The 140943-nt window shown below is 35.1% G+C and overlaps 16 protein-coding genes, 1 non-coding gene and 1 pseudogene across 28 annotated transcripts in view; 7 read left to right on the top strand and 11 right to left on the bottom strand.

Moving 5' to 3' along the window:
* Window positions 1–4001, bottom strand: part of LOC125213270 (polyubiquitin) — a 4149-nt gene extending 148 nt beyond the window's left edge. Inside the window, exons 1-3 of one of the 2 annotated variants that reach the window (XM_048113720.1) lie at window positions 3779–4001; window positions 2423–2433; window positions 1–524 (exon numbers count right to left, since the gene is read on the bottom strand). The exon at window positions 1–524 is cut by the window's left edge and continues 148 nt beyond it. In XM_048113720.1, coding sequence (XP_047969677.1) covers window positions 48–524; window positions 2423–2433; window positions 3779–4001 — 711 coding nt within the window. In that variant the 3' untranslated portion in view covers window positions 1–47. The remainder of the gene's footprint in view (window positions 525–2422; window positions 2434–3778) is intronic. The other variant, XM_048113721.1, reaches the window with a different exon arrangement.
* Window positions 4002–4581: 580 nt separating this feature from the next.
* Window positions 4582–10768, bottom strand: LOC125213268 (probable E3 ubiquitin-protein ligase RHG1A). Of its 5 annotated transcripts, XM_048113714.1 has the most exons (10): window positions 8989–9182; window positions 8829–8888; window positions 8488–8664; window positions 7928–8363; window positions 7089–7229; window positions 5873–6631; window positions 5395–5789; window positions 5155–5253; window positions 4937–5074; window positions 4582–4864 (listed from the first exon to the last, which is right to left on the bottom strand). In XM_048113714.1, the coding sequence occupies exons 5-10, from the start codon at window positions 7180–7182 to the stop codon at window positions 4718–4720; spliced, it is 1632 nt and encodes a 543-aa protein (XP_047969671.1). In that variant the 5' UTR covers window positions 7183–7229; window positions 7928–8363; window positions 8488–8664; window positions 8829–8888; window positions 8989–9182; the 3' UTR covers window positions 4582–4717. The 5 variants fall into 5 exon arrangements, with proteins under 5 accessions (XP_047969671.1, XP_047969673.1, XP_047969675.1 ...); XM_048113716.1 differs by lacking the exons at window positions 8829–8888; window positions 8989–9182 and adding an exon at window positions 10606–10768; XM_048113718.1 differs by lacking the exon at window positions 7928–8363 and having other exon boundaries at window positions 8483–8664.
* A 5460-nt stretch (window positions 10769–16228) lies between these two features.
* Window positions 16229–22752, top strand: LOC125213400 (valine--tRNA ligase, mitochondrial 1-like). Its single transcript, XM_048113917.1, has 20 exons — window positions 16229–16384; window positions 16982–17044; window positions 17154–17320; window positions 17402–17474; window positions 17609–17674; window positions 17762–17845; window positions 17942–18019; window positions 18124–18207; window positions 18293–18372; window positions 18732–18789; window positions 18876–19178; window positions 19268–19438; window positions 19682–19881; window positions 20033–20435; window positions 20692–20943; window positions 21021–21521; window positions 21638–21744; window positions 21986–22085; window positions 22167–22309; window positions 22393–22752. The coding sequence occupies exons 1-20, from the start codon at window positions 16325–16327 to the stop codon at window positions 22547–22549; spliced, it is 3150 nt and encodes a 1049-aa protein (XP_047969874.1). The 5' UTR covers window positions 16229–16324; the 3' UTR covers window positions 22550–22752.
* A 2261-nt stretch (window positions 22753–25013) lies between these two features.
* Window positions 25014–30343, top strand: LOC125216360 (annotated as a pseudogene).
* Window positions 30344–30489: 146 nt separating this feature from the next.
* On the bottom strand, window positions 30490–31294 carry LOC125216438 (fasciclin-like arabinogalactan protein 12). The gene has a single exon (XM_048118147.1). The coding sequence runs from the start codon at window positions 31243–31245 to the stop codon at window positions 30538–30540; it is 708 nt and encodes a 235-aa protein (XP_047974104.1). The 5' UTR covers window positions 31246–31294; the 3' UTR covers window positions 30490–30537.
* A 2071-nt stretch (window positions 31295–33365) lies between these two features.
* On the bottom strand, window positions 33366–34695 carry LOC125209762 (fasciclin-like arabinogalactan protein 12). The gene is made up of 2 exons (XM_048109346.1): window positions 34120–34695; window positions 33366–33527 (listed from the first exon to the last, which is right to left on the bottom strand). Exons 1-2 carry the CDS (start codon window positions 34669–34671, stop codon window positions 33366–33368), a joined length of 714 nt encoding a protein of 237 aa, XP_047965303.1. The 5' UTR covers window positions 34672–34695.
* A 2966-nt stretch (window positions 34696–37661) lies between these two features.
* On the bottom strand, window positions 37662–40266 carry LOC125214327 (probable E3 ubiquitin-protein ligase LOG2). 3 transcript variants are annotated; one of them, XM_048115311.1, is made up of 4 exons: window positions 39674–40266; window positions 38442–38928; window positions 38197–38336; window positions 37662–37793 (listed from the first exon to the last, which is right to left on the bottom strand). In XM_048115311.1, exons 1-3 carry the CDS (start codon window positions 40147–40149, stop codon window positions 38220–38222), a joined length of 1080 nt encoding a protein of 359 aa, XP_047971268.1. In that variant the 5' UTR covers window positions 40150–40266; the 3' UTR covers window positions 37662–37793; window positions 38197–38219. The 3 variants fall into 3 exon arrangements, with proteins under 3 accessions (XP_047971268.1, XP_047971267.1, XP_047971266.1); XM_048115310.1 differs by having other exon boundaries at window positions 37662–38055; window positions 39674–40265; XM_048115309.1 differs by having other exon boundaries at window positions 37662–38336; window positions 39674–40265.
* An 8921-nt stretch (window positions 40267–49187) lies between these two features.
* LOC125214840 (aquaporin PIP2-2-like) lies at window positions 49188–51171 on the bottom strand. The gene is made up of 4 exons (XM_048116019.1): window positions 50820–51171; window positions 50046–50341; window positions 49642–49782; window positions 49188–49549 (listed from the first exon to the last, which is right to left on the bottom strand). Exons 1-4 carry the CDS (start codon window positions 51109–51111, stop codon window positions 49439–49441), a joined length of 840 nt encoding a protein of 279 aa, XP_047971976.1. The 5' UTR covers window positions 51112–51171; the 3' UTR covers window positions 49188–49438.
* Window positions 51172–56139: 4968 nt separating this feature from the next.
* On the bottom strand, window positions 56140–59299 carry LOC125215411 (cytokinin riboside 5'-monophosphate phosphoribohydrolase LOG1-like). The gene is made up of 7 exons (XM_048116817.1): window positions 59076–59299; window positions 58139–58236; window positions 58018–58048; window positions 57557–57656; window positions 56772–56842; window positions 56543–56686; window positions 56140–56473 (listed from the first exon to the last, which is right to left on the bottom strand). Exons 1-7 carry the CDS (start codon window positions 59196–59198, stop codon window positions 56378–56380), a joined length of 663 nt encoding a protein of 220 aa, XP_047972774.1. The 5' UTR covers window positions 59199–59299; the 3' UTR covers window positions 56140–56377.
* An 11294-nt stretch (window positions 59300–70593) lies between these two features.
* Window positions 70594–73391, top strand: LOC125213447 (phenylalanine ammonia-lyase-like). The gene is made up of 2 exons (XM_048114004.1): window positions 70594–71057; window positions 71436–73391. Exons 1-2 carry the CDS (start codon window positions 70687–70689, stop codon window positions 73183–73185), a joined length of 2121 nt encoding a protein of 706 aa, XP_047969961.1. The 5' UTR covers window positions 70594–70686; the 3' UTR covers window positions 73186–73391.
* An 875-nt stretch (window positions 73392–74266) lies between these two features.
* Window positions 74267–78093, top strand: LOC125212667 (3-isopropylmalate dehydrogenase, chloroplastic). Its single transcript, XM_048112896.1, has 7 exons — window positions 74267–74583; window positions 75631–75951; window positions 76036–76197; window positions 76278–76352; window positions 77066–77175; window positions 77251–77323; window positions 77618–78093. Exons 1-7 carry the CDS (start codon window positions 74401–74403, stop codon window positions 77807–77809), a joined length of 1116 nt encoding a protein of 371 aa, XP_047968853.1. The 5' UTR covers window positions 74267–74400; the 3' UTR covers window positions 77810–78093.
* Window positions 78094–78996: 903 nt separating this feature from the next.
* Window positions 78997–82181, top strand: LOC125212668 (adenosine kinase 2). The gene is made up of 12 exons (XM_048112897.1): window positions 78997–79167; window positions 79455–79508; window positions 80103–80149; window positions 80244–80275; window positions 80362–80463; window positions 80786–80850; window positions 80932–81008; window positions 81087–81184; window positions 81258–81328; window positions 81416–81482; window positions 81562–81745; window positions 81843–82181. The coding sequence occupies exons 1-12, from the start codon at window positions 79085–79087 to the stop codon at window positions 81983–81985; spliced, it is 1023 nt and encodes a 340-aa protein (XP_047968854.1). The 5' UTR covers window positions 78997–79084; the 3' UTR covers window positions 81986–82181.
* Window positions 82182–84264: 2083 nt separating this feature from the next.
* LOC125216534 lies at window positions 84265–86049 on the top strand. Its single transcript, XM_048118272.1, has one exon. It carries the CDS (start codon window positions 84359–84361, stop codon window positions 85739–85741), a length of 1383 nt encoding a protein of 460 aa, XP_047974229.1. The 5' UTR covers window positions 84265–84358; the 3' UTR covers window positions 85742–86049.
* Window positions 86050–87143: 1094 nt separating this feature from the next.
* Window positions 87144–87215, bottom strand: TRNAH-GUG. Its single transcript has one exon. It is a non-coding gene; the product is annotated as a tRNA-His (tRNA).
* Window positions 87216–87474: 259 nt separating this feature from the next.
* LOC125214670 lies at window positions 87475–92616 on the bottom strand. Of its 3 annotated transcripts, none has more exons than XM_048115787.1 (8): window positions 92479–92616; window positions 91812–91983; window positions 91120–91172; window positions 89995–90082; window positions 89098–89858; window positions 88027–88566; window positions 87901–87957; window positions 87475–87820 (listed from the first exon to the last, which is right to left on the bottom strand). In XM_048115787.1, exons 2-8 carry the CDS (start codon window positions 91978–91980, stop codon window positions 87629–87631), a joined length of 1860 nt encoding a protein of 619 aa, XP_047971744.1. In that variant the 5' UTR covers window positions 91981–91983; window positions 92479–92616; the 3' UTR covers window positions 87475–87628. The 3 variants fall into 3 exon arrangements, with proteins under 3 accessions (XP_047971744.1, XP_047971743.1, XP_047971745.1); XM_048115786.1 differs by having other exon boundaries at window positions 91812–91992; window positions 92479–92612; XM_048115788.1 differs by lacking the exons at window positions 91812–91983; window positions 92479–92616 and having other exon boundaries at window positions 91085–91165.
* An 8438-nt stretch (window positions 92617–101054) lies between these two features.
* LOC125211557 lies at window positions 101055–104590 on the top strand. Of its 2 annotated transcripts, XM_048111412.1 has the most exons (8): window positions 101055–101440; window positions 101572–101628; window positions 102278–102348; window positions 102623–102721; window positions 102823–102924; window positions 103603–103718; window positions 103797–103908; window positions 104024–104590. In XM_048111412.1, the coding sequence occupies exons 3-7, from the start codon at window positions 102283–102285 to the stop codon at window positions 103876–103878; spliced, it is 465 nt and encodes a 154-aa protein (XP_047967369.1). In that variant the 5' UTR covers window positions 101055–101440; window positions 101572–101628; window positions 102278–102282; the 3' UTR covers window positions 103879–103908; window positions 104024–104590. The 2 variants fall into 2 exon arrangements, with proteins under 2 accessions (XP_047967369.1, XP_047967370.1); XM_048111413.1 differs by lacking the exon at window positions 101572–101628.
* A 2279-nt stretch (window positions 104591–106869) lies between these two features.
* LOC125209658 (transcription factor PCF1-like) lies at window positions 106870–107600 on the bottom strand. The gene has a single exon (XM_048109246.1). The coding sequence runs from the start codon at window positions 107556–107558 to the stop codon at window positions 106992–106994; it is 567 nt and encodes a 188-aa protein (XP_047965203.1). The 5' UTR covers window positions 107559–107600; the 3' UTR covers window positions 106870–106991.
* A 3341-nt stretch (window positions 107601–110941) lies between these two features.
* On the bottom strand, window positions 110942–119731 carry LOC125215796 (actin-related protein 4). 2 transcript variants are annotated; one of them, XM_048117347.1, is made up of 21 exons: window positions 119607–119731; window positions 119463–119525; window positions 119253–119344; window positions 118241–118387; window positions 118090–118163; window positions 117817–117897; window positions 117334–117394; window positions 117171–117220; window positions 116448–116502; window positions 115560–115637; window positions 115396–115449; window positions 114871–114924; window positions 114739–114799; window positions 114003–114054; window positions 113692–113758; window positions 113338–113400; window positions 113201–113263; window positions 112531–112593; window positions 111943–112007; window positions 111357–111425; window positions 110942–111258 (listed from the first exon to the last, which is right to left on the bottom strand). In XM_048117347.1, exons 2-21 carry the CDS (start codon window positions 119473–119475, stop codon window positions 111213–111215), a joined length of 1308 nt encoding a protein of 435 aa, XP_047973304.1. In that variant the 5' UTR covers window positions 119476–119525; window positions 119607–119731; the 3' UTR covers window positions 110942–111212. The 2 variants fall into 2 exon arrangements, with proteins under 2 accessions (XP_047973304.1, XP_047973303.1); XM_048117346.1 differs by lacking the exons at window positions 119463–119525; window positions 119607–119731 and having other exon boundaries at window positions 119253–119360.
* Window positions 119732–140943: the final 21212 nt, after the last annotated feature.

The following is a 140943-nucleotide window of genomic DNA, read 5'->3' as shown; positions in this document are numbered from 1 at the left end:
TGATCAAAGTCATATATCTATACGCACACTCAAGTTTGAACCAATCATCAATCAATCCAAACACCATCACCACCACGGAGGCGAAGAACGAGGTGCAGAGTCGACTCCTTCTGTATATTGTAATCCGCCAGTGTCTTCCCGTCTTCAAGCTGCTTGCCGGCGAAGATCAGCCTCTGCTGATCCGGCGGAATCCCCTCCTTATCCTGAATTTTCTCCTTCACATTATCAATCGTATCATCGCTCTCCACCTCTAGAGTGATCGTCTTTCCCGTCAGTGTTTTGACGAAGATCTGCATACCTCCGCGAAGCCTCAGCACCAGGTGCAGAGTGGATTCCTTCTGAATGTTGTAATCAGCTAGGGTTTTGTCGTCCTCGAGCTGCTTCCCGGCGAAGATCAACCGCTGCTGATCCGGCGGAACTCCTTCCTTATCCTGAATTTTCTCCTTGACGCTGTCGATTGAATCGGAGCTCTCGACGTCGAGAGTGATCGTCTTCCCGGTTAGGGTTTTCACGAAGATCTGCATCTTCAATTTGGGGGAAATTGTGATTTGTGAGAGATTGCAGAATGCTGAGATGAATAGACTCTGCAAACGGAGGAGTCTATTTATATGCCGCGGGAGATTGGAGGTTGGCGCGTTTGGAAAGTTCGAATTTAATTATGCTTGTCACAAAATATTTCTCTGTTTCAAATATAATTTCCTTTTAAGCGTAATTTAACATTACTGCAAATCTACAACGTTTAATTCATTAAATTATAAATATACTCTCATTATTGCTGCTTCTGTTATAGTTAATCATAAATCATAATGACGATATATTTATAATTTAATGAATGTCTATTCTAACATAAATATTTGCATATAAATGACAAATTAAAAAGTTTATGGTCAAAATTGCTTAATTTCGACTTGCAATCTGTGTGGAAATATTTATTGCTGGATTTCAATATACTTATGACGCCACAAATGGACGAACAATTTGACTGTTTAATGTGTCGTAGACGATTGACACTACAATATACATTGATTTTAATTGGTTCTAATTTTTCGTCCAACATAAGTTGTTTATATTGGCAAAGAAAATCCTAAAACAACTCGTATCTTCTTTAAAATTTGGTCCATTAGAATACAATTAATTTGTTACAACTTTGGGCTAGCCAAACCATTATTTTCAATAATCCTTTTGAGTAATTCTTGAAGCCTACATCATGAATACATCGTGTTATGCATTTTTGAACTTTTTTTCTCCATCTCTTGTTAAGATAGGTCGTGATGTAATAAGCACTTCATTTGGTCTTGAAATGTTCACTTAATGTATATTTTGTAAGAAAAAACGTGAAGAAATTTGAAAAGCTTTAAGCTTTTAATTTTCCAAGTCTCTTGCCCGTTCATATGGTGTAACCTATATAGTCACTCTTATCCTATAAATAGATGTGGATTTGAGAGATGGAAAAACACACAAACATCATTCTCTCGTCTCTCTAAGCTCTCAAGCATTCTAGTTTGCATATAGGAGCATTGCATTGCTCGGTTCTCACCTCCAATTCAAGTTCGCCGGAGCCTACGAGTTTGAGGTGCTTCAACTCGGTAGGAGGAAAGTCGTTTCATCTTTGGGGACGTTGCGCCAATCCGCGAGCACTAGCCGGGACGTATCTCGTCTTGCAGAGAGAGGGATACCTCGACTCAACTTGAAGAAGACAATAGTTTGTATTCTTGTTACTTGCATTGTATTTCCTTTGATATATTTACCTTCTAGTTTTTTGTTCTTTTGTAATAGCAAAAGTTGCCCGTGTAAAGGCTATACTATTTATTTTGGACAAGAGATATCCATGGAAATTGCATGAATAGGGAATGCAAAGATCGATGATAGTAATTAAGAGTAAAGGCCAAAATTGGTCCTGAACATATGACCGTTTTACCTTTTTGATCATAAACTTTATCTTTTGAATTTTTTGGTCCTGCACATATGGAAATTTGATCATTTTGGTCCTCCGTCAATAATTTCGTTAAAAACTAACGGTCAATCCGATTTTGACCAAATTATACTCTTAATTCTGATTTTTAATTCACTAAGTAATCTCCTAATTATTTTAATAAATATCCATTTACAATCTCCATCAATAATTTACTAATTAATCTCCATCAATTAGAATTATTTTTAAATTCATTATCACTCCTGTTTAATTTGGGAGTTTCATATCTCAATTCACGTCGCACACATTGTGCAAATGCAATGTTGCCGGCGTAGGTTACTAACATGAGCAGGGTGTTAACCACTTCATATGAATACCACTTCTGCAGACCCAACTGCGCCTCCGCCTCCACCTCCGCCGCGGTCATCCTTCAGCTGCGATCGCCACCCCATCGAGCAATTCACCGGATTCTGCCCGTCCTGCCTCTGCGAGCGACTCACAACCCTCGACAGCTCCTCCTCCTCGCGCCGCCCCTCTTACGCCGCCGCCGCAATCAAATCCCTCTTCTCCTCCACTTCCAAGCCCAAGCCCTTGAAACCCACCACTACCTTCATCCCTGAACTCCGCCACTCCAAATCATTCTCCGCATCCAAAAATGAAGCTTTATTAGGGCAGCTATCCTTCAACCCCCAATCTCCGTCAATTAGTATTATTTTTACTTCTAATTTTATATGGATATTTGTTAAACTAATTAGGAGATTAATTAGTGAATTAAAAATTAGAATTAAGAGTTTAATTTGGTCAAAATCGGGTTGACTGTTAGTTTTTAACGGATCTATTGACGGAGGACTAAAATGACCAAATTTCCATATGTGCAGGACCAACAAATCCAAAAGATAAAGTTTAGGATCAAAAAGGTAAAATGGTCATATATTCAGGACTAATTTTAGCCTTTACTCAATAATTAATGACCAAAGTTTACTCAATAATTAATGGTACTTCTACAATTCTGTTGAACGTTGATTAATGATACTTTCTCGCTCAAAATTAACCGGTGTGTTTTTTATGATATTGTGAGAGAAAATAAAGTAAAATAAAAAGTGACAGAAAGAGTTAACTGATATATTCATCACAAAATTTAAGTAAATTAGATGAATGGATGCCAAATAAAATATGAGAAATTAAAAGGTTTGATATTTACTGAAAAAAGCAAATGACGTGCTTAAAAGACATTCCAAGATGAATATTACATGTCAATTAACTTGGAATATTGAAACTTGAGAGTACTATTTACTTTTATACTTCATTCGTCCCATTTTAATTAATTTGTATTCCAAGTTAATTTATTTATATTTTTTTTTCGGAAAGTATATGATACTTTTCGGAGTACAATAATTTTTCTCATACTTTACTCTATTTATTTTATCATATTTCATATTTTTTCCTTTTACGCTTCTTTCTAGTACTACTTATTTAACATACTAAATAGTTATAGTATTTTTAAAAATTCATATGCCCAACAAATTATTTTAAGATGAAGGCAGTATAAGAATTTAAGTTTAAAGTTATAAAAGAAGTAAAATACCAATTATGTCTTCCAAAAAGAAGCAATCTCACACGTAGTCGTATACTGATTATCTCAAGCAAATACCAATATAAAGAAATTAAGTCTTTGATTAATCTCAATGAATCAATCTCATATATTCATGCAACAATATACAGCATATTTCTATTAAGACTTGCAAAGTAAGAAACTAGTAGGAGTAGTAGATAGTAGAATGTATAGTAACACAATAATCAAAGTCATATGAACACTTTCAATTTTCAACCATCATCAATCAACACAAACATTGTCATGATCACCACCACGGAGGCGAAGGACGAGGTGCAGAGTCGACTCCTTTTGGATATTGTAATCCGCTAGTGTCTTCCCATCTTCGAGCTGCTTTCCTGCAAAGATGAGTCTTTGTTGATCCGGGGGAATCCTTTCCTTGTCTTGAATTTTCTCCCTGATGTTTTCGATTGAATCATCGCTCTCGACATCAAGAGTAATGGTCTTTCCGGTTAGCGTTTTCACGAATACCTGCATCTTCTTCAATTATGCGTTCATGAGATTAGGGGGAATCATGATTTGTGATATTATTGCAAAACGCTGAGATGAATAGATTTTGCAAACAGAGGAGTCTATTTATAGGCAGTCTGAGATTGGCGTGTTTACTTGTGATTAAATGTCATTTTTTAAATATTTTTAATTATGCTCGTCATAAAATACTTTTCTCTAACATTACTACATTGTTTTATGCATTGAATTATAAAAATATTCTCATTATTGTTGGTCTTCATTATGGTTAAAAATTAACGAGAAAATATTTGTAATTTAATGAACAGTCTATTCGATTAGAAGATAAATATTTGCAAATAAATGACAAGTTTAAAAAATCATGGTAAAAGTTCTTACATTCGCAATTTTCAAATGTCCCCTCTATTTTATATCCCCTCCATCCAAGTCACATGAGGTATTAATCGATTCATTTTCCAGTTTAATTAATTTTTATTCTTTTTGGGAAAACAATACTTTTTTCAATTTTCCTCTTATGAATCATAGTAGTTCTTTATTTAACATTTTAACATAATAAACGTACTTTTTCAAAATAAAATAAAGTAAGTTATACCGGGAGAGAAATGTTAGTTCAATAATTACATTAATCACATTGTAGTTTCAAAAGTAATCCATTTCCCTCATTGCGGGGAATAATTTGAACTGAGGAATAATTTCCAATTACATTTCCTGAAATAGTAACAAATTCAAGAAGATAGTTTGTTGTCATCAACTGCAGATTGCTTGCAGATTGGGCATAAGTTCTTCATTGACAGCCATTTCTTGATGCATCCCACATGAAAATCATGCCCACATTTTAAACTCCCAACTTCATCCATATCCATGTATTCCTCCTGCCACCACCACAGTTTTTTAATCACTCTTGCAACTTTTCAAAGATGAATGAATGAGAGAGAGAGACTCACCAGACAGATGACACACGTTGCGCCGTCTTGAGATTGGTTCGACGAGCGATAGATGGATTGAGTCAGACACTTTGACACCGAGCCGTCAGACAAACCTGTGCTGACACTTCCGATCCTCTCTCCCAGTGCAAGCAGCTCCTGATCATATACCGATATGCTCGTGTTTCAGTAATTGAGATTCAGAGTTACAAAAGTGTTAATTTAAACTTTTAAGTGACCTCATAGCTCATGTTGTCTGTGTCAAGCCTCATCTCCCTGTGCTGGTCGTAAGGAGCCCTCGAGCCATAATACGTAGAGTAGCTCGCTGCCATAATAGCCTGAAATTCATCCCCATGAGAGCATGGAACACATGGGTATACACATTTATGGATAGAGCAAGTTGCAGCAAAATGTAGGTTTGAAAAGGTGAAACGAGTCTCCGCATAATTTGGATGCGAAGCAGTGGCTTAGATCCATACCTCATGCTCATGTGCAGCTCGATTGGGTGCACTTGACTCCCCAGCAACGGGTCTATATGCGTCACTTGTTCTACCATTCCTTTCACTATAATGAAACCCTGGGGTAGAAAAGGCCTGCGAATGTCTAGGAGGGAAACTGTCTGCTGCCATTGCCGGCCCTTCGCCAGAAACAGCAACCTGCCTTTGGTAGAAGTTGCCTGATGAAGAAGCCCAATATGTGTGGGCAGAACTTTGGTCGTAACTGCTTTGGACCTCTACGCGAGGTTGATTCAAATAACCATAACTATTTTGAGGGATAGGAGCATTATTGTTGTAACCACCGCTGTCCACCGAGCCATTAGCATGACTGTTTAGTGCATTGAGGGTGTTCGGACCGCGACCAAAGGAACTTGAATCTGCAATATCAGCTCAAAGATTATCCTAGTACAATAATTTACATTTCTGAATATGATATTGTATAGATTCATGAAAAACTAACCTACACCACGTGGCCCCCCATGGCCAGAAGGCGATACGAGACAATGATTCCAATCCGTTATGGAGACGTTTGAACTCTGCCTCGAATAATCCAGTGTAGTAGATCGGTCAGCGGGTCGGTTAGAGAAGGAACGATGCATAGAATTGCTTGGCATATGTGTTCGGGCCAGTTCAGGTTCCTGGTCAACTACAGTTCTACTTCTCACATTCCGATGTGTACCTTCACCACCAATAGAGAGGCCGTTAACTCTGTAGCCCGGATGATACTCCCGAGGCATATGATACGGTCCTGTGTTCTGCTTTTCCTGCCATGGATCAGCAGGTAAGAGCAAATTTGATGAGCTTCCAGCATCGTAATATCTGCTAGTAGAACCCCTGTCATACAGCTGAGGGGTGCTTGGACTTTTCCGCTTGTGTGGTCCTCTACTGCTGCCCATTGTTGCTGGATTAACAAAACCACCATGTGCTCCAGGGACAGTCTGCCCACTGAGGTTCGAAGAAGGTGGAGGGCGAGAATAATTATTCGGCACCATGTGGAAATTTCCACCGGCAGGCTGGAGCAGAAAAGGATCGCGAGATGGACCAGGAGCCTGTTGTTGAAGGCCTGGAAATTCAGCAGGGGCAATCGATGATGAGTTTATTCGTGCCCTAGGAGCAGCAGGAGTCCACTGGGGAGGAAAGGTTCCGCCATTGATACTTAAGTTCTGCCCAGGATGAGTTGGATGAACAAGAGAATTGCTATCAGAAGCAACGGCCCTTCCTACAATCGTAACAAGAAGTGAGCATAAGGCGATATATGAAATTAAAAAAGCTGTTGGAAACTATTATGGGGTATCATCAGTTTATTCTTGCTTATACAGAGACCTAACATCTAGTCACTAATTTTATGAGTATTTTTCACCTATAAAATCCATCTTGCTTATATGGCTTGGAGTACTAGTATTTCATTGTAAAACAGAATGGGCTGCAATAATAAACAAAATCTCATCGATGCCTATGGACCTCTAGATATGCAATGATTTTATTTTGCATAACCCTGACTGTTGTAGTTATAAGCAAGGATCTTCTGCAGCCAAAAGGATATTATTTCAAGTGTGAAACAGTTCCTATTATGAGGAAAATCAGTCACCAAAAGAAATTACCGTAGCCATTTCCGTTACAAAGGAAGTAATGGAAACAAGAAAAGCCCATGCAAGTGAAATATTAGAATCTTTTACCCATAAGCAAGAAGGGTTGCTCAGTGTGATCCCGCCCCTGATGACCATCAGTATCGATAATTTGGGGTGCGTTGAACATGTTTCTGTGCCCCATAGCTTATGGACCTGTCGATAAATATACTTTTTTCAGCAGATGAAAACCTGCACAAGCACGCATTTTCATCATTAACAAGATCTTGTGCCACTGACCAAAAAAAGAGGTTAAGCAGAACAGAATAATGTTTTATATGGGCTAATAATTATACAGCAACAAGAAAGCTTTTGACAACTACTTAAAAGTGCTTGTATCTTAGGAAAAACTGGCATATATCAAACACATCACGTTGAGCACAGGAACTAAATAGGGTATAGAAAGGGAAGCATTTGAAAGTTATTAGCAAAGTACAATGAAAACATCCCAAACAGACCTCGGTAACAGTATCTGTTTCCATCCACTCAAAAGAAGGTAAATTATGGGCAAGTACATCCAAATTGTGTTTGAGAAAGCTTTACAAACAAAACAGTAGAAAGTAAAGAACGAAAATGTAATTTTTCAGTTCATGCATCCAAGATAGATTACATGAATGTCATCTAATCAAGGACCATGTGTAATAAGTTAATAAGAAACTAATTCCAAATTTTCAAAGAGAAACTAAGGATTTCTCGATACATGAGACTGCGAGATTTGTCTTTCACTATCAAGTCGTAGTGAGCTAAAGCAACACAAGGAATAATCAGCAGTTGTGCTACTGATGTATATGACCAGCTCTCTATCTAAGAACTAAAGCAGTGATACTAATGTGCTACAGGATAAATCCCACGAACTGAACATGGTTAATAGGCATAGTCCTCGAACTTACCCTTGTTCAACCCACCTTATCTAATTTTCAGCCACCACATGAGTAAGATGATAAGATCATAACCAATAACTTCCAAATTGGCTTAAGCATCAGTAGATCATACAGAAACATTACAAATATAATCGTCGGTAAGCATCTGAAATTCAAGGAAGTCATGCTGCTGTGAGACAAGCAGCGATATGGGGACGTCATTGAATAGCAAGTATTCAATCACTATAAGTCTTGACGTCGATGTAAGAGAAGATAACACTGATTCCTAACTCTTTCTCGACCAAGGATATGATCAGCACATCCAAAACTGCAACCCAACTTAGTATGTACGACAATTCCAGCTACTCCTCATCACTAAAGGTAGGAGATTGCTACACATTCTAAATGCCGTAAAAGAGCTTTAGAACATCTAGCATTCCAGTGGGACATTTATGATATTTTGTGCCTTCAAGAAATGAAAATAATACTGGTTGTCATAAAAAAATTTAGCACCCAAAACGCCAACTAGTAATATTCAAGATTATTGGAAGTATACAATATAACTCAGTGGGTGAGCAATGGAACCTCACTCTCAAAACCAGGTAATAATGTCCCTACATTCGACTTTCGAGTGTTTCTTTCCCAACTCATAGGCTGATGCATTAAATACTGCCACTGCAGCAGGTCAATCTAATAATCTTTGGAGGGAACACCATAAATCAAAATGACATCTGTTCATCAATGATCCAAATGGACCATAAAAGTGCCTGCAATAGCATTCATAATTCAGATTTCTATGTTAAAGAGGCTAAGCACTAAGCAGCTACCCACTAGTGTGTGATATATGCGCCTAGGAAATATGTGCTATTTCTGTTTTATCTCTTTTAACATGTTATGGATGATTTTGCTGCATAAGATGGAAAAAACTAACATCTAATTACATTGTCCACATATGGACAAAGCCTTGTCGCATAGCCAAGTGTAGAGCAAACTGATGCAAAATGAGAAAGTTAGTTATCAAAAAAATATGTGTGTGTGGGTGTATGACTCTGTACACTAGAGATATAGAAAGTGATGGAGAGTCATGTAACCTGTATATAGTTCTCTCTTCATAAGCCATGCCCATTCATGTTAATTTTTAGAAAAGAATATGAGCAAATTTAATATGGTGGGTCGTCGCCAGAAACAGGCAGAAGCAACAGGAGTGCCCTAAGTTTGAACTATTAGGCTTGATATACAGATTCTTACAAAGATCTTCGATTAACTTATGCAAACACCAACCGCCCTGCATTTTGAAAACATCTAAAACTATTTGCTATGGAGATTATCCAAAATAGAAGGAGAAATCATTTTGAAGTTTTAAACAAGTTAATCATCAAAAAAACATTTGCAAAATCACAATACCATCCCAGAAGAAGACATGAAATATCAATACGAATGACCCATACATTGAATTACTTATAATAATGTGATAACAAAAAACAAAAAAGTAATAGTATAATTTCTCATACACAGAAATATGATTCATATTAAACCATATAAACATCTTCAAATTACTGCAGTTAATCTGTGCCATTCAACAAGAAATTTAACAAACAATAGTGGTATTACTGACACGATAAATTTAAACCAACAACCTCTATGTACATTATACATTGGATGACATATGTTTGCTCGGCGTCAAGTGTGAGGTAACCACCTAACAGTCTGAAATATTTTGGTCATTATATAATTAAGTTTGCACAATAACCACTTTGATAACCCTTCTTATACCACTTTGATAGCCCTTCTTATACCTCTGTTACTATAACTTGTAAGAAATAACCATTTTCCTGATTTCCAGCATTATGTTATAGATAAGCTACTGGGAGAGATATTTTCATTCACGCATAAGTTGAGGAATTTTTTATTCACTTCCGGAGTAAACTAAAAGCAATTTCTCAATCAAGACTCAACGCGATTTGCGTAAAGATGAAACTATTTACTATGAGAAACCATATCAAAATGAAATGCCCTTTTAAGCCCAATTATCTGACTCGAAAAAATATACATTATGTAAGGATATAGATCACCAAACCTCGTTTCGAAAACATACTCTGCCTAGAAAGAACTGAACTTAGTCAGAAACTAAACAGAGAGCTGCAGAATGAAATACAGGCTATATTTTTTCTCCAAACAACTAGGATCCTTCCCTTTAAAATCAATCAAAATCCTCAAATATTTATAAACACAAAAAAAGTAAAACAACAACATCCTGATTCCAAATCACACAGAACAAAATCTAAAACCCAACTGTTCAAAAACTATACACAATCCAAATAATCCATACCTTAACCCGATCAAATTTAACGACAGAGTTACTGCAATTATTACTGGAAAATTAGTGATCAAATCACCACCACCACAACAAAATCAAAAGTATAAATGAACAAGTTGAGAAGCCAGAAAAATTAAAACAAAGCCAACTATGACTTAAAAAAGGACTTAAATGCTAACACGCAAAGAACAGAATCTTACCGAAATTAGACCGCGATCATCGAAACAACATCATGAATTAAAAAGGAAACGGAAAGTGAGAGAATTTTTTCAGTTAACGAATCATCAAGCAACAGTTATACATTAATACGAAGCAAAATAATCAGAAACGGGAAAAAAGTAAGGTGATGATTGAATTCGATTGGCGGAAAAGGGAAATAGAGAATACGAACCTGTGTTGTTCGGTGATCGGACGCTTCCGATGAATGATCGGCGGCGGATTGCGTGTATGGCAAAGGAGAGAGACGAATTGGAGAGAAACGGTGAAGAATTGTGTATAAAATATTCACGTTTCTCTGCGTTTACGCATTACCTGCAAAACTTGATATTGTAATTTTGTGGAAAGGATTTTGATTATATTTGCTGATTATCAAATTATAACCAATTCTATAATTATACCTTTTGCTAAAAGGGAAGATTTTGGCGATATTTATTCATGAGAATTGATAACCAATATAATTGTACCCTTGTGTAAAGGGTGATAACAAGTAGTATAGTACAAATTGAAATATATGGGTTGTTTTGGATTGGAAAATTGTATTTCGAAATTTTAAATATATAGCGTTTTTGGTTTATAATATTCAATCTTACAATCCAGTTATAGATGGATAATTATGAGATAATTAATTATAGCTAGTCTTGTTTAATTAAATTAATTTAATTATGAAATAATTAATTATAGTTAATCTTATTCAATTAAAATAATTTCACAACTCAATCCTAAATTATATTTTCGCAGTAGTTTTGCTTATACTGCTTCCATCCATTAATTATTTGAGTTGGTTTGCCTCGGCTCAGATTTTAGCATATAGTATAATGGATAGTTTGGTTGAAAAAATTAGTGATGTATTAGATCAATTACCAAATTAAATTTTTTTTAATAATATCAATTAATCGTTAATGAGCGAACAAAAAGAAAAGGTAGGATTATATATGATAGGCTAGTGTTATAGAGTTAATATCTTTGAGGGATAAATACAAATTATAATATACTATTTGACCATTTCATGAAAGGACGAGGCTGAATTTAAAAATTTACGATCCAGCATTAGAATTCCGTATTTTGAAAATACAGGGTTATTTTAAGAGTGTTTCAGACTTGGTACTCCCTTCGTCCAAGCTAAGATGATACATTTCTTAACCGACACGTGATTTTGGAAATAATTGGCTAAAATGTTTAATTAAAGAGAGAAAGGTGGATGTAAGTATTACTCACTCTGTTCGCGAATAGGAGTCTCGTTTTGCCGTTTTGGAGCATCCCCCATCGGTGCTCGCCCCGAAGAATGGCGTCCGTGCCGACGGCGTGGCACACCCCTATCCGCCCGCTGTGCTCTTGCCGATGGCACGGACGTGCTACGTGCTCGATATATCATTGGTATTTTTTTAAAATCGAAAATAATACTAAAAAAAATCAGATTCCCAAAAATATAGCCGTTTTATTACCGTTTTTTTAAAAAAAAATTGAATTTATTTTTTAAAAATTTAATCCCAAAATCATCTATAAATACACACATTCATCATCCATTTTTTCATACAACACATTGAGCTACAAGAAGACCTAATCAAATACATTTGGGCGAAATTGGCCACGAGTAGTGGGTTCTTTTAATTTTATGAATTTAATTATGTAATTTTTAATTTTTAGGATTTAAATTATGTAATTTTTATTTTTTTTAGTAATTGGTAATAGTATTTTAGGTATTTTTAATGCATTTTAATATTGTGGAAATGTTTTTATTTAAATAGAATAATAGAATGGTAGGACCCTTGAGCATGCTCTTGCGGAAGAGTATGGATGTGAGTAAAAAATGAATAAAAGTGGATCCGGGCCCACTTCCATGCTCTTGCCAAAGAACATGGATGGAATGCTCTTAGTCCGTCCGCGAATAAGAGTCCCGGTTCACTATCACCATAAATGGTAAAGAGGTCTCACATTCCAATAATCCATTCTACTCATATATCATTTAAAATTAATATATACAAGTGAGACCCCTATTTCACTAATTTTCTTTCACCCACTTTTCTTAACATTTGTTAAAACTCGTGTCGGAAACAAATGATACTCCTATTTACGAACGAAGGGAGTAAAATAGAGAGAGAAAAAATGATGAATATTTTATAGGAGTGGCAAAAGTAGTTAAGTGTATTAATTGGATAGTGAAAGTTTCAAAAGGGAAATATGTCATCTTAGTTGAGACAAACTAAAAAGGAAAACGTGTCATCTTAAGCGAGACAGAGAAAGTATATTTTAGAAAAAATAGAGATTTTTAAAACATAAAAGTCATTTTTAGTTCATTTAGTTTATATATAAAACTTGGATTTTAAAGACATAGATATCAATTTTCATGATCGTTTTAGTTCATACTCACTTATAATTTATTTGAAATGAACTAAAATATCTTAAAATAATCATTTTTTGGGTTGGACCAAAACGCCTGTAAAATAAGTTGTGCGTGCATCCATATATTCATGTATCCCAATATGTACACTCCCAGTAATATTGTCCCCTTGTTTCGTTAATACATAAATATTTCATTGTTCACATTTTGTTTTTTAAAAATATAAACTCTTTTTCTTTTTTTAGTCGTTTATTAAAAATACAAACACATTATTTTAGAAAAGTCATTCTCGTCTCAACTTCCACTTATCTTTTCTTTATCCACTTTCCTTCATAATTTTTTAAAAACCAATGTCAAACGTGACTGAGCTCCTAATGCCAAATGGAGGGAATATATATGATGTTAGAACGCAGATCACTAACTTAAACCCCTTCACTGTCTGTCAAATGAATCGAATATCTATTATTTTCGTCACTGAATTTATTTATTTATTTTGTTTTTAAAAGGCTCACAAACAGGAGCGGATCTATATTAAGCATAGATGGGGCATTTGCCCACCCCTCATCATATTATTTACCATATGTATACCTTTTCATTTTAGATTTTATTTTTTTAATCTCTCACTGTCGCTCCTCTCTTAAAATTCATTTGTATATAAATTTGCTCCACTCTCTATAAATTTATGATTTCGTCCCGGTTCACAAAAGTTTTATAACCCATTTTAGGCCATGAAAACATAGCCGAAATAAGGTTGAGGTGGACTCCAAACGAACTAATAATAAAAGTATACACGTAAAGCATAGCCAGACACCAAAACATGATCGCGCGACATTCAAGTCCATCTTCCATCATTCTCTTGTCAATCTAGCATGGGCTAGGCCAACTATATAGAAGACGCATACACAACTCATGCACATATTGAAAAAAAATATCAAAATTACAGTAGAGATTATTTATAAAAATTACAGAAATAACCAGAATTTTGACTAAACTTTATAATTTCTCCTCAACCTTGCCTAATAAAAATACTTCCAATAGACATGGAATGGGCCAAATTTATCCATTGCTTTTGGGCTTTATTGGCCCAACCTACAAACTTGGGGTAATAAATTTCTTTCCCGTGGTAAAAAAATGTAAGTACTTACTAAATAAAATAAATATTTTACGCTCATTGTATGTACAATATAATTAGTATTTGGAAAAATACGTAAAATATCATGACCGTTTAAGATATTGGGCACCTAAATATATACAAATTACCTATATTAAAGTATTATTTTACAATCAAAATTAAACTACAAAAATATTTGGTCATCCGAATTTAAAACATTTCAAAAGGAAATATTATTATATGAACACCTGACACCTCCATAATGAAAGAGTGCTAATTAACTTAGCTAGTCACTCCATAAAATCATAACATTCGAAAAGTCTTGTAAATTCTCAATTAGCATTTGACTATTTTATAGAGTATTTAATTTAAAAGAAAAGGCATTACGTTAAAATAGGGAACTATGCAAAATTTATTGGCCATTCCTATATGGCTATATTTATAACCTTCAAATATACATATGGAGTGACTTTTTTGTCATATCGTCACTCAAGAAATAATGGGATCGCTTTTGCTATTTCTTTTTCTTTATATCTATAATCTATCTATAAATATATAAAAGTGGATTTTGGTAAAAATAACAAAAATGCCATTATGAATAATGGCATTTTTAATTCATGTAATAATTGACGGAAGTGGATTATAGGAGTTTTATTTGGAGTAGTGGCTATTGATTACAATTGGAAGTGGACCTTTTATTTTAGTGGGAATAATGGCTCTTAATTAGTCATGGAATATGGTAGGACGGTTAAACACTTGTCCATAAAAGGGACTATAATTTGATTTAGTTTGTTTCAATTGATAACTTTGTCGAATTGTTCATTCTTCATTTTCCATGATAGGTAATCAAAATTACTGCGGTTGAATTTTGACAAAAACTTCAAAATGAATTAATTAGTGGTTGCATTGTTGGTTGCGTTAATTTTCATGCCTTTCAGTCACTAATTGTGTTTGGTCATTTTCTTTGTGTTTTGTCTTTTCTTCTCTTATATGTCTGTGTATGTGCTTTCTTTCAGGGATTCTACTTCCAGCACAATTGATATGACACCAGAAGAAAGAAAAGAGCAACAGAAAAGGGAGGAAGCTTTGCACGCCAGCAGTCTTCGTATTCCTCGAAGGTATGATTTGTTCTGTCATCTAAATTTGTTTTGTTGTCCTTTGATTGTGTCGGGTTTAATGCAAAAATGTCTTATCCAGGCCACCATTGAATGCTAAAATGTATGCAGACGAGGATGTCTCTTCCTTGAGAAGAATCACCTCAGACACGCAAAAAGGCAGATTAGATGAGGCAGCTAGAGAGGTTCAATGTTGCAGGTGGTGAGGTTGCGATCGATGACGGGCTCGACATTAGGGGTGGCCGAAGGTGACGACCTTCTCAGCAAGGGAGAAGATGATGACACCGATCTCCACTCCACAGAGGGTGCAGAGCTCGCTGGCCTGCTTGAAGAAGCTGACTTGGTGGTGGTTTTTGTTCCCCATGCTAGACTTCTTTGCCATGGTGTGTTGTTGGTTTTGTGATGGGAGATAGTGGGAGGTTTGTGTTGATTTTTTTAGAGAGAATGGAAGAATATATACAGGATTGTGGGATGGAGAGCTGGAAATTTGGATATAATGATTTTGATTATTGTGTGGATTTTGTTTTTCTGGTGAGTTTGTGTTTTAGTTTTCGTTATTGAATGTTGATTAATTGATCAATCGTTGTTTTAGAATTTGGAGCACAAATCAATCTCATATGTATGTTCAACCGTTAGTAATAATCTATCTATAAAGATTTAAAAAAATAGTATGTAAAATTATTAATATGCAAATCCAATATGCTAACAAATACGTGTATAATATTAGCGAAATAGTAATAAATTAAATATAAAATTTCATAAAAAATTTATCACTAACAGATTGGTGAAACATGTAATGGGATTGAGAAATGTATAAAAGTGGTGATTTAATTACCTACTTTTATAACTTATGAGATGAACCAAAAATCAATTAAGAAATTATGATTTAATTGACTAATCATAAAATAGATATAAATAATTTAATTAAACTTATCATAATGTTGATAATAATATGTATGTATATTTTTGCCAAAATCAAGAATCAATATATTTGAGTGTGTTTTTTTCTTTGTTTGATTTTATATAAATTTAATAATTGTTTTTTATTTTTATATTTATAATTTTAGATTTCATATAATAATACTTTTATGAATTTAAATATTATTTTACATTATAAAATAAGTTGAAATAAAAGAAAATGGGTACTCCACCTATGATCGTAATTTAAATATTGTTTTCACTCAACAGTAAAAGACCAATTTATAGAAGTAAAATTTGAAACCGTTGACATCATTTCCACACACTCAAAACCCTACGCTCACTGCACTCTTTCTGCCGCCTGCTGCATCACCTCACGCCGCCGCGAGCTTCAATCTTCTCTCTGGTCATGGAGTCGCGGGAGCTGACGCCGGAGGAACTGGAGAAAAAGATGAAGAAAGAGGAGAAGGTGAGAGCATCGCGTGTTTTCCGATTGATTGGGAAATTTAAGATGGAATTAGGAATGCTTGTATCTGCAATTGAATTGGTGGTTTTGATATGTCCATTTCTGAATTGCTGAAGTGCAGATGCTTTTGAAATATGAAACTACTTCTGCCTAATCTGATAATTTCAAATATAATTTGCGAGCTCTGACTAATCCGATTGATTACAAATTTGAGATGGAATTTGGAATGCTTGTATTTGCAATTGAATTGGTGATTCGTTATGTCGATTTTTTGAATTGCTGAAGTGCAGGCGCTCGCTGCTTTTGCGATTTGAAACTAGTTCAATTTTTTGCGAGCTCTGACCAATGTAGCTTCCTGGTTTTGTTTTGGTGCATGTTTTCTGATTGATTTCAAATTTGAGAGGGAAACAGGAATGCTTGTATTTGAATGTTTTGGCTGTACGAGTCTTATCGGGTTTTCGTTGTCTATTCTTTTCCTATACTCCATGACATCAGTTTAGAATCTAGGTGCTTCTGTTTGCCTATTGTTCTCAGACTACATGCTCCTTTTGTTTTTAGTTTAACTAATTGTTAATGGCAATTGATGTATTGTGAGTGTAGGCTAGAGAGAAGGAGTTGAAGAAACTTAAAGCTGCTCAAAAAGCAGCTGCGGCAAAGCTTCAGGTGCTAATTCACTTCATTCTGCCCCAAACCAGTATAATTATGTTACTTGATCAGATACGTTTGTTAGATATATTCATGATTTGAGTGTTTGGCTTCTGGGAAAATTTAGGCACAACAACCTGCTGCTGCTTCCAAGTCAGAGATAAAGAAAAATGCTAAAAAAGAAGCACAGAAGGTAAATCCCCTGGAAGTTGATCCAGAGACACCTCTTGGTGAAAAGAAGAAGCTCGCTACCGAAATGGCACAAAATTACAACCCCAACACTGTAGAAAAATCGTATGCTATTGAATTATTGATCTAGTGTTGTTACTAAATGTGAGAGTCTTCCTTCTCATCATTGCTAAAATTTCTTACTAGGTGGTATGAATGGTGGGAGAAGTCAAATTTCTTTCAGGCCGACCCCAAAAGCTCCAAACCACCTTTTGTCATCGTAAGTTTCTGCACATCCTTATATCACCGGGTTTTAGCATGTTGGGTGGTAACATATTTTCAAAATTCAAATAAACTGTTCATGGTGGACAGTACTTCAACTGTTCTATTAATACACATTTAATCCTAATGCAGGTGCTCCCACCTCCTAACGTTACTGGGGCCCTTCACATTGGCCACGCCCTTACTACTGCTATTGAGGTTTTCAAGTGGCAATTGATTAATTATCATTTTATTAATTTAATTGAAATGTTTGATTTCTATTTTCTAATCACATTTTTCCTCTAGGACACTATTATTCGCTGGAAGAGGATGTCTGGCTACAATACGTTGTGGGTGCCGGGTATGGATCATGCTGGAATAGCTACTCAGGTTGTTCATTTGGATATATTTCAACTTTTAATATGTCCGTGGCCTTCTTTGTCATAACTGTAAACTTGCTTAGCCAATCAACGATTTCTATGTCAGGTTGTTGTGGAAAAGAAAATTATGAGGGAACAGAAATTGACAAGGCATCAAGTTGGTCGTGAGAGATTTGTGGATGAAGTAAGCTCTTTAATATATTCTCATCTTATGCAGTTTTGGTAATTTGCAGCATCCTCTAACAAGTGCTATCTCATTTATGCTCTTTTACTTGTTAAATGTAATAGGTCTGGAAATGGAAGAATGAGTATGGAGGCACAATTTTAAAGCAACTCCGGCGCTTGGGTGCATCTCTTGATTGGTCACGTGAGGTGATAATTTGGATCATCATTGCATATTTGATTAGGCAGAGATTTAAAGTGGAACTAATATCAGTCTTGTGCTTGTTCTGGATAGTGCTTTACCATGGATGATAAGAGATCAAGGGCTGTGACTGAGGCTTTTGTAAGACTTCACAAGCAAGGTCTTATATATAGGTATACTTATGCTTAAAGGCACTGCTTCAATTTCTTGTGATATGAGCTAAGTACTTGGCCTTTGTTCTCAGGAAGCCTAATTTGAGGTGCTATGTAAGCATCTATATCCTCATTTTGAGGCTTCAGTATTATTGTTTATAACGGATGACTCATTCTCAATCTTTTAAATCATGTACTTGCATTTGATAACTCTGCAATCAGTAATTAGTCAAATTTACTGCATTTCATCCTTGAACTACTATATATTCATCAAGAGTTTTATATTGTTCTTTGGTGTTTATGTGCTGTTGCTCATTTGTCTGGTATATGGTGGTTTGTTGGTTCCTTTTTTAAGGTTTTACATCTATTTCTCTTTTTAGGGATATCCGTCTGGTGAATTGGGACTGCGTCTTGAGAACAGCAATATCCGATATTGAGGTCATACAGAGTTCCTACACTTCATCATTTGTTATGTACAGACAAAATTGTGTTGTAATTTTACACAAGTTCTTTGGTACTATTAGGTAGACTATATAGATATCAAAGAGAGAACACCATTGCGTGTTCCTGGGTATGAAACTCCTGTCGAGTTTGGGGTGCTGACATCATTTGCTTATCCTCTGGAAGGGGATTTGGGTGAGATCGTTGTTGCAACGACTCGAGTGGAAACAATGCTCGGTGATACTGCAATTGCTATACACCCAGATGATCCCAGATACAAGCATCTTCATGGGAAATTTGCTATTCATCCTTTCAATGGAAGGAAGCTAAAAATAGTTTGTGATAGTGTGTTAGTTGATATGAAATTTGGGACTGGTGCTGTTAAGGTAAGCGGAACATTTGCTGCTCATAATACTTTTTTTCTACTATTTTTCAGTTCATAATCAGAGAAGTACTTGGACATGATATTTTGCAGATAACTCCAGCCCATGATCCTAATGATTTTGACGTTGGCAAGCGACATGATCTCAATTTCATCAATATCTTCACAGATGATGGAAAAATAAATACCAACGGTGGCGAACAATTTGCAGGAATGCCACGTTTTAAGGCACGCGAGGCTGTGACCCAAGCTTTAAAAGAAAAGGTACTTCTACACTTTACTTTTATTAAGCATTACTTGATGTAGTTGCCCTTATTGAAGTGCAGTTACCTACAAATTGTGATTTGGGGGGAAGGTGTTCACCATATCCATAATAAGCCAGTTTTAGGACCATTTATGAACTCTGTTACTGGCAAAGTTCATGTAGTTGAGTTCTTCTTTTAGGCATGAATATATTGACATAGTATATTTCAAGTATGCTGATTGTTGGCTCTATTTGCAATTAAGGGACTTTATAGAGGTGATAAAAATAATGAGATGCGCCTTGGCATCTGTTCAAGAACCAATGATGTCGTGGAACCCCTCATAAAGCCCCAGTGGTATGTGAACTGCAAAGGCATGGCAGAAGATGGTCTGAATGCTGTCGTTGATGATAAAAATCCAAAGTTGGGAATTGTACCCAAACAATATGTTGCTGAATGGCAGAGGTATTTTTGAGAAATGATAATAGTCTTTGTAGCCTGAAGGTTTCTCATCTATCATTTACATTTGATATATTTCCTCCCTGCTTTGTGCTGCACTTTTGATTAACTAACATTTGTGCAAAATTAGGTTATAATGATATCCTGTATTCTACAGATGGCTTGGAAACATCCGTGATTGGTGTATTTCAAGGCAGCTTTGGTGGGGCCATCGTATCCCCGCCTGGTATGTCGTGTTGGAAGATGATCAGTTCAGGGAGCTTGGTGCATACGATAATCGGTGGGTTGTCGGCAGGACCGAGGAAGAAGCTCAGGCGGAGGCTAGCAGATTGTTTGCTGGGAAGAAGTTCCAGCTTCTCCAAGATCCAGACGTCTTGGATACCTGGTTTTCTTCTGGTTTATTTCCACTATCTGTATTTGGGTGGCCAGATGATACTGATGATCTCAAAGCTTTTTATCCAACAAGCGTGCTTGAAACCGGTCATGATATTCTTTTCTTCTGGGTGGCACGTATGGTGATGATGGGTATGAAGCTAGGAGGTGATGTACCATTTTCAAAGGTTTGTAGCATTCTTATTTTCCTGCACATTTGAATTTTAAAATTAATATTTTGCAACCTTGCTAAGGTTGGTTGTTTGTGCCAGTTTAAACCTCTAGGAGGTGATGTACCGGTTAAAATGAATTTTACTAGTATTCCTGCTTCTGAGTTACTTTGCAACAAAATTATGTTGCAATCTGTGTTGTATACTTTATATGTGAAAGAGGTCGATCTCATTGGTAAAATGCAAATTATTTAAATTCTTTACCTGCATTCAGGTTTACTTGCACCCAATGGTTCGCGATGCGCATGGTCGCAAGATGTCCAAGTCACTGGGAAATGTTATCGATCCCCTAGAAGTCATTCAAGGCGTAACCCTTGAAAATCTTCATAAAAGGCTAGAAGAAGGGAACTTGGATCCCAATGAACTTAAAACTGCAAAAGAGGGGCAAAAGAAAGATTTTCCTGATGGAATTAAAGAGTGTGGTGCTGATGCTCTGCGCTTTGCTCTTGTTTCTTATACAGCTCAGGTGAATACTTATCTTTTAGTTTATCCGAACTTGCTTTTCTTTCTTCAAAGTCTTGTCTTCACATTCTGCTCTTTCAGTCGGACAAAATAAATCTGGACATTCAGAGGGTTGTTGGATATCGGGAGTGGTGCAATAAGCTGTGGAATGCTATTAGGTTTGCTATGACTAAACTTGGAGATGACTATACCCCTCCAATAGAGATTAATCCAGCTTCCATGCCTTTTAGCTGCAAATGGATACTGTCTGTATTGAACAAAGCTATTTCAAAAACAGTTGAATCGTTGGAATCTTATGAGTTTTCTGATGCCGCCACGGCTGTGTACTCGTGGTGGAAGTATCAGTTGTGCGATGTGTTTATTGAAGTAATTAAGCCATATTTTGCTGGCAACGATCCTGCATTTGCATCAGCGAGAAGATCTGCGCAGGATACCTTATGGCTATGTCTAGATTATGGGTTACGATTACTTCATCCTTTCATGCCATTTGTCACAGAAGAACTGTGGCAGCGTCTTCCTTCTAAGATAGATTCTGCCAGGAAAGAGTCCATTGTGATTTCTGAATATCCATCTGTTGTAAAGGTAACTGTTGTTTTTAGCACTTAAGATGTGCTAAATGCTTATTCTTGTCAATATTTATGAATTAGTAACATATTTCTCAATAGTGAAGCCCTTGAAATGTCGTCTCTTTTTTGCAGAGTTGGACTAATGATGATGTAGAGGCAGAGATGGATACAATCGAGTCTGTGGTTAAATCACTAAGGTCTCTTAAATCACAATTGCTAGCAAATGAGAGGCTTCAACGGTAAGTTGGAATTTATCTCTAACTATTTAAAACATAACAGAAGGCATAATAAATTACCACCGTACATCTGGATGTACTGAAGTTTTTGTATAGTTTTCAACATACCGTTGTTGGAAATTTTGACGAAGAATGTACCTTGAAGTCGAGTTCGTTGAACTTCACTTTTCAGTTTCCCTGCTGGGCTACTCTATCTAATCAATATATTTAATTATGTATCCTTAACAACGACATACTTTTTCAGGCAAGCAGCTATTGTTCGTTGCCGCACAAATGATGCATGTGAGATCATCAAGGGGCATGATCTGGAGATCACTACGCTTGCCCAACTATCATCTCTGACTGTATGCAAATTATTCCGTCCGACCACGTTTTAACTATCTTTCTATTACCTAAGTTTGGACTTTAAACTGTACTAATTTTAGGTGTTGAGTGAGAACGACGACGTTCCAGTGGGTTGCTTGGTGGACGTTGTCAATGAATCTCTTTCAGTCTTCCTCAAACAAGGAGCCATCAATGTCGAAGCTGAACTTGGAAAGCTGAAGAAGAAAATGGAGGAGACGCAAAAGTATGAAGCCTCCCAAAACCCATACGCTTTCTTCTTCTTTGATCAAGTTAAAACCGGAGCTAATGAACTTGGTTCTCTTGCAGGCAATACGACACCTTGAAGAAGAAGACGAGCGCCTCTGGCTACCAAGAGAAGGTCCCTGTCCGTATCCGCGAGGATAATGAGGAGAAACTGGCAAAGTTGCTGCAAGAAATCCTGTCGCTCAAGGAAACGAGCGATCATCTGGAACGGGAATCCTAAGAGTATTTCAATCTCTAGGTTTTCAGCTCTTGGCAAAAATGTTGATGAACACAAGTTCTACCTTGCACTAGATCATCATCTTCTTTATTATGTCATGGTTGATTTTCACACTTTACTGTGTAACAATATTGCTGTGTTTTGGCCACATACTAGTTGAAAACAGGGCCTTTTCAATATTGTATTTCTAAAGCAAATTTTGATCATATTTTGTTTCATTTTAATTATAATTCTTGTACATTATTACTTTGGGGCTTTTTTTTACAGGAGATATATAAAAAATAGGAAAAAAGAAATTGAAAATATATTCCTTCTCTTAGGACTAATTTTTACTCCTATGTTTTTGCATATTGGTTGTCCAAATCATCATTATTTAACTTCTACTTTATCTAATTAGATAGATATTACTGCCTCCTCCGTCTGCTAATAAGATTCTTGTTTTTTCATTTTAGTCCATCCACAAATAAGAGTCCCGGTTCACTTTTACCATAAATGATAATAGGGTCTTACCTTCCACTCACTCACATTTCATTTATAAATAATATATAAAAGTGAGACTTTTATTTCATTAACTTTTTTTATCCACTTTTCTTAACATTTCTTAAAATCCGTGCCGCCCATAAATGAGACTTTTAATGACGGACGTAGGGAGTATTCTCTTTTACTACTAGTAATATTTTAATTTTGCATTATAAAATTACGGTTCAAATACTTTATAACTTTTTCATTTATATAATTTTCTGAATATACTATAATTAAAGAGTGATCTTTAAATATTGAATAATTTATTTATTTTTCTGAAGATACTACTACTACAATTAAAGAGTGACGGATGCTATAGTATAAAAAATTGAATTAAATTGACGATTCTAGCTTAAGAACAAAGTCAACTGGATAGTACAATATTTATAGAATAGTCAATAGTGAAAAGATGTAATAAAATTAGTCCTAAATAGTGAATTTGATGATAAATATTTATAGGATAGTCGACTAGATACAATATTAATAGAATAGTCTATAGTGAGGAACAGAAAATTTCAACTATATTGCCTTGAATATTAAATATATGAGTTTAGAACATGTAATTATTTTTTGACCAAGATTGGACCATAATGTTTGAAAAATTAAGAATAAAAAGTACAAGTTTAGCAAAAATATTTATTGAAAACTACTATAAACCTACAAATGGAATTGATCAGATAAATATTGTAATATAAAATTATACTACTACTATAAATGAGTTTTGAATGTTATAAATAAATCAGAATTAAGGAAATTGGGGAAAACAAAATTTGTTAATGGAGATTTATAATCGAAGAAAAAAGTGTGTGAATTTGATGATAAATAAATAACGAGATACAAAACGTAATAAAATGGAATTAGAGGCTGGACGCTCATTTCTTCATATTTCACTAGTCCTAATTGAAAATATATTAACAGTAGTATATGGTAACAAAGGAATTCGCATTGGTCTTATCGAAAAGAAATTAACGGTGTTTGTATAATTCTAGCACATACATTATGATTAACTTAATAAATATTTTGTCTTAAATCAATCACATATACAATTTGTCATTCATAGCACACAAATTTACCTAATACTTATATTCGAAGAGAGAAAGCAACTAAATATAGAAGATTATTGTACCAAATCTACCTAATATAATTGTACATGCAGGCTACAACAAATCGAAGAGATTTGATTCCTCCTTTATTAATTTAATTTTAAAATTTTACATGCCAAATTATAGACCATTAAATCCTAAATACAATGGCATAAATAGAATTGGAAATTTACCTAATAAAATTGCACATGCATGATACAACAAATATAGTAGATTTGATTCCGTAACTAATAAATAAATACTTATTAAAAATTTAAGTTAGAAATTGCACATGGTAATTAAATCCTAAAATATAATCGAGTAATAATAGAATTGAGCAATTAATTAATCATAAAATATACTCCATCCGTCCTCGATTAATTGTCACTCTTTTCCATTTCGGTCCGTCCCTCAATAATTGCCATATTTCATTTTTACCACATTCTACTAACCCACTTCCCTCACTTTTTCAACAACTTTTCTTTACATTTGTTAAAATGCGCGTCTGGTAGCTAGGCTTGAAAGTACGCGCGCATTTTCTGTCCCCTATAAATAGGCCTACGTAAACACATAGAGAAGCTTTTCCGAGCACTCTTTCTGGCGCAATGGAGTCGACGGTGAAGGAGCTGAGAAGAAATTGAAGAAAGAAGAGAAGGTGAGAGCATCTCTTTGTCGTTGGCTATATGAAAGGCTGATAATCTCAAATTTAATTTGCGAACTAGTTGAATTTCAATGTTTTTGGCTGTACGGCTCTGATCTGATTTCGTTTTCCCTAAATTCCACGAGTTTAGAATAGCTATTTGCCTCCTATGTATTGTTCTACTAGTTTAACTGATTATGAATGGCAATTGACGTGTAGGCTAGAGAGAAGGAGTTGAAGAAGCTTAAAGCTGCTCAAAAAGCAGCATCGGCGATGCCTCAGGCTCAGGTGCGTGCTAATGCCCTAAACCAGTATAGCTATGTTACTTGTTAACATGCTTTGCGTGTTTTGTTCAAATCCAGGCACAGAAAAAAATGAAGAAAATTGCTAAAAAAGGACTGGAAGTAAATCCTCTGGAAGTTGATCCAGAGACACCTCTTGGCGAAAAGAAAAAGCTCGCTACCGAAATAGAACAAAATTACAACCCCAACACCGTTGAAAAATCGTATGCTATCGATTATTGATCTAGTGTTGTTACTAAATGTGCGAGTCTTCCTTCTCATCATTGCTAAAATTTCTTACTAGGTGGTATGGATGGTGGGAGAAGTCAAATTTCTTTCAGGCAGACCCCAAAAGCTCCAAACCACCTTTTGTGATTGTAAGTTTCTAGCTACATATTTTCAAAATTCAAATAAACTGTTCATGGTTGATACTGCTTCAACTGTTCTGTTAATACATATTTATAATCCTAATGCAGGTGCTCCCGCCTCCTAACGTTACTGGGGACCTTCACCTTGGACACGCTCTTACCGTGGCCATTGAGGTTTTCAAGTGGCAATTGATTAATTATCATTTTAGTAATTTATTTGAAATATTTGATTTCTAATCACGTTTTACCTCTAGGACACCATTATTCGCTGGAAGCGGATGTCTGGTTGCAATACGGTATGGGTGCCGGGTATGGATCATGCTGGAATAGCTACTCAGGTTGCTCATTGGGATTTTATTTAGCTTTTAATATATCCGTGGCCTACTTTGTCATAAACTTGCTGAGCCAATCACCGATTTCAATGCAGGTTGTTGTGGAAAAGAAACTTAACACACAGAATTTGTCAAGGCATGATCTTGGTCGTGAAAGATTTGTAGATAAAGTAAGTTCTTTAATATATTCTCATTTATGCAGTTTTGGTAATTTGCAGCATTCGCTAACCAGTGCTTGCTCATTTATGCTCTTTTACTTGTTAAATGTGGTAATAGGTCTGGGAATGGAAGAATGAGTATGGAGGCACAATTTTAAAGCAACTCCGGCGCTTGGGTGCATCTCTTGATTGGTCACGTGAGGTGATAATTTGGATTATCATTGCATATTTGATTGGCAGAGATTTAAATTAGAGCTTATATCTTGTTATGTATAGTGCTTTACCCTAGATGAGAAGAGATCACGGGCGGTGACCGAGGCTTTTGTAAGACTTCACAAGGAAGGTCTTATATATAGGTATACTCGTGCTTAAAGGCAATGTTTCAATTTTCTTGTGATATGAGCTAATTACTTTGGCTGTGTTCTCAGGAAGCCTAATTTGAGGTGCTATGTAAGCATCTATATCCTCATTTGAGGTTTCAGTATTATTGTTTATAATGGATGACTCAGTCTCAATCTGTAAATCATGCACTTGCATTTGATAACTCTGCAATGTGATGTATATATAGTTTTTGCTGTTAGTTGACACTTTTATTGACAGGCCAACCATTAATTGTCAAATTTGTTGCATTTCGTCCTCCAACTACTACCTATTCGTCAATAGTTTTATACTGTTCTTTGGTGTTTCTGTGTTGTTGCTCATTTGTCTGGTATATGGTTGTTTGTTGGTTCCCCTTTTCTAAGGTTTCGCATCCAATATTCTTTTTAGGGATGATCGTCTAGTGACTTGGGACTGTAAGATGCAAACAGCATTATCCAAGAGTCAGTCACAAGAAAAGGATATCAAAGAGAGAACACTAATGCCGGTTCCTGGGTATGAAACTCCCATCGAGTTTGGGGTGCTGACATCATTTGCTTATCCTCTGGAAGGGGATTTGGGTGAGATCGTTGTTGCAACGACTCGAGTGGAAACAATGCTCGGTGATACTGCAATTGCTATACACCCAGAGGATCAAAGATATAAGCATCTTCATGGGAAATTTGCTGTTCATCCTTTCAATGGAAGGAAGCTAAAAATAATTTGTGATAGTGACCTTGTCGATATGAAATTCGGGACTGGTGCAGTTAAGGTGAGCAGAACATTTTCTGCTCATAATACTTCTTTTCTATTTTCAGTTCATATTCTGAGAAGTACTTGGACATGATATTGCAGATAACTCCAGCCCATGATCCTCATGATTATGAAGTTGGCAAGCGCCATGATCTCGACTGCATCACTATCTTCACTGATGATGGGAAAATAAATAGCGATGGTGGTGAAGAATTTGAAGGAATGCCACGTTTTAAGGCATGTGTTGCTGTTATCCAAGCTTTAAAAGAAAAGGTACTCCTACACTTCACTTTTACTAAGCATTACTTGATGCAGTTGCCCTTATTTTAAGGATGCTGATTGTTAGCTCTATTTGCAATTAAGGGACTTTATAGAGGTGAAAAAAATAATGAGATGCGCCTTAACATTTGTTCAAGTAGCAAAGAAGTGGTGGAATACCTTGTAAAGCCCCAGTGGTATGTGAACTGCAAAGGCATGGCAGAAGATGGTCTGAATGCTGGCATTGGTGATACAAATCCAAAGTTAGAGATCGTACCCAAACAATATGTTGCTGAATGGCAGAGGTATTTTTGAGAAATGATAATAGTCTTTGTTGCCTGAAGTTTTCTCACCTGTCCTTTACATTTGATATATTTCCTCCCTGCCTTGTGCTACACTAAAGCTTTTGATTAACTAACATTTATGCGAAATAAGGTTCTAATGATATCCTGTATCCTACAGATGGCTTGAAAACATACGTGATTGGTGCATTTCAAGGCAAATTTGGTGGGGCCATCGTATCCCCGCGTGGTATATTGTGTTAGAAGATGATCAGCTCAAGGAGCTTGATGCTTACGATAATAGGTGGGTAGTTGGCAGGACCGAGGAAGAAGCTCTGGAGGAGGCTAGCAGATTGTTTGCTCGGAAGAAGTTCCAGCTTCTCCAAGATCCAGACGTGTTAGATACCTGGTTTTCTTCTGGTTTATTTCCATTATCTGTATTTGGGTGGCCAGGTGATACTGATGATCTCAAAGCTTTTTCTCCAACAAGCGTGCTTGAAACTGGTCATGATATACTATTCTTCTGGGTGGCACGTATGGTGATGATGTGTATGAAGCTAGGTGGTGATCTACCATTTACAAAGGTTTGTAGCATTCTTATTTTCCCGCACGTTTGAATTTTAAATTTTAAAATTATAATTCTGCATACCTAAGGCTGGTTGTTTTTGTGCCTGCCTAAACCTATTTTTTCATCCTAGAAGGATTATGGTGCAATTTTGTTCATTTCGTAATTATGAGTTTTGTTAAGTGATTAGCGTAGATACTGAAAGAGAAGAATTTATGTGTAATGTTCAGTTTTACTGGTACTTTTGCTTCTGAGTACTAAATGATATAATTATGTTGCTATCTATGCTGTGCTGTGGCATTTTAGTTTTATAGTATGTAAAACAAGTTGACTTCATTGCTAAAATGCAAATTATTGAACATTCTTTACTTGTATTCAGGTTTACTTGCACCCAATGGTTCGTGACTCGCATGGTCGCAAGATGAGCAAGACACTGGGAAATGGTATTGATCCCCTTGATATCATCGAAGGTGCAACCCTCGAAGAACTTCTTGAAAAGCTTGATAAAAGGCAAAGAGAAGGAAATTTGACACTCGATGACGTCAAAATTGCAAAAGAGCGGAAAAAAGAAGATTTCCCCAATGGTATCAAAGAATGTGGTACTGATGCTCTGCGCTTTGCTCTTATTTCTTATACAGCTCAGATGAATACTTATCTTTTACTTTATCTGAACTTGTTTTTCTTCTTCTTCTTCAAAGTTTTAAGGATTCACGTTCTGTTCTTGGTTCTTTCAGTCGGACAAAATAAATATGGACATTAAGAGGGTTGAGGGATATCGGGAGTGGTGCAATAAGCTGTGGAATGCTATTAGGTTTGCTATGACTAAACTTGGAGATGACTATACCCCTCCAATAGAGATTGATCCAGCTTCCATGCCTTTTAGCTGCAAATGGATACTGTCTGCATTGAACAAAGCTATATCAAAAACAGTTGCGTCATTGGAGTCCTATGAGTTTTCTGATGCTGCCACGGCTGTGTACTCATGGTGGAAGTATCAGCTCTGTGATGTGTTCATTGAAGTAATTAAGCCATATTTTGCTGGCAACGATCCTGGATTTGCATCAGCGAGAAGATCTGCGCAGGATACCTTATGGCCGTGTCTAGATTATGGGTTACGATTACTTCATCCGTTCATGCCATTTGTCACAGAAGAACTGTGGCAGCGTCTTCCTTCTAAGATAGATTCTGTGAGGAAAGAGTCTATTGTGATTTCTGAATATCCATCTGTTGTAAAGGTAACATCCATACACCCTTTTATTTAGAATTTTTTAAAATTAAGGAAGAAATGCATCACTTCACTTTGGATATGGAAAATGCTTATTCTTGTCAATCTTTATGAAATGACTCATTTCTCAATAGTCATTCCCTTGAAATGTCATTATCCCCTTTCTGCAGAGCTGGACGAATGATGATGTGGAGTCGGAGATGGAGATGATCGAGTCTGTGGTTAAATCACTAAGATCTCTTAAATCACAGTTGCCACCAAAAGTGAGGTAAGTTGGAATTTGTCTCTGACTGTTTAAAATTACAAACAGAAGGTACTATAACAACATACCTTTTCAGGCCAGCAGCTATTGTTCGTTGCCGCACAAACGATGCATGCGATATTATCAAGGGTCATGATCTGGAGATCGCGACGCTTGCCAAACTATCATCTCTGACTGTATGCAATATTGTTCTGTCTTACCACATTTTATCTACCTTTTACTTTACCTAAGTTTGGACTTCAAACTTTGCTGATTGTAGGTGTTGAGTGAGAACGACGACTTTCCAGTGGGTTACTTGGTGGACGTTGTCAACGAATCTCTCTCAGTCTTCCTCAAACAAGGAAGCATCAATGCCGAAGCTGAACTCGGAAAGCTGAAGAAGAAAATGGAGGAGACGCAAAGGTAAGAAGCCTCCCTAAACCCATATGCTTTCTTCTTGTTTGATCTTCTTAAAACCTGAACCAATGAAATCGGCTCTTTTACAGGCAAATCGACACCTTGACAAAGATGACGAGTTCCGCTGGCTACCAAGAGAAGGCTTCTTCCGATGTCCGCGATAGGGACGAGGAGAAACTCGCATCGTTGCTGCAAGAAATCCTGTCGCTCAAGGAAGCAAGCGAGCGAGCAGAGCATCTGCAACGGCTATCCTAGTATTGAAAAAACAGAAATTGCGTGTCAAATTTTGTCTATATACTCTAGTACTATTTTTTATTATATGGAAAAAATTATGTAATTATCTTATATAAGTAGTATTTTCTATAATTATTATATGAAGGAAATTTAATGTCTTGATTTTTTTTTTCATACAAATACCCATTCCACTTTGAAACTGTGTTACTCGGAAACAAATAGAGGAAACTATAGAAACACAGTGTATAAAGGATTTAATTACAATTTACAGGACACATCATTGAACCGCTAACATGACACAGATCATTGCAAGGATTACTCTTCCGGGCCTGCGTTTCGCACTGGAAGAATCCACCGGAGCACTGTATGCAGGCGAAGCCTTCGGAGCTGCCTTTTTTGGCGGAGGCGGTGAAGGAGGCGGTGGTGGCAGAGGTACGTAAAATCGCAGCGGAAGTAGCACTTTATCCACCCGATACACTGCCACCTCGTTATCGTCATATATCGTGCTTGACACCGTTGCATTCGTCTCTCCGGTCGTTATGTTCACCTGATTCCCCACTGCTGTCACGTTCATCGCCAGCAGTTGCGAGCTGCCCCCGGCCTCCGTGTTCAGAGGATTGCTCGCTGTCTCGAATCGCGACTGGGAGAGGTAGTAAGGCAGGACGTGGAACTGTGCGAGGTCGACTTGCTGGTCCTCCGTAAAGGAGTTCAGCATGCCTGCTTTGAGGCCCGAGAAAGCAGTATCTGGCGGTGCTAGGATTGTTAGCCCTTGGTTGGAAGCGTTGAGCTGCGCGTTTAAGTTGTCCGCGACTTTCGTGCTCTGCAGCAGTTTGATGAACACGGTGAAGTGGCCGTCCTTCTCGAGGATGGCGGTCACGTTGGGTGGCCCGGGCGGGGCAGGGGCGGATGCTGGGGACTGGGAAGTTGTTGGGAGGCAGTTGATGAGGAAGAGGAGAGCCGGGAGTTGGACGATGAGCGTTTTCATCTTGTTTACGAGGGTGAGGAACGCCTCGGGAGAAGTGCTACTTATAGCGGTTCGAGGGAGCAGGGTGGATGAGATGGTGGTGTGGTGAGTTAGGTGGTGGAGTTGGGTGTTTTAAGGTGGGAAGATGAGTTTGATAGCTACTAGTAAAACTTTGCTTTGCACCCAAGATAAAACAGCTGAGGCTGGTGAGTTTTGTGTGGATTTTATTATTGATTCATGTTTGTGATATTTTACCTTCACCATGCACAACTATTGTTCTCCATGTATTGCATTTATTTTGTCACATAAGCAAAATTTATTATGAGACATAACTTTGTGGTTTGTACTTTGGAGTGTTACTTTTCTTTTTGCTGAACTCACTTCCTTTTATATGTGTGAGTTTCGGGAAAACCCCCATTCATCGGTCCGAGATCTAATATGTTGTTAGAATTAATAGAACTTCAAATTGTTCATTTATTTGAAAGAGTGAATTACATAAATGGTACCTGATCTTTCACTTTCGCACGTAAATGGTACCATTTACCTGATCTTTATTTTTTATCGTTTTTGGTACCTATAAATCACATTTTTGGTACCTGATGCAATTTTTTTTCCCAAAATGCCCTTTAAACAAATATATTTTCTCATTTATGTCATAGAGAGTATTTTGGGCAAATATAAAATTAGTACCAAAAGTGATATTATAATATCTTCTCTCATTCTCCTAATTCTTTATACTATTATTATTAATCAATATTAATATTAATATTTATTTTTAATATCATTCAAATATACTTAAATATAATTATAGTTATAATTATTAATGTTATAATACTAAAAATTAATAGTAATTAATAAATAATTGTAGTATAATTATATAATTATGAATCACATAATATTATGTAATAATAATTATTTTTATTTTACATTAAATTAGTAACTAATCAATATAGCCTTAATAAAAATTTAATATTGTGAATTGTATTCATAATGATATAAAAAGTTGAATATTTTTAGTTATGTGTTTCAACCTTAAAATGAGTATAAAATAATTTAATAAAAAATATTCAATTGATTTAATTATTTTAAATAATTAATTTAATTAGGTATTTTGTTTTTTTATTTATATTATGAATGCAATTAGATGCAAGTATAAACCACTAAAAAGAAAGAAGAAAAAAGAAGGAAGAAGAAACATTTTACTAAGGAGAAAAAAGATAAAAGAAAGGAAGATAAAATACTAAAAAGAAAGAAGAAAAAGAGAAATAAGAAAGGAAGAAAAAATAATCACATATTTGGTACTATTTCATAGAAATTTTCAAAATTATCCTCCACATAAAAAAAATCACATATTTGGTACTAGGGTTAAATTTGGTCATTGGGTACCAAAAACGATATAAAATAAAGATCATGTACCATTTATGTGCGAAAGTGAAAGATCAGGTACATAGTTCACTTTATTTGAAATAATGGGAACTCTTCTCGTTGGATAATCATGATACTTTCCAAAAATAGAAATTTTTGATAATAATACAGTCACATGCGAGAGTATATCTCGGCATACAAAGCATAACTCACCATTGACTCGATAATCAAATTGATCAATAACGAAGTTGCTGAAACGTGAACGTAAATCTGGGTGGTTATTTTAACACAATACTGAATAGAATATAAGGTAGGAAAATATATAAAATAACGACATAAATAAGATAAAATAAATAAAATGAAAGTTAAATACTCCTAAAACTAAGAGGCCATCCTCAAAAGGCCCACAATAATAAGCTGAACTAAACTTTATTATTGGTGCCTCGAAAGAAACTAATGAAGACTCAAAACTTGAATTAAATTTTATTTCTAAGATTCACTAATGACAAGACCCTAGATAACAGGGCTCGTTTGGTAGGGCGTATAAACCCTTACAGCCTCGCAAAAGGGGATTTAGTCTGTGGTTATCTCCGACTGTCCACAGTTTGGTAGAAGGTGATTTAATCGTCCGACCCGGCACAAATTTTCCGGATCTCGTGGAATTTCATACAAGATTCGCGGATCGTAGCATTGCACTATCTCACAGAACTTGAGGCATTATATTTTCTCAAAATCTACGTGTTCGTTCTTTGCCTCTACATACCCAATTTGCCCTCTCACTTTTCTTTGGCATCTGCACAGCGGCAGTTGAGGAAGACCACCATACTTTGGCAAATCGATTTGCACAGGAACTTCATCTGCCTGCTCCTCACGTCGAGTCCAAGAACGACGCGTACGGTCGCCTTTCGCCTTGTCACCGTGGCCACCACTCCCACCACCTGCAATATTAACCAGTTCAATAAAACCACAGTGTAAGACCATCACCGAGGATTGATGAAACAGATACAGCTATACCAGAGGGTCTTCCGTCGTCACTGAGCTTACGATGCCCCTTCGTAGCCATCCGAAATGATACACCGGGTAGGGAGTTCCTAACAGGTGGGAGATGATGCAATACTCAGATGGGTCGTCTACTTATATAGATGAGCAGAAACGGAGAGGGCGCGAACTCCATACTCTTTGCACGCCAAAGCGCAGAAGAGGAACGAAGACGGAGGGGTCTATTGTCTTTTCATTTTCAAAAGCAAGGGCAAGAGTGTCTACACAACACTTTATCCAACGAAGTAGTATAGTCTAATACGCCTACCACTTGGTGTAAAAACTAATAACCTAGATGTACCAAACTGACTACTAATGGGGATTAATTATGTAAATCTACAAGATTAATATTAATCTAATGATGTGAGAAAAAGCCGCAATCCCTACCAAACGAGCCCTAATTATACAAGTCGGAACTAAGATATATATTGTTGGAACTTAGATATATATTCGCTATCGTTGACAAATTCACTTTCTTTTCAGGCTCCATACTCCAATAATCTCCCGCTTGAAAACAATCAACTCCAAAGCGGTCGTGTTCGTCTCCCCGGTCGTGATGTTCACCGAGCTCCCGGCCGCGGTCACGTTCATCGCCAGCAGATCCGGGCTTCCACCGGCCTGCGTGCTAATCGGGTTGCTAACTGTCTCAAACTGCGAGGCCGATATGTGGGTGGGGAGGACGTGGAACCGCACTAGCTCCATCTTCTGCTCGTCGGTGAACGAGTTGAGCGTCCCGGTCTTGAGGTTCGAGAACGCGAGGTCGGTCGGGGCGAAGACTGTGAGGCCGTTGTTGGAGTCGACGAGCTGCGAGTCGAGGCTGGCGTCGACTTTAGTGCTCTGAAGCAGCTTGGCGAACACAGTGAATCTTCCGTCCTTGTTGAGGATGGAGATCACGTTGGGCGGCCCTGCGCCAGCTGGCGCTGGGCTGGCCGCGGTCCCCTGCAGCAGGGGAGCTGCTGCAGGGGACGGTGCAGCAGTGAGGGTGCTGGAGAAGAGGAAGAGGAAGAGGAAGAGGAAGAGGAGGACGAGGGACATAATCGTCATGTTGGTTAGAGGTTTTCGAGGAAGGAGAAGGTTTGATGATGCTATACTCACTTGAGGGTTTGATTTTATAGTGTAAGGGAGTGAATGGTTTGTGTGGTGAGTTAGGTGACAAGAAAGGATTGCTTTGCATGGAAGAGAAAACGGACAAGGCTGGTGAGTTTTAATTTTTTGCTATGTCTCTTCTTTATTGTTATTGGGGACCACCGGTGGAACTAGATCGGTCGACGAGGGCCGGAAAGTTCCATTAGATTCGGCCTTTGAGTTGCTAATGGTCGGCCCTACTGTGCGGCAATTTTACCCTGACTCTTCGTGGATTTGCCATTGTTGGTGACTGGCTATGCAACTAACGTTTTTTGTCCAAAATAATGTACTTCGTACGAACCACTGTAGTTGAGATGTTTCTTTAGTTACAGAGATAAGTAATGAATGTTTAGTGAGTTAGTGCAGAATGAATAAAGTTGAAGAGAGAAATTAAAGTAAGAAAGATAATATTGGTTGTTTTTGTTATAAAAAAATAACTTACTATAGTGGAACAACTAAAAAAAGAATATGACTTAACTATATTGGAAGGGAATATATATATTTAAAATATCTAGAGGTGCTTATAATGGGTGATAGCTTATTCTAATATATAAAAATAATGATTGGATTTTTTTAGCCTTGTTTGATCATATAACTATGCAATTGTCAGTTATGCATTGTCAATTTAATCCACCATCCAAATTATTATAACCTCCATTGATGATCATTTGTAGATGCTTGATATGTATTTGAGATGTAGCACGCGATATAATCTCTCCCTATAATCAATATTTGTCTATTTTTCCATTTTGGCTCTGTTTGCTATTACTTAATTATCTAATTTTACGAGCACATAAAATTAATATATAAAATTGAGATTCACATTTCCATTCATTTTTTAATACCCGAGCTGCCAAAAAATAATACGTCTATTGGCTGATGGATGAAGTATCAGTTTATATTTGGAGGACCTTCAGTTGACATAAATGTAGATGGGCAAATTTCATTGTTAGATGGAATCAATTAGCATTAATCAATGATGTTAATTCTCTCCTTAATTTAAAATTAAATTTCAGTCTCAATCTTGAAAAAGCCACTTAATTTCCCAATCTTTTCAATTGTCATTGCCTAATCATTGTAATAATTGGATACAATAATCCACCACATTCCAATAATTTTTTGGTTGGTTAATTGGATTAATTGCAAGTTGATTACTAATTGATAGAGCTTAACTGGTAGATTAGATATTATCGTCACGGTAGTTGCAATTTCATTTGATAGGGTAAATTAATTTCACTCTTTACCATTAGGATAATTGCATTATTGATAGATTAGATACATGTAATGATGGTAATGATAGTTTTAATAATTAATAGTATGATAGTAATTATTGCCTTAAGCCACAATGGATTATCAAGATAACTCTGCTTAACCCTTTGAAAATTAATCACAAACTCAATATTGGTAAACCATTGCCTTCTTGTACATGTTTGTATAGATTTTGGTATTGCTCTTGATAATTGATAGGGGTGGATGCAAAAATTTGTTTTCATATAAGCTACTACTCATGGTGATATATTCGAGATAAAATTTTCGTTATGATGATATATGCTTTTGCACAACAACTCATACAAAATACCAAAACCTCGACAATGATATATAAATAAGAAAAAAATATTTTTTTGGCATAACAGAGGCTTAGCTCTTCCGTGCTTCTACGCAGGGACGGAGCCAGAAAATTATATTAGGAGGGGCAAAAATATTAACATACAAATAAATAAATATAAAAATAATATAAATATATTAAAATAATATAGTATATTATTTTAGAGGAGGGTAAGCCTGCGTATGTAAAGAGAGGGGCAAGTAAAAGATATTTTTATCTAAATGAGGGGGCAATTTAGTTAAAATATGCATATATTTAAGTTTTATAATATATATAACTACATGGCAATAGAAAAATGAGGTGGGGCATTTGCCCCTTCTCACTCTACTATAGATCCGTCCCTGCTTCTACGTGATGGATGATAATATACTCCTTCCGTCTAAATAACATAGTCACGTTATTAAATGACATAAATTTTAATACAAAATCGATAAATCATAAGAGAAAATGAGAAAAGATTGATAAAATAGGAGAGTAAAAGAGAAAAAGAGAATAAAGTAGGAGATGCAGAATTTTAATAAAGATATTAAATTAATGAAACTTTCCATTTTTAGTAGTAGTATGAAATTAATTTTGCTGGATGGACCAAAATAGAAAGACAAGACTATTTTTTTTCAAACAAATGAATATTTAGTGATATACTTATGAAATATTTGTAGCTCCTTTTTTTGTTTGTATTTTTTTTTTTTTTTGGTTTTATGTGTTTTGGTATTTGTACTTGTACAGATTCTATCGACTAAATAAATTTAGACTCGAATCTGACCCCGTATACAATAAATTATTGGTATTTAAATTGTGACTGTTAGTATTTTTTATACTAGTTTCCATCCTATATGCAATACTAAATATTACTAGTAGTAATGTATATGTTCATAAAATAACCCACAAACCAAAATTAAGGCCTGTAAATTATTGTTTGGATTATTAAGAAGTTCAGAGCTTTGGATTAATTTATTATCAGTGTCAAGTTCGCGATACGACTTTGCGTTCAACTGTCCCGAGATTGCCCGATATTGAATTGGCTCGAGATTACCCAAGACTAATCATACGTGACATTCTTCCGCGACTGAATATCGAGCCATATCTACCCAACCGAACAACATTCACAAGACTCGATCTTTATATAATCGATGAACTAAAAACCACCTGCTTCTTCAATGATAGAAACCAAACACAACCAAACCACCAATTTCTCGAAAAAGGTGGAAATAAAAGAACAAGACACCACCAATCATTTTCTTAGGTATCTATAAAGGCAAAAGCAAATGCAAATGCAAAACGACACAACAAGCAAAACAAAATGTTGAGTAATAGCAACAACTTGCTTATGCATCATTTATATATTTCAAATCACCAAATACATATTTATCCAAACACTAAAATAGATGTACCAAATACATACTAGAAAATACAACTCTAATCATGCCTGGCACAGCTGCACGTTTCAGCACGAGAAAACATCGTAAGGAAACCATATAAAGCACACATCCGAACGCAAAGGAGGGCTCACCTTAAACGTCGTAAGATGGCCATATAAAGACATTATTTATTCAATTTCCAGAATATAGCACAGCATTAAGCATTAAGCTAATCTTGATTGACGTTATATACATTCTGAAAATGATTCTTGATAGAAAGGAATGTATATAGAATATCGATTTGCCTAGCGATGAGACAGCAATCTGATAAGTCTACAACTGCAGGGCAATGAGGGCAATGACGAGGGTGTCACGAGAAAAAGAAGACAAAGCGAAACAAGCAAACAAACAAGGGGAGAATATAGAAGATATATTTTTTATGATCAAACAAAAACTTTACAGAACCAGCAGAGGCATCACCTATTTTTCGATTCTTCTTTTAGTTATTCATCCGCTCCGTTGTTGACCTTGATCTCTAAAAGGCGCTCCACTGGCTGTCTGCATATCGGGCACCTGTTTGTTTGGAACCTAAGAACTTTCGCGCACTCACTGCACATACACTGTCACAACAAAAAATGTACGTTAGTCACGAAAAAGGATTAATCTTGATAGATTAGTCGGGTCACGGATTTCTGAATATGCTTAAACAGAGAGAGTCAATGTACCATGTGGCGGCAAGGGAGGACAGTTGTGTCTCGAGGTTCAGAGAGGCATATAACGCATTCCTTCCCAGGATCGTTTGCATCAACTTCACCCTCGACAGAGTTTCCAATCCCGTATATCTCTTGTAACTCATACCTCATGCCATTCACCCACAGTATCTGCTTCACAACTCTGACATGATATTCACCTTTATCCTTCTCAAACACCGCCTGAGTTATCTGGGAGTTTGAGGACCCATTGTCAGAGTTTCCGTTTTGACCATCTGTCGATGCCTCTGCCTTGACTGCCAGTGGATAGATGTCCACGTCCCCGTCTTTCAACAATTCTCCCTCCTCAAACATTGAGAGGTCTATCCCGGTTCCAGAGGGCTGCTTAAATTTCTGGGCTAAACCTTGTTCAAAATCCACCTTGATCGGCGGATGCAAGCTTTCATTGGTTGGAGTCAAGCAACAGTCTTCACCCTCCTTCGCAAAGAAAACTATTGTGATGCTGCATATACAAGAAGCAATCACAATTCAGATTCATCGATAAAACATCAAGCTAATCCTCAAAATTTTGTAGTACTGAGATATTCACCATCTCCACATTCTAAATGAATCAGATAGAAACTCCATTTAGGCACCATATGCTAGAAAATTATATAGTGAACATTCACAAGATCCCACTTTCCACAAGCTCCAGCCCATTTTGCACTATTACACAAACTCTTGAAAGTTGGCAAATAATTATTTAATCTACACATATCTCTTGCAATTGGAAATACATTATCTATAACACAAATTGGGGTATAGTTAGCAATTCAACACCAAAGCCACAAACTTTAGTCAAATTCAACACAAATCAATCACTCTTTCAACCACTTAATTCAACTATCATCTAACAACCACTATTGCTCCATGTTTACTCTCATCTCTTGTTCGATCGCCCTTTTTTTCAAAAACATAAGTCCGTCCGGTCACAGTATCTCATGATCATCCATCCCACCCCACCTCGATGACTAATGTAATCCTAGACGAAGCCTATTTCGCTATCTCATATTGCATCTCACTATTATCTCAAGCATCTAATGTAGTACTACCAAACAAGCACAAAATTACTCAAATCAAAATCTAATAAATCACTACACAAAAACCAACTCATTCCAAACAATTCAACATAATTCATCAAATCATCAACAAAATCCACAAAAAAATTCACAACAAAAGAAGAAAAAAAAAAAATCAAAATTCGATACCTTCCCGCCACCGTAGCGTCGTAGGTGAACGAAACAAGGTATTTCCCGGGATTCTCCTCGTCGGGATCGATCCTCAGCGTCTCCTTCTTCAAATTCACATCGTTCCGGATCGTCACCGCCTTCTGGTGCTCCACGTACTGCGGCGGCGCCGCCGCCTGCATCATCGGGCCGTAGGGGTACCGCCCGTTCACCCAATTCGGGTGCAGGTGGTGGTGGTCGTACGGCGCCGGAAGCGGCATCGGCATCGCCGCGGCCCCCGGCGGCGGATAGTAGCCCGGATACTGATAATACGGCGGCGGCGGCGCGTTCGGATTGCTCGGATAGTGCGGCGGAGGGGGGAATGGCGTCGCCGCGGCGAAGACGTAGCGATTGGCGGTGATCTCGGCCTGCTGCGGCTGCGGCGGAGGAGGGTGGGAGCGGCGGGAGGAGGAGCTCCTCCGCCGGCCGTGGACGCCGCTGCTGCTGATGTTGCCCATGGGTTTGGGTTTATCTCGAATTGGGAAAGAGAGAAACCCAATTTGGGGGTAATGTGGGATTGAATTGGGAAAGGGGGAAAGGTGATAGATACAAAGGGGGAATGTATGTATAGGTGGTGGGGGAAAAGAAGGAGTGTTAAGTGGGAATCTAATGATGGGGATCACAATTGGGGCGGCACCACCAAGTTCGATCGGGTCGATTTATTAGGGCATCCGCAATGGGGCGGTCACTGCAGCATCGCGGACGATGGGTTACCCATTGTCAGCGCTCAATACATCGTCCGCGACGATGCGCGGAGGATACCCATCGTCCGCCACTGTGGACGAGGCGGACGATGAGTCATGGACGATGCGACGGGGTTTTTTTTTTTTTTTTAATTTTATTAAATTTTCAAAACCTATATATATCAAATTCACTTCATTTTTCACACTTCATTTTTCTCACTTCACTTTCATCAAATTCACTACATTTTCAAGCAAAATGGATTCCGGAGATTATCCGAATAATCCGATGTTCGGTGGTGCACGATGGCCGGGTACAGAAACCGACGAATACCGGCCATTCGACACCAACGCCGAGTACGATCCCGACTTTTCCACCGACTCATACGGGTTGCCCGATATGGAGCCGTCTCCACACCGCCCCTCCGCCGCCCTGCTTCCGGGTCCGCCACCAAGAAGAAGCGGACAAAGGCACGAGCCCAGAAGTTGCCTACAACGGAGGTGTGTGAAGAGTTCGCCCCGGGGGGACGGACTACTCCGAGTCCCGAATCCATCGTCTTGACGAGACGTTGGATTGATGTTTCGGAGAATCCGGTGTACGCCAATAACTTGAGGAGGGTGGCTGCGTATTGGGAGCGCATCGGCCAAAGAAATACAACGTGGCCAAGCCGGCGAACGCGTACAAGCGCCACGGGGAGCAGCTCCGCAAGCACTGGGATCAAATAAAGAAGCAGGTAAATTTGTTCGTGGCGGAGTACGAGAAGTGCGAGAGGGAGCAGGCCAGTGGCGAGAGTCTCGCGGATGTGCGGGACAAAGCGATGCAGTCGTACATCTCATTGTACGACGATTTCAAGCACTACCATTCCTGGGCGCTCTTGAGGGACAAGCAAAAGTTCGTTGGTGGTGTGATTCCCCAATCGACGGCGGCGGGGAGGAGGGCGTCGAAGCGCACCTTCAATGATTATACAAGTAGCGATAGCGGCGCGTCTCCGATGGACCTCAACAGTCCGGTGTTAGAGGATGAGAGTTCCGGCACACCGATGTCCTCCCGGCGTCCCCCTGGCGTCAAGGCTGCCAAGGGCAAGGGCAAGGCCACATCCTCCTCCGTCGCGCCGCCTGAGCAAGCCCCTGTCGCCGACCCCGCGACCCATGCGTACGCGGATTTGGCGGCCTCCTCCGACTACCGGACATTGTTGGACGCGCACACCGCCCTCATGCAGGCGACCAACCCGGCTCAAATCGAGGGCATCCAGCGGATGATCGATGGCCTCAGCCGCAAGTTGGGACTTCTCTAGACTAGCCTCCTTTTTTTGTATTTAGTGCTTTTTTTATTTCTTATTTTGTAACTTTTTTTTAATTAAGTAAAATTAGAATTTGGCAAAACACATTCTTAGGTCCTTATACTTTAATCAAAATGTTCATTAGGTTCTCATACAATTTTTTCATTTTAATAGATCCTTATACATTTCTCATAAATTTCATCACATCCTCGTACAATTTTTTCATTTTAATAGGTCCTTATACTTTGATTATAACTTTTATTAGGTCCTTATACAATTTTTTTATTTTATGATATTCTTTTACTTTTATCTTAGATAATAATTTATATTTGATTAAATTTAATGAACCTTTTAATTTTATTATTTAACTTATCTTATGATTATAAATATTCAGGGAAACATATATTTCAATATAAATATAAATAATCAATTGAAAATTCGGATAGTTATTCTAAAAAAAACTTCGATTTTAATCTTCAATCATCATGGTTAATCTTTTTATTATTCTCTACAAATTATTGAGATTATTGGATAACAAGATAATATTATCTTTATAGACTATGCTAAGTTAAATAGTGGAATATTAAAAAGTTCATTAAGTTTAATTAAATTTAGATTATTATCCAAGATAAATGTGAAAATTTCCCTAAAATAAAAGATTGTACAAGGACCTAATGAAAGTTATGATAAAAGTAAAAGGACCTACTAAAACAAAAAATTGTACGAGGACCTGATAAAAATATTGTGAAAAGTATAAGGACCTATTAAAACGAAAAAATTGTATAAGGACCTAATGAATATTTTGACTAAAGTATAAGGACCTAAGAATGTCTTTTGCCTTAGAATTTCCCTTTAATTGTGTTGTTTTTATTTGTTTATTATTTTTATTTACATTTGCAAACATAATAAAAATATAAATACAAAAATAGTGAAATGCTTAGGGCGTCGCTTAAGGTAGGCTATAGTCCGCTCCACTGCAGGTGGAATAGGAGGAGGATAAAATGCTGACGTGGCGGTGCATAGGGCGTCGCTTAGGGCGTCCCATTGTGGATGCCCTTATATTTTCGATCAATCTTTTATTCGATTAGGAACACTCAAGTGCGAGTTAATCGAGTTGGGATTTATGATATTGATCGATACTTTAAATTATTGGATTTCAGGTTAGACCTGTTCGAATTGTGGAACATTTGGATAGTTAGGGATGTCAATCGGATTGATTTATTATATTTTCGATCAATCTTTTATTCGATTAGGATCACTCAGGTGCGAGTTAATCGAGATGACATTTAATAAGTACGGACTAATAAGAGATACTGTGAGTCGTGACGTAATCATGTTTATGGATGTTGATCGATACTTTAATTTATTGGATTTGTAGTTAGACCTGTTCGAATCGTGGAACATTCGAGAGTGAGAATTAGTCGAGGTAAAATTTTATTCGTGTGGGCTTATGTCAATTGGGACAATTTATGGACGTCGATTGAGACAGTTTATTGTATTTTTTATCCTATTTAGATTGTAAATAATTTAGATGTGAATTAAACAAGTTGAAATTTGTCGGAACTGATAAGTTATACTATTGTGGATCATGATTATTCTCGTATTAAGGATGTTAATCGTGACAGATTATTGGATTAATAGAGGAGAATTTTTTGTTGTCTGATCCTAAATTGCAATACTTATAAAAGAATCGAGATTAATTAGGAATTATATTTCTGTATTTGTTTTGTTACAACTTAAAAAGTTCACATGATTCTTTTGGGGCAAAATTCCACACGATTAACGCCCCCTAAATATGATCTATTATTAATATCACTCTCATTTTGTTACCCTTTTCATACAAGTTAAAATTTTGGGATATAAGTGATCGGTTTCAAAAATGGCATAACTAATAAAATATTTTTGATAAAATATTAAAGATCCTGATTTATGGAGTATAATAGTAATATAAATACTTTTTAGAATATGATAATAAAAAAACGCGACCCTTCGTTAAATTATGAGAAGAAGTTATATACTAGTAGTAATATAGTTATATGGAAAATATATTAAATATTAATTAGGTGTAAAACAACCAAATCACCAATGAAATCATCAAAATTCGAACCAATCCATTCATAAACTACCACTAACATAATTGTAATAACGACCAATGGATAAGCATAAATTCAACACTTGCAAAAAAGAATAGCATCTTTCATTAAAAAAAAGAGCACATTTTAAAATAGGTGGGAGTGACATTATCTTCCTAAAAAAACGCCCAAGAAAAATATTTATAAAGTCTATCACAACATTTTTGTACTACTATAATTTATAAGATGCAAAGCTTAAAACCAAAGCTAATATGGAATACCTTTAGATATTCTAAAATAAAGCACCATATTTAGGGAGATAGTCATGAACGGTGTTCGGTTGGCAAGAGTACATCTCATGATTAAATATGTATCATGTTTGGTTCATAAGATTGACCCCCTTAACTTAATTCTAAATGGATAGTCTCATGATAACTAGTTATAGTCTCCCCCCACAACTTAATCCTAGATGGATAGTCTCATGATTATTAGTTGTGACAACCAAACGCCACCTAAATATACCTAAAATAAAATTTATTATTAAATTATTCGGTGAATCAAGAAAACGGAACTTATATGATACATTGAAAAAGGTCATTGTTGGCATCAGTAAGAAGAGACAATATATCAACTCATGCTAACAATGATTGACAATTGAAGAAAAAAAAATGAACCACAACACTTAATTTAATGGAGTTTTCCGGCTCTTAGCTTGTAGTTAGCGGTAACCGAAGCCACCGCTAACTATAACTTCTAATCCACGAATAAAAACACAAAATAACCCTTTTCTTCCGAGTCCCAATTAGATTTGAATTTTTGTATGATCATTCTATTGCAACTACCAAATCAAAATTCGTGATAACATAACACACTATTTTTATGTATTCCATAAATTAAATAGTTATATAATAAGAAATGACGACCTAAATATTTTCAAGTGTGCAGTAATTAAGTGGATAGTGGGGGGCCTTCCACTAGCAATGGCTATCCTTTAGCTAAATTCCACTAACTAACTTTAATCCTCCCCCAGCTATGCTCATTTATTAATCTTCTTCAATTAATTGAGGAGAAAACACTCTTTTATGGGAGTAACATTTTTTTTATAACAACTCCACTTTTTGCAAGTTTATATATATACATATACTACTAATTTTATTAGTAATTTTACCGTATCATTGGATTTTTTGATGGTTCAAAATGTATTGTAATTTGTTTGCGTCACACTCCATTGTTACAAAGTAATTTTCCTAAGTCTTTGCTCTAACCTTTCTTCCTCCTTAACTTTATTTAAACTCATTGATCCCAATAATTATTAAAGAAAATGAGGTGTTCCCCACTCACTAAAAGGGTTTTCATTTTCTTATATAAAATTATGTAATTTTATTTAAACCAATGAATTCTTTTGTGCGGATGTACTATTAATTAAATACTGATATTTCATGTACAACATATATAAACGGTAAACCATTATTTTTTAAGATTTATTTTCTGACATAATTTGCTGTACAAAATAAAAATTGTTAGTTTCCAAATATAAAAACAATAAGGTATTGGCAAATGGAATATTAATCCAAATTAAATTTTAACAATAGAAAAGTGGATCTTATATAGTTAACAAAACAATATCCTTTGTAAAACTAATTAAACTTTATTTTAATCGAAAATTAGTAATCTGTAGAATCATAGAATAATTGCATGTATATGCATTTACATTTCAGCAACTAGAATAATTATAGTACTCCATCTTATCATTTATTTTATCAAGTAAACATGAAACAATCTATATTGCATTTTATCATAGAATAATAATTGTACTACTATACTATATATATGCAATCTATCTCATCGCAATCTGACTGCAACCATAAATCATGTGGAGAGCGGCTGTTGTTAGAGAAGGCAGCAAATTAGATATGTGTCAAATCATTCAATAACTTTTCCATCAAATATATCAAGAATTAATATTAACAAATCAATTTTTGCATTTTAATGCATGGCAATGGGAGCTTTACAATACCAAGAACCTTGTGATGATGTTGACACGTACGAATCGGGTCCGATAATAATCGAGCCGTTGTACTCGCACGAGAAGACACGATAGAATTTGGACCGAACCCGATAGGCCCTAATCCTGCATTTGGCTTGGCCGGGCCGAAAATACCCATTTCAAATCGGACCAGGTCATGATCTTTTCATAAACCACCAAAATTTGAGCCCGGCCCGATCCGACCCAACCCAACCCAACATTTAATTTGACAAGCTGAATTAAACTTAATTTGGGGTAAAACATAAGATCACCACAAGAATCTTTGATTAATTCCTTGTAATTTAAACATCTTGAAATGCATACTCACAAGTTTATGTAATGAAATATGTAAATCATTTACCAACATAAATGCTTCTAATTAACAATGTATCACTAATCAACCACCATATCACTTTCCCTCATTCTTGAAATTCAAATCAACACCATCAAGAAACCTTATTACACACTTCTCCAACAAATTTACATAATGCATAGATACATATATATTGATCACAGAAAATGGCAAATAAGTTGATGACTATATATTCACAAAACAAAATCAAGACATGAGAGAAAAGCATGCATGGCTCCACGCACGCCATCCCCGACGGCCTTCCCCCACAGAGGGACGCCGCGAATGGCATACAAGGAGCCAGGCACGCACTAAACAGCATACCTCGGAAAAAACCCACGAACAAACAAACGATCGCCCCACAACCCAACTTTTGCTAAAAGAAATGAACCAACTCAAATTTCAAAAAGCACCACACTAACTCCAACCCATTTATAGAGAATCAAGAAATGGCATCCCAACCCCACCCCATGAGAAAGAAATAGGGTTTGTAGATGAAAAATGCACAATGTGTAAAATCAAAGACTAGTAAATAGAGCTTCACCTCACCTGAAAACGAAACATCATTTCTCTGAGTTTTTCTTCATTTCTTTAATACTCCCTTTTCCCTTTGTCAGAACATAGGGTTTGGAGAAGAATGAAGGTGATGATGCCAGGCATGAAGGGGGCCATATTCCTCTACACAATAAAGCAAAAATAAAAAATTGTGCTTTTTTATCCTTTTCTATTTGGAACTTGTTGAATGTGAGGGGATGCCCAGCTGCTATTTAAGCTCACACAACTCGTACTAGCTAGTTCATAATTGTGGGTTTTTAAAGGTGAGAGGAGATCAAATGTTATTAGGGTTTTGTGGAGTAGTAATGGAATAACCCTAGGGTTATTAATGTTCATCAATGTTGGGAGTGATTATGAGAGTACCAACCATTGACCATGGTTAGTTGGATCATAGCCATTTGATGCTTGTGCTTGGTTAGGGGGATTGTTCGTTAACGTGTGGATCGACAACAACAATAACAACAACAATGTAACAGTATTATTAAGGGTTAATTGGTTGTAAATCCATACGCTATATTCAAATTTTGCTTCTTTTTTTTATCGAATATTACGAAGTTGGTGACAAAATACATAAACTACGATCATTTTCAAAATCTTCCAAAGGTTAGTTTTTCTCTAATAGAAGCAACCTGGTATCGAAATTTTAATCTATTGCGTGATGTTAATAGATTATCAACCTACCTCAACAACTACGATAAACTCATCTTATAAGGACATAAAACTGAGATTGCATTATTTGTGTTGGGAAATTTTGAAAAATGACTAAAATTTAGGGCGCACGGAAATAACATCCTTAAATTGAGGACAAATTTGTAACTACATCTTAATATTTTGTATTTCGGAAACACTTCCATTTGGGTCCCTTAATTAGTTGGAACACTAATAATTTAGAAGTTTTTTGAAGGGTAGATGTATTTAGAAACACAAATTAGTGTCTATAATTGAACTAAAAAATGTCCTCAATCATTTTTTTTATTTAAGAGTAGCTATTATGACTTGTGAGCATCATGTTTTTAATTATCGAGCAACTATTTTGCGATATATATACTTTTACGTTAGCATCCGAATATTTATATACATGAGAATAGATTCTATTAGAAAGCTAGATATAATTAGTGAGTTATTAGTTAGGGTTTAGGACCAATTAGCACCATCTATTACTAGTATGTATTTAAAGCAGCCGTCTAATTAGAATCTTGTATTTTGAGATGAAAGCTATACTTTTTGGTAGATCAGACTGAAATTTTGTAGGTATAGGAGCCATGTACATTTATAGTGGCAGCTGCATTGGCCCCTCTAATTGATAGGTAACTATCATTCTATAAATAAAATTTATAGGTAACTATGATCATATTTTTGTTATTTTTCTTTAAAGAATTTAGTGATCGATATTGAATATTTAAGGCCGTGGGTGATATTAGAAATTTGAGATATTTAAAGTTTCACTTAAATTTTAGTTTGTGGTAATTTAAATAAGTGATGGATACTACTATTGCCAGTAAAGATTGTGCCTTGTGATATATTAATGGTAGCCGCGTATTGGTCGGAAATTGCAGAAAATTATGTGTTGAATGAATGCATACAACTATAATTGTACATTTGTTTTTTTTACTATTTATTAATATTCATAGTGTTGGTTATCACTTATTTTATTAATATTCATTTTGTTGGTCATCATTAATTTATCACAAATATTACGTGTGATATTTCCTCCATTTTATAAAAATAGCTTAATGCACAATTTATAAAGTAAGAAAGAAATTAAATAGAAAAAAAAACGATTGAAGTATTGTTAATAAAGAATGAGCCCACGAAAGAAAAAGTTACCAACAATAAAAATGTGTATTTTTATAGGATAATAAATCATAAGGACAAAAGTAGCCTATTTTCATGGGATGGAAGGACTAGTATATATGATGTGAGTTTATTGTACAAATTGGTAATTTTTATTGTGCAAATTAAAAGCATTGAATGTATAAATAATTATTAGATTCACTATGAAATTGAATACACAAACAATAACAATATCGATCGTATATTTAAGGTCTATATATGAATTGTCGCAAGGTCTTGTACTGTTTTGTTATGTCATCACCTCAATAATTAATGGGATATAATAGCATGTCAATAAGTTTAAATTAATACTACAATACAGACAGTATAGTCCTTGTCTTGTATATGCTGTAAGTATTTGCAAATGCTATACTAAAGAAAAGGAAAGCTACGTTTTGACCTATCAAATTAAAATAAAGTATCTAGTTCTATTTTCAGAGTTAAATATAAATGAATTCAAATTTGTAAACCCTAAGTTTTCTAATACCTAAAAATAAAACTCCCATATCTATTACAAGTATTGGGCTTTGCAAATGGATAATTTTTGGACAGGCCCGAATTTTACAGACCAAAGAAAGCCCAACTTAATGCAAAAATGGGGCCTTTCTAGCTAAATCTGAGTTGCCAAATCTTTCACCTCAATTTCATTTTTATTTAAACCAACAAATATTCAATATACTATTATAAAAACAAAGAAGTTCACAAAATTCACACCTTAATTTGAGGATACTGCATTTACATTACAACAACATTATCACTTGGATACTCATGGCATCGAATGAAGAGAAAAAAGAGGCCTGAAATCGAGCAAAAGGAAAAGAAAAGAGAAAGCACCATTCGGGCCAAAACCCGGCCCGTTTTCCAACACAAAACTAATAAGCATTTAATTTACACTTGCTCCTTGAAGGATATAATCTTTATTCAAACTCCCCCCCCAAAAAAATGATTTTCAATAAGAAGAGCTCTTGAAAGATCCAAAAGCGGCTCCGGCCCGAAGAACGAACTGATGATAGATTGCAGCGATGGCTGCTCCGACAAAGGGCCCGACCCAGAATATCCACTTCAACAATTGATTAAAAATAATATATGATCAATTTTTGTGTTGAATTGATTATTCAATTAATACAAATTAATATGGATTGATATACATACTTGATCATCCCATGCTTTGTCTTTGCCGTAGATGACCGCAGCTCCGAAACTTCGGGCCGGGTTGATGCCCGTGCCCGTGATTGGGATGGTGGCCAAGTGAACCATGAACACCGCAAATCCGATTGGAAGTGGCGCCAAAACCTACAATCAAGACTCAAATAAGACCGTTGTTTTATTAAAATAAATACTATTTATTTTATACGAAGTAGTACATTTCCTTTATTTTGTGATTATTAATTTGAACATCACCAAAAAGACATGATTTCGTACGATCATTAAAAAAATAAAAGTCAAAATTGGGGAGCCAATGTTATGGTGTCACACATTATTATACTACTACTATTATTTAATTTAAACTTTATAGTAAAATGAATAGAAAATAATGAAGTTGTAAAAATTCTCACCGGGACATGGGAGTCTCTAGCATTCCTCTTGGGATCGGTGGCGGCGAAGACGGTGTAGACGAGAACAAAGGTGCCGATGATCTCGGCCGCGACTCCTGTGCCGGTGCTGTAGCCGTCTGCCAGCTCATTCGCGCCGCCTCCGTATCTTACATAGTATGCCTTCTGGAATGCCTTCACAAGCCCGCACCCGCACACCGCACCTAGGCACTGCGCCACCATGTATAGCACGGCCCGAACCAACGACACCTTTCGGGCCAGAAAAAGCCCGAACGTCACCGCCGGATTAATGTGACCGCCTACATACATATATATATTCATCCTTGTTAAAAGTCGACCAAAAATAGTTCGAATTGAAATATTCAAAAATACTATATATAATGTTTTTTTTTAAAATTAGATACAACTTCATCCATTTGATAATATGACTAATGAGAGTGTTCTTATTTTTATGCACGAGTTTTAAAAAATATGTGTGGTAAAAATAATGTTGTCTCACTTTTATGTACTTCATTTGTCCTAATTAAAATGATTCATTTTTCTTTCGGATACGTCCCATTTAAAGTGGCACGTTCACTAAAATGAAAATATGACTTTCTGATCATTTTTTTCTCTTTTAAATTAAAGTATCCCACAAAACCTACTGCAGAAAATTTTATCGAAAAATAAATGTTTCATCTTAAGTGGGACAGGTTTTATAATTAAATGTGAATGAAATCGAAATAGATTGGTTGGGGGTGCTCGAGCCCCCTCGAATCCGAACTAGAGAGTGCTTACCGGAAATGCCAGCGGTGCAGTAAACGAGGACGAAGATCATGCCACCGAAGGCCCAAGCAATGCCGAGGATGCCGACGCCGCCGCACTGGTCGGCGGCGCTCTGGCTCTTGTGGCCGATGACGGTGAGGACGGTGACGTAGAGGAACAAGAGCGTCGCCACGAATTCAGCGATGATGGCTCTGTAGAAAGACCACTTTCCGAGCTCCTCCGCGTCGAACAGCGGCGCCGGCGGAGGATCTTGGTAGTCCTTGCCGCCGCTGTGCTCAGCTCCGACCTCAATGTCTTTACCCATTTTTTTTTTAAATTCTCTTTTTCAAGAATGAATTATTGCTATATTGTTTTGAGTTTATTTGATGATGATTTGTGAGTTGGAATTGGAGTGGTATTTATATGTGAAATTGGATGATTGGATTTTATTTGTTTATTTAAAAAAAATGGTTTTGTTATGTTTTATTTGACCCTACACCAACCGCCCTAATTGTGGGATATTAGTTTTTAATAATTGTGTGGTGGCAATGTGTTCTTGTTATTAATTTGTTTTACTTGGTAAATTCCTACGTATTTTTTTCGTTAAACATATTTGCTATGTACAAAATGTTAAGACGAAACAAATTAGCAAAATATAAAAACATATATCCAGAAAAAAAAATTGTGTTTATAATCAATTGAAGGCTTGAAAAATGTATAATACTTCTTATTTGTATATTTATTAATGAAATAAATGTAATTAAGAATTATTTAAAAAACTATTTAATTTGTATATACATTTAGCAAAAGCTAGAGCAGAATTAATACTACAAATGTCATGTAATTAATCATGGACGACTTTAAAATTAAAAAGAAATAAAATGACAAACCGACCATGCATCATTTATTATCAAATTGCCACCTCACTTCCGGCGCCGCCAACGCATCCTATCTTAAACCATCACCAACCAATAATTTGTGTTAACTTAACTAATTAAACAATTAATTGTAATTTAATTATGCATAATGACTTATTTGAAATTAGTTAATTACTAATCATATCATGTGCACATTCATTAACTTTTGTAAATTTTTAAATTTCTGGGTATCGGATAGTCCCGCGTCGCTGTCAATGAGATGGCGGTCTACAAACTTTTGTAATTACTAATTATAAAATTATTTAATTTATTTTTGTATTGGATTAGGTTAATTGATCGGTAATATAATACATATTGGATAATATATTATCCCAAACTACTTCCTTTCTTATCTTGTCTTTGCTCGTCACTTTTGAGTTAAATAATGCACCAATTATTTGTGTATTGGTTAATAATACAACTTAATGATAATGGACGGATATAATTTAGTAATTATTTTTTAAAGTTGTGATTTAACTTAATCTATCGATGTACATTTACATCAACAAGAGCATTAATTTATCTTTATATGTTATTAAAGACTTGTTCACGTTATTTTGGCATAAGTTTTTTATTCCCACCCCAATCCCCTCCTGATTCCGACGAAGATTACTATTGTGAAATTGACTGTAAAGTTGACCCTATAGATTTTTAGATTGGATAGAAGAGCATATTTTCATTCAAACAAGCTTGTATAAATGGAGAAGAGCATATTTTCCTTCAAATATAGTAGTAGTAGTTTTTTGTTCTTTTTTCATTAACGACTTTTTTCAAGAACTTTTTTAAGAATGTTACTCTGCCTAGATACAATCAAATCATCTAAAAAGGCTAATCAAATCATAAAAAAAGGGAGAATTAAATTTCTATGAAATATAAGAGCATTATGTGTAAGATATAAGTTAGAGGAGTAATTTAGTTTAGAAAAAATATTTGAGAGGAGAATGAGTGGAATATATGAGAAATGATTTAGGAGTGGCGAAACTAAGAAACCCTCTATTTCTCAAAGAGTTCAACTTATAGACATCACTTCCTATTCTAGAATTATCTACTCAATTCTTTTAAATAATATCCATATACTAGAGAATTCTATAGTTATATAATATCCAGATATTTTCATTACAAAATCAAGTTTATCTAATAATATTCCAACGCATTAAAATGCAACATGGAGAATTCAATTCGAAGCTGCCATTGAACAAAGCATTGATCATCTTTTTAAAATTAAAAAAAAATAAAGAAAAATATATTTATTTAAATAAAATGTGTCATTTTCAAACATAACCATAGCCGTGAATAAGACAATTTTTTTATAAAAAAAAAAACTAAAATTTGGTGATTTAATATTTTAACAAATTAATAAAATTTGACTAAAATTCATAATTTAAATAACTATTACTACTATACTTAGGACATCTCCAATCATTAACACAAAAGTCAAATCCATTTTTGAGTATATGTCACACTAAAAAATAGTTTTACTCTCAACCATTTACACCAAATTCAAAATTTACACAATTTTTGAGTTTTTGTCTCAATTTTTACGGTAACACCATATTTGATGTTATTTTAAAAAAAAAATTACCAAAATTAGATTTAAATTTAGTGTATGATTGGAGAACATTTTTAGATACGGTTGCAGATGGTCTCAACCATTTTTAGAAACATTTTTCATATTATACTCTTATATCCCTCCGTCCCAAGTTACTTGAGTCGTATTCCATTTTGGGATGTCCCAAGTTACTTGAGTTATATCTCATTTTAGTTAAAAACAAAACATCCAATCTCACATACTTTATTATTTCTTTTACTTTACTCTGTCTTCTTTCTCTTACTTTATTCTCCCATCTACTTTATTTAACTCACTAAATGTTGAAATTGAAAATAAAATGTAATTAGTTAGGTTGATTAGTATAGTTAGTTAGGATTAGTTAGTTTGTTTAGCATTTAGTTTTCAGCCTATATAAGGCATCTCATTGTATTTTGTAATCACCAATTAATAAAAATGTAGTCCATAGTGAAATTTTCCCTTTTCCTTCTTCACTCTCTCTATCGATAGTTTTCCCCAATTTCACAATTTCTTCATCCTCCATTGATAGAGGTTTCTTCATCCAATTTCTTCTACATTTTCAACACTAAACACAACATTCTTAAATGTCGCGTCGAAAAGAAATACCTCAAATAATATAGGACGGAGGGAGTATCTCATTGATTTATACTGAAAAAGAAGAAACTTCACAGTTACGTTTCACATCATTACAGGGTATTATAACTCTTGGAAATTAAATATTTGTGGTCTTGTTCTGATCTCACACCACCTGAATAGTTTTTTTAATCATTTTTTATTCCCCATATACTTCTCATATCTTACTAATTATACATTAAAATCAGTATCGTTCCAAAATCCATACTTTTAGGAGACAACGGAAAACTAATTTTTTTCGTCTGTATAACCAATAGTCATATTTTTTAAATTGTTTTATCCACAAAATTTAATCTCCTTCCACCTTTCCTAAATTTCCCTCTCAAATTAGATATGCCTTAACTTTTTACTAAGAATATTCTAAATACTATCTCTCATATAGTATAATTTTGCACTAAGTACCATATTTATAGGGAGAAGGGGGAGTTTCGGCTCCACTTTTCACTTTGTACAATCATTAATAGATTCCGAGTTAGTTTGAGTGCCTATGAATAATCATTTATTTTTATATTAATTTTTATTTTAGATATTAAACAACATCAATAAATCTTTATCATTAAACGCAACATCTTGATTTTTATCATAAAATCATATCACACGGTTTAACAATATTGCCTTATCACATTCATCAGGCCCTAAATAAAGTGGCCAAACGTTTGATATATTGGACGGACTACGGAGTATTTTTATAGATTAATCTTAAATTCTTAATGATATTTTTACTTGAATGAATCTTAATGACTCCAAATAATGATATAACGACTGCTAGCAAGAATAAAGTTTATATTAATATGAATTTATATAAAAATGTTACGACGTTACTACACTGTAAATTAATTTGTTGAAATATTGGGAGAATTGTTAATTATTAAAAGGAAAAACAATCATTTAAATCATAAATTTGGTCAAATTCATGAAGTTTAAAATCGGAAAAACAAATCATGAAATTATCCACCTACCTCTGAAGTAGCATTCACTACTTATCTTACATGCTATTCAGTAAAGGCACAAGTGAGGAATTAGAACAAGGGAAGGGTATATTTTATTGCAAATATTGGTTTTTCTACCTTTTCCTTAACATCAGTTCATTAGAATTGAAGTAAGACCTAGTAAAATTAGATGAAAGTAACACTATGTAGAAGAGAAACAATGGAAGGCAAGATAATTCCACATTCCACAAAACAGGTGGAAATCTTGTTATAATTAATTTTGCCTGTATATCACCCAATCTACACATCCTGAGTTACATAAAAATACAACACCACCTAGTTGGAGAAATTATATGATACATTGATGGTGTTGACAGGTCTACAATAGGGCCAATCTACAACAAAACGCTGCTTTATTCAGGTCTACTCCGTTTTAACTATTTATTAGTACTCCCGTCGTCCCGCTTAAGATGACACGTTTTCCTTTTTAGTTTGTCCCAACTAAGATGACACATTTCCTTTTTAGGAAACTTATTCTCTCCAATTAATACACTCAACCACTTTTTCTCACTCCTATTAAAATATTCATCTTTCTTTATCTCTCTACTTTAATACTTACACCCACCTTTTCTCTCTCCAATTAAATACTTTAACCAATAACTCCTAAAATCTCGTGCCGGCTAAGCAATGTGTCATCTTAGCCGGGACGGAGGGAGTAGTATTATTTTTCTAAAATGAGTGCAGAAAATGATACGCATCTATTAAGGCGGAATAGTAAATTGAGCAATGCAAGTATTACCTGAGCAAAATTGTTAAATTAACAATATTAATCTCACTTCTTAGTAATTGCTGTAATTGCCTCCACAAAGTGTTACACTCAACTGGAGTTAATAGTGTTTTGGACAATGGAAGCTGAAACCCAATAGCCAAACACAAACCAAACCCATCTTTTTAGATTAGTCATCTAGATTCCTCAGAATATTACACAAATCAAACATCAATAAAAAATATATAAGAATTTCTCAAAGCAATAACACAAGTAAAGAATCATGGCAAATACCTCATCCCAACTAATTGTAGATTTTAGTTTATCTTCTTTTTTTTTTATCTCCATATATTATAAATATATGAAGAATAATTGACTAAAATCGAACATGAATAATTGAAAGATTAATCTCATTTGTTTCACGGAACTCTAACTAGGGATTTTTTTTTCGCTTGCTTTCTTCAAATAATTTCATCGGCTATTCACAATAGGCATTTTTTTTACAATTTAGAAATTTTCGATAAAAGTTAAAACGATGGAATAAATGTAAGTAGAAAGTGAGATGACATTAGATGGAGTCTTGCACAATTTCATACTATTAGTTACAATTACTTCAACTAATTAAATTTCCATTTGCAATGGAAAGCAGATAATAAAGGTATGTAGATCTTAATCCCATACATATTTACATAAATACCCTTAAACAAAAAAAATTGTGAAAACTCCAAGTTAGCTTCTTCTTCTTCCATGGTCTATTGAAAATTTGTAGTGAGAAGAAGTCATCTAGAAATATCACAATTTTGGGAGTAGCCAAGCTGCTGCTCCCTCTCCCAGCTCAGTTTCGAAGCGACTCGTTCGTGTCGAGGCACGTATTCCTACAGATCAGCAAGACATCTATGATACAAGATCATTAGTGATGAGTATTAGTATTAGTGATTTATTACCTCTAGCTTCTTGACAAGCTCTTTGGGTGTCGGTGCAGACACGATGATGTGGCGAGCGTTGGGGCTGATGAAGCCCTCCTCGACTGCGGTGTCGATGAACGTGAGCAACGAGTTGTAGTATCCGTCTACGTTCAGCAAACCTACCTGCAAAATGAGTACCACAGATAGCACCCCCCTTGATAATAGGCCATTTTGTTTTCGGGTTGGGAATGAAGATGAAGAGTAGTACCGGCTTATCATGGATCCCGAGCTGAGCCCATGTTATGACTTCAAGCAGTTCCTCTAGAGTCCCATAACCACCTATCACACATTGTCAAGATCATGTGATGTTCAATAATTGGATCATTACAAGCTAAACTTAGGTAGTTTGTCACTCATTTAAGAATTGGATCATTAAAACACATCCTAATATTTAAATCAGTTAGGAAGGCATGTTCAGTAGATGTTCCCCAAAAGGCGATAGAATGTAGCAAAGTTCGTTTCCTATGAAACACTTGAGGCGAGGGAACAAATGAACTTAGTGAGCTCCATATTACAAGAACATAACTTAGTAGTGCTAAACTAAGGTAATTGCTCTTTTGGAAAATTGTCCCAAGAATTGGGTATTTATTGCTATCATGCTTCATCACTACTCTTTGAAGGGCCTTATGCTTCTGTAGATGTTTTCTGAAAGGGGATAGAATGTGGCAAAATTCAATTCCTATGAACAACTTGAGGCAAGGAAACAAAAGAACTTATTGAGCTCGATATTATTACACCCCACTTTAAGTTACTAAACTTATCTCTAAAAGAAATTGTCCAAGAATTGGTATTCATTGCTATCAAGCTTCATCACTATACTCTTTAAATGGGCTTGTGCTTCCTTAGATGTTTCCCAAAAAGCGATAGAATGTGGCAAAGTCCGATTGCTATGAAAGACGAGGAAACGGAAGAACTAAGAAGCCATTAGCCCTATCAAAGAATCATTAGTTGCTCTAAACAAAGAAAATGAATTGATTGTGATTTGTGACAAACCTGGTAAAGCAATAAAAGCATCTGAATGCTTAGCCATTTCTGCTTTCCTTTGATGCATATCTGCAACTGCCTTCACTTTCCCTACTGTTTGTCCAGTTAACTGCCAAAAAAGGTACAGTAAACACATAAAGCATGCCAATGTGTGTGTGTGTGTACTATTGCATAAAATTGGACTAAAGTCAAAAAAATCAACAACTGTAGATCAGTCTAGAGAGACACACACATCTATTTCAAGAATCTCAATCAGTGGGAAAAGGGCCAAGGCAGAAAAATACAACACAAGACAGCAGATTAGGATAAGCAGAAATGGAAAATTCAGGGAGGGAATTTGGGACTCCAAAAATGTTTGCAAAGGCAACAAACATGTGGCCCTAAACTCATTCAAGAAAACCAAACACAAATCCAACAAGAAACTGAAAAATCAAAAAGTGGTTTCAAGGATTCTTCATTAGACACTACACCTCTTGAGGCATGAGGGTCTTGGGAATCACTCTGCAAAATAGAAACAAGACAAAAACTCAACACATGTTTTTTTTTTTGAGGTGATTAGTGGAGGAGTAAAGGAAGCTTCTCCTTCCTTACCCGGTGACGTGGCGGCCGCCGTCGTGAACGGCTTGAGAAACCAGCCCCATTAGGCCTATGCTGCCACCTCCATACACCAAATCAATGCTCCTTGAGACCTTCAAAATCCCATCAAACATGTTAGGAATTTTGATTTCAAGAAACAGAGCAAAATGAGAAACAGAGCACAAACACATTTGCATGAAAATGGGAAACTAAACCATCAAAATAGACCCAAAATCACAAAATTGGTAAAGGGAAACAGAGCACAAACAGAAAATTTTTTGCTGATGAAGATAAATCAAATCCACATCAAACATGTTAGGAATTCTGATTTCAAGAAACAGAGCAAAATAAGAAACAGAGAATAAACACATTTGCATGAGAATGGGAAACTAAACCATCAAAATGGACCCAAAATCACAAAATTGGTAAGGAGAAACAGAGGAATAAGACAAATTATTGCAGAAAAAGATAAATCAAATCCACATCAAACATGTTAGGAATTCTGATTTCAAGAAACAGAGCAAAATGCAGAGTCATAACATAACAGAAAAAACAGAGCACAAACACATTTGCATGGAAATGGAAAATCAAATCATCAAAATTGACCCAAAATCACAAAATTTCTCGTGGGAAACAGAGGAGTAAGACAAATTATTGCAAAAAAGATAAATCAAATCCACATTTTCACATGATTTCAAGAAGCAGAGCAAAATGCAGAGTCATAACACAACACAAATAAAAACAGAGCACAAACACATTTGCATTGGGCACTAAAATCGACCTAAAATCAGAAAATTGGTTACGAGAAACAGAGGAGTAAGGCAAATTGCTGCAGAAAAGGATAAATCAGAGACAGGATTTGATGGATGAAGAAGCATGCATCCAAAAATGAAGCGAAAAGCGACAACTTTTGGAAGAGAATAAATCCCAAAAATGGGGGAAAAAGACGTACGAAGACATTGCCGAGCTCAATGGCGGCGTCTTGGTAGCTTGCTTTCTTGCCTTGACTGCTCCCACAGAAAACACAAATCGTCTTAAACTTTGATGTTTTCACTTCACTCTTTTCTCTCTCCATTTCTGTGTGTGTTTAGTTGTGTTTGACTTTTATCTGTAAACGTGAAAATAAAAGCAACAAACTTGATAATAATGGCATTCCATTCCCCTTCTACACACATTGTATTCATTCGATTTGGTTTGGTTCGGGAATGGAAGTCTTACTTTTTTTCGAATATTCGAATCAAATTTTATAATGAAACGTGGGTTAAATGAGTTAGCCGAATATGCGACATACTTATTATTTATAGTTAAAAAAATTGTAGCGAAGACTTATATTGACTGACCGACCAAAACGAAAAAATGATAGGAGTATTATTATTAGCGAGCATGTGAAATAACGGTTTTAGATAGTCAGAATGAATAATTAGGCATTAATTTCATTTGCTTAATATATAGCTAAGTTCGATCAATTTCTCTTCAACATTATCTTGCTACTTACCGTCGCTATCTGCTACAGTCTATCGTTCGCACAATGTTAATGTTTTAAACCCATGGTATAAATCAGTCAATTCGTACCTTGCATGCCGTACACGTTTCGTATGCATGGTATCAATTGATTGAATTCATATAATGCAAGTTTAGTAAGCATGTTATAGACTTGATTAATTCATTTCATGCTTACCGAACCTGCACAAACAGTAGTAATGCTAGTTGCGCCGGAGTTTGGTAAACATAATAATCAGTTCATATCATGTTTATCAAATTTGTGCAAGTGCATGCACACAAATTTGATAATCATAGTATATATTTATCCATTCATATCATGTTTACCAAATTTGATATGTACAATATGCATTTGATTCATTCATACAAACCATGGAGCTTATGGCCTATTTTTCAAACTTCTCACACACCTATTTCTTGTTCCATTAACATCATAAAATAATCTAATATACTAATGCTCTTAGTTTGCCCTTGCAACTTATGGTCCCACGTACAAAGATTCCATATTCGATAATTCCAATTCATTTAGGATTTATATACATTGAAATTATTACTTTTTTCTAATCAAAAGAATTATGAAGATATCAAGATTGACAAATCACGCGGGCTGGATCATTGTCGGTTAATCACAACCCAACTCAATAAAGCACAATCCGAACCCAACCTACTACTAAGAAAACTCTCAAAGAACGCAAACCTAATCTCTCACTTTCAAATCAGAATACGAACCCACGCAATACAAACCCGTTAATAAAACGATATTATTTGAGTTGACACGACACATAATGACACAAACCGTATTACACAATTTAAATCTAGAGAATATAACTAAAATATAATTTTAAAAAATAACAATAATATTTTTTTTAATTGATTATCCGAACACAATACACGACTCACGTTTTTAATGAGACCTATTGATAAGAACACATATCCAATAAAATTTAATATAAATCATTAATATCATTCATGTTCATGTCGTGTGAAAGTTATGTGCACTAATAAACGTGTGAAAATTAATGCAGGAATGTCAAAGATTATGTAATAAGTATGAAATTGAGCACTAATATACATTCATTGTTTTGCAAATTTAGAGGCTAAAAAATCAATCCATAAAATACAAAAATCTCTTACAACACGTGTAAGGCCATATTGGTGGATAGTGAGAATTTTATCTTAGGACTAACCTCTAAACTAATCTTCAATGGTAGATCGACACGTAGAAGGTGGTCGGGTATCCATAGCTTTGATCAGGTTTCACAAAGTTGAAACACTAATTGTCACACCCATACACATAGCCCCATCAATTTCTATTTTTGGATCCCAAACTATCCTATTTTATCTTACTTTATTAGGAAATGAATAATCTCATCCTCACTTTTTCACCCAACTTTTATTTCTCACCATCTATCTTCATCATCATTGATCACTCTGTGTGTTTTGTTGTTAGGTTAGGTTTAGTTTGGTTTTTATTTAAAGTAAAAGATAAAGTCATATTGAAATGTGCGTGTTTGGATATAGAATGAGTTTGGTCACATCTTGATTACTACTTCTTATAATAGGATAGAGTGAACGGACTCTTTGGGATTATGGAACATTTTACCATATATATATACATATGAAATGAAATGCGTTTACTATTTAGTATAGTATGAAAAGATTACTAGGAATATATAGTGTATATTTATAAATCATGGAATACTACTATGAGTGAAGGCTGTATACATAGATATAGATATGAGGGCAAACTTTTAACTTCTAGGATTTTGTAATTTTTTATTTTGGCAGTGAATGAATTTTTTATGTTATAATTGTTCTTTATTTTCAATTTTATAACTAAAATAGTTAATAGTAGTGAATAGTGCAATTTAATGTTTGTTTCATGGGGAGAGGCGTGGAATAGAGTGCAGGGTTGTGGGAGTTGTGATCTGACGCAGAAAAATGAGGAGAATGATGACGTGATAGGGAGTTGTGGCATGGGATGTGGATGCCCTAATGTAAACATGGTTTCTTAGTATGTTCATGTATTTTAAAACTTCTAGTAACTAAGCATCTTCTTTTCCTTTATTGAAGATGATTGATTTCCACTTTGGTGGTACAGTGTCTAGTAACCAAGGAAGAGTATATTAAAGCAGTTATGATGGCATCACTGTCGATTCTTTTGACGGCGATATTGCTCTTAACGATAGTCACAACATATATATTAGTTTTTATCATTTGTATTCCAATTATTTATTTATAGTTATTCATCTCTCTCACAATACCTACTACCCATGCCGTAGTTGCTTCTGAAAACAACAATATCGAAAACATCCACAACTGTTAATTAGGTTTTGGGTCTCGGCCGGCGTCAAAATTGTGGCTCTACCACTGATTGCACGACATTTAAAGGACAAGTTTCAAACAACAATCACAAAACGCACGATAAAGCACGTATCCAGCCAAGCAAACTAAATGGAAGAAAAGGCAGCAATGAAAAAGGCCACAACTCATCCCACCGAGAGATGGTCCTTTCTCAATCCTAGACTATTATTCAAGTTGATCATATTTTTACTATTCATCTTATTATATAAATGGACTATACTAAAATCAAACACAATCTTCTCCAAATATTTAACCCATTGGGCCCAAATTTGATTAACCAAGTCTCATAAAAAATATCACCACAACAAAAGGATGCCCAGATTCAAGAATCAAGAAGCATCCAAACAGATTGAAACTCTATGCAGTTTCACACAATCTCATATGTAACTAATCAGATTTAGAAAGGAACCAAAATATATTTTGTTGATATCCTAAAAGAAAAATTCGTTAGAAAGGAACCAAATTATATTTTGTTGATATCCTAAAAGAAAAATTCGTGACACGGTTCCAAGGTATCTCATGAGATTAAGTGGCCAGTGTGGCTGATTCATTCAGAAGATTTCTTCCATCTCGTGGTACTATTACGGTAGTCAGTGGAATCTGTCCATGTGTTTACCCAGAGAATCAAGGGTGTGCTTCGTTTGGTTAGGTGCTCCCCTTAGACGATTTAACTAGAAGTTGTTGATTTCCATCTTCTAAGTCTATTTGAGATATTCGTAATAAGATGGCGTTTCAAAGATTTTAACCCAATTTTGATCGGTTTGAGATGAGGCGTATATTTTGGCTCCTTGACACATAAATTAAAGGTTGGGACCCACATTTCCCCTTCTTGTTGTGACAAATACGGGAAAATTGGAGCACCGTAAAAAATGAGAAATTTAAGACAAGTTCAGCGACAAAAGATTACGGTTAGTACGCGGCAATAAATTGTCGATATAAAGATAATTTATGTCGTGTCTTTATATTTGTAAACCACAATTTAGTTGGCACAACTATCAATAACTAAAATTAGGCAACCAATTTTCCAATTAAAATTATACAATAAGTTATTAGGAAATTATTAGCCGATTGCCATGCAAAATCGTAACAATTTCTTGTAATTTTCTTTAAAACTTAGTCATTGAAATAAAGCATGTGCGCACGTGGCTAGTTGATTGACTTCAGTCTTCAGCCTCCAATGGAGACTATAGTCTATCTCAATTTATTTAAAAAGGGACAAAAACCCCATAAGTCTTATAAGTGTGACCAACATGTTGACATGAAACAATCTAATTCAATATGATTTAATTTTGTGCCACATACTACTAATAAAATTATCTAGGTAAATCATAAAGAAAGCTCGAGAGGGCATATTTTAAGATATTTATTACTACTACTATTATCAATAATTGTTAGAGAAATGTCTTAATATAGTTGGAAATTATATAATTGCGTGATTAAGTAGGTTGATAATTTATAGTGACCATTAACTAAAGTTATTAATTAGCCATGTGTGAACACTAGTTTCTCTGTGGTTTTTTGGTAGGTAGATAGTGAGTTTACACGGGTGATTGAACCATTAAAATAAAATAAAATAAAATAAGAATAAAAATATTATTGACATGGACCTTTTTTAGAAAAAAATAATTATAATATAAAGCTATCTTCTACATGCACAAATCAGTAAACTAGGAGTATTAGATATGCTCTAGTTGGATATTACATTATTTTCGCAATGATATATAATAAAAAACAAATTCTAATGGAGTATTGAATTCTAATTAGAAGCTAATTATTTATTCTTGGACTAATCGAACAAAATAATTGGGGAAAAAAACAATTGTTCTCTCCTGCTTTTGGTGGGAAATTTAGCAGCAATTTCTCACTAATTAAAAAAAGTTATCAAATTCAAGATTCAAGAAATTACAAAGAAAAAGAAATGGAAATTATTAGGAAAATATAGTCAAGTCCAAGGAGAAAATGAGTGGAAAGTCGTCACTCGTTTGGGTCAAAGCAGCCCATATTTGTTGGCCACTCATTCATTTTTAATATCTATAAGGCGAAGTTGCCATGAAAAGTTAGTGGTATTGTTACATGCTAAACTTATTTTGTATTGTTTCATTTCACAAATAACATGATTATAAATTCATGGTTTACACGTATTGATAATGTAATCACTCTTTGATGCTAATAATATCATAAATTTAAAGAGCAAATTGCATAAACTATAGTCCGTCTTATAATTCAGATAGAATTAAAATTATAAAATTTTTGTATCTATTCACAATCATCTCACCATCAAAATTTTGGGTGAAATTACAGCTAATATGGCAAATAAGAAATCAGATGTAAGTGGATGTCACCACGACTAGTTAAACAATATTGTATGTTCGCATAATAAACGACGACGTTGTTTGGTTGAAAAATATTACTGGTATATTACACAGGTTATCTGAAATTTTTCCACTGTGTGATAATTGCGAAGAAATTCAAACCTCGTGATTTTTCCGATTGGTTTCTAAATTTTATGATTTTTCTGAAAATTTACCATAAATTTTTTAAAATGCAAATGAAATGTCGTTCTATGTTGTGGGTTTGGGTGCTGTGCGTAGTGGGAGGCGAGGGGAAGAGGTTGATGGTGAAGGGAAAGAGAGTGATTATATAAGAGAATACTCCATCCGTCCATAGAAAATAGGGCAATTGGTGTATGGCACGGATTTTAATATAGAATTGGTAAAGTAAGAGAGAATGAAAAAAAGTAAGAGAGAAGCAGAAAAAGTAAGAGAGAAGTAGTATTAGTGGAATGATGTGTATGGTTATTATTTGTTGAAAACTTTCCATAAACGAATGTGCTTTATTTTTTGTGGACGACAAAATTGTAAATGTACCCTATTTTTTATAGACGGAGGGAATATTTCTTTTACTTTTATTTAATGACTAGTCAAAATAATGTCGTTTCATTTGATTATCATTTTTTATCATGTCATACCAAATTTCGATTTTGACTTTATACGATGAGAAAATACGAAACTCTACAATATGCTATGCATTTGAAATTCGGAAAGTATGAAATATATTTATAATTAAGACAAAATTCGTGACTTTTATACTAACTTTGTCTTATAAAACTATGTGCACTTTCTATTTTTATTTGGAGTGAACTACATAAACGGTACCTGATCTTTCACTTTCGCACATAAATAGTACCTGATCTTTATTCTATATCGTTTTTGGTACCCTATGACAAAAATAACCCTGGGTACTAAATATGTGATTTTTTTGTTACGAAGGATATTTTTGGAAATTTTAATTAAATAGAACTAAATATGTGATTTTTTTTTCTTCCTTTCTTATATCTTTTTTTCTTCTTTAGTTTATTCTTCTTTCTTTTTAGTATTTTATCTTCCTTTCTTCTTTCTTTTTTTTCCTTAGTTTATGTTTCATCTTTTTTCTTTTCTCTTCTTTTTCTTTTTTCTTTTTAGTGTTTTATACATACATCTTATTGCATTCATATAAATCAACTCTTTATCATTATAAATACAATTCACAATTTTAAATTTTGATTAAGACTATATTGATTAGTTATTAATTTAATATAAAATAATTATTATTATTTATTAATTAGTTTTTACTATTATAACAATAATATTATTATAATAATTAAATATAATTATAAATATAATTATAATTAAATATATTTAAATGATATTTGAAAATAAATTAATTATAAATTTATAACATCAAAATAATAATATTAATATTGATTAATAATAATAGTATAAAGAGCGAGGAGAATGAGAGAATGTATTGTAATATCACTTTTGGTACTAGTTTTGTCAATACCCAAAATACCCTTTATGATACAAATGGAAAAATGAATTTGTTTAGAGGGTATTTTGGGGTGAAAATTGCATCAGGTACCAAAAATGTGATTAATAGGTACTAAAAACGATATAAAACAAAGATCGGGTACCATTTATGTGCGAAAGTGAAAGATCATATACCGTTTATGTAGTTCACTCTTTTATTTGTCCCATAAAAATATGTGCATTCCATTTTTGGATAGTTATATCAATTTAATAATGTAGATCCCACTATCCACTAATACTACTTTAACTATAATTCTCTTTCTCTCTTATTTTATCATATAATTCAATCTCTCTTATTTTACCAATTTTATGTAATTCTCGTGTCATGTCTATTGTCATATTTTTATGGTACGGACTGGACTACGGAGGGAGAAATATACTCCTAATAGAATGTACATACATATACTTTGAGGCATAACAAATGAGTGGACTTCATTACATACACATCATTAGTAAATGTGACATCAGAATTCAAATACATGGCTGCTTTTTGTTCTAGTAATAGTGGAAATAATGAAGAGATGTAGTATAATATTTTGTCAGAGATATAGCTGTGCAAAATTTAATACATTGTGTTACATAAATTTTGAGATGTTATTTGTCACTACATTCTATTTCGTTGTGAAAATGACATTTTTTAGGGACGAGTGGTCTGAAACATTTTGTGGCCATTATTTATTTAATGATAATGGTGACATTTTCCTCAATTTCTTGCTATTAATATGCATTTTAAATAAATCAAATTGGAAATATATATAATTATGAATTGAGGACCCTCAATCAATATTTGGAGTGTACTTGACACCCCATAGTTTTAAATTTTAATGTACCACTAGAAGAGGAACATTAAGTCGAACTTGATATTGTGACTAACTTATTTGTGAAAATAAGTTTATTTAATATTTGTCCCGATTCATCACACTTTTTTATGGGACTTTCATAATTGATTATTTGAAGATTCGAGGTGGTAGTTCCATATGCAAGATTGGAAGTTCAATTATCTCTGTGTTTCAGTTATTTTATTTAATGAGGTTTCATATTTTGTTTTAGATACTTATTTGCTATGCTTCATTTTTCTTTAATGCTTATATACTTTGTTTTAAGGAAGATGACTCCTTCCTTAGACGGCACGGAATTTTATGTAATTTTATTTTGTGTGTTAAGAGGAGAGAGCATAGTAACAGATATATGTAATTTTAATTTTATGACTCACTTTTAGCAATGAGTCATCTTAGTTGGGACTGTGTTTTCATTTAAACACAATGTCAACACAGTCTAAAATTTCAAGATTTTGATGTCAATACAATGTCAACACATTGTCAACCGTTGACACTGTGTTGATATTTTTTGTTGCTGACTTGCTGTTATTTTGTCATCTGTTAACATTTTCTAATCGTCCAGATCATAGTATGAAGTTTTTTAATAATATTTAGAGTTTACGTTTGATTACATTCCTATAATAAAATGCATTAAATTAAAATACGAATAAAACATTTTGTAGTACTCTTGTAATTTATGCAAACTTTAAACACTTTATAAATCAAATGTAAAACATTTCGTATATTGTGATGTTGTACCTAATTTTATCTTCCTTGATCTTAAAGAGGTACACGTGATTTGCGCGTGAGTGACAACTAATAGGTTGCTTTGTGTATGAATTCTAGATTATGATTCACATTATTTTATCATCATACAGAGTATGAATCACATACTTACCATAATAATAATATTGACTAATAATATTTATTTAATATAATTACTATACTGACTGGAGATCTACTTTGCAGATTGGATCCAATTTCCAACCCAAACAATCATATGGTTGGCATGTAGCTGGGGTCAATTGAATTTAATTAATTTTAAACAATTTTAAGATTTATTTATTATATAAAGTACATTATTTTTTCACGAGAGACGTACGTTACACAATAATTCAATCAAATGTCGTCGGAATTAATTAATTTCATGTGATTTCATTAATTTATTCAGGTTCATGTGGGCTTCGAATATCGACGTAAAAACAAATAAATCAAATGTCGATGTGATTTTCTTACCTAACGAAGTAGTAGTAATATTTAAAAAAATCACTTTACAAAATAAATTTTGGAATACGAAGTTATGAGTTACGTTTTCCCTCAATGGAAAAATTGGTATAAATATTTCAGATGCTCATGAAAGGAACCCCCACATATATCTATCTAGCTAGTTAATAGTACAAAACTTTATAGTACATTTAGGATTTGTTTGATAAAAAAGATGAGATATAACAAGATTTGTTAAATAAGACAAGAAATGCGGGTTTCATGTCAAGATAAGCTCGGATGAAGGTTTTTCCGTTGTTGTTTGGTAGACAATAAATTATCTAGATTTTGTATTAATAAATCATAATAAATGAGGTAGAAATGCTATCCGACCAAATTTGTGAGATACATATCTTTGTATTTTAAGGAAAAATTTACGGGCTCGGATGGACCATAGAGAAAACCACGGGCTGACATAATAGGTTAACTATGATATCAAACACTTAGAAATAGTCATATAAGTATCTATATCTAGGCATTATTAACTTATCAAACGTGTCAATAATTATTGAACTGATATTAATACCGATTATTACTAGAAAGTGCAATTTTTTTAGGTGGTATAGTATTAAAATAAAAGAGGTAGCTAACATCACTAAAATCACAAAATTAGTTCAATACGTGGACATCCACCATCTTTTCAAATTTAAATAGTAAATCACAATTAATGTTTTAAAAAGTTGCAATTGTCCCATTCATCTAAATTTAAGGGAAATTTAAGCTGACTTGGCGCGCCGAAACTACGTGGCATGCCATGTCGTATAAATAGTTAAAAGTGTTGGTATTAATATTGCATATTATTGTAAAGAATATTTTAATGTAGTATATTATTAGAAATTAAAATGACCACTAAAATCATGAAATATATGCAACTCATCAATTTTTAAAATTTAAATAATAAATCACAATAAAAGGTTCAAAAATATGCAATCATTATATCCATCCAAATTTGAGGAATTTGAAACTGACTTGGCACATTAAAATTTAGATAATAAATCACAATTAAAGTTTCAAAAATATGCAATTATTATATCCATCCAAATTTGAGGAATTTAGACTGACTTGGCACATTAAAATTTAAATAATAAATCACAATTAAAGTTTAAAAAATATGCAATTATTATATCCATCCAAATTTGATGAATTTAAACTGACTTGGCACACTAAATAGTCGAAGTGGCATGAACTTATTAATACGACACCGTTTAACTTTAAACGACAGTAATTATGTGCCACAAAGGTGGCCGGCCAAACCAAGTTGCCTAATTTAAGTTACGGAGTATTATCTAATCGAATACCAAGTAAAATTTTCTGTTCCTAACTCTTATGTAATTTTATAATATTAAAATGAATGAATGAGTTGCGTTATACTATTTGAGTAAAATATTAATTGAAGTTACGCGTTTGAGATGGTTTTGATCAATTCATTTCATATTTGTGATTCAGTCAAAAACATCTATCAAATATTCAAATTAGTCACACCTAACACACATAACAACTATATATAGACCATGTCACTCGCACTAATCCATCTACCCAATATAATATTAGTTGAATATTTTATAATACCACTTATCTTCTCCTCAAATAAAAAATAAAATAGAAGATTGCGAAAGCCCTACAAAATTACAATCATAAGCATACATATTTGCATAGTATATAAAACACATGAATTTGAATAGTCTATTAAAAAATGATGAATTATAAACCACTCTTTAAAAAATACTAGTATGTAAAACACATGAAATTGCATAGTTTGTTAAAAAAAACCATGAAATCATAGAGCATACGTAAAAAATGACATGAACTTTCATTTTATTTTCATAATTTTGAATTTTACAAAGAACTTCCCAATTAATGTATGATGATTCAGTTTGCCAGATTCTTAACAATAAAAAATTCTTATAAAATATGTTTGTTATAACAAAAGAGTTTGTTATAAGAATATTAAGAATATTCTAGACGAGAATCTTACGCGCTAATTTAGCTTTTCTACGTTAAATTCTCCATCGTACGTTAAAGTTTATGGTTTTAAGAAAGACAAATTGAAACTCAAATCGCACGCCCTCATTTTCCGATTCTCTCCTCCTCCTCCTTGCCGCCGCGCCGCCGCCTATTCCTCCGTTCATCACCTCTAGTCATTTATGTGATTCTATCACTGCATTAAGAATATATTTATTGATCATTAAAAATTCATTATTTACAAGCATTTATTTTAGTACTCCATAGTACTAGTACATGGGAAGAGGTAATAACTCCCTATAAAATAAATATGTACTCCAAGATCCAAGAATTCTTCCTCTTCAATAATTATCAGAAAAAGGTTCAATCGTCAACGCTGCATAAAAAATAAAAAATAAAAAGATAGATTTCAATTCAGTTGCATAAAAAATAAAAATATATAAAAAAAGGACATGCATCATTCAACATTTCAACCAATCTCAATAGCAATTCCCACCAACCCCTCTCACCGAAAAAAGAAAAAGAAAAATCAACCACATCCGCAAATCTGTGCCGTCGGATCAATCACAACCAACGGCCCAGATCAATCCTCAACCAACTCCAATACTCCCTCCACTCGTACAAACCTACCAAAAAATATATACTTACACTTCCCTGTATCTATCCCCACACCAACTCTTCCCTCCCTATTTAAACCCCTCTCTCCCCACAACCATTTCAAGTAAACAAAACACACAAGCACCTAAATCAAATCAAAATTTAGGGGAAAATTTTCCCGATCACATCTCACTTTTACTACTTTTAGCAAATGGCGGCGGAGAACGGGTTTTGCGTGGAGGAGCGGATCCGCGACCCGCTGAACTGGGCGGCGGCGGCGGAGGGGCTGAGCGGGAGCCACGTGGAGGCGGTGAAGGCGATGGTGGAGGAGTTCCGGAAGGGCGCGGTGAGGCTCGGCGGCGAGACGCTGACGATCGCGCAGGTGGCGGCGATCGCGGCGAGGGACAATGCGGTGGCGGTGGAGCTGGCGGAGTCGGCGCGGGCCGGGGTGAAGGCCAGCAGCGACTGGGTCATGGAGAGCATGAACAAGGGCACGGACAGCTACGGCGTCACCACCGGCTTCGGCGCCACCTCGCACCGCCGCACCAAGCAGGGCGGCGCGCTGCAGAAGGAGCTCATTAGGTGAGGCCGTCATGCCTTTTGGATTTTGAATTAACTAACTAAATTGGACTTATATCCAAAAAAGTACTACTACATTTTTAACACAAACTTTAAATACGGAGTTATAAATTTCTCTTAAAATTCAATTTCACCTTAATTTAATCATATGTGGTACATTGAAATGTCTATGACATCGAATTCAATTCTCACAAAATTCAATTTCGCATCGAATTGAAAGATGCGAAACATATACTAGAATTTACTCAAATTTTGTAATTTTAAGTACAATTAACGTCTTTTCTTATTCCTATACACATATTACATTTTCCGAAGATTAAACGGAATTTTAAGTACTAATACAAATAAGATTTAATTGAGCTTGATTTGATTTTGTAACAGATTTCTGAATGCTGGAATCTTCGGGAACGGAACGGAATCTAACCACACTCTCCCACACTCAGCAACAAGAGCAGCGATGCTAGTGAGAATCAACACTCTCTTGCAAGGATATTCCGGCATAAGATTCGAAATCTTGGAAGCCCTCGCCAAATTCCTCAACCACAACGTCACCCCTTGCCTCCCCCTCCGCGGCACCATCACCGCCTCCGGCGACCTCGTCCCCCTCTCCTACATCGCCGGCCTCCTCACCGGCCGCCCTAACTCCAAGGCCGTCGGCCCCGCCGGCGAGCCCCTCTCCGCCGAGGAGGCCTTCAAGCTCGCCGGCGTGGCCGGGGGCTTCTTCGAGCTCCAGCCCAAGGAGGGCCTCGCCCTCGTGAACGGCACCGCGGTGGGCTCCGGCCTCGCCTCCATCGCCCTCTACGAGGCCAACATTTTGGCCCTCCTGGCCGAGGTGATGTCGGCCGTGTTCGCCGAGGTGATGAACGGGAAGCCCGAGTTCACCGACCACCTGACGCACCGGCTCAAGCATCACCCCGGCCAGATTGAGGCCGCGGCGATCATGGAGCACATCCTGGACGGGAGTGCATACGTCAAGGCGGCCGAGAAGCTGCACGAGACGGACCCGCTCCAGAAGCCGAAGCAGGACCGCTACGCCCTGCGGACCTCGCCCCAGTGGCTCGGCCCGCAGGTCGAGGTGATCCGCACTGCGACCAAGATGATCGAGCGCGAGATCAACTCGGTCAACGACAACCCGTTGATCGATGTTTCTAGGAACAAGGCCCTGCACGGCGGGAATTTCCAGGGCACGCCGATTGGCGTGTCCATGGACAATTCCAGATTGGCCATTGCATCAATTGGGAAATTGATGTTTGCTCAATTCTCGGAACTCGTGAATGATTTCTACAACAATGGATTGCCCTCCAACCTGTCTGGCGGCCGTAACCCTAGCTTGGACTACGGCTTCAAAGGCGCTGAGATTGCCATGGCCTCGTACTGCTCGGAGCTCCAGTTCCTGGCCAACCCGGTCACGAACCATGTCCAGAGCGCCGAGCAGCACAACCAAGACGTGAACTCGCTCGGCCTCATCTCGTCGCGGAAGACCGTCGAGGCGCTCGACATCCTCAAGCTCATGTCGTCCACGTTCCTCGTGGCGCTCTGCCAGGCCATCGACCTCCGCCACCTGGAGGAGAACCTCCGCCTCGCGGTGAAGAACACCGTGAGCCAGGTGGCGAAGCGGACCCTGACGATGGGCGCCAACGGGGAGCTCCACCCGTCGAGGTTCTGCGAGAAGGACCTCCTCCGGGTGGTCGACCGCGAGTACGTCTTCGCCTACGTGGACGACCCCTGCCTCGCCACCTACCCTCTGATGCAGAAGCTGAGGCAGGTGTTGGTCGACCACGCCCTCAAGAACGGGGAGGGGGAGAAGAACCTCAACACCTCGATCTTCCAGAAGATCCAGGCGTTTGAGGCCGAGCTGGAGCTCCTCCTCCCCAAGGAGGTCGAGGGCGCCAGGAGCGCCCTCGAGGCAGGGAACCCGGCCATCGCGAACAAGATCAAGGAGTGCCGGTCGTACCCGTTGTACAAGTTTGTGAGGGAGGAGCTCGGGGCGGAGTTCTTGACCGGAGAGAAGGTCGTGTCGCCCGGGGAAGAAGGGGAGAAAGTGTTCACGGCGTTGAGCAATGGATTGATCGTTGATCCGTTGTTGAAATGCCTAGAGGCGTGGAATGGTGAGCCCTTGCCCATTTGCTAGGTGTGGTGTTGAAGGTGTTTTTTTTGAGGTGTTGTTTGATTTGTATTTTTTTTCTTCTAATGTATTATTTGTTGTATTGTAATTTTGTAAGAAGCTCTGGGAATTTCTGGGCTCCTATTGTATTTAGAATGTGTTATTACAATCTAAGTGTTTGTTCACTCGATTGTATGAATCAGTGAAATAATTAACTTTGTTTTTTGATCCTACTTCTCTTAATTTTTAGGTTTGGTTGTTGACAATTATTACAACAATAAACAACATATGTTGAAAACAATATTTATAGGAGTAACATTTAATCGCAGTTGATACTACACTATTAGTATTATAGTTGGAATTGGATATCACTAGATATTATAATGTTGCATATGCTTTAATTTTGAAGTACTATAAAACACATGTTCACGACTTAATTGGCTAGATAAGATTGAAGTATGTGATCGGGTGGTTCATTCGAATACATGATCTCGATCAACATCGTGTAAAATTAGTCATGAGTTTCTGGTGTTTCCTAACAACATAATTCACATTAGAAGAATTTCGAATTAATTCAATATCGAATAATCGAACATCCACAAAAGCACTAAAACTATTTTGTAGCAAAAGATAGAGCTGAGTTGAAATTCCCAACGGGACCAAGTTAAGTTGGAGCTTTCGTTTTTATATTTAAATTTTTATTAATAGTTTGGATTTCAAAACATATTTTTTCTATTAGTAGAAATCACTTAAAATGCAATGAATACCCTTCTAAGCCTTTATTTTTCAATCCAATTTTAGTACATTCCCACAATGATTCTCATAAAATTGTATGGTCCAAATTAATAGAATAGCATTATTTTCTATATAAATTATGAAATTATTATTCGCTATTATCCTATCCTCAGACTCACAAAAATTATAATACTAATATTTATTCTTTTCACATTAACAAATCATTTATTCAATTTTGAGACAATTTACACATACAATTAGTTTTGGTTTACAATTTTTGACATTTATATGTAACGAAATTAATTTAAAATATGTCAACCAACGAATAAATGGCAATGTTTATAAGCGCTTTACATCCGCTGACTCGACCTCTCATTTGCTCAAAAAGACGCCTCCTTTTTATCAAGCTCCTATAATTTCATCATATAAATTCAACAACACTGAAACAAATCGAAATTGGCTACTTGAAGCAGCTCGGAAATTCGAACCAGAAATCCCTAGCAATCAATGGCGTCGCAGATCGTGAGACGGCTTGCTCGGAGCCGAGCCTCTGGAATTTTCTCCTCCGCGAGACCTACTTTTTTGGATCGGAGTTTTTCCTCGACGGAGGGATCTCAATCCGGCCTGATCCGCGCCACTCTTTTCCCCGGCGATGGAATCGGACCGGAAATCGCCGATTCGGTCAGACAGGTGCGCAGCGTAGCCGATTTTTATCTGCGTGTTTGTGTTGGTATGAAATGAAATGCTAGATTGGTGGTGATTGAGTTGTGTTGGTGGAATTGTGCGGGATTATGATGGTTTATGCGTGATTTTATATTCGTTGGCTATTGATTGGTTTAGTGATGGAAATTAAGATGTTTTAATTTGTCTCTAGCTAGAATCTGGTGGCTATTTAGGATGATTAAGGCAAATGATTATGAATTTTAACCTATCTCCTTGAATTTTTGTTTCTGTTATTGTTGATGCTGTGTTTTAAGGTGACATGATATAGGCACAGAGAAAATAGGGCGGGCAAAACCCGATGAATCTAGGAAATAGGAGATTTGCAAAAGCCTCCCTAATTGCGAAGTTTATGATATCTTAATTAGGCTGTCCATGTGTTATGAATTGCTCCTGTTGATTTCCTCCTATGCTACTCTATCGAAAAATATTTGTGATTCTGCAAGTTCCATGCATACATTACTGTGTCAGCCCCACGTGAATTACTTAAAATTGGTCCCAGATATGGTGAAACCAACTATACCTCTTACAACTAGTAGTTGAAATATCCGTCAGTCTCTTTCAATGTCGGGGTGCATTAATATTATAGATCATGTTGTATGGTTTACAGTTGTTTTATTAGTTTTTTTCAATTGGCATGTGATGTGGTAGCATTAAAGTATGTTGATTTGGGTCATTGTCCTACAGCTTCGGGATGCTATATGGTATGTGCTTAGTTTTGAAACAGCTAATAATAACTGATAAGATCATTTCAACTCAGTTTTAGAATCCTCAGTTTCAAGGGTGTCTGCTATTTATATCTTCATCTGGAACATACGACTAGTTTATGGTACACATGAGAACTTATAAACTATGAAATGTTAGGCCATCTTAGTTTCAGATTTTCCCATGGCATTTGTGGCATGATGATGTGTTGTATGTCATACCATCTTTGTGTACTAAGGATTTTATAAAAAAGCGAGTTTTCCTGTTTAAAAGAGCTAAAGCAAATCAAATGCAATGTTTGGTGAAACTCAGATATTCAAAGTTGCTGATTGTCCAATTGAGTGGGAAGAGCACTTTGTGGGGACAGAGGTTGATCCTAGAACCCAGAGCTTCCTAACATGGGAAAGTCTCGAATCACTGAGAAGAAACAAAGTTGGTCTGAAAGGCCCTATGGCCACACCAATTGGGAAAGGCCATCGGTCTCTTAACCTTACCTTGAGGAAAGAGCTCAATCTCTATGCAAACGTGAGACCTTGTTACAGCCTACCTGGATACAAGACTAAATACGATGATGTTGATCTCATTACTATTCGTGAAAACACAGAAGGAGAATATAGTGGACTTGAACATCAGGTACGTTATTATATAGGACGTACCTGTATTGTAAAGCTACTCTTATTTAGTGAATTGAGTTTGTCCCCTTTTCATTCTATGTAGGTGGTGAGGGGTGTTGTTGAAAGTCTAAAGATCATCACACGTCAAGCAAGTTTGAGAGTTGCTGAGTATGCTTTCCACTATGCTAAGGCCCATGGTCGACAAAGAGTATCTGCTATACATAAGGCCAACATCATGCAGAAAACTGATGGTCTTTTCCTCAAGGTCTTCCATCATTAATATACTAGAGGATTAATGTTTATTTTAGCTGCTTCAGCTGTTCAGTTTAATCTTTTGCACTGCAGTGTTGTCGAGAGGTAGCCGAAAAGTACCCGGAGATCACATATGAGGAAGTTGTCATTGACAATTGCTGCATGATGGTATGAGATTTTGCCTTCTGTGCATATACGTAATTGTGGACTGTGGTACACAACATTTCGTTTTTCAAAATTTAATAAATGTGGATGCAGCTGAAAAAGGATCCATAATGAGGATGCAAGTACTGGGATATAGCTGTATGTACAGTATAAAAATATAATTATACTGTAATAATATGAGTACTTATGTAATATTGGACAATACTAAAGCATAATTTAAGTTATAAATTGGAAATGAAATGAAAGTCTTGACAAATCATTGCACTGACATGTTATAAGTACTAGTAGTATTTTCTATTGAATGTGTGTAATCAGAAAATCAATGAAATTTGCAAATATATAATATTAAGTTATTATTCTTCACCATAATAGATCCTAATTTCCAAACCATGGCCATGGACAATACTCTATATAATACTTGGAATTTGCTAGCAATCTGTCATTACCATGAATTCTAGCTGCTTCTATTTGTCTTTCTGAACTTCCTGTAGAGAAGCTGCTTTCTCTGTCTCTCCGAAACCCTTTTTCTCTTTGAAAAAAATGGACACATATCTGGATTTCTCGGTGCATTTTCTCTGCCCTCACCCATGCCTATATCTGAAGGGCACATAAGTTTCATTTGAAGTGTTTGAGCATCATATGGGAGCTGCTATTAGGAAACTTTTGAGAAGCTTTTGCATCCGTCCCCTTTACAGTTTCATTTTTTCCATGCTCAGCTTGTGAAGAATCCGGCTCTCTTCGATGTGCTGGTGATGCCTAATCTTTACGGTGACATTATCAGTGACCTCTGTGCTGGCTTGATTGGAGGTTTAGGCTTAACTCCAAGGTATTTCCTTTTTATCTCATTTCTTATATATGTAAACCTACTCACATAATCACATTATCTGCTATCGTTTTACAGCTGTAATATTGGGGAGGGAGGCATTGCGCTCGCTGAAGCAGTACATGGTTCTGCACCTGATATCGCTGGAAAGGTATGAAACAACTAAACACATTTTCTTCTGCTCATTTTAATCCGCATATTTTGTTAAAATTACTTCTTTGAGCATGTTGAAGTCCTCTTTTCGGTCTTCCTTACATAAGTACGAAATAATTCCATCTGTAGGTAACAAAATTAATTTGAGCTAGAATTTTTACAACTATAATAGGTATAGCTATATCACATGACAACATCAAAAATGTAAATTCATACTTGTGTTTTCATGTTTGGACAAGCTAGAATCAAGCAGCTTATTGAACACTTACCTAACGCCTTGTTATTGATGCAGAATCTGGCAAATCCGACAGCGTTGCTCCTTAGTTCTGTGTCTATGCTGAGGCATTTGGAGCTCCATGACAAAGCTGATAGGATTCAGGATGCTGTGCTGAAGACAATAGCAGAAGGGAAGTACAGAACTGGCGATCTCGGTGGCAAATCAACGACAACTGAGTTCACCAACGCAATCTGCGACCACCTCTGAACCAGCCCCGGCAGCGCCTGTACATTTTGATTATTCTTTTCTGCAGCAGTTCAACACGAGCCTGTTGACATATGTTTTCCTTCAGCAATTTTAGATATAGTAGTCGTAACACATCGATTTTGCTAGTAAGAAGCAAACAAATAAAACCAATGCCCCTTCCCTCTTCAAGTGAATTTCTGGGGTAAATATTAACCTTAATCGTGTGTTTTCTCACAACATTGTAAGCATTGCAGAGGGTTTCGAGTTTTTTACTCAGAAATAATCTACCTCTTAAACTTTGTTTATGATTTTGGATTCGTAACTATGAGTTAATTTGTAGTAATTCATTATGATTATATTAAATAAGGTATCTATAAACAAATACTGATATGAAGCATTACCTCTATCTATATGTATCTATAAAAGATATGAAGCCTTGCCTCTATTTATATGTTAACTCAAACCATTAGATTGAACTATGAGTTAATGTAGAAATCATTATGATTGTATAAAATAGGGTAATTATGAGTTAATGTAGAAATTATTATGATTTTACTCGGGGTATCTATATAGTGAATCAGTTAATATTTAGTGAATTGATGTATGTTTGACCCTAATTTGTGGTCTGCGCTCTTCCTTCATTTTACGTAATTATGTCTTAACTCCAACCATTAAATTGGACTACTAATTTTGTTTATAGAAGGTTATGTTTGAGTGAATTTCCACTAATATTTTAGTGCAAAAGTCAGCAAATTAGGTAGATAATTATGTGGACCTTAGATACAAGTACAACACAACCAACTAACTAGATCTACCATTTTTTATGAAAAAAAAAAATGAAAAAACTGTAATTGCTAGTAGTAGGAGTATTTAAAATGTTTGCCGTGATAAATTACTTGTCGCATTAGATCTAACACTAAAATAAAATAAAATAAAATGATTTTTTTGTTTATTCTTTATTTGTAGTACTTAAGTAGTATTATTAGCCGATATGACGACATAAATTAAACTCTAATTTTTCGATTTGGTATAAATCACTTCACTTTCCTAATAATTTTAGTAATGTAAAAAAAAAAAAAATCTCCCACCAACAAAATCTCGACTTTCCACCCAATAAAATAAAATAAATAAATAATATTTCACCAACCCCCTCTTTTCCCCCAATTTTTATTTATATTTAACAGCTATATATATCTTCACCCTACACGCCTACTTCACACTCAGCTCATTCATCTCACTCTCTCAAATCTCCAGATTTTCTCCACGCGCATCTTTGATCCGAATTCGCGAGCTACGATGGCGTCGGAAGGAATTTTGCTCGGAATGGGGAATCCGCTCTTGGATATCTCCGCAGTCGTCGATCAAGATTTTTTAGACAAGTAATTTCTCCAGATCTTATTCCACTTAGTGATATCGATATCACATTGCTCTGTTGTTTCAACTTTTTGTGCTTTTTCCAGCTTGAGATCTGGTGTTTTGTTGATTTTGTTGTTTGTGTTTACGGATCTGAGTAGTTCTCGGTGTTTAGCTTGTTAATTTGTTGTGTTGTCAGCTCGGTTTAGTAGATCTCGGATTTGGAATGTGTAGATGTACGAATCGGTGTTGTAGTGGTTTGAATAATTGATTGGATTTATGACGAAGCTAACCCGCTTCCTTTGCTCGACAGATATGATGTGAAATTGAACAATGCGATTCTGGCTGAGGATAAGCACTTGCCGATGTGAGTTATTCGTTGTTTGTTTTTCTGTTTTTGTTATTTTTGTGAATGGTGTTGCAAACATGCAGTTGAGTTATTGAATTTGTTGCATACGTTTTTGATCTGGATTGTCTTTTGTTAATTTACTAGTATTTGAGCACTTTCAGGGTTTGTGAGATTATGAGAAAGTAAAACCTGAATTTGAAATAGCAGTATACAGTATAGTATTAAAGACTTTTCTGATTATTCTTCATAATAATGATGATTTGAGTGTATCAAGCATTATAACTATTAATAAGCTTAGTCATTTGAATTTGAATGAACTTCGTCTGAAATCATAGGAGAACATCACATGTTAAGCTGCAATCTGTCTGGTTCAGTAGGTTCCTACAATTGTGCTTCGTGAATTCGAATATGCTAAGCATATAGAGCTATAGAGCTACTGGATAAATGATAATGGGACTTCACTTGGTGGTTGGTACTTCGTTTTGATGTCTGGGAGCGATTCAATTGATAAGGGAATGAATTAGGAATTTGATTGTAACACGAGTAATTTTTCCTCTCAAAATGATTCATGTCATCAGGTCAGGGTGTAACTCTTCATTTATGGATTCTCAGGTACGAAGAAATGGCATCCAAGTTCAAGGTGGACTTCATCGCTGGAGGTAGTATTGCATGAGCAACATTTGGTTCTCTGTTAATTTATTTTCAAATTATTATCAATTTTTACATGTGACTTGAATGGTTGTTGGGATGTAGGGGCTACTCAGAACTCAATCCGAGTTGCCCAGGTATTTAATAATTTGTTGTGGCTTCATAATTGCTTTTTAACTCTATTAGTTTCTGAGTATCTAAACTTTCAAGTTGTCATCTACAGTGGATGCTTCAAATTCCTGGTGCAACCAGCTACATGGGTTCCATTGGAAAGGACAAATTTGGGGAGGAAATGAAGAAAAATGCAAAGGAAGCTGGCGTTAATGTTAGTATATTAAATCAATCTCTTAAACTATTATGATCATCCTCTCCTTGATCATAATTTGCATTGCTATTAGTACTATCTATAATTTCTGCCGGTCAAGTTGAAAATCATGTTGTAATCAGCTTCCTTCCATGCATAATAATTGTTTAATTTTGTAATCCTGTCATCATATATTTTCTAAAATTTAACAGTCATTTATATTCCTCATGAAATTTATCATTGTTAGTATTATTGTACATTTTTTACCTGATAGTAATTGAGATTCCTGATTAGCGCACAAATAACTGCTATCTTAATATCTTATGGTCACTTGGTCGAACAGGTTCATTACTATGAAGATGAATTGCCTACTGGCACTTGTGCTGTATGCGTGCTTGGTGGTGAAAGGTAAGTGTATGTTAGAAATCATCTATATTTGACCTTTTATGTTCTGAAAAAAACAATTTATTCAATTGAAAAATATTGCAGGTCACTAATTGCCAACTTGTCAGCTGCCAATTGCTACAAACCCGATCATTTGAAGAAACCAGAGAACTGGGCTTTGGGTATATCTCTCATAATAGCATTATTTCGTCAAAAGATCACATAATTCTCCAGAACTAACTCGTTTAATCTTTTGACAGTGGAAAAGGCCAAATACTACTATATGGCTGGTTTTTTCCTCACCGTTTCCCCTGAATCTATCTTGCTTGTCGCTGAGCATGCAGCTGCTAACAACAAGGTCAGACTTCTAACTGTCAGTTTGTTGTCTACTTCATTGTTGTGCTTTCTCCTAAACCTTCACGAACATGTAGATTTTTGCAACAAACCTGTCTGCTCCATTCATCTGCGAGTTCTTCAAGGATGCGCAAGAGAAAGTATTACCGTAAGGATGATTTTTCCACATTTTCTGGTTACTTCGATGATTGAAAAGTTGATATTGATCAAGGTCGTGCTATTATTTGGATTTCAGGTACATGGACTTTGTTTTCGGAAATGAAACCGAAGCATTAACTTTCTCCCGAGTTCATGGCTACGAGGTAATGATTTCATTACACCAGATTCAGTAAAATGAGAGTACACGGACCTCGTTTATGACCATATGTTTTCTTTACGCAGACTGAAAGCATTCCAGAAATAGCCTTGAAGATCTCCCAATTGCCAAAGGCATCTGGAACACACAAAAGAATTACTGTCATCACACAGGGTGCGGACCCTGTTGTGGTCGCAGAGGATGGAAAGGTTACGTTGATCCCTGTCATTCCGTTGCCAAAGGAGAAACTCATCGATACCAACGGTGCAGGTGCGTTACTTCTTACTTTTGATGTAGTTAAAAAGTTAAAAAAAATTTTGTAAAGAGCTGCATCGTTTGAAACTCTTCGATGTCTACATTCTTGTAGGTGATGCGTTTGTCGGGGGATTTCTGTCACAATTGGTTCTTGAGAAGCCGATTGAAGAGTGCGTAAGAGCGGGTTGCTACGCAGCTAACGTGATTATTCAGAGGTCGGGCTGCACGTACCCAGCGAAGCCAGATTTTAAATAAGTCTCTCTAATTTCTATTCCTTCTTCCTAAATCCTAGTTGAATTTTGAAATGATCTCAAACTTATACACTATTATTCTATCTGAGTTGTTTCTGGGGAAACCTATTGTTTGAGACAATTAAGAGTGTTGTATCTTTTTTTTATTGTTGCTTTATAATCATATTTTATCTAAATCAAATGTTTCCATCTTTGAATAAGTGTTTTGTTCGTATTGCTTATGTCTATTGCTAAATACTAATCTTTCCTGTGAAATCTGAGATTACAACATCTATTTTAATTTAAGTGTACTGTGTAATTAAAATTTATCAACTGCTAGTACTGTTAAATGAATTAGTCAACCTAGATATAATAACCATATTAATCCAATCTTGTAGTATTATGCTGTTATTGTTTGTATTTTGGCTAAATTTAACCATAACTTAGTCAACGATATATAAAACTATGGTAGATTTGATGATATTGAGTGAGAATTAGCACATGCAATTAGAGGGTGATCATTCGAATTTCAGTTCAAATATTTACCTAATCCGAACATAAAATCGATCTGAAAATTCCAAACCAAATAAAAAATTGAAAATGCCAAAAAGTTCCCGAAAAAATCTGAAATTCAGAGTTTTAGTTATAACTACCTTTTAGTTAAATATTATTGAATAACATAATTAAAATTTATATATTTAATATAATTTGAATCCTTTGGATTAAAAAAAGAACCCATAACCATACGGAAAATCCAATTTTGAAAAATAATCTGATTTTATCCAAGTATAAAATAAATCTAAATAGAATATGTATATTTAATCAGTTCACTTCTGTTATCCCTACCTAGATTGTCATCCAAGTTGGCTTGAGGGATATACAATTTACTAGCATTAAAAAAAAATTATTTTGTTTTTCTTTTATGTGGATGTGTCTGCCACCTAACTTAACATTGATTGGGCTATCATTTATTCAGTCAAACATATCATGGTCAATTGGTCATAGCTAAATTGGTACTAGTAATTTTCAATCGGATTGCTAAATACTAATAGTGTCACACGTTGGGTTTTGTTTTTCAACTATTTTATCACCAAGTATTCCATTTTTTTCAATTATTTTACTAAATAAATGAAAGGAACAAATAGTATACAACTATGAGAAATAATATGCTATATATCTTATGTGGGCTCCTTATGTGAGCATCACTCTCGTTTGACACACATTTAACGTTGTTCGTTTCAATTTATCTATTTATTTTGATTCTAATATATTAAAAAATGTTATTGCAATTTTTTATTTCACAAAATTCATAAAAATCAAAGCTTGATTTATTATTTTATTCATTTATTTGAAATTATAGAGAAAACGAGTAAATCGAGCTTTGATTTTTATGAAATTAAAAATTGTAATAACATTTTTTAATATATTAGAGTCAAACTAAATAGATAAATCGAAACGAACAACGCTAAACGTGTGTCAAACGAGAGTGATGCTCACATAAGATATGTAACATATCATTCCTCTACAATCTATATTACACATACCCCCAGATATAACGTCGTGTGATCTCGTAAGTAATTTTTGATCACTTTTGATCAAGAGTTACATTTTGAGCTTATTTATCAGGTATAACTCTTCCTTTAAAAACATACATACTCCTCTTTATCTCATATTATGTGATAATTGCGTAGGTTTTATGAAACTATAATTAAGAGAATTACGTTTCACCTTATAAGTTAAAAATGAATAAAATAGAACATGAAATAAAGATGAACATAGAATAATATAAAAAAGATTAAATAATTGATTTTAGCAAAATAGGAAACGTATCATTTATTTGAAACGTCCCATAATACAAATCACATACTAGTATAATTTTAATTTATTTTTATTTTACGCATTCTTATTGAATCACCTCCTTGTTTCCATTCAAATATGAAAACAATTAATTTAGGTGTTAATAGTGACTTGAATTTGAATTTATTGTCTTGCTATATCAAAATTTGCTGCAAAGTCTTTTCCTCTCACAAATTGAGTTATTAATTATAGTACAATAATAATTATCAGTCAAAAACCTACTAATATTCTTATTTTAATATTTTTAACTAATGTAAGACCTCAACATTCTCAAATGTCAATCCATTAACTACCAACAGCTAAAATTATTAAAAATAAGCTACCATATTATTGTCCCATTTAATAGAAATATATTATTTTCAAAAAGAAAAAAAAACAAATCAGCATTTATTTTACTAGTATAAAATTCCAACCAAAGCAAATCAAACCTTTGGAGAGAGAGAGAGAGTGAGTTTCCTATTTTCTTTTGTTTTTTTCTTTTAATTTCAAAATCCCCAAATTGAAGATAGAAAAATTCCACAAACCCCAAATCCAGAAACCCATGGACGGCCACCGCGATCCGCCGCCGCTCCTCCGCCACACCACGACCGCGCAAATCCTCCGCCACACCTCATCATTGTTCTATTCCCACCTCCTCACCTTCGTCTTCCTCTCCTCTCTCCTCCTCACCTTCCGCTCCAATGTCCAGAGCGCCTCCTATTACCTCTCCTCCCTCATCGACAGCGACCCCTCCTTGAAATCCCTCCTCTCCCGCCTCGATTTCTCCGCCTCCTCCTCCCATCTCCACCACCGCCATCACCCCCCTCTCCGCCGCCGCCGCCGCGCCTTCCTCCACCTCTCCCGCGTTGGAACCCTCGACGACGACTTCTTCTCCGGCGATTCCGATTTCGATCGCTCGCTATTCCACCCTTCCTCGAGGAAGCACGTCGCCAATTCCACCTCCGTCTTCCTCTCCGATTTCAATCCGGATTACGGATTCTCCGATTCGGTCATGGATAACGGTATTTCTTTCCCCAAATTGATCAAGCCTGGGGTTTTTAGCTTCAAGCCTGAATTCAGGAAGAATGTCACTCTATTGGAGGAGGATGATTCCAAATTCGTCGAGAGCAGGCTGGATGATGGGAAGGCGGTGTTGGATTTGGATTTCCTGATCAAGGGTTTCGAATTGGGGAATCGTGATGTGTCGTCGCTCTTCTTCTTAGCGGGTGTGTTGTCGGCTGCTTATGCTTATGTTGTGCTTGCTTTCATTGTTACATACACCTGGGGGAACGGGATCATCTTCCTCAAAGTGGTGGATCATTTGGTGGGGAATCGGAGATCCTTTTTTCGAACAGTTTGGGACGGATCGAACATCGGACTGAAGCGGCTCTCGGGGTTTGTGCTGATGAAATGGGCTGTGAGGGACGCTCTAGCTCAGCTAATGGGTATATTCTTCTTTGGTGAGATTGAGGATCAGTATGTTTTCTTCAAAGTGTTCTTGAGGATGAAGTTTATGCCGTTTGCCAATGTAGCCCCGTGGGTGATCGGGCACGAGTGGGAGAGCGCAGGGTTCATGGCGGTTTGGTTCTTGAGCGACGTGTTGCTTGGCTTGCTGTTTGCTGTGGGTTCTTGGGTAGCCATTGTCGATTCGAGACGGGGTGGGAGGGAGATTGTGAGAGAAGGGTGTCACATGCTGGTTGCTTTGTTCTACCCTGCATTTGAGATGAGGTGGATGGAAGTCATTGTTTGTGGATCAGTCGGGAAATGGGCGTTGAGGCGGGTGTTTGGGGATTTCGTGGTACTCGTTTTCCAATCATCCATGGAGGTGTATTTCATGGTGGCTTGGTTGGTGTTCTACCTCGCAGCAAGACACAAGGATGATACTTCACTCGGGAGAACGTTCGGGCGGCGCGAATTGGAAGGTTTTCTTGAGGTTGCTAGGTGATTGATATTTGATATACTGATCAGATGATAATTTGGTAGAAAAAAGGGGTTAAAATCTGTGTCTCGTGCGAAAAAAAAAGTAGTTGTAACATGCTCAGTTGCAATATGCTGAAATAGAGGTAAGAAATCTTTGGTGCTTTTGCTGTTGAATTTGCAACAGAAAAAGATAAATTTGAATGAGCACTGCCATTTGTTTTGGTGATTATGCTTTTGTATGTACGATGATATATGAGGTCATATGTTGTAAGTCTTCTCACATAAATTCCATGATGTATATACACCTTTGCAGCCTCTGGCTTTGTTCTTTTTTGTCTTGAAGAATTTGTTGTTTCTTTAGTATGGTCTAAATAGTGGTGAATGTGAGTATAAACTTAAAGGGAATTTGGATTTTTTTTCTTTTTTTTTTTCCATTGATTAGATTCTTTGCTTATACCGAGTTTTCTCCTCTGCGGTTGAGGTTGATGTTGTGTTGGCACTGTCGTGTAGCTACTACCTCTGCACCTTTCCCTTTCCCTTGTTAAGGTTAAGTGAGATTTTGTAATTTCAGAAGGTGGTGTTAGTTAGTTAGTTAGTTGTAGATAGAATGTTAAAAGTGTAGATTGTTGCCGATAAAGTGTTGACTCACTTTGTTCCAAAAAATAATTTAATATGAATCTCATCTTATCATAGAGAAAAAGTTATCTAAATTAGAAAGTTTATAATTTTAAGGAATGAACGAAAAGGAAATAGTTTATATTTTTAAAGGACAGAAGGATATAAATTTTGTGGGAAGTGCTAGAGTGTGCATAGGGATAGTGTTGATTCTTGAATGAATATGAGCTTGGCTATACTAATGTTGGATACTTGGATTCATTGAAATCACCATTAAGTTCCATACATACAAACCACATGAATAGAATCAAGTATTTGAATTGATCTTTTAATTAGGAATGACATTTGCATATTCTCAAACCTCTGTTTCAGACAGCAAACAAATTACGGATACAATGATAAATGACACATGAACATTAGCTATCCTACTAATGAATTAGTAGTCAAATCAAATTTAATTATCAATTTAAGTGTTAAATAGTACTTCCTCCGTCTATAAAAAATAGTCCCATTTGTGGACTGCACGAGTTTTAATAAGAAATTGGTAAAGTAAAAAGAGAAGGAGAAAAAATAGGTAAAGTAAGATAGATGGAGCAAAAGTGGATAAAGTATGAGATAAACTTTTTATTTTTAAAATGAGACTATTTTTTGTGGACATCCTAAAATGGCAAAATGAGACTGTTTTGTGGACGGAAGTAGTTTATATAGCGATCAATTTCCATCACCTTCTTCGAAGTCAAAATATTGTGTTTATTTTGGAGTTTTAATCTTATGTTATTCATTGAAGTCAAAAAATTAAAAATAATAATATGTGTGGCTGCTGGGATTCGAGCCCAGGTCTCCACGGCCACAACGTGGAATTCTTACCACTAAACTACAGCCACATATTGTTGTCCAAGTTTGTGATGACAACTTATTTAACTATTTCTTTTAAGTCTAAATGGAAAATAATATAGACAAGAATGTTCTATTATATTCCCACTTTTGATCATTTCGTAGTTGGACTGTTTTCTCAGGAAGGATCAATAATGGATCTTTATTTATGCAGTCAATTGAACCTCCAATCTATTAGATGGACATAATAATAATAATAATAATAATAATAATAATAATAATAATAATAATAATAATAATAACAAAAAGTGAGTAGAAAATAACAGAGATATTAGGTAAGAAGCAAGCGTTGCAACATTGTTTAAAAATCAATACAAAAAACTACGAAACAGTTGAAAATCAATAAAACATCATCCATGGTTAGGTAAAGGATGTACAACATATGCCTTTCTCATTGCAAGGCTCAGTTCCCATTAACACTACTTAGGATTCTTCTGTAGTCACTCAGCGTTATATCCGTCGTCGAATCGCGCGCAGCAGCCTTTGTCGCCCCCCTCTCGCCTTTCGGGTAAGGATGCATTGTCGCCAGTTCACAGACGCGGCGCAGGATGGGCTTTGGCAGAGGCCGCCACGCCACATTCCGTTTCTTCTCTCCCTGTTAAAACACCCCGATTTTGTTTCAATACGCGGTGTTTATAATAACAGTTGAAGATGATAAATAGAAATATGCGTAACCTGCTGACTCCCTTGTTCCTGCATACCGCTGGCTTTCAACAGATTCCGCCATTTGTCCTGCGCAAATTGACAAGCAACGATAGTATCGTATGACATATAAGGGGATGGAAGAGAGAGGAATTTGACCTTGAGATCTACGGATGTGCGATGAGCGGATGCTGCAAAGAAGAGCTTCTTTATTCGACTCCATCTACCAACTCCGTATTGGGAAACACCCTCGATTAATTTTCTGACCTCGGAAATAGTCCATAGCCTATGATGCTTCCTGCGGCCACTAGCTTCCTCAGAGCTCTCATCTGTTAAAGTGTCGTCTCTTTTCTTGTGATGCACCACAGCTAGGCGGCGGTCGTCCCTCTTCTTTGGACTCTCTGTTGTAAAACAGTCATCCCTTTTTTTCCGAATTACAGCAAGGGCTAAGTCGTTTCTTTTCTTCTGATTTGTGGCTGCTGCAGGGACATTCTTTTTCTTTGACGGAGATTCTGCAACAAAAACGTCGGTTTTTTTCTGACCCATGCCGCAATCACCTCTTTTTCTTGATGGAGCTTCTGCACAATCACCTTTTTTCTTATATTCAAGTGCCGGGACACATTTGTCGGATTTATTGGTTGGGGTAGAACTCTTCCCTTTCGACTTGGTCACTGAATTTCTACAATCCACATGCTGCACCTGCTCACATAATATTCAAATTCAACAGCTAGTCAGCTACATAAGTATTTAAATCTCAGGAGGTGGTTTTGATGGTTTTGAGATTAAATAATACATGAAACTAGGTAAAAGCAACTGAGAATAGGAATGTGGAAAGTATTTTGATTTCCCATTTTATTGGGGAATAAACATAAGAGTGATTAATTTTCACCCAACTACGATTAAAATGATTGAGTACCAAAACATTAAAATGATTCACTGATCGTAATAGGTAATCTACTAAAAGTTGTTCAATAACCACACTCGCAATGAATGCCTACAAACATCAACTCCAAAAGGAGAAAACATTTGATCAGGATATGTCATTCAAACCACGAACGAACAAGTACATGGACAGAACAGATAAAAAAATTTAAAGAGATTGAAAAAAGAAAATTTGAAGAAACTCGAACCCTGACAAAGAACACATGTATAGGAGTAGGGAGTAAAACAGTTCCGAGTCTTGTGACCATAACATACCTGTAACAAAGTTTAGTAGGTTCAAGAACTTACCGTATCAAATGATTGACTCTCTGAACGTTCTTGGTTAGCTAAAGAACCAAAGGGAACTTGAATTGCTATGACAGAGAACTCCTCTGGATCCTCAGGAGGTACTTTAATTGCTTTAGGTCCCACATGACACTTCCTACGTTCTTTACCTCCAGGAGATTTGTCCTTGATGGTAGAAGAAGAAGCCTCTCGTTTTCTTTTAGAATATGTTGGAATGGGGTCGGCTAATCCATCAATGTACCTTTGTGTGGGCTTGCGTGATCTTTTTTGTGTAAGGACATTACTGCTACTTTCTTGAACTGACGATGTTGCTACTATCTGCTGCCCCTCAATTGCATTAGTAGCATCATTTTGGCCCGTCAGCTCAATTTCATCATTTCTTATAGTCTTTGAGCTGTAAAACATCTTATCAGCTAGGGAGAATGTTCCGTCATTCTCATCGGACAGAACTTCTAGAAAAGAAGAGCTTGAACTGTTCCGAGACTTTCCAGAATTTTGCAAACTACACGATCTGGGTGAAACTGTAGGGTTGCCCTCATCCAATGTTTCACACCCACGGCGAATAAGAGTACCACCAAATTTGGAGCTCTCAGCCTTCTGGTTAGTCTGGCACTTCCGCAAATCACCTGTTCTATATAGATCCGACCTACAGCCAGTGTCAGAACCATCAGTAGACACTTGAATTTGACAGTCTGAGGCAAAAGCCTGCAAACCTTCACTTGAACCATAATCCAAATTTGTAATACTTTCTGCAAACTCAACACCTGAATCCAGTAACACAGTTCTAATTATTCTGCGTAGCTAAGAATTGAAATGGGGGTGCAACTTGCAAGAAAGGGACATCACACAACACTTGTGGTCAATCAAGTAAGAATAGTGAGCAGAAACAAGAGAGTGTACCTAGAAGGTACTCATCACCCATGTTACAAAAATCATTCTCTAGTCGGAAGTATCCATCTTCAGCTTCAATAGGCATTGCATTGAGTACCTACATGTGAACCATATATATTAACAAATAAATTTACACACAAGCAGATACATTAGAAGACAATCAATTCATTCTCCAACTCCAAAACTCAGATATCTTAGTTAGCAAAGCATATTGGTCAACAAACTCGCTAAAATCATACTCTTGGATAGAGGGGACATATGGGCAAGAATTGGACAACCAACCCCCTCTCTTTCAACTTTCCACTAGAGCTATATATTTACTGATCATTTGATCTTCATTGATAAGTTATCTGCAAGAACATATATATGCATAACATCCAATAAACTTATCAAATGGGATTTTTTTGTGGTTTGTTTGTTATTCATTCGATTTGTAATTATCTCCATTTCATTACGTTAGGGTCTCAGATGTGTAGTTGTTTTGTCCATGGGTGTATTCCAACATTCACTATACCTAACTTAAATAAGTACAGTAGTGGAATATCTTAGTTTCAGTTTCCAATTATGAATGTTATACGTGAGAATCTTCAGTTGTTTTCTTTTCAAGTAGCAATATTTATTTTTTCTTACTTGGCTTCTATAGACTAATTCTTTTAGAACTTGAATTTGCTTCCCAGTCACTCCAACCCAAAATTTATGGCTGCGCATGGGGACTTCCATCTAATTGGATGAGATGATGAGCTCTTTCAAAGATATGAATCATGAATTCATGATACATGGCCTGTAACCCATCTACATAATGCATGCACTGTCCATCAACCAAATACGTGTAACGCATTTAAGTGTGATATTCAATGAGCGTGAGCAAGACACTCTAGGGTCCTAAACCATATAATAACACATGGGGAAAACATAAGCTAAAGCCAATGTCATAAGATGAGTCAGACACATAAACAAAGATATGGGAAATAACTCAGAAACATGTAATTTAATTATCTAAAGCAAGCATTAGCTTCACATATTATCATACATGGATCTATAAAAACCAAGCAATAAGTCATGAATAGATTATAGCACTCTTTAAAGGATCTGGGTCAACCATTAGTTAAAGACGAATAACCAATTATGACATACTTCTCCATTTAGAATATCTTTCCCTTCCCGAGCAATACCAGTATCCGACCCACCTGCATAAAGCCACACAGTTACATTCAATGGCATGTGACATCCAGTGAATACTCATGCAATCAGTAAGAAGACAAATAGATAAATATCTAGAAGAAAACAGAAGAAATAGCTTCAATATTTTTTATGGAAACAGAGAGGGTTATCTTCTAACTGCTGATGGATACAAGATAGCTCATTAATAAATCTACTCAGAAAGAATTAATTGGGGCCATATAATCTTATCCTAGACAAGCATGGCAATCGACTACATTAGTGGTTACTAATGATAAAACTTCATAAAAAGAATTACTTGACATCAGAAAGTACGGAAAACATCTCATTACAATTTTTAGTACATGCCATGTCGCTTAGACTTGGGTATGTGTATCCTATGCATATGACTTAAAATATTAGGACAGAATTACAACTTTAAGAAGAATCCGATACAAGTAAACCATCATGAGGATACCTCTAAACATACACAAACATATTTTTCTTAATAAATCAAGTTCTGATTTAAAATGCCTCACAACAGTCTTTTCAATTCAGTCCTGTTATCTTAAATCGGCACAAGGATGGCATTTAATTACTTAATAACTAACTAATCAGCGATAGAACGAGCAAAGAGGAGTTTCACACTGCTAGTTCTTAAACTGTACCAGAACTGCAGGAAACAGGTACTATGGCCATTGCATTCTTTGCGATCTTCTCATCGAAACATATGACATTATCCATCGACAGATGCCCGTCTTGTGGGGGTTCCACAAGCAGATCCTCAACATCAATTGTCCCATCTTCCAACCCCAGAGACGGATCTCCATTCTCCATAGCCTGATAATACTATCGATAATGACAAAATAAGTAATACGCAGCTCTTCACGGATCAGCATGCAAGAAAGCTGATAAATTGGGAATAAAAACAGCAAGCAGCCCCAAATGCAATCGCACCTTATCTAGCAATGCATGCCGCTTCATACAAAACACTCCACAAATTCACAATCACATAATCAAGAGGCTTTAATTATTCGCTTCAAGCCATGAAAACAAATCCCTAGCTAAATTTGATGAATTAGTTTCACCTCTGTACCGAATCATAAACACCAAACCATATAATTGCATTGAGAATCGATAAAATTTGAGCGCGCACACACAAAATTCAACCTAAATTTATCCACTCGCAGCAATTGGAATCCAAATAGATGCACATCGACAAATCGTTGATCCAGACATTGCAACAACAACAAAAATGCAGGAATTGAAGCATACGGAAAGCGCATTACATGGTATCACCGCCAAAACAAACCATAAAAGAGAGAGAGGACTGACCGAGAAACGCCTGAATCACTGAGCGATTCCTCCTCGGAGCGGGTGGAGGTGAGAGAGAGAGAGAGAAAGCAAAAGGGGGATGGGGAAAAGTGAGTGCAGAGTAAGTAGAGTGACGCAATATATTCGACGGAATCGAAAGGAGTGCTTCAAAGCTGTATTGGAATGTGGGGTTTGGGGTCCGCAGTTATTGAATTTGTTGTTGAGTTTAGCACTTTCTCGCTTAACTGTTTTTTCATTAATTAATGATTGATTGCTAAACTCGTGTTCGCCTTTATTATATGTCGCGATTCTATTTATAAAGGTTACTAGAATGTTTTTTTTTTAATGGAATTAACCCTATTTGGTTGGACTTGTGTTTGGGAGCATCACATGACATCGACCATTTCAAAATATTGAATTCATGATTTTTTTATCCCTTAATTAAGCTAATTTTTTGATGACTTTTTGATACTTCATTCCATGACTTTTTAATATAATTGACCGTAAAGCCCACTCAAAATCATTGACAACATTTGGTTGGGCCTGATGCGTGGATCGTCCATTGGGGGATAGCGAGCAGCGGATTGAGTTGTCTGCACAAACTACAGAGTGATCAAGATAGCATGAAACTGATAATTATGGAATGTCACGTGGACCGACGCTTGAGAAATATTAAATTCTTTACCTTTTCGCTATTTTGGGATAAATAACTTATAGATAGTTCATTACATGGATAGTATTTTTTGTACGAGTTCTTGTGGCACTTGAACTATACGGTCGAGGCTCGGGTCCGTGGCCTAAGTTAGTATTTGGTATATGATCTAGCAAGCTTAAAAGGCTACAACTTGATGTACAACATGGCATGAAACGAGTAAATAAGTTGCTATAATTGAACCACTTCCCCTTTGAAGTTTGTGTTCCTCATATTTATGCTTGCCCTTTTCTTGATTCCAATGGTAGCAACAGAGTTAGTGTCGGGTAACGAGGTAGTGTAGTAAAATTAGTACACCTAAATATTAAACAATTCTAAAAACTTCATGGATATTGGATCAATGCAGTCAAACTAAAACCAAAATATATGGAGTAGTAATTCTATTGTATCAAATTTCATCTATTTTCGGTGATGAGTCGCGTCCTTCCATTAATGGCCTTTTAACCTTTTTTCCAGTATTTATTACTACTACTTTCATCTCCATTTTTTAGGCCATCTTATTTTGTATTTTAATTAAATTAAATATACGATAAAATTTTAAATTACATATGCAATTAATTCATTATATCTTTTAATTCAATTAAATTTACATATGAATTGATCACATTTTATCAGTTCCATTCCACAAGCCTTACCATATAGTAGTCATATAGACATAAACTTGAGCCCAGAAATAGGTGATTATTTTATACCCTAGAATAGAGTTTGGTTTTATTCCTTGTATAGACATAGTAATACTCTATTTAAAGAGAGACATATCAGTGAACAATATCATCAAGCTTATGTCTACTATACCATTTGACAAAAAGGGCTGAAAACAAACCCAATAATACTTCTTGCTGCCATTTCCAATCCTCGTATTTTTACTGCATACCCAACTTCTTGGACTTTTCGAATGTCAGAGTCCATTTCTGTAACGCCCCACTTTTTCAAATCCTAATTTTCGGGTTATAAAATTTTTGCATTAAATGCCTTAAATGCTATGATATGTGGATTAATTGATGAGTGATTAATTACCTGATGTCTTTGTGACCTAATTGTGTATGAGAGTTGAAATTGAGTTGAATGGTCAACTTGTTGAAAATATGACATGGCTATTGAATAGTCAAAGACGTGGAAAATATGACGTGGCCGTTGAAAGGTCAATGCGTTGAGAAAAGGAAGTGAAAGTGAAGAAATGATTGATTTGATGTGAATATATGATGCGGAGTAATATAATTGTGGTAATTATTTTCCTAAGGGATGAGTGGGAATTAAATAGGAGCATTATTTAATCATGTGGAATTTTCGATCCCTCCTAGTATTATTTGGAGAAGGAATCATATTTTTCTTGGATTTAATTATTGCTTGGGATAATTATCCAAATTAAATCCAAAGTCCGGATTTTTCCTTATTTTCTTCAGATAATTTTCGGCCCCCATAATGGAAATTGAGGGATTTTCGAAAATCCCTATGTTATGGGAGAAGGGATTTTAATATTATATTTTTTGATCCCTTGTTTATTCTCTTTCATAAATAAATTCAAATATCCTAACATATCTTGTCAAATCTAAGAAGATCTTATCATATCCTAATTAAATTAGGATTTTAATTAATTCCTTGGAGTAGGAATTTAAAAATCACGCCTACTACTATATTTTGGGGAGATTTATTATTATTTTCTTACTCCGTGATATCTTATTCTACTCCATGAAATATTCAAATTAAATCTTAGGCTAATTAAATAGCCAAGATTTCGAAATTTCCTGTTATTCCTCTTCAAATTTTCGGCCTCTTCAACAAACAAATCTACTCCAAATCTTTTATTATTTAATTGTTGGAGTACATCCTAACCTCTATAAATAGGAGAGAAATACTAAAACCTAGCACTACAGAAAAATCGCCCCCCTCCCCTCACGTCGTTCTCCCCACTCTCCCACTCTCTCAAATTTTTCTCCTACTTTCTCCATTGATTCTTCATCGTTTGGAGAAGAATTGAAGCTGCAATTCAAGATTTTGTTGAAGAATCAAGATTCTACTTGTTTCCTACCGATTGTTCTTTTGAAAAAGGTACTTTTATTTTGATCTTCTCTTCTTCTACCGATCAATCGGTGTTCTTGAGTTCACATGCATTTAGAATGAGCGAAAGAGAAATTAATCGATGAATTTGGGATGCATGTGATAAGTGTGTGTGTGTGCGTGACCGAGTGTGTGCGTGCGTGCACGCCTCGGAAGGCGTGCACATGTGTTGTGTTCGTGTGCGTGTGTGGTGTGTGTAGAACACTCATACATGACACGATTTAATGGTGAATCTGGAGTTGTTATTCGAATAAAAATGATATACTAATCGTACCTTGATTTTGGATGATGATATTAAAGATTTATCGATGGGAAAAAGGGAAACGTGGGAACATGCATGATTTGAAATCAATATTCGAAACTGATTTGTGATACGCCTAATTTAAAGGTGATACTTCGCGCTCTCAGCGTGATAAACGAGGAGAAGAGAACACTTTCGAGCTAAGCCGACAAGGTGGGCTTTCTTTTAAAATAATGACATTGTCCTAAACTGATATTGATGAGAATGAAATATGTGTTATCATGCCTTGATTTGTTTTGTCGTGCCTATCCCTCGTGGCTATGCCACTATTGATTTAATCGAATTCGGATCCTTGTAGAGCCGCAAACTCTACTTGGGTTAGTGTACACCAATGTTAGACCGAGTGCTGGCGTACGGGTCGGCCGGTCTAGTGACCTGGATTGCGGCCGCATTCCTTGTCATGTAGAATGAGTTCGTCGATGAGAAAAATGGTTGCGCGACCGTGATTTTGGATAAATGATATATATATTGTGGTGCCTCGGGCCTTTCTAAAGATAAAACCCCGATGGACACTTGAAAATGGCATGATAACTATTTTTTTGTGATAAAACTGTTTTCGGCATTGAGTCCACTGAGTATGATTATAGTACTCAGCCATGCATGTGTTTTCCCTATGTGCAGGTTGAGCGGTGACGAGCGGGCGGCAGTGTTGAGTCGGAAATAATAACATGATCTGTTGAAACTTTAAGTGTCGTTGTGTCCTCATACATAGCTTCACTTCTCTCTTGGTCGCTTCCGCTAAAATATGAAAGTGATCTTTTGGTTGGGTTGAATTATTTTATTTCGTGGGAATATTTTGAATATGAAACAGATGAGATTATTTTGGAACTTTGCTATTTCGGAGCATTTATTATGATAGCCTTTTTGTTGGATTTCATTGCTAAGGCATTATTCTTCCCCTACTTAATTGTTCATTAAATGTTCTGGTAAATTACCTTTAAATGAGACCCTAGCCTATGATCTTTGTTGCATTTAAGTCTTCCTAGATAGCGATCGCCATTATTATTATACTCCCTCCGTTCCAAGGAAGATGACCCCTTTCTTGGGCGGCACAGGATTTTATGCAAATTTATTTTGTGTGTTGAGAGGAGAGAGTAAAGTAAGAGAGATGGAATAAAGTAGAGATAAAAGTGTTTCTATTTTAAATAATGAGTCATCTTAGTTGGGACAAACTAAAAAGGAAAGTGGGTCATCTTCAATGGGACGGAGGGAGTACAGTGTAATGGCGGGCCGTTACAATTTCTGATCCATTGAACGTCAAAACGTTAGACTACGTGAAAGTAGATGGCTTACCTTCAATTTTTTTGCGGAGAATGTCATTCGTGCAAATCTGTCAAGAACATCAATACTTTTTTCGGACAGAGCAGAATCAACATTTGATCTATTTTTATTCAGGTAAGCTTAGTTAGTGTTAAGCTGTACCCTACTAAAGCAAATGTCATATTAGAATTTTATACAGAATCAACAAAATTCTCCTAAGCATCATAAGCATGCCAAAACTTAACAAATTCTAAAACTAGTGTTGGTTTTTCTGCATGTGACCAAATCATATTTTCAGGCATGTATGCGAGACGAAAATCGATATTAATAACCAGGAAAGAAACAAGAGATGTAATTTGTGATTGTGATAGCTTTACAAAGTAGTGAAATGGATATAAGATTCAAATATACAGAAGGACATAGAAGCCAAGTTAAAAATCTCAGCAAGCAATTGCAGAAACAAATATCACTAATTGTTATAGGCAATATACACCAACACTACTCCTTCAATCATAGTAGTCTTTTAGAACAGTAAATTTCACCAGTTCAAGTTGATGATCTTGAGCACTTCCACAGTAACTACCTTAATGCGAGAACAAATTCGTTATCAACCAACATTATTTTCATTTCCATTTGTTAGTGAATTGGTGATTAATTCCAGACCAATCAAAGATTTCCCAACGAATGATGGAAATAGAGCGTGAAAGCAACAGCCAGTTAGACAAAAACTGACATGAAAAGGCTGAAGTTATTAAATAAGCTCAATTTTGTTGCTAACGGAAGATAGACTCAAATATAAAGCCACCTTAAAGACTGACTGAAATTTAGCAGCAAAATCAAAAATTTCACTGCCACTTCAGTTATTAAAAGTGATGCATGATCACTAACTTCACCAAAAATCTCATCACCTAAGAAAGAACATATAGTCCTCATCTATCATATGGAGATGACACTTAAGGAACATATATTTGGATGTTGTGAAGTGGGAAAACTGAAAAAAAACAATCTAGAATGAATAGTCTAGCATCAATGTCAAACCACAATCATCCAAAAATTGTTAAGCTAATGTTGCTTGATTTTCCAAAAACCACTCCAAGTAACTTATAAGAAACCACTATCCCTCCCATACTCTCCAAATGGATACTACGATTGAATTTGGAAAAAAAAAACAGGGGGCAAATGTTGCATGTGAAAAGTACTACATCATAGTCATCCAATAAAGTTTTGAGTCCTCTCTTTTAGTTTAAAAATCACCAAGTTTCTCCTCAGCTTCTGCATGCAAAAGAAGACTCTCGGTCGGTTTCTAACCAATGCATGAAAACAAGAACAGATACAACTGATACAAAAGAAGATCGTTTCACTAGCATATTCATGCGGCATATTGGTTGGGCTCGAGTTTGAATATAGCATGCAAGATTAGTGCTCATATCGAACATTTCATTAACAAAATTGGCATTAACGAGTTGGAACAGTATGAGGTCGACCCAATATCCGCACCATCATGAACTAAAACGCATAAAACCATCTCCAGTTTTACCCAAAACACGCGAAAAATCAAAAACACCCAATATAGCCTTAATCATGGACGTGGCATCACAATAAAACAAGGGGTAAATTAAATTACATATCATGCAATAATTCAACAGCATGGGCTAGAAATTCACTCATTCAAAACTTTTCACACATATAGAAATAATAGTTTTAAGAGAAGAAAAAAGAGTTAATTTCCAACTGAGGCAATGCCAATGATATAGGGATGTTGATTTGCTTATAAATACTAGTAGTATCATTTGCATTACCAAATCAGCTCAGATTTTAAATTATTCATAAAGCAACCAACCACATCTCCATTTCCACAGCAATCTCACCCCTTCTTCTCTTGATGTTTTGTTTATCAATGTTTTAATTGTTTTTCTCTTTGATTAAAAACGCACACACCGAACACAATCCTATTTTACATTTTTTATTTAATTAAACTTTAATTAAATTTAATCTTCGCCACGTTCTTCTTAGCATCATAGCTCAGCACCGCCTCCACCCCCTTAACTGGTTCATCTTAAGCAATGGCGGATCCAGAAATAAAAAACCGTGGGGTCGGACAAACGAGACCCTAAATACAATAATATTTAAAAAAAGATTTAAATAAAAATACATTAGAAATAAAATATCTCTATCTTATTATAGCGAACATATACCTTTCACAGTATACCATCAAGCGTTCAATCAGTCATCTTATCTTATTTCGCGGCTTAACATATTTCATTGTAGAAAACATTCTTTCAACTATTTCAACTTTTCAAACTTGTTTGAATTGTTATCACTACAACAAAAAATTCGAATAAAAACCCTTTTTAATGATATTAAGAACGTTAATATGTGTGTCTAAAATTATACTACCACAGTCCACGAACGCTTCATAAAGTATCCTTATTGTTAGTGTCCCAACTAAAATTAAGGGATACAACTAGAAGTTCGTGAAATTTAGTAACACTCTTTTTTGCATCCTAAATTATGGTAATTTTTGAAAAATTAAGTTTTTTTTAAGTATATACTATCGGACGATCTTCTAAGAATTCATAAACTCGGGATCTTTTATTGTTACTACCAAATAAAAATAAAAAAAGAAAATAAATTATAAAACATGATTAAAAGTATTGTATACCGGAAATCTTGTGAAATGAGTACTAAAAATTATAGTATTCACTTTTCCCTTTTTACTACTTAAACTAAAGGCCCAACCCTAAGCCCAATTGTGAAAAATGAACTTCATCTTCTCTACCCGGACGTATTCTGTCTTCGCCCCCGCCTTCATCCTCCGACAGTCCGATTACAATCAAACTAATCCAATACATATTAGGATGATTAAGAATAACAATGACGTTTTTTCGTCATAGCTGCGCTGCTTGCCAGCTCGAGGATGAATCGTAGGGCAGACTTCCGGATGCCGTGGGGTCGGGGGGCGGTGGCAGGAGTTTTCCGGCGGTTCTCCGGGTACGGCGGTGGGGTCGGCCGACCCCACCTGCCTCCGCCGATGATCTTAAGCATGGTCGGAAACACCAAATGGCGTGTGGTAGCCCAGCTTGAGGGTGAGGTAACCGGGTTGGAATTGGTGTTCCCGACCACGCCTAAGATGAACTTCTCTTTGATTATTTCTCTTAATTAATGTCTCTCTTTTATGAAATGAAAACAAGAAATCAAATGTCCAAATCGCTAACGATGTACGGACTAAATCATCTCAAATCGGCCAATCGGCGCCGCCAATTTGAGGCCAGTGACGGAACCAGGAATTTAAATAAGCCCGGGCTAAAAATTTTAAAAATTATAACAATAGTAAATTATTTAATTTCATAAATAACAACATTACAATTTTAAAAAGTACTTAAATAATACTCCTTCCGTCAGCACTCATTTTGAAAAAATGATACTGTAATAAATAATTAAAGTAGAGAAAAAGTAAAATAACAGAGATAATAATATAGATGAACTCTTTTATATATCATTCTCTCTCTTACTTTACTTTATCTTCACTTTAACTATTTATTACTCCCTCCGTCCAAAAAAAATAGAGTACAATTACCATTTTTGGCCGTTCACAAAAAATAGAGCACATTCATTTATGAAAAGTATTCAACAAATAATAACCTACACATCATTCCACTAACACTACCTATCACTTACTTTTTCTCCTTCTTTCTTACTTTTTTTCCTTCTCTCTTACTTGACCAATTTGACATTAAAACCCGTGTCATACACAAATACACTAATTGCTCTATTTTTTGTGGACGAAGAGAGTATATTTTTTCTAAAATGAGTGCTCAAATGAAACGCCCCTACTACAAGGAGTAATTTTCTTAAACGAATTGTAGTAAAAAAAGCTTTTTACCATCAATTTTATATGCTCTATGCCTCTATCCATCAATGAAAAATCTGTTTAAATAAGTTTCACAAATACTCTTTATCTTAGTGAATTTAAGAATGTTTGGAACTAAGCTTTTTTTTCCATTATTTGGAGTAATTACGTAGTTTGTGATGATTTGATTTTAATTATTAAGGATGGAATTATATTACGATGAAAGTATTTAATCGAATGGAGTATTGGACTACATAGTAGTATATGTTAGGGAGAATAAAATAAATAAATGCTCCTATTCAGCATCAAAATAGGGTAAATATAGTAATTTATCACTAATTTTTATTCCATTTGACACGTCAAATATTGTTCCTTCTTCCAATGCTATAGATATATACCAAAAAAAAAAAAGAGAGAGAGAGAAAACAGATCTTCTGTTCATTTTCTTCCCCACGACGCCTCGCCATCCTCTTTCTTCATTCCTCTTTTCGCATAATTCTCTCGGCCTCTTCTCCACTTCGCCGCCCAAATCTTGTGTTCTCCATCTTAACTCTACTTTCAATTTTAGAAAATCGGGCGGCGGGATTCGCTGGCCCTTGGGGCGGAGACTGGTAGGAGGATGACTATGTAATGGGGAGTCTGGGTCTGGGGCTGGCCAAGCCCCCGCTGGCGCGGGGGCTTGTCCCCACGTAGTTCCGTCGCTGTTTGAGGCGGTTGCTTTCCTCTCCAACAATTATGAGCTGAAACAGCCGCTGGAGAATGTAGTGATGTATATGTGGTCGGATCCGATCACGTATCTCCGGTCAGTAATGTTGCATTAATTATATTTCATTTTTTTCGCAATCTCACTCATGGGAGGAAATTAAGGCGGTGATCCAATTCGTAAAACCAGAGCTGCTTTATTTCATTTTTCTTATATTATATCTCCTCAAGGCTGTTTTTTTGGAGCTGTGCGCTAGTCGCCGTCATTTTCTTACACCTCATATAAAGGTTGGTTGCTCATATTTGTATTTTCGCTTTTTGTTTCTGTAGAATCATCTGTATTTGGTGCCTAAAATTAGTTACAAGAGATTTTGAATTGAATGCTTTTATTTGGTTTGTGTGGGTTTGAACGAGAAGCTATTGAAAAAAAATCTATCATTATTACTACTTCCTTGACCAATTAGGGGCTTCTTGGTATGATGGAATCTACTTTCATTCTATTCATTTGCTTGGTGTGATGGAATGAATGAGTCAATGGAAGAAAATGCAAAGGAAATCCAAGGAAATTTACATTTCATTCCTATCTTCATTCCATTTCCAGTCCACCCTCATTCCATGCCATCGTACCAACCATGATTAGGAGTAAAGGTGGAGCACAAGAGGTGCCCGATGAAATAACTCAATCTAGATATTTGATGTTTGATGAAAGGATCAAAAGAATACCGAAAATGAAGGTGAACTAACTGGAAGAGAAAAAAGCAAACGAATAAGTGTCCAAATTGTTTGGCCACATTTGTAAACCTTTCCACGAACAACCTGTCTCAACTAATGATCTTAACTTCCCCTCTCTATCTTTCTAATACCTTGATTTAGTACTCCTTTTTATGCTCTTTACTAAAACCTTTCTACTTATTTCACTAATAAGCATTGTTTACAGATGCTATGGTGCATATGTGGAAGAAAAATGAAGGTCTTTATTCAATTTTGTGCAAGTGGTATGTTGCTAAGGTACGATCCAATTTTTCATTTATGCGAACTTAATAGAGAAACATATTTTATGATACACATCAATGATCTGTCTTTTTCTAGCTTTTTATTAAATACTCCCGCCGTCCCATTAAATATAAAATATTTGGGAATCAGCACGGGATTTTATGTAGTGTTGTTTTGCAAGTTAATAAAGAAAGAGTAAAGTAAGAGATATGAAAAAGTAGAGATAGAGTTATTTCCATTTTAGGAAACATTTCATTTTTAATGGGACGTTTCAATTTTAATGGTACAGAGGCCGTATAATAGAGTGCCCGGTGAAGATTTTCGTACGGCATACATCGAAGCAACAAAATATGGTGCCAAGGTCATACTTGGTGATAGACCTGAAGAGGTGAGCTATTTCTCTTCTTTTTGTTTATCCCTTTCCACTGCCTACGGCTAGAAAATCATCCCCACATCATTAGTTTCTACTTTTTTTTCTTTTGGTGATAGGTTACAACTTTGAGATATTGGGCAAACACGTCTCTTTGGCAAATCTATCTGCAACATACAACACCAGATTACATTTTTTTGCCGGAAGACCTCGCCGAGAAGGTATTCTTATTTACCTTATGCTCCCTCTGTCCCCTAAAAAGGGGGACCAACCTTATTAGTTATTGTAATGTGTGGTGAAAATGTTTCCAAAAATAGAAAGAGGACTAATTTTGTGGGACAAACTAAAATGGTAAAAGAAAACTACTCCCTCTGTCCCATTAAAAATGCAACGTTTTCCTTTTTTGGTTGTCCCATTAAAAATGAAACGTTTCCTTAAATGGAAACAACTCTATCTCTACTTTTTCATCTCTCTTACTTTACTCTCTCTTCATTAACTCACAAAACAACACTACATAAAATCCCGTGCCGATTCTCAAATGTTGCATTTTAAGTGGGACGGAGGGAGTATTTTTCTGGGATGGAATGAGTAAAATATGGAAAGATACTTGTGCCTAAAATTAGACTAAGAGGACGACACGAGTTGTAATGCAAAACAGGTGAAGTATTTGAGAAAAGTAGTTGATGTAGTGTTAGTGGACAATGAGACCTACTTCATTAGTAGTGTAGTGTGATGAATTTTTTTCCAAATCAGAAACTGGACTAATTTTGAGGGACGGACCAAATGGCAAAAATAGGTAAAATGAACTATTTTTTGGGGTTGGAGGGAGTCATAGACTATTATCTTGTAGAGGTGATGTTACTTTCTAATGTTAAAAGGCTCACTTTTGCTTTATGTAGGTGGAGGAGTCACGAAGGACTGGGAAGGTTGATGCTGACACGGTGAAACAAGTGATTTGTGAGCTGACCAAGCAAGATCCTATCGGTTCAAAAATTCAAATCGATGAGCGGGACCAGTTTGTTTTTTAAATTCTTGATCTCATCGTAATATTGCATATTTGTTCATTTCTGAATATATGGTGTACACTATACAGATATATGTCCTTCAAATTACTAGAAGCCGCACGCCAGCATAAGTCAGTCGTTGCTGTTGTGGGGAGGGCTCACGTACCATGAATCCAAAACTACTGGAAACAACATGTTGAGGTAAAGATTCTGGCCATCTGCAAACCACTTTGTCATTTCAAATTCTCAGGCCTTTTGTATGTTGCAATTTCGAATGTCTCGTCTTGACATAACTTTATGTTTTGGAATGTCGCAGCTGGAACCGCTTCTGAACGTCCCACTTCGAACGAAAATGCTTAGAATTGCAGCAAGAGTTGCACAGGTTGCCTGTCTCTATGGCACTTATCTCTACTTCGATGAGTTGAAACAAGGATGGATACAATTTGTTGAGGCTCTTCCAAAAGTTCCAAAAAATCGAGTGGATTGATTCGATTTTCTCGTTTGAGTGTCTCAATTTTGCCATTGAAGCTAAGCCCATATACATCATTTGGGCCCTAATTCTGCAGTCCATAACATTTATTGGGTCGGGCTTGTTTGATACTCTAATTCGAGTGGCATGGGACTCGTCCATCCTTAACCAAACGATCAGGGGGGGGATCGATCCCTGCCTTTGGGTATGGAGCAGCTTTAAATCCTTGGGCCAGCTGTCCCACCCATTAAATGTGTAAATCAGCACGGGAAATAGTCACAGGGCCCACCGATGGATGCCCTTGGTAATTAAAAAAAAATGGTAGAGGGTTTTATTATATTCGTAGCTCATTATTGTTATTACCAGATTTTATGGTCATTTTATTTAATTAAATTTGTCCGGTTATTGAGACCATTGACACAATTTTTATAATTAAAAAGGAGAAAATATTATTAAACAAGCAAATCATAAATGATTTAATTTTTACTAATTTTTATATATTCAAGAAGAATGGTAGTAGTTATTTTCTTAAATTATTCTCAATTACTTTATAATCTCTCCACTTTAATTATTCATTATCATCTTTGCAAAACAAAGTCAAAAAAAATTTAAATGAGGCAATTATTTAGGTGTTTTCAAGATATTTAAATGTAGGTCTTCTTTACATAAGTCTCAACCATAAATTAAATTTTGATGGACTTTTCAAGATATTTTAGATATGAATTCCTTTGGAATGAATTAGTTATGTCAGTTTTTGTCACAAACGCGGGAATATTTATGATTTACAGTTGATGATTGTTTCTTTCTGATTTCCAATTACAAGTTGATTTCCAAAATTAGATTATAAATTAAGTACTTGTTTTAGAGGTCAAAATGAGATTACAAATTGAGTATAGACATTTCATATCGTGAGATGAATTTACTAATCAATAGTAACTTCTTTGCGTTGCTTTGCTGTTGCACTTTGTCACTCTTTTGAAATTCGTTCAAATATGACTACCTCATTACCTTCTTTTTACAATTTTTTTAATAATTTGTTTCTAAAATTTAGTACTAGCAATATCTTTCTCAGCAATATAATGTGGAAAACAACTATCTAACCGTGGATAAGTATATTTATGACTTATCAACTTCTCTTTGTTCTTGAATTTACTTTTGGAGTGTGGTTGGAGGTAATTTTTATCCCTTTGAAGTATAATATATACAGTATACACACTTCAACATCAGTCCATAAGAATCGAAAAACTTCATTAAATGGAGTTGTCACCCACTTCATAGTGTTGATAATGAATCTTTGTCATTCGATTATCCTTCATTGTCAACAACCTTCTTCATTGTGTCTGATCTCACTAGTTCAGTACAACAGTAACTATATCATTAATTCATAATCCATATCAGTGACGGCTCTAGGGTTCGGAAATGGAAGGGCGGCTGACATGGCTGTTTTTTTTGTCTTCGGGATGACATTGGAGGCAAACGGAGGAAACGAACATGAAAATTTTGCATCCGGATAAAGAAAAATTAGTCGCGTGGAAGGAGCGGTCGACCCCTCCCTTTAGATCAGCTAAGGATCAATATTGAAAGAAAAATAAAACTTAAAATAAAAATAAAGATTATTGCAAAATAGGGGTATTATATACGGTGAATGTTAGAACAACTTTTATTTTTTCAATTTTTCTCTCGTGACAAAATATCCTTTTCGGGAAGCATCTGTTGTTGAAAATGAGAAATGTTTCAACTATTATTTTATAAATAAATTACTAATTTATTTAAACTCGTTAGGTTTGAAATTGGCATGCACGTATTATTGTATAAATTTGATTTATATTTATTCCTATGCACTTATATTCGTTCTATTAAGTGAACTTATAATAAATTAACCAATTCAAGAATCAATACACAAATCTCTGTTCGAAGAAAGATGCATGCATCATATACCTTACTTGAAATGGAAATGGAAATGGAAATGTAAATATCAACATCAAATCTAAATATACTTACTATTGAAAATTACTATCTTCGTCCCGTATTAGGAGTCACATTTGCTTTTCTACACTCATTTTATAAAAATGATAGTAATAAATAGTTAAAGTGACGATATAATAAAGTAAGAGAGAAAACTTAGCGCATGTTTGATAGGATAGATAACTCATCTAATGATGAAAAAAAATGTAGTAGTATATGTGATCGGACTTAAGAGTATGTCCGATGATTTGTCATTAAAGAGAAGAGCATTGTCTTGAGACACGAGATGTTCCGTGATGGTCATCAAAGAGAGACATTTGTTTGAAAGGAATTGTCCAAAAAGAAGCCAATGAGTCCAAACTTGCTAATCAAATGCCGTCGTGTAAAATCGTCATATTTATATACTCTTTTTAAAGTAAAATCAGTATTTGTGTATTTTTTTTATTACTAGCAATTTTGATCAGAGCCATCGCTGACTTGTGTAAGAGTAAACTTGGATCAATTTTCACCTGAGCTAGTCCAACTACTTTAGTATTGATACCTCAATCATTTGTATTGTGTCAATAAATAAAGAATTATTTCATTTAAAATTTATAATATGTCAGAATTTATATATTTCCTTTTTTATAATGTCATTTGTTTCTAATATATTGCTTATATAGAAATATGCAGTAAGAGTGTAAATCAGTACTCTACAAAAATATAGTTTCATAGATTTGAATCATAATTGTAAGTTTGTATTCATTATAAATAATTTCACATTTCTCCCCATTTTCCAATGGTCAAAACTGAAAAAAAAAGGACACTCAAAATATTTTATTAAAATAAAATGAAAATTGATGCACAAAATCTACTGATTATCTCCGCCAACACCGCCGTAACCGTCGCCGCCGTCCTCCGCCGGCTGCATCAGCAGCGCCATGAACGGTATATCTCGGTAGTCGTCCATCATCGGGAACTCCAGCAGCATCTCCTCCTCCTCCGCCGCCGGCTGCGCCGCCGCGCCGGCACCGGCGCCGGTGGGCGCCGACTGCAACGGCGCCTGGACGGTGGCGGCGAGCTTCGACGCGCGGGACGGGCTCGAGATGACGGACTCCGCCGGAACGATGCCGGAGCCGGTGGCGGCGACGATCGACGGCTCGGCTTGGCGGAGGAGCCACTCGATCGTCTCACCGTCGGAGCGGAGCCCGAGCTCCCGCGTCAGCTGGAAGATCCGCGCCGCGCTGAGCGCCGGAATCCTGACGCGGCGGCCGCGGCCGTTGACCTTGGTGTGCCGGTCTCTCGGCGCGATCCGGGCGACGGCGCCGCCCCCGGTGGCCGGAATTTCCACGGCGGCGGCGGAGGGCGGCGGCGGAGCGAGGTCGGAGGCGTCGTCTCCGCCGGTGAATTTGGCGAGGATCATGTCGGACGAGGACATTTGATTATCGGGTTTTTTACGGCGGCGGCGGGCGGTGGTTTGCGGCGGAGGAGAACTGTGACTGAGAGTGGAAGGGAACTGACCCCACATTTTTATAATGGGGAAAACGGGCCGGGCCTTGTGGGGTGTGTGAGCGGGCTTTCGGGCCGGATTTACAGGTGTTTGGGCATATTCTGGCATTAAGTGGGCCAGAGAGGATCTTTGTCTCTAACGGTCCCACGAAATACTTATAGCAAACTATATTTAATAAATAAAGAAGAAAAGGAAATGAATGGAGTGTTATGTCTATTTCCTTTCTTTCATATTGGGATCAAATGAGTAATGTGTTTATGATAGAAAAAGACTATTCCACGTGGCTCGGTATATACAATATCAGGTCCAGAACGGTGCTTATGGGCGTGCTAAAGTGTAGTACGAGCCGTTAGAAATATTGGGATAAAATTCTCAAGCCGTGTACAGGCGGTACTCTAACTATTACAATCGAAGGAAGATAATAACAATAAGTGGAATGAAAAATACAATGGAAATAATAAAACAAACCAAATTATAAGTCGAGTCGAGGGAAGCCCTCTTTCCGCAAGACAAATTACGCCCCGGCTAGTGCTCACGGAATGGCGTATTGCCCCCAAAGATAAAACGACTTCCTCCTAGCGTGTAGAAGCACCTCAAACCCGCTAGGCACCAGCGAACTTGATGGAGTTCCGAGGATCGAGCTATACAATGCTCATATGATGCACACTATGGTGTAGAGAACTTGAGAGAAGAGAGAATGTTTTTTGTTGGTGTATTTCTCATCTCTCAAATCCACCTATTTATAGGATATGAGAGACCACTCCAAAAGTCTCGGCATTAAGGATCCTCATAAACCACTTGGAGGTTACCTTAACTTGAAAAGCCAAAAGACTTTAGAAAATGAAAGGTTTGAAATCCTTCCAAATTCTCACATTTCCAACAACGACTATAGCTTTAAATACGCGACGAGTCGTTATTCCTTAGTGATCGTGTTGTGAATGTAGAATGAAATAAACTGTCATGGGATAAGATGTATCCGTGTAACCCTGTCATTTGCTGAAGAAGGTTGGTTAGTCATCATTGGTTGAGGTGCGGTGGCATGTACAACTGTGAAACTAAATTAACAGTCAAGAAACAAATATTTCATTCGTCCACAAAATACTCTCCCATTTTGTAATTTCGGAGCGTCAACAGAAGTTTTTTCAATTTTTTATAAGTCTTAACTGGTACTAGCTGACTTTCATGATGCTCCATACTAGGATTAATAGAGTAAAGTATTTATGATGCAAAAAGACTACTCCACGTGGGTTGGTTTATACAATATTAGGATGAGAACGGTGACGTACTAAAGTGTAGTACGAATTACTACAGCTTTAAATACGCGACGAGTCATTATCCCTTGTTGATCGTGCCATGAATGCAAAAAGAAACAGACTGTCATGGGATAAGATGCATCTGTGTACATTGTCGTTTACTGAAGAAGGTTGGTGCATCGCGATTGGTTGATGTGCGATGGCATGTACACCTATGAAACTAAATTGATGGTTAAGAAATACTCCCTCCGTCCCACTTAAGATGACACGTTTTCCTTTTTAGTTTGTTCCAACTAAGATGACACATTTCCTTTTTTGGAAACTTTCTCTCTCCAATTAATACACTCAACCACTTTTTCTCACTCTCATTAAAATATTCATCTTTCTTTATCTTTCTACTTTAATACTTACACCCACCTCTTCTCTCTCCAATTAAACACTTTAACCAATAACTCCTAAAACCCCGTGCCGGCTAAGCAATATGTCATCTTAGCCGGGACGGAGGGAGTAAATATTTTATCCGTCCACATAATAATGACTTATTTTGTCATTTCAGAACGTCCACGGTCATCCAAAGTCTCATTTATTTATTTTTCCATTTTGATAGATAGACTATATACACTTCACTAAATCATTACATTCATATCTCATAATAAAAAGTGAGACATATACTTTAAACTTTTTCCATTAATTATATTCACGGGTCTCTCTAACTGGTCATCCAAAGTCTCATTTATTTAAATTTTCATTTTGATAGATAAACTGTACACTTTCACTAAATCATTACATTCATATCCCATAATAAAAAATGAGACATATACTCCAAACTTTTTCCATTAATAATTATATTCACGGGTGGAATATTTAATACAGATAAAGGACTGAGGGTGGAATATTTAATACAGATAGGAAATCATTATCTCTAATCAATTTGTTTTTGGCATTTTTAAGTTTACCAGTATTTGCCACCAGCTCCTTTGTTTTTTCCAATATTGTTTTTCAGTTACGAAAAGTGACAAATACTCATAAATCAGTGTAAAATTCTCAAATTTCAAGAAATCAAAATTTCAGTTCTTCTTGGTATCTTCATTTTGGAAATTGAAAGTCACGTACAAAAACTAAGATGATATAAAATAGAGTATTTTTCACATGGGTGGATCTTCTATTCCTTTTTTCTGTGTCCATAGTATTTTGCAACTAATATTTGTATATTTTTCTTCAATTCCAATTTATATTGCTTAAGTTTCAAGATAGTAAGTAAAACTCATTAATCCAATTAGGATATATGATTAATTTACCTTAGTGTACATAATAGTTAAGCACTCCGTAACATTTATTAGTATTAATCGAAAGATGGTATGTTAATCATGATTAATCTCTTGTTCGCGTAAGTTACACTTAACTCAAAGGTGAAATTAGATGCCATGCATTTTTTCAAATAGTTACTATAATATGCAATTTGCAAGTGTAAAATTTAGTACTCCCTCCGTCCCATAAAAGATGTCACACTTTCCTTTTTAGTTTATCCCAGATGTCACATTTTTCATTTTTAGAAAAAATTCTCTCTCACATGAATATAAAAATTATATTTTCTCTCTTTATTTAACACATAAAATAAAACCTCATAAAATCTCATGCCGTCCCACAAGTGTGACATCTTTTGTGGAACGGATGGAGTAATTAATACTCCCTTTGTTTCTTCATAGTTGAGGCGGAACTTTTCGGCACGGAGTTTTAGAAATGATTGTTGGGTGTGTTAAATAAATAGATAAAAAAGTAAGAAAGATGAAAAAGTATGGAGAATAAAGTATAAAGTGAATAAAGTAGAGAGAATAAAGTGAGAGAGAGTAAAGTAAGAAAGAGATAAAAGTTACCATATATGGAAATGACTCAACTATGAAGAAACGGAGGGAGTATGAATTAAATGACTAAGATAAGAACAAAAAAATATAGAAAAGAAAGCATCTAATTTCTTTCACGCACCCTCCCCTCTCTTAGTCTCATTACCCATCTCTCTCGCAGCCCCACACGTCAAAATTCTAGCTCGGTCACAGTATCAACCTCAAGGATATTAATCTTCGAGTTCGTAACAAGTGTATAATATTCGTCCATACCAATATCAACATGAATTGCAAGTTCAACTAGGGATGTTAGATACACATCTCTACAACTAACCGAATAATGTAGAAACTCGAATAAATGCATACAAATCTCTGGGTTAAGCCGGGTACTATTCTTGAAGCACAGAGTACTAGCGAATGATGCAGAGATAGGGTCCATGCTACCAGTCAAATTGTCTAAAGGCTAATTGATTAAGAAGCAATGCATTTCAAGGGCATTTCCGCTGAATATACGAAGCTCCGTGCTCTTCGAACCTGTTGATAGAGCGGAGGTGATGCAGTTGACATGAGAGCAATAATAGAAATAACACGAAGCATGAGGTATGGTGCGTTAGAGAAGAATGAGAGCTTACTCGGACTTGGAGAACCACATCTGCTGAAAGGAACCAAGTGATGCCAATATACTGCCACCTATCCAAACACTGTAATGACTATAGTCAGTAAATGATGCGGGGCCGTAGGCTAGCACGGGTTTTGTTTCTATACATAGTCATTCAAGTAAAGTAGCTATTGCCTAGAAATCATTGAAGACCATGCTATTGGCACGGATTCAAAATTTACCAAGTTAAAAAACTTAATTATCTGCTTCATATAAAAAATGTGTTCCCCAATTTAAGTGATAAATTTATACCTCATTATATCATCGTTCAATGTAGAGGGATAAAAGGCAACGCATTAAGGTGTGTTTGCTTTGAGATATAAGAAGGGATAAACTTCATTTACCATCTTATAACTCGCTTGCTTGAACATAATAAAAAATCTGGATAGGAAGTCTAAAATCCATATTTAGAGGGATAAAAACTCAATAATATTTATAAATTGAAAACAACCAAAAATAGCCGTTTCTCATCACCAAAAATGATGGTCACAAAGTAGAACTCTAGGATATGCACAAATCACAAAACCAATTTGAAGTAGAAATAAGTAAATAAATCCAACCTGAATCTCCTTTCTGTTGCATTTCCACTTGCTAGAACTTTCACCCTAGCCGCTTGAGGAGATTCCTAAAGAACAATATCAGTCATTGTCAGGATATTGCTCATCAATAGCTATAAGAAAATTCACTTAAATGATCATTGTTATGACTGTAACAGGTATGCAATATCAATTGGGAACATAGAAAAGTAATAAAACGCCTCTAATCTGGCAAATTCACCAAATATCGAACAGGGATATAGAAATGGTTCGAGAATAGCAAGGTAAGCATAGCAAGAAGCAGATTGGATAAGGACAAGAGCTGAAGTGATGTGTTGAATTCTTTACAATAACACTAAGAACTGTGGATGCGTGTGCCTGAGAAAACAAAATTGCAGTTGACTAAGCTACTTAAACATGCTCAGCAAAAGAACGTAATCTCAGCCACGATGGAATGGACATCTCCCAAAATTTATTTTGCTATATTTCCCTCTCTTTTCCCGGTTCTGTTTTTGACAAGGCAGGGGGTTCAAACATATTCTGCTAGAGCAAGAAAACATAACATGAATTTGATATTTTTCATGCCAACAAGCATATAGCATAATAGACAACCTCCAGTAAATCTTTCTCAAGACGTTCTTTCAGCTGTTGCATTGATGCTGTTCCACCAGAAAGCTGAAAAATAGACAATCATGGTATGAGAGCTGTAAAACTTTAAGTACCATGAAATGTAATTATTTAAACACAAAAGAATAGGAGTTGTTGATACTTGATACATATACTCATTCATATTCAATTTATATGGACATTTCAGAGGACACAACCGTTGGAAAGGACGTGAACTTTTATAAATATGGTGACACTATGACAACACTAAACATTATGTTTCTAGAATAAATGAGTTTACGTAGAAATTACCAAATTGATGACATGGATAATGTGCCATAAACTTATTCAAACCTGAAAGAACTATGGTGGCTTGGCTTTATTTGAAAAAAAATGCTAAAAAGGGAGGTAAAAACCTACACAAAAGCAAAAGGGATTGCAAAACCAAATCCTTATCAGACCATTGAAATTATTGAAGGAACCCAAAATTACCTAATAACTAAGTTAATTAGTTCAATTACTGACTGCACAACCTCCTGGAACGACCATGTAGTTTTTAAAATATAGACAGTATAACATCCTGGCTGGGGTGAATAAGACTAATGGCAGAGTGTGCTTATGAGAGAAAGCATGTTTATTTGGTAAGTTATATAAGATGATGGAGTAATCATCTTACCAATATGCTGCTATAAAGTTCTCTGCGGATGTCAACATCACACTTGCTTATGCTCTCAATAACCTGGAGAGGTTGAACAAAGTGTAACCGAAGAATCAGCTAAGCACAGAGCCCATATTTGAATGTAACCTACTCACCATTTGTGGTAGACCATGGGCAGATGAAGTTGTCTCTATAGAATTTTCCATACCAGGTATAGTCTGCGCAGAAAGTGGTTTAAATCAGCTAGGGATAAAGTTCAGAGACAAATGTCCAAATAAATCTAGGACTAACCATAGAGTCAGTATATCACTACCAACATCAATAATGTGCATAATTTAATTTCATTATCGATGTTAGGGTTTATAAATACACTCTAATCATAGCAATGAAGACCTCGGGTTGCTGAAAACTAACGACCGAAGTAGCAAGCAAGAATATTTAGCATTACAGAATAGAATATGATGCATCAAAGAAGAAAAGTACTGAAATTGATCAGAAATTACACGCACCAGAGCTAAAGATGGATTAAACAATATATCAGGAATCTTGAACCTGTCAGCACCAATCTCAATTGTTCTGCCCATTACATTAGAAAAAGAAATCAATTAGAAAGCACACAGTTGGCATAAATTCTAACAACGGTCAATGAAAAACACATGAATTAGAGTTTACTTGTGTAACATTCAATTAGGTACATCTTCAGAAAGGTTAAATACTGAGGCAAACATGTGGGCCACATAAATTGAACAAACTTTGGATGAATCAAAGATAGTTTTAAAAATATTGATGAAGGAAAAGGAACGTTAAACAATAAACTTACTGTCCGTCAGGAAGCTCATAAGGTGTCATTGGGATATTGGAGTACGATGTATCTAACCAGAGGAAACAATGTTAGCATATGGGTCCATAGCATTAGCCCAAGCAATTTGGGCAATGAAATTAATAAACAGCATTTTTCTATAGAAGTACAAAAAACTAGCATGCAAGACACCAAGTTAAAATAAAGTAAGTGGAACCAATCCTTGCCATATATCTATCTTCCACCAGACAAGCAAACAACAAAAAGAGAGAGAGCTTAGAATAGCCATAGATTGAATAAATTACTAAGTTACTGGAGGAAATAGACTAACAATCCTACAAAGTTCGCTGATCTAGTAAATCAAGATAACTTAGTTGATGGCAGACACTTAGCGACTGGCACATAATCTAGAATTAGAACACAAACTTAACAAACATAAAAGGTATTATTGTTGAAACCAAAAAAGATTGCAATATTTATTCATGCCTCTGAGCTTATGGCATATCAAATTCAATCTGCTGGCCCATTCTTATCATATTTGATGTCCCAGATATACCTATCAGTTCACTCCTATTTTGACTCAACTTCCACATTTAATCACCAAGAACAAACATGTGAACACTTAGTTTAATCCAGTAAACAGGAATATAGGTCAATGCTGATAGCAAACTATAAAGAAACCTTCACTATATTAAAGTCATAAAAATAGTCAAATAATCATGAAGGCATCTTTAAGTTGTATATAAAGTGTGCAAACCATCATATGGAGTGTCCGGTGCTCGACAAACGCATTCTTTAATATCACTAACAATCACCCGCTGCAAGAAAGAACAAGGTCTTAGCAACAGAATAGGAGCCAACAACAAATGAATTCTTACAGATGAATGACCTGCGAATAAAGTTTGTAACTTTCTGTAGTGTTGGGGAGGTCAAGGTCCACAATCTGTTGGAACCAAGAACAAAGTTATGATATTATCAGGAAATGAAACCACAAATTTGAACCAAGATGTAGACCTTAAATTTGCTAAGAAACAAATCAGGAAATAGCAGCCAAAAGAAGTCAATATTGTATTTACATATGTAGCATCGAGTTAAAAAATGATTTCATGTGCGCCATCCTGAGAAGAAGGTGGGATGTGTTCAGCCAGCCACACAACAAAGGATTTGATTTCACCGATGGAGTAAGATTATATTAGCAAAACAGCGAATACAGGTTCCACACCATCCTCATATTGCAACATAATGACAGTGCAGACTATACTTTTTACTGATTCCTATTGGTTCTCTTATAACTTATGCATAATAAAGTACTAAGTATTAATCAAGTATACACTAAAACTCAAATAGCATGCCACGTTTTCTACACAATAGAGAAAATACTTGGTTAGTGAACATCAAATGAATGATTGCTGACCTGGAATTCTCCCGGACGAACTTCCTTTCTTTTGAATGCATAACGAGGTTTTATCTGCAATTGTGAATATAAATGAGAATAAAAGAAACCATATTATAACTTTATGCAGAATACAAGTTCGAACTTTGCTGAAAGCAAGTTCTAGAGGTAGATTATGAACTCACAGGAAGTCCTTTGCTTTCCAGGCTTTTTAACAAGCAATCAGTAAGGAAATCTCCTCCAATGGGAGATGTTGATACAGCCTACAATCACAGAGAAAATTGAATTGCAATTAAGATAGGAAATCGAAATAATAGGTTATAGTATAATTTACTATTGAAATCATGATTTTGACAATGTAACAGGCCGTGACATTGGCCAACCATTAACATTTGCATTATAAAAAGAGATACTATATAATAGGTTTTTAGAAAAATCTCTTATTCAGGAAGAGAACAATCATAATCCACATATCAAACAATGACAGGTTGCATAGGTAGGTCTCCTTAAAATTTAAAGATGATAATTCTGCAATTATTTATTTATAGCGCTTGGCAGGAAAGACCTAAAGAGCGTCTCTGTAATTTGATTTTTCAAACCGAAATCAATATTATATCTAAGATCCCATTCCTGAAAATCAGGCCTAGTACATGCCCTTTCAGCATACTTATAAGCCTTACTGTATAAAATGTCATCCTAGATTCCAGGAACAATATTTCCAAACATTATTTAAACAGGTAAAATCAAGGATAACGGTGTCATACATTTACTTTCTTTTTGTTTTTTGGGTAAGACTCAATATTAGAAGAAGCAAAATGGTAACAAGGACAGAAAAACACCACAAAGAAAGGCTGAACTAAAACACCAACATGCACAAGAGTATCTAGCATGTGAAGAGAAGTAACCATATAGTGAATGAAAAATACAAAGTACTGTAAAAACTTGATAGGATATCTTGCAAAGAGAAAGAAGTGCATGCATTTAAGTGGAAGTAAATACGATTATAATACATCTATACATGTGGATGAACTGAAAATATCCTAGAACAAATTTCCACATTAAACCAAGAATACCTTCTGAAGAACATAACCATCCTGTACTGGAGCCACAGTAGTAGATCCTCCACCACTGAATCAAGGAGCCAATGAGCTAATTTAGCTTCACAGTATGCATTTTCAACAATCAGAATAGCAAAAAGCAAGTGCAAAGGAAAGTATCACAAGCTGCTAAAGTTACTAATTGTGATTTGTGTTAGCTTAGTAGCTTACAGAACTTTAAAAATTCATACGACAAATGCTTAATGGCAAAACAAATTCAACCTTTGCACAATTTACTATTTCAGGAAATTCTATAGAAATTGCAAATTTTCCATAAATTTAGTAATGAATTGTTGCATTATGCAATTTATCATTTTGAGGAATGTGCAACTACATAAATAGATGCTACTATATAAAGGCAGAATTCAGTCAAAACCAGTAACCTGAAGTACATCACATACTTGTACCGACAAGACTTGGTCAGTCAGTTAGCATTAACCAAATCACAAATTTGCCAAAAATAACAGTGACTGTTTGTTGGACAAAATGATTTCATATGAGAGGGAAGAACAATTGCCTTACACCATAACAAGGGAACTTTTTCATTCCCAATACATGTGAAGGCAAGTGAAAGAGCTTGAAGTACTAAAAAGAAATGGTTTGAATTTGAATGTTGAGTGTCATAATGGAAAGTTAAAATTCATGTAACTTAAGTTCAAAGGACAATAAATATTGATGACAAAGTACATAAGCTCTTACCAGTCAACAACTAAAGAGGTGGCACGTCCTGATGCAAAAGAAGTAAGAACCTGGAATGTATAAACAGCCTACAGTTAGAAAATGGCAGAATAAAAGGCCCTGAAATAAAGAACAAACCAGGCATTGCTTCCAAGCATAACTCAGATCAGAAATAGGAGCTCACAGCATTTTTGGCCAAAAATAATGCAGGAACTTGATATTTTTCAAACATAATCTCAGCAGTCCTGTTAGAAAAGTAAACTCAATCAGCTTAAAACCAACCATAAATCTCACAAGCCTCACTACAGCAATCACAATCTATGTTACCCTAGAGCAAAGAAGATATAGTACATCAAGACCTATCAGTGAACATGGTATGCTGCTTATTTGTGGAAACTACACTTGGAAGTCAATTGCAGCAATCTGCATATTATGGTATGCAATAGACTGACACAAACTAAATCTAGAAACCTAACCAATTTAAAATAATTATTAGTTGCAATATTATAAGACGCTAATTCAGAAACATATCTTCACCATTATGCTGTAAATGATTTATAATTAACTTCTTCTCATTTGACAAAATTGTATATTAAAATGCCTGCATTGTTGCCACGGAAAATGTAGATATGTACCATCAGCTACAAAACATAGACATTCAACTCACTTTTCCCTCTGTTGTTGAGAATTAGAACATGACTCGGCAAAGAGCATTGGATGTTCCTTTGGATCAATCAACAGGCATTTCCTGTGACAAACATCATGTAGATTGTGAAAATTCTAATGTGCAGTACTAAGAATGTACTTATAAGACATAGAAATATAAAAAAATATAATGAAGTAAGGTAAAAAATGTCTGCTAGAGAAAGTAAACGATTCTCCACTTGTTTACAAGAAGGCCTAACGACATTAAAGTGTATAAAGTTAACAAGTTAGCTACCTCAGAGCATGGTCCCATATGTTTTCAACCATATCCCAGTCAACGACTACTCCATCCTTCATAGGTGATAGTACCTGAAATTGATTTCCCGCTACAGTCAACAAAATTATTGAGGAGACGTAGCTTAAAATAATGCATGGAAAATTTGCACCTCCATATGATCCCTGCGATAGCCCAAGTCTTGTGATCCTACATAAAATTTGCTCTTGCCCTTTGATTTAGGTTCTGGGGTGGATTCTGAGTTCACGTTTGCATTGTCAGCATCATCAATTTCCATTCCATCAATTGACCCGACAACCTGAGTAGACACATTTTGTGTGTTTCTATCAGAATACAGTTAATTCCGCAAGGAGAGGAATAGATACAATGACGATATTATGATAATAACTGAAGAAGTGAGGGCTTCCAACTTGATATTTCCGAAGAACAAAAGGTGACTTTCCTCCTACTGTAGTACTGTAGGATTTATACACAAGAAAAAGAACACACAGTAATTCATCGCCTTATATTTAAACTTTTGGCTTCCCTGTCAGAAAGGAGTCAAGGACATTGTAACCAACTCTTTGTAAGTATGCCATAATAATTAAACTATTAAGTTGATAGAAATGAATGGAATATTGCAAAGATAGCAAGTGAAATTACAATGTTAGGCTAAACAGAAATTTATACATATTGCTACATGGCCATAGCCTCACAAAAAATTTAGTCCATGAGCATATCAACCCTACATCAAATAGCAAATGAAATATCAATGCAGACCACGTACTTAAAAGATGCTTCAAATATTTTTGAACTATCCATGATTAACCAATTGAAAAGGTAAACAAGCTACTCATACTCATCTTGTATGCTTACTGTCATCTGCTGCCTCCAAAATTCTCATTTTGCTTCAAACCTCGACAAATTAAACTAACTTAACTATAAGCATCGCGTCAACTATACATAGAACCCGTAATCTTCAAGCAACCATTTCAACTTTTTACACTGGCAGTTGCTGGAAATGCATCAGAACTTCTAAATTTGGAACCACAAATAGCAACACTCACTCTCTAGCTACTAACTAGAGTCACATTGTATTTAAACTAAACAAAACTCTAAAAGATAACAAATCAGAAGATGCTTCGTAAAGAGATAGCTAGCTAAAAGGTTGAGTTAGCTCTCACAGATGGGAAAACAGCTTTTGGCGCATCTTCGCCAGCGTAACCAGCTTTGCAGGTATGGGAACCCAAGTCGACGACTATTGCCGATACTTCATCTGAATCAAATAACATAAAGCAGCAAATGTCTCAATTAAACGTTTAGAACGGAGCAGAACATACGCAATTCAATTTACCAAACTAAATTGAGAGAATTATCAAGTGTAGTATACGCACCTCCTCCATACATGATGATTCGACGAGGGCTTGGAAAGCAACGTTCGATTTCGAGATATGAAGCTGAAATTTGGTAGAAAAAGCCTCCTCAGTTACAATTATTGAAGATTTAGCGCGCGAATTAGGGTTTATGAAGAGGATTACCGTTCCCCTTTGAACGACTTCACTGCGCGCGGGAGAAGGAGTGACTAGTGAAGAAAGAGGAGTTTCAGTTTGGGGCTTTGGGGTTTTGTTTTTATTTTTCTTATATATTTAAATAAAACAAATATTGGATGACTAAATGATAGCTTGAATTTGATGTGTAGGGATGTTTAGACGGGTAGCACGAATCGGGTATCCGCACCACGAAAAATCGGGACCGGGATAATATGATTAAAAGAATATTGTGCTTGGTACTTGGCACTCGATTAATTAAAAAGTACTACCTAATAGTAGAATTTTTAAGATTAGGATTTTACTCTTATTTTTCCCATCCAATTCATAACCCGTCGATACCCTCACTCGTTGCCTTCAGTGACTCCACCTAGCACCCACCCTTTGCACAGCGACTGAAACTGCTAATCAGTTCCACCCAACTCTCCTCGCCCGATGCCGCCCAATTGCCCTTGCTTCTGCTGATGTACACTACTCGATAACGCCCAATCCGCATTTCCAACCTCAGCTCTCCCGACGATGCCACTATCTGGCAAGAGGTATTGATAATTACTTTGGTTTGGAGTATGTTTAATTAAGTTGCAGAATATGTGAATATGAGAATGTGAAATTGTGAAGAGGTCGAGTGTAGGTAACTTAGTATCTTCATCAACTATCGGGTGTACTAGCAAATTGCGTTGAGTTGGATATCGAATTTCTAGAAAATAGGGTGCGAATACCCGTTTCAACGGGGCATGTAAGAGTGAGCGAAATCTTTGTAATTTGAATAGCGAAATTGAACTCACATCAAAATATTAAAATTAGATGATAATGAACTACAACTTCATTGTCTCCTCCATCTAATAGATCGAGGATTCATATCATCATAGAATTAGATTAGAAACCATTATAATCATCTTAAAAAATATTAAAATCGGTTTTCAAAATCCAAATATTAAATTATAGTTCCAACCATCTAATTTTATTCCTAGTACAAAAATATAACCATCTATTTAAATTGTCTAGCACCATCATTGATCACACACTATTATCCCAATCTAATATGCTTCCACAGCTAAAAAACAATCTTATTTTTTATTTTAGTTTGTCCATCAATGTTAATATAATTTTTATTTTGTATCAGTACTACTCCCTCCGTCCGCGAATAGGAGCCCCAATTGAGTTGGGTGCGGGTTTTAAGAAAAGTTTGAGTATAATAATTTAAGTGTGTGATAGTGGAATGTGAGACCCATTTATATTATTATTTGCAATCAAAGTGGATTAAAATTAATTGCAGCTTCTAAATTAAGGGAAAAGTGGGGTCATTTTTTATACTACCAAGATAAAATGTCTAACCGGGACTCCTAATGGCGGACGGATGAAAATGGCCAACCGGGACTCCTATTCGCGGACGGAGGGAGTACTATTTTCTCTCTTTCTATCCACACGATATCCATTTTCTGCCAAATAAGTTGTAGTACATGAGAATATTAATATTTTTATTTTTATTTTTAAATAATTATCTGAAAATGATTAATTAAACTAATATAGTTGAAATGATTGAGATTACTTGATAAATTGAAAATCCCACAATAAAGTTGATATGAATACGAAAAAATAATTTTAAATATTTTAAATAAAATTAATAAATCATTAAATGTGGGATATCTTAATCATACTTTCTGAAAGTTCAAACTTTTTTCTTTTCTTTACTAAAAAAGAGTTGTTTTTATCAATATTAATATTTGTATCAAACAATTACAGCGCATCCTCGTTTAATGTCTGGTACTAGGTTGTCTGCCACTGCCTCCTCGATTTATGCTAAAGTTAGCAATATATTTAGTTGCTAGATCTGCAATACTAATTAACCAACTTTATACTCATAAACATTATAATAGTATAGGTTATGTACTTGTGTTAACAAGTTATCAACCAATTTAAACAATAGATAGAGAAATAACAAGCTCTCGGATTTTCACAAAGATTAAACCTAACAGAATCAACTACTCCTTACTTGTTTTGTTTCTTGTTTAATCCAATTTTGAAAAGGCAACTGTTGAAATTAAACGATTGAGTTTAGAGTTAACCACAGCTAATTTTAAGTTTGTTTGTCAGTTTATTTTTAAATTTAAATGTAAGTTTCAGATAATTAAACCTCGCTTAGTTAACATAAATTTATTTGAAACTTAATTATATACTAAAAAAATTTCGATCCAACTTTCTTCTGTCAAATCCATACCGCTGAGTTTATATAGGGAGTATTTCTCATACATTCCAATCATATTTGCCTAGTATTTCGGTAAATCAAGTACCATAAAAAAGATTTTATAGATTAACTTTAGAATTAAGGCATTGACAAATAATATCACGAACTTTATCCTGAATTTGTTATTTTTCACCAATGAAAAAATTCCGGCAAATAATTTGTAATTTCTCGATAACAACTTTGAGAAGCTTCAAGTTTTTCAATCTTAATCTGAAGATAGTTTTTTCTTGAAGCATACCCTCCAAAATTGTTCTTCAATCTATGAATATAGCCGAAATTTTATCAGTAGTGGGAAATAACAAACTCAGAGTAAATTTCGTGATATTATTTGTCAATTTTAAACTTTCGTTGGAAAAACAACTTTTTTAAAGTTTCCATGATATTAGGTGTCAATATCCCAAGAATTAATTATATATGGTACAAGAATACACATACCATAAAAATATCATAAAACCAACAAATTCTATCCCGATTAATCCATAACTAATTGGGGAAAATAGAAGGCCTGTTGCTACAATATAAAACTACAAAGAAAAAATTATTAAAAAAATAATTAAAACAAAAACAAAAGATAAAGAAAATAGTGGCATATGCAGAAACTCATGTACTGTGCATAATTCATAAAAAAATGTGAAAGTATACCTGATCAGAAGAGAAAGGATAGATCTAGAGAGAGAAAGTCGATAATTGCTGATGCAGCATCATCAGGATTCACATATATACACAATTAATGTGTAAATTGAGAATCCTGTTGGCGCTGCATTTGCAAAATTAACGACTAATATTTGCTGTTTCCAATCTTCAACAAACCCTAATTTCACATATTTGTATTCCAACTCTCTTTTCTCTCTCTTCCCACAAACATGACAGAAAGTGACTCCAAATCATAATCGATAAACGAGATCAAATAGGATTGATATGAATCCACAGAAACTATGTTGAGAATGAGAGAGATGTGTGTGTGTGTGTTGAGAGAGAGAGAGACGAAGGTATGGATAGATGCCCAATATTACTTTATAGTACTAGGTTTTTGGTGGTGGTTTTTGCATCCCACTTGATACAAAAAAAGTATTTGGCATAATACTCATTTTTTTAATTCACTGTGTCTGATAAGTTGAGTGGTATATTCGCGTAATAGTCTTTGTAGCTTCGATGATTTAATTATTTGAACTTGATATGCCTGGATATCGAATTTTAAAATCTACCTTTGAGTATCTGTCCGATTACTGATTCATATCGATTATTATTGTTGTGGAATTGCAAATATATACTTGATTATTATATTTTTCCATTGTTTTAAAAGATTCAAAGAATTACTAATTGAAAAGAAAAATTGTATAATTTCTTGAAGGTTGTCTTATCTCTTATGTAAACATTATATGCTAAGTAAAATAAAACCAAAAACAACTATGCTATAAAGTAGGAAGTATTATCTAACAACTAAAGTTGTACCAATGAAACTATACTAGTCGTTTTCAATAATTGGTCACTTTTATTTAAATAAATATAAAAAAGATAATGATTGCTTTATAACCTTCTGTGTGTTATTAAATCATTCCACAAAAATTTGCACATGGTTGGACTTTGATTAGGGTTCAGTTAAGTAAATTGCATTCCTTTTTTTTTATAATTAAAAAACGTGCATGCCTCTTGTGAATTTTGTCACAATTAACTCCTACACCAAAGTTAAACCATATATTGAGGTTTTATTTTTTAGGGCAGCCGCAACATGGCTCTTGCCTGTCTCGGTCTCGTCCTGGCGGGATGAGCCAAGGGCGAGCCAACGGCCCGTCTCGATGGGTGGCTTCCGGCAGAGTGACGAGCCCATCAAATTTTGTCTTAGAAACTCCACTTGCCATTGATTGACACATGTCATCCATTCTCACTTATAGTTTCTCTTCTCAAGACCTAGTTTGGTTCAAATCCTTAGAATGCCATTTTATTCTGAATATTCCAAATAGGCCACAAGGTGAAACAAAACAAAGATATCCAAACCTTTATATTGACTCTACTAAAAGGAATGCTCGACCAGAATAAGAAGCATGCTATCGGCTCATTGGTTTAAGCATAAAGATATGTTCCATCATTCGTAACAATAGTATCACAAGCAACTTGATAACATGTACACATACACATCTTAATTATAGAATTAATAACTTAAGTATATGCACTAATCTCTTGGAAGATTCAAAACAAACTAAATTATTACAACTAAACTTAGGAAAATGATCAGATGACATCCATGTGCATGTAAAGACAACAAAATTATAACACATGAGACTTAATCTCACATGATTCGCTTCATTAATTAGAGTCTAATGCATTTCTTTGCAGCTAAGCTAGACATAATCACATGCCACAAACCATAATTTCACAAACTTTTTTAGACATATTTCGGATTCTCTGAATTGTGTATTCGAGCAGAATCTTTGATTTCACACCTTGACTTTCAACTTGGAATTATTTTATTTCAAGTAACATATATTGTTAAATTTTAAGGTTTGAGATGAAATGGAAAATATACGAAGTAACAAAATACTATACTATATTATAATAATTACTATATCATCCAGTACTCTGTTAATGTTCTAATTAATTATATATAGGCTAATTTAAATTTTCACTTGAAAATCATTGGAAAGACAATATATAATTAGCCAAATAATTTTCATTAAATAATTAAATAGAGGTATGTTAGTAAACGAGTAAAAAACTATATATGATTAGCCAAATAATTAATTGGGCTACTGAATAAGCAAACTACGGCCCAAATTAAGTTTAATTTTCCGACAAAATTGTACTCGATTTTAAAACAAAACTTGGTGCATTAAATTAATTATTAAATAATTAATTAACTAGTGTTGTAACCCGAAAATTTAGTGCACCAAATACAAAAGTGTCAAAGACTCAAAGTTAGTGGAGACACGATAAATTAATTTCTTTTATTTTAAGTTTCAATGCAAATACGACATCAGTGATATAATGAACCATTATCCATCTTTAATGGATTTCTCAAAATATTTAGTCGAATCTAGGTTTTTATTTGCCCCAGTATCCTCTTGATTATAATTTGTAGAAAATCAAATATTGTACGTATAAGTATTAACGATATTCTCCGTATATAATATTAATGGAATATTGGTCCCTAATTTCATGAACTTTGGCTAAATTTTGGTATTTCTTGTGAACTTTAAAATTAGTCCAAATATCACAAATTTTACATTTTGTTTATTATTTCCCAACCCAACCCAAATAAGATATATTTGGCAAAAATCTTAATATATGTGGGCAACTGTGAAATGTTTATGATATTTTATATTGCTTTTTAAGTTCGTGACAAGTAGGATAAAAAACTACGTAAAAAACCATATTGATTTAGTAGAGCCAAGTAGGATAAAAATTTAAAAATATACTGAAGTTGATAGGATATGGTGATTGACCATTTGACCTGCCATGGGTAATAAACAAAATATTTTAGATCAATTTTAAAATTTATAGAAAATATTAAATTTTGGCCAAAGATAGATAATTTTAGAAACCAATTTCCAATATTAATAGTCATCATCCTGAAATTTTGCCAAGCATATAATTATCAAGTGAGATTGTTCGGCTAGTAAAATTTTAATACTCCCACCGTTTCTCAGAATTGAAATTCTTTCCTTCTTTGGGCATTTTCTAAAAATAAGCACTCCATTTTAGAAAAGTTTTTCTCTCTACTCATTTTCTACTAATACATTTTTTATTCTATATCTTTCGCTTAATTAATTATCAATTTAGCATTAAAACCCATGTCATTCCAAAAATTCCTATTTTTAGAAAATAGATAGAGTCATAATTTATCAATTTATAATGCTATTAATTACTTTGTTAATTACAATTATCAATTAACAGTTAAAACTTAATTGGAATCCTAACCAACCCATTATGGGCACAGTTATTAGTGATATGCTAAAATCAGGATTAATATAATCACATATACATCTTTTTAATTTCAATCTATGTCTTGAAATCATGAAACAAATTTGGAATTGGATCCAAATATTGAGTTTTGGCCCAAAATGAATACAGCATAATAAGAGCCCAGTATGCGACCTAGCACCAGTCACATTTCATAATTGTTTAAATTTATATCGATCCAATTTCAAACCTGATTGCTCTATTTTTTAGATAGTTTGTTGGTAATTGGACCCAAATACAAACCTTAGTCTTCATTTGGTACATATAATGAGAAGTGTAGAACAAGAGTCAGCAGCCTTCAATTTCAAATATAACACTTCCTCCTTCCTACACTAGGAGTGCAATTTAGTTATAGCACAAATTTTAAGAAATTAGTAGAGTGTATCATTAATAAAGTGAAATAATGGAGTGTGTTATAAATTAAGTGAGTTGGTTGAAGGTGGGTCCTCTTTTGACTTTTTTTTATTTTATTTTTGTTTTGTTTTATTTTAATGTAGATAATGACATTTTGATGTAATTTTGATGAACAATGGGGTAAAATTGTATGACCAAATATAGAAAATTCTAAATGTGACTCTTAAACTGGGACGGATTCTTAAGTCAAAATGTGATTCTTAAACTGGGACGGACGGAGTAGTATCATAAAAATATTAATTAAGAATTAAATTTTAAAAAAAATTCAAATATCTCAATTTCAGAATTTAAATTTCATATTTTGAAGTAGATCATTGAATTACAAATAGTTATAAATTAGACACATTCATTGATATATCCAAAATACCATTACACAAACTGCACACATACAATACACAAAATACACACACTATATATACATTATACAACAAAATATACTACACTAAACCCCTTTATAATTCCATTCTGGCTGCAGAAATTTAGAGCATATTTTATGCGCATGAACACATATAAACTTCAATTTCCATTATCCATCGTATTCACCGGTATTGGTCCGCAAATCATCAATTTATAATTCCAACAATATATGCAGAGTTAAACGTACATATAAATCTAGGGTAGATCCAAGACCTAATGTCCAGATGTAATAATCTAAAATCTAAATTGCCCAGGTGTTGAAGAATTTGTCTGTCTGCCAGTAATAAAAACACTAGACTCGCTCACTGTTTTCAATTATTTATTTCGGATGGAGATTTATTAGAGCATCCCTATTCGTGCTCTTATTTAAGAGCACGGAAATGAGCTCAGACCCATTTTTACTTCATATTCTAAGCAGTGTTTTAAAAATCGGACCGGACCGGCCGCGGTTCAACCGGTTGGACCGCGAACCGACAGCTGGTCCGGTCCGGTTTGGCCCCTAAAACCGTTCGTGTGTTGAGTCGCCTTGAACCGCCGGAACCGGCCGGTCAGACCGGTTGAACCGGTAACCGGAAACCGATTTTTATATTTAAAAGCTTGTTCAAAATATGATTCTAGAGGGAATTGAACCCTAGATCTCTAGGTAAGAAAACAACACCTCTACCACTCCACCACATGGTCTTGAATGAAATGTTGTGAACATTAATTATTGTTATATATTAACTCTATAATTTTTTGTCCACACAAATTAATAATTTGTGTTAAGTTTTATACTTTAAAATAATTTTTTAGTTATGATATGTTTAATTTTAATTAGAAGCCACTGAATTTTATTTTTATTGATGTAATATGGAGTATATATTATTGAAATAGTTTATTACTCCATATTTACTAATAATTCAAGTTTAATTTTATGTAATAACTAATAATACTATTATAGTATATATTTATCCAAATTAACTAAAAATTGATATTTAGTTTTATATATTGTCTATAATATTATTTAACCATATAAATGTTTTGAGATAATACGAATTTTATCTATTTATTATATGTAAAATATGTACTTTTTTGGCTACATTAATTAAAATTTTATATATTTAATAAATATTTAAATTTTACCATTCACTTACTTTAAATACTCTTAATATTTAATTTACTTAAAATGTTTAATATATGTTTTTGTTATATGTTAATATTAATTGTAATATATTACTCACTAAATTTAATATATTTTGTAAGATCATATTTAATTTTATATTTGCAAGGTAAAACGGTTCGACCAGTGATTGAACCGGTCGGACCGGTTGAATCGTGAACCAGTAGCCTTACCGGTTCACCGGCCGATCCGATTTTTAAAACATTGTTCTTAAGTAAGATCACAACACCCACATCCATGCTCTTTCGCAAGGACAAGCTCAAGAGTCCCACCATTCTATTATTCAATTTAAATATTTCAATTACTAAAAATAATTCTACAATATAAAAATACATTAAAAAATAAAAATTACATAATTAAATCCTAAAAAATAAAAATGATATAATTAAAATCCTAGAAAATAAAAAATACATAATTAAAATCCTACAAATTAAAAATTACATAATTAAAGACTAAAAAATACCCCCATGAAAGACTAGTCCTTTATCCCCAATGTTCTTCGGAGGCCCCGTATTGTTGTCACATGTGTTGCAAGTTGGTCGGGAGTCATGTTAGACCTATCGACCATATTGAGTTGACCCAAGAGGGTCCACAACGAGTTGGTCGGGGGTTGAGGTGGCATAAAGGGAGCGAGAGCGGGAGCGGGATTGGATGGAGTCGGGGCGCGATGGCGGTTGGCCGTCACCTTCTTCCTTCCTTGCGGCCGGCGGGAACTGCTCGGGCCAGCGTCGGGGCTACCCAAGTTAGTTCCGGCAAGCTGGGTAGCCACCTCATCGGAGGCGCCGTCGGATAGGGCTACCGACCTCGACCGTTTGCTGGAGGAGGATGCTAGTATGCCACTCCTATACTTCTCATGATGGCGCGCCTCCTGCCAACAGTTGAGGTACTTGAACGGTTTCTAAGTCATGCATTGGTAAGTCGCCAAGGCGGCACTGATGATGTCGACCTCGCTCTTGCCGCTCCCCGCCGACCGCTCTTCCTAGAGGTAATACCCCTGGAACTTACAGATTGCTTCGTTGGTTCTGAAGATGGAATTGCACACCATATCATTACGATAGATGGTTCCCTCCGGCCGGTTTGCATTGTACAGACGAGTGACGCGCCACCAAAACCTTTCCTTGCTTTGGTTCGTGCCAACGTCCGGATCTTCAGAGACCGCCAAGTAGGCTTTTAATAACTGAATCATCTCCGCCGGAGTATACAGGGTGCGGGTACCACGAGTAGGAGTAGGAGTAGGAGTAGAGTTGCCGCTCCCTCCCGAGCCGGATTCAGGTGCCCACCCGTATCACCCGTCGATGGCATCTTGGTCGTCCATCGGGTAAGGTCGGTAGCCACCCGGAATTTGAGAACCTTGGGTTTGAGGAGGGGCCGTGAATTGCGTTTCCGGACTAGGGAATGGTTGTGAGCCGAATCATTCGTGGTTCCAACTGCGGGAGTCGAAGGGGTGATCGCCGGAGCCGAAAATTGTTTTTGTAAGATTGAAAGATTGAGAATTGATGATAGAATTTAGATGAGAGAATAGATGAGAATTGTGTAGTGTGGTGGGAATTTTTTTGTGTTGAAGTGGGGGTATTTATAGATGAAAATGTGAATTTTTGGGGAAAAAAATTGTAAAAAAAATTAAAAGTGTGTAGAAAACGGATATAATTTATTGGGAAGTGAGAAAATATTTTTTTTATTTAATAATGATTTTTTATATTAAATTTCGAATTTCGAAAAAAAATTAAAAAAAACGAAAATGCCAACGGCTTCACAGCCCGTCACGTTAGCCTGCTCAGCGGCACGGACGTGCTCTTATTTAAGAGCACCGTCCTGCCGCTGGCATGGACGGACAACGTGCAGCGGCGAGCAGCGGTCACCTTGCCGCTGGCACGGACGACGTCCGCCGGCAAGTATGACCGATGCAGATGCTCTTATTAAAACATTTACCAAGCATGCAAAAGTATTGAATTCGGTCCGATCACCAATCCGTAGCCAAGAGCTATATTGCTATAGCCTAAAACATACTCCCTTCGTTCCTTAAAAATATGTGCACCCTTAAAAGTATGTGCACTTTCTATTTTCGTTTTTTCTACAAAAATATGTGTATTCAACTTTTGAAAAGGTAAATAACGTAGGTCTCATTATCTACTAACACTATTTTAACTACCATTCTCATCTTCTCTCTTACTTTATCATATCATTCTCTCATCTCTCTTACTTTACCAATTTTGTTTTAATTCTCGTGTCATATCTACAGCCTCGTTTTGAAGCACTATAAATAACACTCAAGTAAACTGAAGGAATGCCATTTGAGTGATGCTGAATAATCGAAGGACCAAGTTGACGTCGGATGGTTGGCCGACCTCACCACCGGCCGATGAGTGCTGCCGTATATAGCCTTCGTGGCTCACCATTGAATTAAAAATAGAGAAATAAAAGGAAGAGATAAATAGAGATATCCTGTCGATAGAAAAATAGAGACAAGGAAGGAATTAGGAGAAGAGATGGCATTAAACAAAAGAGGAGAGTCCAGAGATGGAAATTGTCTACAAATAAGTTTTTGAGAAGAAGCGGGGCCGAAAATCATATTTTATGTGTTTTAAATTGTACTACTAGTAGTAGTATTTTGTTTTAATTTGTTGAGTACTCAATCCTCACACCCATGCCTCTCACTTCCCATAGTTATTCGAAAAGAGGGAGGAAAGGTGGCTTGTTTTATTTATTTTGATTTGTATATTAAATGTTTAGGTATAAATATAAATCAAATTTTTTGATTTTATTTTTCCAAAACTTATTGAAGTATTTTTTTTATTAATGACGTTTTCGTATTATCTATACATTTTAAAGTGTGATTGTTATGTTTTTATATGAAATTTAAAAAAATTTCTAATCAACATTTTTTCTAATAAAGTGTTACTACTATATACTTCTTCGGCCCCTTATAAGCGACTCAAGTGTGATTGCTATGTTTTTAACTCAAAATCCAATGTTTGGTGATTGATGTCACAAAAATATTTAAATTTGGAATTAGTGAATTACAGCTTCAAAAATCTCAATTCCGCGATTTGAATTTCAAATTTTAAATCAGATAATTGGAAATATAAAAAGGGAACTATAAAAATAGTCCATGGACTATGCGTTTATCTCGCCAGTGAACCCTGGACTTTAAAAATATCCCCAGACAACCCTGGATTAAGCGTTTATCTCGAAAATGGTCCTTTTTCACTGTTTCGTGACGAAAATACCCTTTTAGGGGGTTTTGGGGGTTTGGGCAATTTGGTCTTTTTACATTTTAAATCTGATATTATTTCAGTTATGTACTAAATCTGATATTATTTCAAAATTATCTTTTTCTTCCATTTTGCCATCCTTCACTTTGTTTCTTTATTTCAATATTATATTTAATTTTATAAAATTAAATTTTAAATTTCGATTCTTAAATATCAATAAAAAATTTTAATTATTAAAATTACTATTAAATAACAGATTAATAGTTTTAATCAATATTTGATAGCGTCTAATATTTAATCAATAAGGTACGACGACACCTTAGTTTTAATCATAAATAGATCACTAACACGATTTATTCCGAATAAACATGCATCTAATGTAAGACTAATATAATTTTCGTTTATTAATTTGAAAGTTATCAAAATTAACTAGAAAATTTCAACAAAAATTCTCCTATATCAAATTTTTAGTAGTATCAAATTTTTAGTCAACTTCATAATATTTTTAGTCAAATTCTCTTATACATTAGATGCATATTTATTTCAGAATAAATCATGTATATGATCTATTTATGATTAAAACTATTAATTATTGATTAAAACTAAGGCGGCGTTGTACCTTATTGATTAAATATTAGACACTATCAAATATTGATTAAAACTATTAATTTGTTATTTAATAGTAATTTTAATAATTAAAATAATTTATTGATATTTAATAATCAAAATTTTAAAATTAATTTTATAAAAGTAAATCTAATATTGAAATAAAGAAACAAAGTGAAGGATGACAAAAGGAAACAAGAATGATATTTTGAAATAATATCATATTTAGTACACCACAAAAATAATATTAGATTTAAAATATAAAAAGACCAAATTGCCCAAACCTCCCAAAACCCCCCAAAAGGGTATTTTTGTCACGAAACAGTGAAAAAGGACCATTTTCGAGATAAACGCTTAGTCCAGGGTTGTCTGAGGATATTTTTAAAGTCCAGGGTTCATTGGCGAGATAAATGCATAGTCCAAGGACTATTTTTGTAGTTCACTCAAATATAAATAGTATAAGTTAGACACGTTCATTGCATATATCCATAATACACACATTACTCACACATACTCCCTCTGTTCCATAGTAGTAGAGCCATTTTGTTATTTTAGTACGTTCAAAAGTCAGGGAGTTATTTTTCTTTACAATGAAAGTCAACACAATTATTCTCACTTCTTTACTCTCTCTTACTTCATCTCTACCTTTTTCATTTCCTACTTAAATATTCTTCTTTTACTTAGCTCACTTAACACAATTTTTCTTAATCTTCGTGCAAAAAAAAAATGCATCCACTACTATAGAACGAAGGGAATACGTAAGAAACATAAATTGCATACATTACACACACTGGACATAAAAATAAAGACACCACACTATGCACAAAATACACCTACTATTCACAAAAATATGCACAAAATTTACACACTTGACAAACACATGCACAAAATACACACACTACATATTAATGCACTCAAAATACTCACTGTACTGGTGTTTGACTCTTTATTATCGGGTCAACCTGACAGGAACACAGACGAGTGTTATTAGGTTTTGAGTCTTCAAACACAAAAGAATCCCTCACTATATATACACCGCGTTAATTAGACGGTTACCATTTCAAGATAATTATCATCATCACTCTCCAAGAAAACAAGAATGGGTGCCACGTCTTCAACAAGAATTCAAGAAAGAGAGATAGGAGTGAAGATCGGGCAAAGCTCTTTGGAATTGTTATTGATTCTAGGCCGACTGTTCTTTTCGAGAAGAAGCTCACGGGCACCGATGTCGCCATCATATCCCGCAATCGAATGCGAAGAAACTAGAAGAGTATCTGACGGAGGAGGAGCGTGGGTTGGCAAAACACGGGGGCGTCCGGATGGTGATGAACGTGGATGACAAAGAGGTAGGAGCTCAACTTCACAATTTTTCTTACTAATGGGTGGGTAAAAGTCGCGAAACACCACAAGTTGAAACTCCACGATGTCATCCAAATATCTGGCTTTCATATAAACAAGACTCTTTACTTTTCCCTCGTTAAAGAAACGATTTCATCATTTTAGGGTTTTAAAAAACATATTGGGGTTAATTAATTGTAAGTTTGGTTCGATTGGTCTTGGTCATATTTGAAATTTGGTAATAAATTAACAAATTGTCATTCTCTATTATTTGCAATAAATAAGGAATTTACCTATTTTAATTGTACTTTAATTTTACATTATAACCCCTAAGGGATAGACTATAATATTTTCAACTGAATAACTATAAAAAAATATTGTACTTAGTTTTTTTTCTAATAAAAATATTTTATTTTCCGAAATTTAAACAAATATTTTAAATTTTATGCTTTTATTGTTTTAACAAAAAAATATGAAAAATGAGTTAGAAAAGAATAAAATAAAAAATAGAAAAACTGATTGATAATTAAATTAATAATAATTAAATAAAATTTGATTTAAAAATGATATAATAATATACTACTTATTATATTACAAAATTAATTGAAGACGAGTTTTGCTAGTATATCATATTTTCCATGCTTTTCATCAATACTTGACCGTTTTTACAAACTTAATTTTTCATAAATTCATTTAAATTATCATTGTATTTAAAAAACTTATTTGTATATTTTTAAATTTGGATCTCCTACTTACATTATATTTTATTTCATTTTCTTTAATTATTTTAATGTTTTGATTTGGTAAAATTTGAAGCTTATGATATCGAATATTTTTTGTATAGTCAATATATGGTCATTTGATGATTGAAACTACTGTCAAAATTACATGAATTACATGAATGATCAAGATTTAATTATCTAGTATATGGAGTATATAATTTGAATACATAATTAGTACACTGAAGAATGTGTCACGAGCATAGGTGGGAGCCAAGTGTGACAACCTTTATTATATACTACTATTCACTATATCAATTTATCTAATAGCCATACAATTAAAGGATACGCATATGCCACGTGTTGGGTGCCCCAAGGTGCTACCATTGGACCATCCCTATTATAAATATTATTTAACACAATACGAAAATAATTATGCAATTAATATTATAATATTTCTGAAATATTGAAATTATAGTGATTTACACCGAAATAAACTATCATTCACTTATGCACACAATTGAGGTAATTAAGTGGATTCCAAAATTACATTAATTGTATCGTATATCTCCACGGGAAAGGGGAGTGTTATAATACTAACTCAATACTTAATTGCTAACTACAATTAAATAATAGTCATTAGGTATTCAAATCAAGGGTCTAGATCATCAACCCAGAATGTCAATACGATAAAAAAAACGTCGATAAGGGTATTAAGGTCAATTTACAACAAATTAGTTGTAACTAACTTTTGAAAAATATCCAGAACTTTAAACGCATATAAATTTCTCGATTTAAATTATTTTTTGCACAAACATATATCAAATTAAAGATATTTTCGTAAGGATTCTAACGAGGTCTCACTTGCATATGTTTCAATGTCAAAATTTGAAATTTTTTTTGAAAATTTTCATAAATTTCGTTAACAGCTTTATATCAATACACGACACATAATATGTCAATACAATGCTTGTACAATGTCAATATGAAATTGTATTGACATTGTCATGTCTTTGTGTAGCTGTATTTCATACACTGTATTGACACTGTGTTTCTAAACCCTAAATTTGATAGTTGCTATTATCTTTTTAATATTAAAAAAAAAATGAAATTACCCATGACAAATTGTAGACTACAAGATTTCTAAAGTTATATGATCTTAAATTAGTTGTAAATTAGTTTTAGTTAGCAATTGATCACTCTCTAGCTAGTGTATCTCTTAACACATTTTTTTGTTATGTATTTATATTTCTTTCTAATTTTCGATTTTCTATCAAATTCATACCATCCAATTTCTCATATATATTCCAATCATCTTTGATCAAAGTGCCATCCAAAGATTAATTTTTAAAAATAATTATAGGTACAAAGAGTAAATTACCATAAAATTATCGAACCTTATCCCAGTTAATCTCACTTCATCACACAATACAAAACACATGAAAATTGTGCTTCGTCACACAATACAAAAACACAAATGAAAATTGTGAAAAAGAAATCAATTATAAAACTCCCGATTAAAGTGTGACTCCTAATGGGGGACGGAGGGAGTATTATTTATTAATTATGATTCCAAATACAAAGATGTGAAATTTGGGGAGGAATAAACATAGAGAGAGTTGTCATAAAATGAAAAAATAACTCAACTATGTCTAAGAACCATAATGACAAAACGACTCAACTATAACGTCACGGAGGGGGTATAAACTTAATGACTGAATATTATGAATCCTCATAGTTTTGAGTGAATGAAAACTTGGGGCATAAGTAACGATGTTGGAATAATAATAACTAGGCCGGTAAAGAAGACCACGACACTTAAAAAGGTATAAAGGATCTTTAATGTTTTTGGGGTAGATTAATAGCTTCTCAAAGAAATCCGTTGTGAACAAAAAGTCACCATTGGCAAAAATTCTGAGTGGATAGACAAGTCCATACATATCTATTCCGGTGAAGAAGTTATATATCCTTGTCCAAGAATTCTCATCTCCATAATTGTTCATCCACCAAATAACAACATCAAAACTCTCTAAAAGATCGCAAAAGCATAGCTTACCCTCCAAAATACATATTCGACAATCGCCATATTTTCCGCCACCATAATTGGGAAGCGAAAAACCGGTAAATAGCTCGGTGTCAAGGTCAAAGCAACGAACATATAGATATTTCTGGAAATCATATTCCAACCAATGAAGATTTCCGTTAAAAAATACAGCATAATCACGAGAGAGACTAAGGTTTTCCAAACAACAAACGTGAAGATTTTTTTGAAAATCATACCCAACCAAACCTTTCGATAATGCAGCATGATCACGAGGCACTATAATATTGCATGTTGATGTTGTGACGCTTCTCCACAATCCTTCCTCTTCTCCTAGAGTGTATACTCGATAGGACCTAAATTGATCACCACATAAAATCTTATATTGTCCAGTGATTTTGCCGACTCCAAATCCGAAAAAGCAAGTACGTGCGGGCAGAGGAGGAAGCTCGACATATTCACGAGTCATCGGATTGCATATGAACAAAGTATTAGCGCATCCATTCCTCAACAAAAGAAAACCATTAGCTGAATCAATTACAACGGGATTGTGAGCATGATGAGGCAAGTTGAACCCAAAAAGTGGTATGCAAGGATCACCGCAGACCGCGTACCCCATGTCTCGATGAACGCAAACCAGGCATGGTTTCGGAGTATACGACGTGGCAAAGGTGCCCCCTTCTATGAGATTGGGCCATGATTTACGGACGCACTTGCATCTTATAATGTTTTTAATCCGAAGTCTTCCAAGGATCTCTATCGTCATCTCTTGCGGTAGTTTTGTCAAAAAATCCATCTTCGATAGTCTTTCCCTTAAATCTTTCTCCATCACTCTTTTGCTTCTGAGTTCAGTCATCTTCATCAATAAAATATCAGATTAGATGAAAATTTCTTCTGATTTTATTTATAATGGTCAAATTAAGGTGTAAATCTTGTTGATAAATATGCGGTTAAAAATTATAATAAGATTTGAAACGATTGTACAACAAATAAATCTTATTAAACGTTGTAACTGTCCCTCAAAAATCTCTTCTCAGCTGTTTACTTTTGCAAATCTATACCCATTATTTATTTATATACATTTTTAAAAAACAATTATTTTTTTTATATATATTTATAAAGAAATCCATATGTGTACGTGTGACATTTAAAAAAGTAGCACCAATTGTTTTCTAAATTCTCAAACAAAAAGAAGTTATAAATTGAAAGTTCAAATTTGGAATTTTAAGTGAATGGAATATAAAATAGTAATAAAATAATGAAAATAATCATCAACCAAACCTAAATTGAATTTTGGCCCAATGTAAATACTCTCTGGCATAGCATGATAATAGTCCAGTACGTGACACAAGCACCAGTCACATTTCATAATTTGTTTAAAACTTATATAGATCCAATTTGCAATCAATTGCTCTATCTTTAATATAGTTGTCGGTAATTAGATCCAGATATACAGAACTATTTATTTGGTAAATGTGGTTTGAATATATCGTTTTCATTTTTTAAAGTTTTACGCAAATTAAATTTCTTCTACTAATCAGATAAAAAAAATTATTCTGTTTCTTGATTTGTACAGATATGAAAAGTTATATCTATGTCTATCTATCGATTGATCGACATATACATAACAATTACCAGCTAGAAATTAAAATTACAATAAAATTAGAGACTTAGTATTTTGTCACATTTTTATTGATCAGTAAATAAATAAGGGTTGCCCAGGCCCCAAATCAGGTGTTGAAGATTTTGCCTTTCTTCCCAGCTGCCAGTTTCAATTATTTTCTTTTACCATAGAAAAAAAGTTACCAGGAAAACAAGAAAAAAAAAAAAAAAAAAAAGCAACCACTTTTTCTCCAGTGCAATGCTCCACTCTCAATCATTCATATCTCTACATTCACTACATTTTCCCCATTTAAAAAGGAAACCATACACACATATGGTAACATTTATTTATATCGATGGAGAGGGAATATTCGAGCCGGGGCAGATCCTCGTTCGGAGAGAAATGCAGCGATTTGGCGAAGAAGCAGCGTGCCAAATTCTACATCCTCCGCCGCTGCATTGCCCTCCTCGTCTGCTGGCACGAGAAAAACGACGCCAAAGACGAGGACTGATGCCTCAGCGGAGAACGGGTAAGTGAAGGAGCTTCATTTTTTTACGTAATATTTTTGTAAGGAAATTAATTTAAGTTATTAATTGGTGGAGATTGTTTTTGTGAGGATTGATAAATAATAAGTGCTCTAGTATTTATGTCTATTTCTTTCTCTACATTCGATTAATTTGTATATGAATTGTATTATTTGATGAATTTTGAACATATAAATTATAATTTGAAAATATTGTTCGAGTGATCATAAAATCATACTTATATGTTCCATATTCTAAACATAGAATATCTCAAAATAATGAAATGAAAGAGATATTGAAATGACTGACTTTTGCTAAAAAGAAGAAACGACGAAGTATTTAAGATAAAACGTCTAAAAAAGAAATACGAATTTATAAACTTGAGCCGAAATAGTGGTTTTCTTTTTTGTACACAATTACTAGACGATCAAGCTTGTTATATACGACTTGCAATTATTCTGTGGTTTCTTATTTTCGAATTTCGAATTATTAAATATTCACTGACATTGAACGTATGATTAAGATTACATAATTATATCATTGGATTTAATTATGTTTTACAATTAAAAGATAGTATTATACAAAATGATTGACAAATTGTGGTAAAAAAAACAGTGGTGGTTCAAGCATTTTCTGTTATATTCTTAGCTTCAGCACACGTGCGGGCCCATGGCCCGGTTATTACTCTCGGGCCCTTGCCCCTCACCACTCTGCACTTTTTTCTTTGACTTGACCTATTTTACTTTATAAGAGTACCAATAAATAAATTTAATGTGGAAAATTTATTTTATATGATTTATAATCATGGTAAAAAAAAATTATTGTGCCTTTAATTAAAAAAATGTATTAATCTCTAATCAACAATCAATAATCAACACATAAAAAACATATATTCATATATTTTACCATGATTACACTCGTTAAATAACAATATAAGAGCACTCCCAATGGGGGTGGCGAAAATCCGGCGAAAAATCGCCGAACATCGCCGGATTATCGCCGGCCGTTGTGGTGAAATCGGCGATAATTCGGCGATAATCTTACCGTTATTTCGCCAAGCGGCGTTTTTTCGCCGGATTATCGCCGAGCGATCGCCGGCCACTGTGGGCGACGCTCGGCGATATTTAATTTTTTTTTTTTTTTTCGGCCCAACGGCTATTTTTACATCCCACCCCTATAAATATTTCCTCCACTTCCTCCATTCATCACCCACAATCTTCATTCTCTCCATTTTCAATCTCTTCTCCCAATCTTCAATCTTCATCAATCTTCCAAAATTATGAGCTTTTGGAAGAAAAATTCCCCTCCGTCTTTTTTTTTTTTTTTTTTTTAAATCTTTGTTTATTTGCGTTTTTTATTTGTAGTTTTTTTTTTCTCGTTGTATTATATTTTCCAATGATTAATACAACGATGAATTGTTCATTATTAGTCTATTTATTAAATACATTTGTAGGAAAATTAAATAATATAAAAAATAATGATGTAAAAATGAAATGTTGAGTTAGGGAGAAATAAGGGAGAAATAAGGGAGAAACCAATGTAGCAGTTGGCTAAAAACTGGGGATAAAATGTGATGCTGATGTGGCGCTGATGTGGCAGGAGTTAGGGAGAAATAAGGGAGTGCCATTGGTAGTGCTCTAAACGCAACAACAGTGAATTCAGTCGTCAGACTCGTCACCAAGCAAAAAGGTAATCAAATCATTGGATTTTTGGTGACGGTTGATTGAAAACACCAATTATTGGAAATATTGATAGTATGATTGTTATTTTGTAAAGATCAAATATTGGAGAACAATTTAACCTATAAGGCTATAACCATGTAAGATGTGGAAGATCTATATATCTAAGTTATTTTCTTTTTATTTCTGCGATGATTAATTCAAGTCGTGGATCATTGTCAAAAAGAAAAAACTCTCGTCATTACAATATTGAAATATACAAAAATTATAGTATTAAAATTTTTAACACAACATTCACAATATATAGCCCTTACTATAAAAAAAATTAGACGAACTCGATTTCAATACATTATTTATAAATTAAGCGACGTTACTTTCTTTTCATCTTTATGTGACTAATTTCTAATAGACAAACTTGATATAAATATATCATGCTGTATGTTTAATTTATAGTACTTTCTTTTAATTTTACTATCCCAAAAAGGAACTCAGCACACGTAGGCCCTATATTCTGGTTAAGATGGGACGTGTAATGGAAATTTACATTCAATTATATATACAAATTGAGCATATATATTAATATTAGATGCCATAATAATGAAAATCCAGACTAATTTCACGTGATGTTTTATGTTCAAACTGATTGCTTATAACTTTTGGTATTCTCAGTAAAAGAAAGAAGACTGTGACATAAGAGATAAAAATACTTTAAATTCTTATGCAATTTCTCATGTATTATTATTAAAGAGGGCCAGTCAATGGTCAATTCGAAATCGCAAATTGCAATTGTATTTTGTCAAAGGTTTATTATTATTTGTCAAACAATAATACCATTTTTCCAACCTTTACCCTTTTTGCACCAACAACCTTTCTAATTATGTTTTGTCAATTTTCACATTTTATTTTAATTCCCAAACACAATATTTCTTCGTCATTTAACATGTCCAACTTAATTGAACTGTATTCATTTTCAGGATGTACACAAATCCCTTTATTTATAAACTAAAATATTTTAGTCATAAAAAAGCGAGTTGTGCAACAAAGAGGAACACATATAGCATTAAAACAGTTCCGAAAAACAAGCAAAACAGATCTTACCAAAGACAACTACCTACGAACATATCACATCGAAGAAGACAAACTAACCAAATGCATCCAAACACGAGCGTAGTCAGGATTTTATTATAAGAAGGGCAAAATTAGCATAGGAAATGTTTATATTTTTGAGCAGGGGCATTAAGTGCAATTTTATACATATATTTGAAAATTTATAACAAATCTATAAAGACAAAGAAGAATTGAGGAGGGGCATTTGCCCCACCTTCTAATAGGCTAGATTCGCCCATGCATCCAAAACTAAATCTTATCCGCATAAAAGGATCACAAAGAAACCGAGAGCCACAAAACCTGTACA

Source organism: Salvia hispanica, chromosome 3 (assembly GCF_023119035.1).
Source record: "Salvia hispanica cultivar TCC Black 2014 chromosome 3, UniMelb_Shisp_WGS_1.0, whole genome shotgun sequence".
NCBI lineage: Eukaryota > Viridiplantae > Streptophyta > Magnoliopsida > Lamiales > Lamiaceae > Salvia > Salvia hispanica.
The sequence above is the reverse complement of the archived record's forward strand: the minus strand, read 5'-3'. Positions and strand labels throughout refer to the sequence as shown.

What these genes read in the sequence shown, in the direction of transcription:
- LOC125214840 (XM_048116019.1), bottom strand. Translation starts at nt 51,111, where the DNA reads ATGGGTAAAGACATTGAGGTCGGAGCTGAGCACAGCGGCGGCAAGGAC. An exon ending in CTGCACCGCTGGCATTTCCG is followed by an intron (nt 50,342 to 50,819) that starts GTAAGCACTCTC and finishes ATATGTATGTAG; the next exon opens with GCGGTCACATTAATCCGGCG. An exon ending in ACAAAGCATGGGATGATCAA is followed by an intron (nt 49,550 to 49,641) that starts GTATGTATATCA and finishes CAATTGTTGAAG; the next exon opens with TGGATATTCTGGGTCGGGCC.
- LOC125216438 (XM_048118147.1), bottom strand. Translation starts at nt 31,245, where the DNA reads ATGAAAACGCTCATCGTCCAACTCCCGGCTCTCCTCTTCCTCATCAAC.
- LOC125213400 (XM_048113917.1), top strand. Translation starts at nt 16,325, where the DNA reads ATGGAGTCGCGGGAGCTGACGCCGGAGGAACTGGAGAAAAAGATGAAG. An exon ending in ATGCTGGAATAGCTACTCAG is followed by an intron (nt 17,846 to 17,941) that starts GTTGTTCATTTG and finishes TTTCTATGTCAG; the next exon opens with GTTGTTGTGGAAAAGAAAAT. An exon ending in CCCAAGCTTTAAAAGAAAAG is followed by an intron (nt 19,439 to 19,681) that starts GTACTTCTACAC and finishes TTTGCAATTAAG; the next exon opens with GGACTTTATAGAGGTGATAA.
- LOC125213447 (XM_048114004.1), top strand. Translation starts at nt 70,687, where the DNA reads ATGGCGGCGGAGAACGGGTTTTGCGTGGAGGAGCGGATCCGCGACCCG. An exon ending in CTGCAGAAGGAGCTCATTAG is followed by an intron (nt 71,058 to 71,435) that starts GTGAGGCCGTCA and finishes ATTTTGTAACAG; the next exon opens with ATTTCTGAATGCTGGAATCT.
- LOC125214670 (XM_048115787.1), bottom strand. Translation starts at nt 91,980, where the DNA reads ATGGAGAATGGAGATCCGTCTCTGGGGTTGGAAGATGGGACAATTGAT. An exon ending in GGGTGATGAGTACCTTCTAG is followed by an intron (nt 89,859 to 89,994) that starts GTACACTCTCTT and finishes TACTGGATTCAG; the next exon opens with GTGTTGAGTTTGCAGAAAGT. An exon ending in AGGAACAAGGGAGTCAGCAG is followed by an intron (nt 87,821 to 87,900) that starts GTTACGCATATT and finishes GTGTTTTAACAG; the next exon opens with GGAGAGAAGAAACGGAATGT.
- LOC125213268 (XM_048113716.1), bottom strand. Translation starts at nt 7,182, where the DNA reads ATGGGGCACAGAAACATGTTCAACGCACCCCAAATTATCGATACTGAT. An exon ending in GCAACCCTTCTTGCTTATGG is followed by an intron (nt 6,632 to 7,088) that starts GTAAAAGATTCT and finishes TTACGATTGTAG; the next exon opens with GAAGGGCCGTTGCTTCTGAT. An exon ending in CAACGTGTGTCATCTGTCTG is followed by an intron (nt 4,865 to 4,936) that starts GTGAGTCTCTCT and finishes TGGTGGTGGCAG; the next exon opens with GAGGAATACATGGATATGGA.
- LOC125216534 (XM_048118272.1), top strand. Translation starts at nt 84,359, where the DNA reads ATGGACGGCCACCGCGATCCGCCGCCGCTCCTCCGCCACACCACGACC.
- LOC125215411 (XM_048116817.1), bottom strand. Translation starts at nt 59,198, where the DNA reads ATGGAGAGAGAAAAGAGTGAAGTGAAAACATCAAAGTTTAAGACGATT. An exon ending in AGACCCTCATGCCTCAAGAG is followed by an intron (nt 57,657 to 58,017) that starts GTGTAGTGTCTA and finishes CTTTTTTGGCAG; the next exon opens with TTAACTGGACAAACAGTAGG. An exon ending in TCGGGATCCATGATAAGCCG is followed by an intron (nt 56,687 to 56,771) that starts GTACTACTCTTC and finishes CTCATTTTGCAG; the next exon opens with GTAGGTTTGCTGAACGTAGA.
- LOC125212668 (XM_048112897.1), top strand. Translation starts at nt 79,085, where the DNA reads ATGGCGTCGGAAGGAATTTTGCTCGGAATGGGGAATCCGCTCTTGGAT. An exon ending in GAGGATAAGCACTTGCCGAT is followed by an intron (nt 79,509 to 80,102) that starts GTGAGTTATTCG and finishes ATGGATTCTCAG; the next exon opens with GTACGAAGAAATGGCATCCA. An exon ending in GCGCAAGAGAAAGTATTACC is followed by an intron (nt 81,329 to 81,415) that starts GTAAGGATGATT and finishes TTTGGATTTCAG; the next exon opens with GTACATGGACTTTGTTTTCG.
- LOC125215796 (XM_048117346.1), bottom strand. Translation starts at nt 119,360, where the DNA reads ATGTTATTTGATTCAGATGAAGTATCGGCAATAGTCGTCGACTTGGGT. An exon ending in AACTTTATAGCAGCATATTG is followed by an intron (nt 112,594 to 113,200) that starts GTAAGATGATTA and finishes TCTATTTTTCAG; the next exon opens with CTTTCTGGTGGAACAGCATC. An exon ending in ATGTGGTTCTCCAAGTCCGA is followed by an intron (nt 111,259 to 111,356) that starts GTAAGCTCTCAT and finishes CTCTATCAACAG; the next exon opens with GTTCGAAGAGCACGGAGCTT.
- LOC125214327 (XM_048115311.1), bottom strand. Translation starts at nt 40,149, where the DNA reads ATGGGCAACATCAGCAGCAGCGGCGTCCACGGCCGGCGGAGGAGCTCC. An exon ending in GACGCTACGGTGGCGGGAAG is followed by an intron (nt 38,929 to 39,673) that starts GTATCGAATTTT and finishes TTGTATATGCAG; the next exon opens with CATCACAATAGTTTTCTTTG. An exon ending in TCCTCCCTTGCCGCCACATG is followed by an intron (nt 38,337 to 38,441) that starts GTACATTGACTC and finishes TTGTTGTGACAG; the next exon opens with TGTATGTGCAGTGAGTGCGC.
- LOC125209658 (XM_048109246.1), bottom strand. Translation starts at nt 107,558, where the DNA reads ATGTCCTCGTCCGACATGATCCTCGCCAAATTCACCGGCGGAGACGAC.
- LOC125211557 (XM_048111413.1), top strand. Translation starts at nt 102,283, where the DNA reads ATGGTGCATATGTGGAAGAAAAATGAAGGTCTTTATTCAATTTTGTGC. An exon ending in GCAAGTGGTATGTTGCTAAG is followed by an intron (nt 102,349 to 102,622) that starts GTACGATCCAAT and finishes TTAATGGTACAG; the next exon opens with AGGCCGTATAATAGAGTGCC. An exon ending in CAAATCGATGAGCGGGACCA is followed by an intron (nt 103,719 to 103,796) that starts GTTTGTTTTTTA and finishes TACACTATACAG; the next exon opens with ATATATGTCCTTCAAATTAC.
- LOC125212667 (XM_048112896.1), top strand. Translation starts at nt 74,401, where the DNA reads ATGGCGTCGCAGATCGTGAGACGGCTTGCTCGGAGCCGAGCCTCTGGA. An exon ending in TCGCCGATTCGGTCAGACAG is followed by an intron (nt 74,584 to 75,630) that starts GTGCGCAGCGTA and finishes GGTGAAACTCAG; the next exon opens with ATATTCAAAGTTGCTGATTG. An exon ending in ATAGTGGACTTGAACATCAG is followed by an intron (nt 75,952 to 76,035) that starts GTACGTTATTAT and finishes CATTCTATGTAG; the next exon opens with GTGGTGAGGGGTGTTGTTGA.
- LOC125209762 (XM_048109346.1), bottom strand. Translation starts at nt 34,671, where the DNA reads ATGACGATTATGTCCCTCGTCCTCCTCTTCCTCTTCCTCTTCCTCTTC. An exon ending in TCAAGCGGGAGATTATTGGA is followed by an intron (nt 33,528 to 34,119) that starts GTATGGAGCCTG and finishes TTAATATTGCAG; the next exon opens with GTGGTGGGAGTGGTGGCCAC.